Consider the following 116,447-nt stretch of genomic DNA (forward strand, 5'->3'; position numbering starts at 1 on the left):
GCAGCACAAGGGGTACTGTCAAGTCACCGGGGCGCAGGGAGCAGCCCGGGGGGCTGGGCCGAGGGCACCTCTGGCACAGACAAGCACCCCGAGTGCTGGGGCTGCCCGAGCCTGAGGAGGAAGCCAGCCTCGGAGTGTGGCGACCGGGCTCCTCCTGCACCACATGCTGCCTAGCCTTTCCTAGACCTTGAGACTCCAGCCCGCAGAAAGGCAGCCTTTGAGACAGTCGGCGCTGCTGGCCTCCATGGTGGGGAAATAGCACTCTAAAAGATGGTTTCCCTGTCTGCCTCCAGAGCTGTCAAGGGGGCCCAGACAGTCCAAGCTGTGTTGGGAAACACTTTTAAAGGACATGGTCACCCAGCAGAGGAAGTGTGGGAACGAGAGCTGAAAGCTAAGACCCTGGCACGGAAACTTCTCAAAGGGCCAGGTTCTCCTAGGACAAGTTCCCCCTACTTCTCCTATCTCCCACCCTTAGGGAATGCAGATTCCCCAAACCTATAAAAAAAAGGAGGGCACTAAAGGATTTCTCCCCTCCCTGAGCCTCCCAGGACAAAGATTCCTAGCAGTTCCCCCGGCCACCACCAGGCCAGCCCTACCCCCCACCTCCCAAAATGCCCCTGCTCCCTGTCCCAGTCTGCCTCACGGGCTGATGTCCCCCACCCCTCATCAGAGACTGGTGGTAGAAGGTAACAGCAGCAGTGGCCGCTGGAGCTGAGCGTGCCATTCTGGCAGCCTAGAGCCAGAGCAGAAGAGGGGACAGGGCTTCTGTCAGCAGCCCAGCCTGTGCTGACCTTGGCTTCATGCCCACTCATGGGCAGGGATGGAGGCCAAAAGGGTCAGAAGAGAAACGTACCTAGTCACAGGGAAGGAGACCCGAGTGGCAGGAAGCCCATGCTCGGCCTAGGAAGTGGTTGCAGGGTGAGGTTGGAGGACTGGACTTTCCCCCCAGTATCCAGGAGTGAAGACCCACTGGCTCTGGGAAGGGGGGATGGGGGCAAGAGTCATCTTTATTTGGGGTCCCGGTGGGAGGGAGGCTGAGTGGTCATGAGAGCCCATCCCCGCCTGCCCAGCCTGCCCAGCGGCTGGAGGAGTTCTACTCTGAGCCTCCCCCATGTGGGTGGCTGTCTCTTTTGCCCCAGGAGGCTCTGACTGAGTGGGCTACGGTCACAGGCGGGCTAAAGGCACTTGGTGTTCCTGCTGTGCCAGCCCACTGATCTACCCCAGTTCCCTGCCCCCTTTGTTAAAGCTGCTCAGCAAACCCGCAAAGAAGAGGCCAGGGGCTGCACACCCTGCCTGTTCCCCCAGGGACCTTTTGGCCTCTCCTCTCCTCCCTCACCACACTTGCCAGGACCTCTTCACCTGGGCCTCCTTCCTTCCCAGTCCAGAGCCCTTCCACATGGGGAAGGGCCTCCACCGCTTCCTCTTCTAACCTTCCTTCAGCTCCCCTGACCTTTCTCGAGTGCTGCTCCCACCCCACCCCACCCAGGCACTGGTGCCAACGCCTGGGCCCATCGCCTCTCCTCACCCTGGCACACCCAGCAGCCCAGATGTCCCCCGTTGCAAAGGACTTGCCGCTTGGTCTGGGGACAGGAATGGCTCAGTCAGGTCTCCTGGACCACCTCTCCGTACCTCCAGGCAGGGGGCTCTCTCTCCCCAGACGCCTCCAGACCCATCAGGAAGGGTTAACTGCCTCAGAGCGGGAGAGCAGAGAGAGGGAGATGCAGAGAGGAAAACATCCAGGGCTGAGAGAAAACACGCTGCACACCCCTCCCCCACCGTGCGCGACCAGACTGACAGCCGGGACAGACTGGCTGCTCGGTCATCTCCAGTCCCGCCGCCCGGCACCTCCCCCACCGCCCGCCGCAGTCCCTGCAGACCGCCTGCCCTCGGTTCCAGCTACCTGGCACTGGGCAGGGCACCTCAGCAGGGCAGCGAAGTCCTTGCAGTGATGGCAGCACCCACTTGCCCCTTCCTCCATTCCACGCCCTGGTCCCCTCTCTCCTGGGAGTGGGGCAGCGGCTCCCCTGCCCCCTAAAGTGCCTGAACTTTAGGTCCCGGGAACACTTACTGAGCCACCTGGCCCCTCAGCCCCAATGGACTAACTGGAGGGCACAGCTCCTGGGGGGAGGGACACCAGGGCACCAATTAAATTTGGCTGCAGCACTTGCCCCCTCCCCCCAGCATAGGAACCCCCCGGGGGGGGGGATAAAGAAAGCTGGACTTTTATAGTCCTTTTATCTGACCCACTCCCTCTTAAAGGGATCGGAACCCTCTCCTTAAAGGGATCTCCTGAAATTATTTGCCCCCAAGCAAATCCAAGTGCAAGCGTCTGTTTGGTCTTTACCTGCTGGGGCCCCTTTCCCTAGAGATGGGGAGGCAGAAGTGCTCTCCGTGTGACTCTGAACTGGAAGGGCAAGGTCCCCTCCTGCCACCAAGGAGCCAGCTGCTGAGTGCCCAGCAGAGAACAGGACCCCTCTCTCCTGTAATGGCACTCACTGCCACAGCCTGGGGGAGGGCCGGAAGGTCAAGGTGAGGTGGGAGCCTATGTGGGCCCAGTCTCTTGTAAGATGGAACAAGGGGGGCTATGTGCGCTCAGACTTTGGGGAACACATGTCCATGGTGCTGTGTCCAAAACCCCCATCTGTCCAGTGCAAGCCTCCAGATTGCTGGCAGGGGAAGTCTTAGCAGGCTGCCTCGCCCCGAAAAAGCTGCATTCTCCTTTCCTCTCTCCCAACTCCTGACTCTTACCCTCTTTGGGGCCCCTGGCCTTCCCCTTGGGGTGCCCTCTCTGCCCCTTATCCAAGTTGCCTCTACAACAGCCCCCAAAACTGCAGACTACATCCCATTTCACGCTCTTTCCTGCCCTAGGGCTCGTCCCTGGGGTCCGTCTCACCCCCTGAGCCCTCCCCCCACCAGCCAAGGGGGTGGGGGATGGGCACACCTCGGCTCCCCGGAGCCCAGCAGAGCTGCATCCTCTCCCTCCTGCTTACTCGGCACCTAGTCTCACCCAGCCCTTGGGGCTTCAGGGTTCGAGGAAGGGTGGGTGTGAACGGGGGGCAGAAGGGTCGGAGGGCACTCAGACCGACAGCGGGACAGAGTCGGAAGCAGACACTCATTGAAGCACCCTTTTGCCCCTCCTCCCTTCGCCCGTGGAGGGTCGAGGCTGCCAAGGGAGGGCTTCCCCAGGCGCTTGGGAACTCGCCAAGGCCCCCACGGCTGCCACTCCCTAAAGGAGAGGCTCCCCCCAAGGGCTGGAGCTCGGCGGCCTTCCCCCCACCCCCCCACCCCCCCCTCCGGCAGCTGCTGCAGCCTCCGGCTGAGGTCAGGCTCCACCTCCTTTCTCCGGAGGGAGAGCGCGAGGGTTGTTTGTTGTTGGGGTGTGAGAGGGAGAAGGTTCGAGATCACCTGGCTGGGTGGGCACTGGCTCTGCGAGCGGGAGCGGGACCGGGTGGGCTGGCTTCGGCAGGAGCCTCCTGCGGTGGGTGAAATGCTAATCTCACCCTACCCCCCCACCCCCACCCCGCGGGTTCTGAGAAATCAGCCCCGTCCACTGCACTAGTTCTTCCATCCAGCCGCCCACTGGCCCGTGCCCCCGCCCTGCTATCCGTCCCTTCCGTAGTGGCTGAGTGTCCCCGGCAAAAGGGCAAGCCCTTGGGTTACCGCGAGGAACAAGGCTGTTCCTGCTCTCAAGAAGCTTCCAGTCGGGGGCTGGAATGTGTTGGGGATAGAGGGACAAGTAGACAGAAGACAGCAACGCGTAATGGCTGCTGAGGAAGAAAGGGAAGGGTGCCATGGTCTGCCCCTGGTGTGGGGCTGGGGTGAGGTGTGAGAACGTTCGAGAAAGGACTAAGTTGTGCGGAGGCTTTTTGAAGGAGTGGGCATTCTCCCCGCAGACCTGCCCTCCGTAGGGGGAAAGCTGAGGAAGCCCCAGGCGGGGTGCTGGCGTTAGCAAAGGCGCAGAGCTGGGAAATAGGGGCCGAGGCTGGATATGAGACTGGAGAGTGGCTGGGGCCACCCAGGCTTCCTAAGCCTTGTCACGGAGCTTCATTCCAAAGGAACTGGGTGGGGGTGGGGGGTACTGGAGGATTTTAAGTAAGGAAGGTCCTGGTTAGATCTGTGTCTGACAGGGATCTGGGGAGGTGGGTTGTGGGGAGCAGCGGAATGTGGCTCATGGCGGGGAGAATGTTGCGCTTGGGTTTCCACCCAGCAGGCTGGCGGGCATCCCAGAAGGATGGGTCTCTACCCTCCCTCTCAGGTCCAGGTTGGGTGGTAAAGGGTCCATCTTTAGGGAAGAATCCTCTCTCAGCACCGCTCTCACTGCTGTGCAGGGACTCTACCTTCTCCCTCCCCCCTGGGAAGGGAGGGGGTGCCCCAATATCTCCATCTCCTCTCTCCTTCTAGAGAGTTCTGCCCTCCCAGAATCAATGCTATTTCCTGGAGCAGCGACAGGAAAGAAGTTGGCAAACACGGGGTACCAACGTTCCTCTCCAGGTGCTCTTTCTGCACCTCATTTGGGACTAGAATTCTCAGGTAGTGGACATTGGTGATAAAAATCATATAGAGACTCTGGCAAATGTCCCTCAGTGGGGCCCTCGGGCTGAGTGAGCATTTGACTTTCAGGGGCTGGTCCTGCCTTCACCTCAGTCCCAAAACGTAGGCATGATTACTGTCACCATTTCACAGATTTGAAAACCGAGGCTTAGAGCAGTTAATGTCTGTCCCAGGTCACACAGGCAGGCAGACTTAAACCCCAGTCTACCTTCTATGAGCCTGGAGAACCTTGCCCTGCTTGCTTACCTGTTTCCCTTTGACCACGACCACAATTGGGATTGCCAGGTGAGTAGGACACGGTGTGGGTGTGTCAGTGAAATCTCATACTATAGCCCTACCCTTTCCAGGGAGCCTTTGCCTACAACATTTGGAAGCAAAGTCTGCGGATTTTCTTTGGGGTCTCTAGCATAGTTGTACCCATTAATATTTGTTCCTGGAGCAACCTAGACTCTGCCTCCAACTCTCAAGCCTTACTTTCTGTAAAGGTCTCCTGAAGCTCTGGTCCATCTTGCTCCCCAAATTCCCAGGGGGTCCACACTGAATTCATGGGGATTCTACACTCTCTAAACATTTTCTGCTTTGCTTGGGTCTCTGTGATGAGACTATAGACCCCTGATGGGCACGCCTATGGTTTTATCTTCCTCTTTATGGTTTCCTATGCGTCTAGCACATCCCTGGACCCAAGGAAGGATGGCATTCTAGGTCCCTCAGAACCGAGCCTCAGGACACACAATCCTCTACTACCTCTCTCTTTCCACACACCAACTCAGGAATCCCAAACTGGCAATCTTTGAATAAAATTCAGCAGGCAGACAAGTTCTGTTTGTCAAGTTCTTTTTTTTTTTTTTTAAATTATTCATTTATTTAAGTAATGTCTACACCCAATGTGGGGCTCAAACTCATAACCCCGAGATCAAGAGTCTCATGCTCCTCCGACTGAACTAGCCGGGCACCCCCGTTTGACAAGTTCTTATCTCACAGGAATTTCAAAAAGATTAAAATTAGGAGCCAATGCTGAAATTTCTTGAGATTTAAAATAAAAATTCAGATTTCCAGTTTCTCTTGAAAAATCAGAAAATCTGACTACCTTTGGCCCACATCTCCACTTGCAACAGTAGGGCTGGTGCCAAGCAGCAAACCCCATCTTTATGGGACAGACATGCTTCTGTTTGCCGTGGTTCTGCCCGGCCCTCTTCAGGCACTTGTAAGACCTGCCTGATCCCTGAAGGTTTTCAGTCTTGTGCTCCTTGCACTGTGGCCACAGAAGCACAGATGGGTGTTATGGTCCGGGCCTCTGGAGTGTCTACCTCCCTTGGACCTACTTGGAGAGCCTTGTTATAATCTCATGGGCCATCTCTAATAGCACTTTTTTTAGTGCCCTAGGTGCAGAAGCCATAGACCAAGGCTGGAGATGAAAAGGGATGTTCAACATGGTCCAGAGTCTTTGGGCTTCTCTAAATGACTACTCCCAAGAGCATGGCATAATGTCTTACAAATAATAGGTGCCTAATAATGTTTGATGAACTGACTAGTGATTAGTAAGTAGTTAATTGAATGACTACATTAATGGAGAAGGGAAGACCATTCCAAGGAACACAATGTCTGAGATGTTCTGGGTGTGGGTTGTTGCTTGGGACCTCAGCTTCCTCAGGGTCACTGATATCATGACGTTTGTCTGCCCAGATATCACATGGGAATATTTTAGGGGAGGCCCCTCCCTTGAGGAACCCCATGGGCTGCGGACTAGAAGCGTGTGGGGATGGTGCACCCACTGTGCTTCCTTCAACCCCGACCTGCAGATGCCTGGGATGAGGAGGAAACTCAATCTGGAATGCGCAGGGTCCTGAAAGCCTCCAAAGCCAGGGGTCTTCAACAGAACGCATGGGTAGGCGCTCAACACCTGTTTCTTTCCTTAATCCTCAACAACCCTATTAGGAAAATATTATTCTCAAATTTACAAACAAACGAGGAAACTGAGACCTGGATGGAGAGTTTAAGTAACTTCTTTTGGAGGGACTCCAAACCTTTGCTTTTTTAAGTGCAGCAGTTAGCATAAATGTTAAACAGAGGTCTGACCCTTTATAGGTCTAAAATCTTGACTCTTTCTACATTTCACAGAGTGTAGTGGTTAAGAATAAAAACTCTTTAGCCAGACTTCCTGAGTAGAAGTCCTGGCTCTCCAGCTTCCTAAAACATGCAAAGTACTTGCAACGATGCCCGACCCATAGCAACTGCCCCCAAAGCATTAGCAGTTATGAACCTACTGCATCATGCCTCCATCGGACCATTCCTGTAGTCTGCCCTGTTACTATATTCAAATCTAGTCCTGCAACCCTTGTTTGCACCCTGTCTCCCATGTGGAGTCCCTACTATGTCGTGCCCGTGGCTGTATCCTGTCCACCCAGCTGTGGCATGTCCCACTCGGGCTTCAGCCAGGCTGGGTGCCTGCCTTTTGGCTCTAAAGGAGGGACCAGCCTCTCTCCCCAGGGCTTATCCACTACACTGTCGTTGCAACACCAGGGCTGTCTCTGTGACCCCAGCCGTCCTGCTCTGCATTTGGAAAGATTTCCCCTGGCATCCTTAATCCCACTCCCTGAGGTGAGGTGGCTCCACCTCCAGGCTCCCAGCCATAGCCACCGACCTCTCTAGTCTTCCAAAACCAAGAGCAGAGGGAGAATCACCCGTGGCTGTTTGGCTATCTTCCCTCAACCTTGGTGAACCCACCAGAGCCAGGACCAGCCCCTCCCCCCAGCAGAGACCCTCGCTGGAGAGTCCCCGGAACTACAGTCTGGGCCACAAGTACTGTGTCAAGCTACTACACAGAGCACCACTGAGGCACCTGGGGAACCTAGAAGGTGATGCTAATGACATTGCTTCAGACCTTGGGAAGCTTCCACTCCACCCAGCAGAGGACCCTCTGAAACTGAAGAACCTGGCGAAGAGTCTACGACTCAAGCCGGACTAGGGTCAGACGATAAATGGCTGGGCAGGTGACACCAAGACTCTGGCACAAGATCTGACAAATACTGTTCCCGATTCGTGACTATTACTGTATTTAATAAAATCTCACAAGGGGATTTGTGAAATTCACACTTAGTTATACGGGCAACTCTGCTTTGTTCAGACGTATATGGGGAAGTCAGCAATTGCCCTTTTCATCTGTTTCTCTCTGTTGGAGCGTGTTCTGTGGCGATAGGTAACATTCCTAGGGAGACTTCGTGAGCCAGGTGCTGTGTTAAGTTCTTCATATGCTCTCATTTAATCCTCAGCCAGTCTTATGAAATAGGTTCTACTATTATTTCCATTTTACTGATGAGAAAACGGAGGCACAGAGAAGTCCAGTAACTTGTCCAGAATCACACAGTTAATAAGTAGCGGAGCCAGGGTTCAGATCCCAGCCTTGTCACTTCTAATTGTTCTATCACTCGTTCCTAAATGAGCTTCCCCAAACAATTCTCTATTATGTTTTCCAAACGTCTGTTAGCAACTCATTTGGATTTTACAAATGAAGTTGTTGTAACATTCATCTCACTATTAGATTGGGGGCAAAATATTGCGAGAGTATTGTCATATTTTTTCATAAAAAGAATATTCCTTTTGCAAAGCCTCATCAAAAGTACCCTTTCCCTGCCCTCTGCACTCATTCTGACACTGAAATAACAACGTGGTCTTTCAGGAACATCAGATACACTACAACCAACTTCCAGCTACAGGCAAACCCAGTGCTCTCAGTGTTTTGATTTTGGGGTGAAGGTACCACCTCCCACCTAGTTTCCAAAGCCAGGAATATTCCAGTCTTCCTTGGTGCCTCTCTTTCCCCTGCCAGCCACCACCCAGAGCTAATCCATCACTACAGCCTGACTGTCATTTACCAGCACTTCGACCACCCTCTCCTCCCCACTCCAGGGAGCACAGCCCGGTTGTGCACCACGGCCCCCCCCCCCCCCCCCCGCACCATGTCTGTTTTCCACACAGCAACCAGAGGATCTTTCCAAAATAGACTGCATCATATTCTTCTCCTATGGGAGCCCTTCTGAGGCTCCTGCTGGCTGTCAGGATAAAGATCCGAATCTGGAACCAAGGACGACCAACCCGAGGCTGCCCCAGTGGGGAGGCTCCCTGATCCCAACTCCTCCTCCCCCAAATCACACTCCTGAACCAGAGATGCTCCCTCTCTCCCAAGCCTGGCTGAGCAAGTCAGTGGCTCCTGGGCGAGGCCTGTCTCTCCCGCTCGGCGAGGGGGAGGACCACATCTGCTTTGGGTCCCACTGTTTCCCCACAGCCTAGCCGGGTACCCGCACGTGCTGGGCTCTCAGTAACAATTACTGAATGGTGAGTGAATAAATGACTGGTGGAGGACTGAAGCTTTTGCCTGTGCCAAAGCAGCTCTGTCGTTCGACTGCTTTGCCCGGTGGCCACGGCGCTGGATTTTTCTATCAGCTTAGCAGACTACCTCCTGTAGCCACATTGTGTGCCGGGCCCTGCCTGTTGCCCCGAGACACTCCTCCCAGCCCAGGCGGCCTGGTTTCAGGACCAGTTATGATGTTACCTTGGCCTGTGAGGCTCCACCGCTCGTGGGCTTTGCGATTTGTGTATATTCTTACTATAAAATTCACTGACTTGATTACCTCAGTGGCTGGATTATAATAGTTATGGTTCCAACCGGGCAGACTCTGAAACAGAAGACATAAAAGTCACAGTCCTGGCTTTGGCAGTCCAGATGGCTTCTCCAAGAAGCCATCTCTTCTTGCCCCAGAACCCTGCTCTTTCAGCTGCTACTGAAAAGATGGGAGAATTTAGTTCAAGCAAAGCCTTGGGATTTCCCCTGCCCTCTTCTGTCCCTCCTCCTGCAAGTCTGCCCTTTAGGGTTCAGTTAAATCTGATTTCATTTAGATAAGCTCAGTGGAGGGCGACAGGAAAAGAGTGGTCCCCTCCTGCAGCCCCCAGGGCAGGCATTCATTCTGCAAGTATTAATCGGATGGGCACCTCTGCTTAGCCAGGCTTCATGCTGGGGATATAGCACCAAGCCAGGGACAGGTAGAGTTGGGGTGAGCAGTGCTCAGCGCTGGGTCTTAAGGAATAGAAAACATTAAAATTGATTGGAGTGATGGAAATGATCTGGTTTATGTCTACCTCCTCAACTAAATTGTAAGCTCCTTTGGCCCCACAACTGTTACACCCCTGGCACATGGTGGCCACTCAGTAAATGCCAGTTATTCTTAACTGGGGATTAGCGGGTGAAGGGGCAGGTCACTCAAGTAGGCTGAGCCTGGGGTGTACCGACTTGGGGGGGGCAGGAGGTCCATCTATTAACTGACTGCTGGGTGGTGGACCCCAGGTAACCCTCGCAGACTCTGAGGTGCAGAGAGATGAAGTTTCCAGGAGGCAGCATGGAAATGAATTGGGTGACTGTTCCTGGTGAGAGGAGCAGGCTGGGGGTGGGGTGGGTGGCGGGAAGGGGCTTATCAGAGGACCCTGTGGGGGAGCTGAAGATGGCTGAGTCCACAGGAGTGGCCACTTGGGGCTTCCAGCCTTGGAGCAGAGGGGACATAGAAGTTGAAGGAAAGCAGAATATGGGATAGGAAGGGTACCCATTAGTGAGGGAGACGCCTAGAGCAAACACTGAGAAGCCAGTGTTTCCCTGTCTGACCTTTCCTCGGGGAGGGCTAACAGCCTCACTTACAGATTGCCTTGTTGCCTATTGACAACAGGCTCCACACTCCAGGGGCTCTTGCCCCCTCTCCACGGCTCACTCCAGGGCTCAGGAGTCTAGGGCAAGAGGCTCCAGCCTGTTGGAGGTGTGGGTGATCAGGTGGAGAGAGCAGAAACACTGCACCCGAAGCTCTCCAACAGGCTCCTAGGGGGCGGGGAATGGGGCACAGGGGTGTGTGTGGCAGGGTTCCAAGCACCTGGGAGGCCCGCACAGAAGGAGAAGACTAAGGAAGGCCCCACTTGCTTTCCAGGGAGACTTCACCTTCCTTCACTCCAGAGCCAGGCAGCCTTCCAGGGAGCCGGTGTACCCCAGGAGATGGAGATCCCAAAGGCCAACTATTTCCCACCCACTCCTTCTCGGCTTTGCAGGACCACAGGGTATACTCTGCCCAGGGGTACCTGGGAGGTCAGAGCAGGGCGAGAGGTGGGGAGAGGGGCTGGCACTTGCTGGGTCTGAGTAGCTGGGTGGGGATTCTTTAGTCTGAACCGTCCCCAGCTCTGGTGTTGGAAGTGGTCTCAGCCCAGGGAGCAGATCCCCGCTCTCCTAGGCAACTGCAGTTACACAAAATTCACATACCTTCAGCCTTAATTAGCAATCTTGCAGTGGCCCCAATCTCTCCCACCCCCTTCCACTCTGGGCCAGTGGTGGGAGTCTGGACAGCAAGGAAGGACAGGGCAGGCTGAGTGCCAAAGATGAAGGACAGCGAGTCTCACCTCCATACAGCCTGTTCTCTTTTCAGATTCCTCCTTCCCCTATTTAATTTATTTTTCTTTAAGATTTTATTTTATTTATTTATTTATTTATTTATTTATTTATTTATTTATTTATTTTTAAAGATTTTATTTATTCATTTGAGACACAGAGATACAGACAGAAAGAGAGAGCATGAGCAGGGGGGAGAGGCAGACAGAGAGGGAGAAGCAGGCTCCTCGCTGAGCCAGGAGCCCGATGTGGGGCTTGATCCCAGGACCCTGGGATCATGACCCGAGCCGAAGGCAGACGCTTAACCATCTGAGCCACCCAGGCGCCCCCTTTAAGATTTTAATTTTAAGTAGTCTCTACACCCGACGTGGGGCTCGAACTCACAACCCGAGATCAAGAGTCGCATGCTCTACGGACTGAGCCAGCCAGGCGCGCCCCCCTTCCCCTATTCCAAATCTTATTTCACCCCAGGATAAATTTAATTAAACAATTTTACTTCCACAAGTAAAGGGACCTACTGCATCGCCAACCCTGCCCAGCCTGGCAGCAGCAGAGGGGCCTCAAGTACGGACCAAGAGACTCGGCTACCCCATTCCCATAAACGGAGCAGCCATGTGGGGTGGGGCCCCCAGGTGGTCCTGAAAACACTCTGCTTCGCGGAACCTGCCTGTCAGGAGCCCAGGCTGATGGGCCACCTCGGGGACCCTGCAGGCAGGCCAGGCCGGCGGCCCCCAGGGCTGGGCTCGTGTCCCGAGGGCAGCTGCAGGCTGGCGCTCCTTGCCTCTGCTCCTGCAGCCTGTCTACCAGCCTGTCTCTTGCTGTGTGTGTGTCGCCGTGTGCATGTGTCTGTGGTGTGTGCACATGCGTGGTTGGCCCCGGATGGGCTGGAGGACACAGGTGTGTTTGGATGGGGCGGTGTCCGTGTCTGCGGCTCCAGGCATAGCTCTAGTCTCCCTTCTTTCCTCCCGCCCTCTGCTCTGTACTTGCTCCATGGATCCGCTGCCCTCTTCCGAGGAGGGACGATGCTACCTGTGCCGTAGGGTCCCCCATACCCCTGCGCCGGCAATATTGTTCCTCTCTTCAAGACAACTCCCACCTGCCTGTCTGGCCCTCACTCTCCCGTGCCTTCCGGGGCAAAGCTGTGTCAGATGGCTTGGCAGAGTAAGTGGAAACATAACTGTCTCTGAGGCTGATCTGTGCTCACTCAGTGCTGTCTCCCAGGCCCTGGCTGGCGCACCGCTCTTAGCTTGTCTTTAAAGGTTTGTTGGCCATGTGGTTTATGGGACCGGGAAAGGGAAGCAGGGATGGACCCTCTTTCGCCGACTTCTTCCCCTTGTTGAAAATAAGCTCATAGCGTTGGTTGGCCCTGGGGCTGGCATGCCACCTCCACCCCAGGTCACCTCTGGTGGTACCAATCTAAAAAATATAGGCACACCACGACTTTGGAAAACAGTTTGGAATTACCTAGTAAAGTTGATCACATGCATACCCTACAACAGAGAAATTCCATTCCTGGGAATACCTAGAGGGACTCTTGCACACAGAAACCAGAAGACACATACAGAACGTTTTGAAGTAGCCCCAAACTGGAAACAACCCAAATGGCCATCAACATTAGAATGGATAATTAACTTGTAGTATTTTCACACAATGGAATGCTATACAGGAAAAAAAATGTGACCAAATTATAGCTCCACTCATTAACATGAACGAATCTTTAAAAACCATACAATGATAAGTCAAAGAAGCAAGACACAGAATATATTTAGAGTGAGTCTAATTGTAGAAAGTAAAACAAAACAAAACAAAACAAAAAAACCCACAAAAAAACCCCAGGCAATCTAAACAATATTGTTTAGGGATATACACAGAGGGAGGAAACCATTAAAAAAAAAAGGTGGGGAGGCAAGGATTGTCATTAAATGGAGGATGGTGGTTCCTCTGGGAAGAATGTGTCACCGTTGGGCACGTGGGCTTCTAAGGTACTTGGAATATTCATTGACCTGGGGGCAGAACAATTTATTGTTCTTTATACTGCATTTATGCATGTTACGTACTCTTCTGTATATATCATACATTTTACACAAGAAAAAAAGGGATGGTATGTGCTCGACTCTGCCCCTTTTCTCCATGCAATCCCTATTCTTGTCCTCGGCTGCCGGAGGAGGGGCCAGGGTCCCTCATCCAGTTCTCCTCGTTTCTGAGTGGGTCAAAGGAATATGGGGGTGAGGGCCTCCCCTCTGCAGCTGGGCCCTGGCTACTCCAGGGTGAGAAGGCCTGGGGAAAGCCGGGCCAGGCGAGGCCGGCTGGCTCGGCTCTTTCTGCCAACTCTGGGGATTAGCCCAGGGCTCTGGCCCACCTGTTGTTTCACTCATTCAACATGCACAGAGCACGGAGCACTTACTGTGAGCACTGGGTGCTGTTGGGAGGGTTCTGATAAGTGAGAAGTGGTCTTTGACCTCAAAGATCTTACAGTGTACTCAGAGGGAATCATATACACGAATAATACGGTACCAGAAAAATGTGAGCTAAGCGTTACAGGACTACTTATCTACTCTCTCAATAAACATTTGTTGAGCACCTATTATGTACCAGGAACCGTGCTGGATGGTGAACATATAAGGGCAGTTGAATCACAGTCCTGGCCCTTAAGTTCTTAGCCTAATTCGGAGGAAACACCCATCCAAGATAAATACAACAGTGGGGCAAGCCCACTGAGGCAGATAGGCCCAGGGAGAAGCAGGAAGACCACCTCCTCTCACCCCTGCCTGCTTAGGCTAGGTGAGATGGAGTGGGGAAGGTTAGAGTAGGGAGGTCTTCCTAAACATTCAGACCCTGAACTGAGACTTAGGGATGAGGAAAACAAGGACAAGGCGAAGGGCTGGAAGGACATCTTTTGCAGAGGGACCAGCTGGGCAAAAGCACAGGGGTAAGGAACAGCACCTGAGGACTCTTTGCTACCAAAACACAAGTACTCAGCAGGGGTGGGGAGAGAAGCAGCTGGAGGGGACAGCCGAGGGGGATCAGAGTCATATTTGCCTTGTAAAAACCTTAGATTTTATAGGTGCTGAGATCCACTGAAAGATTTAAGGGGAGCTGGATAGTTCAGTCTGGCTCAGAATAGAGGAAGTGTTGAGGGACACGGATTGGAGGAAGGCGGACAGGTTGTCAGGTTGTTGTGGATCCAAAAAATACTTAGATAGGCTAGTTCTGTCTGAGAGTAGATGGGTGGTGGCTATGGGAGACACCAGCTCCCTGCCCAGCCACCAGGTGGAGCAGGGTGAAAAGAGGGCTCCAAGCCAGAACTAGTGGGGCTCTGGGCTCTGGGTACCAAGGAGCACTAAGTGTGGGCAGAGGACGGTGAGCAATGAGAACGGGATCCTGCACAATTGGATCCCAGGGTTCGCAAAGGCTGGCTTGTGGACAGGACTGGACTGACGAAGCAAGGGCATGTAATGAGCTGCTTATAAATGAAATGTATGCACCCTGAAAAACTATCCTTAGAAGCGTTTGCAATTCAGTCAATAAAGAAGCACACCACTTAGGCATCAAGTGCATTACCAAAAGAAATCTCTTAAAGATTCAAGAGTGGTTTAATCCTGGGGAGGAGGGGTGGAGGACGGGTTATTTTTTTAAAAAAGTAAACATGTTAAACTATCATCTTTTAAAACTCATGAACATAAAACATATATGTAATTTTAAAAAAGAAAAGCACTGGCTTTTGTTCTGAGTTTACATCCCTTCCACTTTAATTGCTAAAGTGTCTTTTTTTTGGGGGGGGTATGAAACGATACAAGATAGAGGATAGCCAGCTTCTTCCCCGCTCCCCTCACGTCCTCATTTGGCAAAACAAAACAAACGAAAAAAGACCGTGAGCCCTGGGCATCCTGACATCCGAGACTGGGAGCCGCGGGTGCAGAGCACGGGGCCTAAGGCCGGAGAGCGGCGACTCTGCTCGCCTGCAAGCCCGCGGGCGGCCGGCAGAGGTCAGGCGAGTTCCACGCAGGCCCCGCGGAACCGCGCCCGAGGCCGGGAGTCCCAGCAGCGCTCCCTCGGCGGAGCGGGGTACGGGGAGGACACCCGGCCTGCCCTAACCTAGGGGTCGCGACTAACGGTCACCGGGACCTCGGTCCCGGCTCTACCGGGCGGGGCGTAAGCTGGGCGCCAAACGCCGAATTAAAAAGAGGGTTCTCCCACCCCACCTCCCACACCGCGCTCACACCCGCTCTGGCTCCACCTCGCGTCTGGGCGTGGCTGGGTGGCTGGCTCCCGGCAGGCCGGCCGAGTTCGGTTCCCCGGGGCCACTCACCTGTCATCGGGAAGGCCGCCCTGCACAACACTGTCTCCCACACTGGGTTGTGGTCAAGACCAAGGAGCTAATACATCAAATCCAGACTTGAGAGTGCCACGTAAGACTTAGGATTCAGGCCTCGGGGGGAAGTGTCCTCTAGGTCCCAGGTCCATTTTTCTAAAAGGTTGCCCGCACCTCAGAATGGCCCCTGGGAATGTGATTAGGTCCAGGGTTGATCAAGGAACCGGTATTTTACTGGTTGCCAAATTCTGATCAACAGCGTGCCCAGACCACACTTGAGAACCATTCTCAGCTTCTGTTGCCATCCCACAGGACAAACACTAGGCAAACAAGGAATGGGGGCCTGGGCTGGTCGTGTGACCTGCCTAAAATTGGAGTGGGTGGCGTTAGAAGCAGCCCCAGGAAGGACTAGCCCCAGGAAGGACTAGCTGGTGCTGTGGTTACACAATGCTCAGAAATCAAAACCCCCCAAAAGAACCAAAGTGAAGTGCCCCTTGCTCTTCCATTCGCGAATCAGGCTACACTCTATTTTTGGCTTTATTTTAAAATACACCTTTTCTATTTCATATATAGCATTGGGAGAACAGTCACATTCTACTCAAGTTGGTGGCGGGGCTCCGTAGCGCACGTGGACTGGAGGAAACCTTCCATCCTGTCACATTCTGAACAGCTCCAGGCTGCTTGTTCCAGCTACACTTTAAACCCAGCAAGACCACTATTTCGGCCCCATTCATGTCCAACAAAGCAGGGGGCAGGCCAGGGAAGTAAAGAGACAGTGCCACAAGCCCTGGGTTTCCCCCTGAGGATAGAACTGGGCTAACTCCACCTGTCTCAGGCATCAGGCTGGAAAAGCACTTGGCCGCAGGCCAGCACCAAAAGTCCGAAAGGCACCCCTGGGCCGAGAGACAAGAAAACCGGTTCTTTTAGGGAATTTAGATACGGTGGAACAACCCAAACCCATTCCACTCTTGACTGTGCAGGGGGGCTCCAGGCTGGCATTCTCATCTCTGCTGATCTAGATTCTAGCTCCAGTTCTGATCTTGGGAAAACCAAATTGTCTTTATCTTTTAAGATTTTATTTACTTGAGTGTGTGTGAGCAGGTGGAAGAGCAGAGGGGGAGGGAGGCAGAGGGGAAAGAATCTCGAGCAGACTCGTGCTGAGCATGGAACCTGACGTGGGGCTTGATCCCATGACCCTGAGGTCATGACCTGAGCCGAAACCAAGAGTTGGAAGCTTAACGGACTGAACCACCCAGGCGCCCCTGTCTTAGTCTTTTAAAAACATGGGGATGGTGTCCAGAAATGTATAAGCTTCCTTCTAGCTCTCAGACTCTTATTTCTCCGGACTCCCTCCTTCCTTTAAAACCACTGCGAGATCTGGGGAAGGGAGGCTGAAACCTCTTCTGTCCTCAAGGCAGATGCCATCTCTTTGTCCCGCATCACCGATGAGTAGGCAGGAGGACAGGAGTAGGACCTGGACTAACTACTCCCCAAGGCATGGAGCTCGCGCCAGACAGGAGGCAGTAGCAAGTAGACTGCTTCACCCCCCAAAACACCAGTTTAGAAGCAGATGGGTTTGCTTCCTAATTCTTAATACAAAATGGCAGCAGCCGCGGGGCTGTTGTAACAAAACTAGCCATAGGGCACCCAGAGAAATGTACATAGGCAGCCTTGGCTGGAGTTGAGCTGCCAGCCAGGCCTGCTGCCCAGTCAGCTGAGGGCCGTCATCCGGCCAGGACTAGATGGTGGCAGTGCAGAGCAGGGCTGAAGGGCTCAGAGGTGCTGCTGTGGAGGCTGGCGCCGAGCTGATCCCTCGCAAGCACACTGACCTCTGCGCTCCCCCCCCCCCCCCCCCGTGCAGTCTGGGTGGCCCAGGTCTGAGATGCTCCACCCCAACACCATGGGGTTTCCGCCCTAAAGGACTGAAGCCCTCGGGGGACGGAGGGACTGCTGCCGAGCGGGTGCCTGCTCATAAGCTACTGGGAACTGATGCCTCTAGAAATCGGCAGAAACAAAGGCTAGGTTTGGGGTTTTTTTTTCCCCCTAGAAAGAAGAGGCTGCCAGGTTCAAATACATGTAGAGTGGCAATGCGTCTGGTGTACTGGGCCCCCTGCCAGAGGCATAGCCCCCCTCCCCTCCAAAAAAAGAGGTGGCTGCCTGCCCGCCCCCAAGTGCTCACCCAGGGAAGTGGAGGGCTTGGACGTTAGAGGGTCACCAAAGCCTTCCCAGCAAGCCCCAGAAAAGCCAGTATGCTTCCTGCTGGGTCCATTTTAAGCCACAGAACACTTTTCAGGGAGGCCCTCCCCCCACCTCAACCCTCATTAATGTCAGGCAGCATCTTCAGACCAGAAAGTGTGACTAGAAATGGCACTCCCTCTCCCCCATGCCTGCCTGTAACTTGCGGCATCCGGGCAGGCTGGCCGGGCTCTGGGGCCCGCAGCACTTGTCAGCCGTGGTAGACACCTCACGTGGAGGCCAAGGGCTGATGCAAGTGCAGCTGAGCAGCAAGAGAGCTGCCGTATCTCTCTGTCCAAAGAAAGGCCTCTAGGTGCTGAGAAAGGGAGTGAAGGGTCTTGGGGTTAGTGGAAGTCGGCGTTGAAGGCTCTGCCGATGATCAGCCGCCTCACCTCACTGGTCCCAGCCCCAATCTCATACAGCTTGGCATCTCGCAGAAAGCGGCCCATGGGAAAGTCGTTGATATAGCCATTGGCACCTGCAGCCAGGGTTCGGGCCGAGAAGAAAAGACAACAGGAGGTGATGGGCAGTGAGGAAAGCAAACGGAGAGCCAAGTATGTAGAAACAGGCCAGGGGAGGAGAGAACTGATTAAAGAGAAGCAGCAAATGGTGGTGAGAGGGGAGGCTGTGGGGAACACCAGCGGGGACGAGGGGCCGGAAGGCCACCCAGAGAGCTGAGGCCACCAGGCAAAGTTGGGGACCACCACTGGCCGACCTGCAGGGGCAGATAGGAAGACACTGCGCAGCAGTCACTGGGTGCCAGGCCCAGGGAGGGCACGTCATTTGCACAGGTCACAAAGCCAGTCTGTGGCAGGGCTAGGCTTCAAACCCAGGCCTTCTGGCCCAGCTCCGGGCTCTGCAGCGCTAGGAAGCACTGCAACGAGGCCGTCCCGCCCCCGAGGCGTCCCTCCCTCCCCACTTCCCAGGATTCACAGGACCAGGCCGTAAGTGTGACGGGGGGCACTGCTGCCGGGACGGGCCCCTCGGGGCCTCTGGCAGTTTTCTCATTTGCTTTAACTTGTCTTCCTAGTGACTGGGGCAGAAGCCTAAAGGTGCCGGCTCAGCGGCAGTGAGCGGAAGCACTGCGGCTGCGAGTGGGGGCCACTCACCGAAGCACTGAATGCCGTCCAGGGCCACCTGTGTGGCGCACTCAGCTGAGTAAAGGATCACCCCCGCGCAGTCCTGTGGGAGGGGGCTCCGGGTCAGCAGGGCCCTGCCAGGGCCACGCAGGGAGGGAGTCCCCACAGCCGGCCCTTACCTTGGCAGTGCAGTGGCCCTGATCGCAGGCCTTGGCGACGTTGTAGACATACTGCCGACAGGCCATGAGGCGGGTGTACATGTCGGCCATTTTCCCCTGCATCAGCTGGGCACAAGGGGGGGTGTCACAAGTCAACACGCTGGAGCCACGTTCCTCTCAGACACTCCCCCTAGTCACCCAAAGCAGGTCAGCGGTAGCCACCCGAGAGCCAGGCCCGGGGATGCCAGGGCACAGCGAGGAGACTGGACTTGCCTGGGTGACAGAGATGCCCAGAGAGCAGCTGCCGCACTGTGGAGCCCGCAAGCTGAGAGGGCCCTCCCCCGGCCCCAACCCCCACGGACGCCCATGGTGGCTTCACAGCAGGAAGCATGACCAGAAATGCTGCTCCCTTCCCTCGGGCCTGCCTACAACCTGCACGCTTCACCATCCAGCCTTACAATGTCTAGTTCACTCATCTCGAGTAGGAAGTGAGCAGACACGAGAGCCACTTCCTGACAAGTTCCCAAAGCCAGGTGGCATGCCGAAGGAGCCTCCGATTCAAGCCTCCAGACTCATTTTGGTGGCAAAAGATAGGGAATGCCCTACTTGCTCATTTGTTAAAGATAATCTGCACCCAATGAAAACGTACATTTCAGCAAAAGCATTCCACTCACCTGGAAGTGGCCAATCTTCTGGCCAAAGGCTTCCCTTGTGTGTAGGTAGGGAATGGTGTGGTCGAGGACAGCCTGCATGAGCCTGCCAGAAAAGAGAAGGACACTGAGGAGGCGCCTCGCTGTACCCCCATTGCCAGTGGGGGTGGCAGAATGCCAATGTGGGAAGACTTGGGGGGAGACAGCTTGGCAGGACAAGGAGCTGGAGTCTCAGGCAGGAGAGGAGGAGCATGAGGACTCTGATCACCCCTGCTCAGTCACTGCACCGACTGCCCAGGACTTGTGCCTGTCTTCCTGACACCAGATGGAGGGGCAGGACCCCTGTGCAGACAGGCCTTAGAGCCTGGGTGTCCTGTTTCATCCTGAATAATTAAGCAGAATGGCACCTCAGGCCTCTTGTCTGTCATCTGATAATATTTCCTTTCATTGTGAAGAAAGCACATGTGGGAGGAGGAGGTTTGCTCATTTTGTCTCCAAGAAAGAAGGCACATCTTCCAGGAGGCAGTTCCCATTGGCCCCCCCAAGGGGAAGGCTGTGATGTCACGATCTGCTAAGGAGGCCAAAAGCCCAGCCCCCCCGAGCCTCACACTCACCCAAGGGGCCCACCAGCCAGCACCAGCCGCTCCAGGTCCAGCCCACTCATCAGCACGTAGACGCCCTTACTTAGATGGCCCAGGATGTTGGCAGCTGCCGGGAAAAGTGCCAGTCAGGGGGGAGAGGGCTGTCCGCAGCCTCCTCACTTTTATAAAAGCTGCTAGGTTTGCTTTTGTGGCTTTCACACAGGCCCTAAAACGTCACCTGACTTCTGACCTTCAACTAGGGTTCCGAGTGAGAGAAAAGGATGGAGCTTACTACTTCCAGTTAGATGCAGAGCTTGCTATGGAGCTCCTGGGTGACTCAGTCAGTTAAGCCTTGGGCTCAGGTTATGATCTCAGGGTCCTGGGATGGAGTCCTGCTTCGGGCTCCCTGCTCAGCGGGGAGTCTGCTTCTCCCTCTCCCTCCCCACTCCCCCACTCATGCGTGCTCTCTCTCAAATAAATAAAATCTTTAAAAAAAAAAAAGGAAGTAGAGCTTGCTAGAGGGCCTCCCCCCACAACCACCACCCCACCACACACACACACGAACGCACACACACACCATTCATAAGACAAGACACAAAGGCCCCATCTTTAGACGTTCCCTTTCTCTTCCTCGACTGCTCTGGATGGGGAAAAAAAAGCTAATTTGGTCTAGAAGCCATCCAACCCCTCCCTAGTTCTTTTTACCCATGCCCATAAAGGAGACTGAGAATTACTGTCCCCCGGGTTGAGTCTGCTCTCTGCTCCAATATCATCAGCCCCTAACCCTGACAAGAGTGGTATCTGGAACAGTCTTTGTCTAAGAGACAGGTCATTCAGTGCTAGAACCTGTTAAGCACCTCCCCACCCCAGAAGCCAGGGCACTGGATGGCCTTGGGAGGTGTGGGCAGGAAACCCAGGACAGGGTGGACCACTGACCCGCCTAATGATGGCACTTATTTCCTGCTGACGAAGAAGAATCCACACTGATCCCGCCTCCCTAGATGCTCCTTGTAACCAAAGCATACTGTTCTGGGTTCCTGGGTCAGGGGGGAGAGGGATGGTCTTTGGCCAAGGCACAGAGCAAACCCGGCTGGTCATCACACCTATGCCCTTGGTCTAATTAGCACGCGACGGGTATGCCGGCTCTCCCACTGTGGGTCACGTTTTTAGTTACACTTCAGGGGCAAACTGAATTCCCTTGTCTTCCCTGAGTCTGGCTTCCTTCAGTGTATCTGAATGGTTTTTTTAGCACCGTTAATGAGTCCCTCACCTGGCTGTTCAGGGGAATGCACAAACAAGGACGTCTGGAGGACAGGAGAGGGTGAGGGCACATCTCAGCCATCTACTCCAGGCACTGGCACACCACCCTGGGCACTGTGTATCAGTCACATAGGAAACAGCACCCTGTAGGGCAGCCACAGGCAGGCACACAGCTCTGGCCAGAAGGACAGCTACCCAGCAGCCCAAAGCCCACACGTATGGGCCCATGGACAAGCGCAATAGAGAGAGGCCCACCATCTAGACACATGGCCTCGGTAAGCTAATAATGGTGAGCTTCTCTTACTCAGAGATGGGCTTTCTCAGCTTATGATAGGGTCAGACAGGGGCTTGCCCATTCTCAGGGACTCACCAGGAACCTTGCAGTCTTCAAAGATTAGCTCACAGGTGTTAGAGCCCCTCATCCCCAGCTTGTCCAGCTTCTTGGAGGTGCTGAAGCCAGGCATCCCCTTTACGGGAAAAAAGGTGGCCCGGATTACAGACTAGTCACCAAGGCGGGGACTAGTAAAAGGCAGACCCTTGGGAAACGCCCACCCTCCCACCCAGTCCCTGAATTTGCATGCTACCCCTAGGACCCCCACTCTGTACGGCCGCCCCCCTCCTAGAAGCTCTAGCCCTAACATCCCACCCTCAGACCTGACTCATCCTTCTGGGGCTCCCAGTTTGGCCACCCTCCTTTCAGTCGGCTCTTCTACTCCGCCCTCACCTCGGGGAGCCTTGGCAGAGCACACATTGATTGTCTGCGACGAGCAGAAGAGAGCCATCTCTGGTACTGACTTCAGGAGACAAAAGCCTCCTGGCATGCACTGCCCTCCACTCACCTTTTCCACAATAAAGGCCGTGATGCCCCGAGAGGCTGGCACAGCAGCCGGATCTGTCTTGGCGTAGATAATAAGGATGTCAGCATCAGGGCCATTGGTGATCCAGAACTTGTTCCCATTCAGGATGTAGTGATCACCTAAGGACAATAAGTTGGCTGCTCAAGCCAAGTTGGCCTGTCCCAACCAGTCAGTTCATGGACCTGCTGCTGGGCAGGAAGCTGCCCTGCTGGGGCAGTTCTGGAAACCTGGCAGAGGCCACCTCCATTGACTGCTCCCTCACCCTGAGAAGGGCTGTCCCTCTGTCCATTTCAGTTCCCATTCCAGAAGCTCCCAAGGCAAGAGGAGCCTCACCTTTCTTTTCTGCTTTTAGCTTCATGGAGACAACATCAGAGCCAGCATTGGGCTCACTCATGGCCAGGGCTCCGATGTACTCACCACTGATCAGCTGCAAGGAAAACCACAAGGGCTGGTTATGACTTCAGTAGTCCTCTATGGGAGCTTACGACATTGCTTCTCTCCTGTTCACATGACACCCCTTCAGACTTCTCTCAGACCAGGTATTGGTAAAGTCCTGGAAGAGAAGCCCACTATCTGTAAGACTAAAAATATCTCCCTTTCCCATTCCCTTTGCAAGGGAAGTGAGTCCTAGTCTTGCATTTCTTCAAATGCTCTGCAAATGATGTCCAGTGACCGACTCAGGAGTTCTGGTCCTATTTTTATTTTTGTTTTTTTTATTATATATATATTTTAAATTTATTTATTGGACAGAGAGAGACACACTGAGAGAGGGAACACAAGCAGGGGGAGTGGGAGAGGGAGAAGCAGGCTTCCCGCAGAGCATGGAGCTGGATGTGGGGCTCGATCCCAGGACCCTGGGATCATGACCTGAGCCGAAGGCAGACACTTAACAACTGAGCCACCCAGGCGCCCCTCTGGTCCTATTTTTAATTCTTTTGACTGAATTATTTTAAAAGCAAGTCCCTGACCCTTCCTATCCGTATCTGGTTGAGGGCAGCATGCTGCAGAAAGCAAGTCTGACTGGCCCTTGCCAACCCAGGAGGGTGCCTCAGGGTCTCTCCCTCCCCATCTCCTCACCTTGGGGAGGTACTTTTCCTTCTGGGCCTCATTTCCGTTGCGCACAATTTGGTTGAGGCAGAGGTTGGAGTGAGCACCATAACTGAGCCCCACTGCTCCAGAAGCTCGGGATATCTCTTCCATCACCAGCACCTGTTCCAAGTAGCCCAGGCCGGAGCCACCATACTGAACTGGGAGTGGAGGCGGGGCAGCACAGCGGAAAAGGCAGCCCAGATTACATTGGGACATTCACAGGAATGTTTACCGGCAGCAAAGAAATACCCTTGTAGCTCCTACTCCAAGTTACCCCCTAGGAAGGTCGATAGGCTGATGCCGTGGGCCCTGCTTTACCAGCTCACAGAACTGGCTTTGTCTGCTGCCTCTGGTCAGCTGAGGTGTGGTTCAGAAAACAGGCAATGCAAACACCTGCGTTATCCCGGACAGACCTCTTAAGGAAGACAAGAGAGCCTGAGCACCCAAATGTTCAGAAAGCCACAGAAGTGCACAGGCAGATGAATAAATGAAGGGCGACCTGGAGTTAACCAAGAAACACAAAGAGGAAGGGTCAGAGCACTAAGAATAGACACCAAGCAAAGGAAGGTGAGATTTTCATAGCACGGGTGTTTGGCCCTAACAAAGCATGGCGATCAAATCAACATGTTATTTGATACGATGTTATATGTCAATTATGTCTTTATTTGTTTTTATTTTTTATTTATTTATTTATTTTTAAAGATTTTATTTATTTATTTGACAGAGAGATAGACAGAAGAGCACAAGCAGAGGGAGTGGCAGAGGGAGAGGGAGAAGCAGGCTCTGCACTGAGCAGGGAACCCGATGCGGGACTCGATCCCAGGACCCTGAGATCATGACCTGAGCCAAAGGCAGACGCTTAACCATCTGAGCCACCCAGGTGCCCTGTCAATTATGTCTTTAAAAAGTTAAAAAAAAAAAGACTAGTAACGGGGGACAGAGTGCCACAGATAGTGAATTTCAGAGCTCCTTACCAAAAAAATGTGGCTTTTCCTTGGCAACAGATCCAAAATCAAAGTGGCTGGATCATCTGGTACTACCACCTCCCACCCCCAGCCTTGCTCTTTGGCAAAACCCTGGTGAGACTCTTTGCAGACGGGGGCATCTGGCTGGTGCAGTCGGCAGAACATGCGACTCTTGATCTCGAGGTTAAGAGTTCAAGCCCCACGATGGGTAAAGAGATGATTTAAAAAATAATAATAAAACCTTAAAACAAAATAAGGCTCTACACACGTTTACTCTGCCCAAGAAGTCAGGCTCCTCTTAGGCTCTAGGGAAAGGTTAGCCCAACCCCTGCAACTCTAGGAAGGTAAGCCCGCATGTGGGTGACACTGGAAACAGCCACCAGGACAACCAGGTGGAAACCAGAACTTACCAACCAGAACTGGCTTTCTTTGGGGGCTCATAAACCCCCAAGATGCAGTCTGGTTTGGGAGTTACCAACAGCATTCCCCCTACCACTTTACATTAAGATGGTCTACATTTATAAGTCTTTCCATTTTATCATGACTCTGTAATCAGCTTAGATCCCAGGAACTGTCTCCAAGTGGCGAGAGAAGACATAAGAACACTGTGTTCCACCTCTGTTCTAATACATGAATACAAGCTGAATCAATGTGGACTGTCCAGCCTTTGGCAGGTGAGGCCACAGGCTTATTTCTTTACTGGGCGCTGCAAGCCAGACTGGGCCTCTCCTTCAGGGGCCAACATCCAAACCAAAGCCCACCAGCTCTGTGCCTTCTCTCCCTGGAAACGAGTAGTAAGACCCATAGAGGACAATGGGCAGGCCCAGGGTGAGCCTATTAAACACATCATCTGGCCACCTCACGTGGAGGCTCAGGTATCTCTCTCCCCCATACCACCCTCTGCTCTCAGATGAGCTCCAGGGCCAGCCGTGGGCAGAGGACATAGGCAGTCCCCACGGGAACATACCTGTCCTGAGTGGTCCTGCCCAGACGCTAATAGTAGGGCAGAACTTTGGGATTAGGGGAGATGGTAAGACTGAAGTGCAAGACAGCTGCATGATAATGGAGTTTTCTAAACTCCCCAAATCACCTGGGGGAGCTTATTAAACATGCAGAGTTCAAGAGTCTAAGTGATTCTCACCCAGTGAACCACACTGGCCTCATCCCTTTGCCTTCTGGATGTTACTGCTTAGTGTACTCTTCTCTGGGCTGATAGTCAGTGGGTGCCTTCTTGGGTCCAAGAGGAAGTCTTGGGTTTCTTTGAGCACGATCTTTCCCCTCCTTTCCTGTTTCTTTTGGAAACAGTGTTAAAGGGCATGCAAGAAAAGTTCGCATTAGGGAAGGAAACTATACTCACCAGGGGCGGTGATACCTAAGACCCCCAGGTTTCCCAGCTGCTTCCAAAACTCCTGCCAACAGAAAGCAGTGAGTGCAGTGAACTGTGAGAAGGCGGCCAGTCACAGGTGTCTGGCACATCTGGCACAAGACCCAAATGCTTCACACAAAGAGGCTGCACTGTTAGGGAGGTTTTATTTACCAGGCAGCAGTACAATTCCCAACCCAGTCTAGCCCAGCCCCCAAACTGCCCCCTTGCCGCTCGCCCCCCCCCCACCCCCCCATGGGCATCATGACTCACTCGAAGGTTCTTGAACTCATTGATATGATCAATCTCCTGGGCCTGGGGGGCTAGGTGCTCCTGAAGAAACTTAGCCATGGTCTGACGAAGCTAGAGGGAGAGAGGTGGACAGATGCCGCTGCAACAGTCCCTTACTGCCACTAAGAACAGCATCTCCACTACCGAGGACACCCCACCAAACGGTATTAGATTGAAACTTAGAGGCTGTACCAGTTTATATACTTCCTCGGAGATGATCTTCCTCTCTTTTAAGGTCCTCAGCCTAGACAGCTTGAGTATTTTTAAAATGTCACTCCTGTACATAAAGTCATTCCATGGCTTTTCATTGTACTTAGAAGATCAGCGCCTTACTCAGGCCTATAAGGCCCTGCGTGAGCTGACTCCTACTGACTCTTCCAGCCTTCTCCAGTACCTTTCTCACTCCCACTCATTGTGCTCCAGCCATACCCTCTTCAGTTTCTGGCACATGCCAGGCTTTCTGATCTGAGACTGTGGTTACAAAGGATTACGCAAAGGATTAGAAACTCTTGGTGGACAAGTTTGAGAGCTAGGATTGAACCCTTTCTGTAGGAGGTGATTCAAAGCTCTGTCTACTGACTGCAAACCCAAATGGGTTTTGGACTTCCTGGAGGCTGGGGCACTTGCTTAACAGCCAGGAGAATCAGGTTCCTGGGGAACTCTGTGCCAGCATCCAAGTGAACAGTCTCCTTCCAGAAAGGCTCTGGTTCAGCTTCACCTGTAATGCCCTTTCATGTTACCGTTCAACTTTGTACTTGGACGCAATGGGCTGAAGAATTTATAGCAGGTTACACGGTGCATTTCAATGCCCCCGAGGTGTGTATTTGAAAGACTCCCTGGTGATGATGATTAAGCAGGCTTGAGAACCATAGTCTTTTTTTTTTTTTTTTTAAGATTTATTTATTTATTTATTTATTTATAAGAGAGAGAGAGAGGCAGAGGGAGAAGCAGGCTCCCCGCTGAGCAGGGAGCCCGATGCGGGACTCGATCCCAGGACCCTGGGATCACGACCTGAGCCGAAGGCAGACGCTTAACCATCTGAGCCACCCAGGCGCCCCTTGAGAACCATAGTCTTAAGACAGTGTTCAGGTGTAAGCGGACCTCAGACAGACCGAGGGTCTTTTTGCCACATGCCGGTGGCCCTGCCAATCCTCCACCAAAACACCATCAGCCTCCCAGGAGCCTTCCTGTCTCCGACGCCTTATCTAACTCGGCAGCTAGGCTTTGCTGTTTCCACAGAGGGGAGGCTGAGGCTCGCGCCCGCCCCCCGCGCTCCCACTGCCGCCGCTCGGTGGGCGCCGGGCAGAGGAGCGTCTGGGCGACCTCCGAGCGGGGCGACGCGGCCTGGCCAGCAGGCCTTGGGACCCGGAAGGGGATGAGGCTCCCTACCTGCTTCTGCTCCTCGCTTAGCCCATTGATCGCATCGTCCACGGGCAAGAGGGAGTGGGCCCGCTGGGACACGAGGCTGGAGAGCCGCGCCCGCGGCGCCCGCAGCCTCCAACTCGCCGCGCGCCGTCCCAGAAGCCAAGCCGAGGTCGCCATCTCTGCCTAGCATGGGGAGCGGGAGCCGGAGGGGCAGCTGCAGCGCCAGCTCCAGCGCCAGCTCCAGCGGCGACGACCCGCCCCCTGGGCTCCACCAATCCCAGGCTTCGCTGCCCCCACCCAATCGGTGAGGGGGTGGGTCTCCAGCAGCCTATCACCCTCCGCGGCCGGCTGAAGGCCGCGCTGCCCTTGGTCACCACGCGAGCCAATCAGCGGTGACGGCTTGACTCCCCCGGCTCCCCCGCGATAGGGGCGGTGGGGCTGAACTCGCTTTGCTGGAGTCAGTCCTAAGTGGAGACTTTATTAAGTGGGAGAGCGAGAAAGGCGTCTTCGGAATCGAGGAATGGTATCTCCCCTGCGTTAAAGTAGCAGCCTCTGGGGGCGCCTGGGTGGCTCAGTTGGTTAAGCGACTGCCTTCGGCTCAGGTCATGGTCCCGGAGTCCTGGGATCGAGTCCCACATCGGGCTCCCGGCTCAGCAGGGAGCCTGCTTCTCCCTCTGACCCTCTCCCCTCTCGTGCTGTTTCTCTCTCTCTCTCTCTCTCAAATAAATAAATAAATAAAATCTTAAAAAAAAAAAAAAGTAGCAGCCTCTGACTACAGAAGTCTATCTCTGCGGGAGAGGAAGTGTTAAAACAGTCTGGGGAAAAAGATGCCCAGTGCTTGGAAATAAATTGTTTTTTTGTTTTGTTTTGTTTTTTCTTTTAAATTTTATTTATTTGACAGAGACGAAGCGAGAGAAGGAACACAAGCAGGGGGAGTGGGAGAGGGAGAAGCAGGCTTCCCGCTGAGCAGGGAGCCCGATGCGGGGCTGGAGCCCAGGACGCTGGGATCACGACCCGAGCCGAAGGCAGACGCTTAACGACTGAGCCACCCAGGCGTCCCTGGAAATAAATTGTTAAAGCAAATCTGGGATATGTAAGATTGGGTAAGTGGCGCTGGCTCTGGTGTGCACACTGTTAGAAACCAGTAAAACTTGCTTTATCATGTAACAGGGTGTAGTGATTTTGGAGTTCTATGCGAAAGAGTTGCTGTCTTCCAAATTATTTAATGTACAAGAAGAACATCAGGACTTTTTAAAAACAGGGTTGGGGGGTGGTGTGAAGATATAGAAAAGGGAAAGTAGTGTGTTACGAGTATTAAAAAGAAAGCCACCGAGAGCGCCTGGGTGGCTCAGTTGGTTAAGCGACTGCCTTTGGCTCAGGTCATGATCCTGGAGTCCCGGGATCGAGTCCCACGTCGGGCTCCCTGCTAAGCAGGGAGTCTGCCTCTCTCTCTGACCCTCCCCCCTCTCATGCTCTCTATCTCATTCTCTCTCTCAAATAAATAAATAAAATTAAAAAAAGAAAGAAAGAAAGCCACCGAGCCATAGTGGAGCCACTTAAGGCTCGGAATCAGTAAACCAAGACTTAACTACCTAACTGTAGTTTTCACCGCCCCAGGAATGTAACCTCTAACCACTCGACATGGGAATTTCCTATCAGCACTGGGAAATTTATAGTACCCCCTTGTGTTCCCCTTAGGATAGACCTTACCTGAAACAATCCTTTGCCTATTTCCTTTTTCTATTCTTTTGCTACGTTTAAAAACCTTTCCTTTTCTGCACCTCGATGGAGCTCCTTTCTATTTGCTAGATGGGATGCTGCCGGAGTCATGAACTGTTTAATAAAGCCAATTAGATCTTTTAAAATGGACTCAGTTGAATTTTCTGTTTTTTAACCGGGAAAGAGGAGAGCCGATAAAATTAAGTCTCTAGCCCCCTTCGCTATTTTCCTCCTCCTTCGCATTGGCCCACCATTTCATTTCAGGTGTTAAGTGCCCTGGGTCCGGGGATGAAGTGCTGCATGAAATGAAAATGAAAATGGTACCACCAATATCACCCACAGCAAGGCTGTTAGGAGTGCCTAAAAAGGAAGCCATAGGCCCAAGGTGGAGTCACTTGCCCCCAGGACAGCAAATCAAAACTTATTTGCAGTTTCAGTTTCTCCCAGAGTAGAATTTTAAACCAATCAATTTGGAATTTTCTGGTCAGCACCAATTAGGTAATCTGTCACATGGGTCCTCTCATTCCCCCCCACCCCCACCAAATAAGTAATCCATACCTTCCCCCCTAAAGAAAGATGACCTTGCCTGGAACAAACTTTTCTTTCGCTAGTGACTTCCTTGCCCCATCTTCCTTCCTACAAAAACCTTATATTTCCAACAACTCCTTGCAGCTCCCCTCTACTTGCTAGGTGGGATGCTGCCTGATTCATGAATTGATTTAATAAAGCCAATTAGATCTTCAGGTTTACTCTGTTGAATTTTGTTTTTTAATGAGGAATAAAGGAGATAGCATACTTGGTGACAATGATTTCTGTTTCTTCTTAACAGCAACCCATTAGTCCAAGGTCTGAAACACAGCTAAGACAAAAGCCAGGCTTTGTGAGCTTGTCCAGACTGAAATGCTGTCACCCCACATATGATGAGTCTCCCCTAAGTGGAGAACAGGTTTCCCCTCCAAACCCCAAATAAAGGTTCTCCTTCTAGACCCCAAGCAGGGTCTTGGCCCCTACCTCACCCTGTTTTTGAGGGCCACAGCTCAACCAAAGGGGTAGAATGTCTCTCCCCAAGACTTCAGGCCACCAACACAGTGAGAGCCAAGATCCCAAACTCCAAGGAGGTAGTTAATAGTGTCCTCAGCTACTTTGAAAGTCAAAACAAAGACTGAAAACAGATTTGCCCACAGGCAAGTCATTGGTGACCTTAGTAAAAATTATTTTGGTAGAGTAATGAGAAAAAAGGCCAGATTAGCCATAGGTAAAATAAAATCATTTGAAAATATTTTGAATGGAAACATAATGCAAATATGACAAAGGAAAACCAGTGGGATGCAGCTATCTAGCCCTTAGAGATGTTAAAATGAAACAATAGATCCTGAATGGAGTCACTTTTTTTTTTTTAAAGATATTATTTATTTGACAGAGACACAGTGAGAGAGGGAACACAAGCAAGGGGAGAGGGAGAGGGAGAAGCAGGCTTCCCACAGAGCAGCGAGCCCTTTGTGGGGCTTGATGCAGGGCTTGATGTGGGGCTCGATGTGGGGCCTGATCCCAGGACTCTGGGACAATGATCTGAGCCGAAGGCAGATGCTTAACGACTGAGCCACCCAGGCGCCCCCTAAATGGAGTCACTTTTGCTAAGCCCCTTAATAGAGGGAAATTTATAGTTTTAAGGCATATACTGGCAAAAAGAAAAACTAAAATGAAATTATTCCTATTTTAAGAAAGCAGAAAAAGAACAGTAAATTAAAATCCCAAATATAGAGGGAAATGAATATGAATAGAAATTATGAACTAGAGAAGTACAATAGAGAAAAATCAACATAAAATTGATAAGCCACTAACAAGACTGATCAAAAAAAAAAAAAAGAAATTGCAAACTGCTCATACCAAGAATGAAAAAGAAGTCAGCCTTCAGGTCCTATAGATAGAAAAAAGACGGGGGAATTTTGAGCAATTTATGCCAATACATTTTACACTGATGAGATGGGCAAATCCATTTATATAAAGTTCAAGAAAAGACAATACCCATAGATGGTGATTTTCTGTCAGAATGGAGGGGGGCAGTACTTTACTGACATGTACATTTAAGGTTAGTATACTTCGTGACGCCTCAATACATTTTCTTCAAAAAGTAAAATATACATAACAATTTGCCATTTTAACCATATTTAAGCGTACAATTCGGTGGCTTAAGTATATGCACAGTGCTATGCCATTATCATCACCACTATCCATTTTCAGAATTTTGTCATCATGCCAAACAAACTGTGTACCCATCAAACCGTAATTCCCCTGCCCTTGCCCCTCCCAGCCCCTGGTAACCTCTATTCTACATTCTGTCTCTGTGAAGGAGAGTACCTCAGGTACTCAGGTACTTTAGGTATCTCATAGGACTGTTTTTGTCTTTAAGCCAGATTGAAAGCGGAAGAGGACAGACAGTGCAAACTCAGAAATTTGACTGTGGGAGCGCCTGGCTGGCTCAGTCAGTGGAGCATGTGACCTTGATCTGGGCAGTGTGAGTTTGAGCCCCACGTTGGGTGTAGAGATTACTTAAAGATAAAATCTTAGGGCGCCTGGGTGGCTCAGTTGGCTAAGCGACTGCCTTCAGCTCAGGTCATGATCCTGGAGTCCCGGGGTCGAGTCCCGCATCGGGCTCCCTCCTCGGCAGGGAGTCTGCTTCTCCCTCTGACCCTCCCCTCTCATGTGCTCTCTCTCATTCTCTCTCAAATAAATAAATAAAATCTTAAAAATAAATAAATAAATAAAATCTTAAAAAACGACAACAACAAAAGAGGGGCGCCCGGGTGGCTCAGTTGGTTAAGCATCTGACTCTTGATTTTCACTCAGGTCATGATCTCAGGGTCATGGGATTGTGCCCTGCCTCGGGCTCCGAGGGGAGGGGAGTCTGCTGGAGATTCTCACTCTCCCTCTGCCCCCCTAGCCCCCCTCAAATAAATCTTTAAAAAAGTAATCTTTTGAGCTTTTATAAGACATAAAAAAGGATAACACCATAAAAACTGTTCATTCTTGGGGTGCCTGGGTGGCTCAGCCAGTTAAGCAACTGCCTTCAGATCAGGTCGTGATCCTGGGGTCCTGGTATGGAACCCCAAGTTGGCTCCCTGCTCAATGGGGAGTTTGTTTCTCCCTCTTGCTCTGACCGTCCCCCCTTCCCCTGCCCGTGCTCTCATGCTCTGTCTCTCTAATGAATAAATAAAAAATCTTTAGGGCGCCTGGGTGGCTCAACTGGTTAAGCGACTGCCTTCGGCGCAGGCCATGATCCCGGAGTCCTGGGATCAAGCCCCACATTGGGCTCTTGGCTCAGTGGGGAGCCTGTTTCTCCCTCTGACCCTCTCCCCTCTCATGCTGTTTCTCTCTCGCTCGCTCTCTAATAAATAAAATCTTTAAAAAACAAACAAACCTGTTCATTTTCCGGAGCACTGTCTTCCTTGTGAAGAGCATGTTTCCCCAGACAGCTGTCCTAACTTGGGCCCTAATAAAACTCCTTACTTTTTTTAGCGGAGACGGTGTGAGGTGGTGGAGGCACAGATGGGGAAGGAGAGGGACAAGCAGATTACGCTGAGCACGCAGCCCAAGGCAAAACTTGATCCCACAACCCTGAGATCATGACCTTAGCTGGCAGCTTAACCTGCTGAGCCACCCAGGTGCCCCCCCTTACTTTTAGCGATTCTAGAAAGTTTGTTCATTTTGTGTGGACAATTCCACTAGCGAATAATTGTAGTTATTTAAAAATGAAATAAAAATATTTTTTCAAATACCTACTAAGTTGTTAGATCTGATCACTTAAAATAGAACTACTGATACTTCTTTGGGTGTCATAAATATTACTAGGACATTAACTAGGGGCATCTTGAACTGAGAATTTGGAAACCTCTGGCCTAGATGATAAAAATCCACACTTCTTAGCCTGGCATTCAAGGATCAAGACTCCTTTTTTTTTTTTTTTTTAAAGATTTTATTTATTTGACAGAGAGAGAAACAGCTAGAGAGGGAACACAAGCAGGGGGAGTGGGGGAGAGAGAAGCAGGCTTCCCGCTGAGCAGGGAGCCCGATGCAGGGCTCGATCCCAGCACCCTGGGATCATGACCCGAGCCGAAGGCAGACGCTTAACAACTGAGCCACCCAGGCGCCCCAAAGGATCAAGACTTCTACTAACACCAAGTACCTCCTGCCCCATTCTTCCCTGGCTCAAATCTTTCTCCAATATTTGCTTGTTGTTTGATCTTGGGTAAATCAACCTAACTAACATCACAGCTGTAAAAAGAGGTAATAGTGCTTACCTTGAGATGGTAATGAGGATTACCTGAGAAGTGCAGCAAGGAGTTATGTGTATCTGGCAGAGTATAAGTGCTCAATTAAGTGTCAGACATAATCCCCTCACCTTGAATCTCTGAACAAGCCCAGTTCCCCAACTCACTTCCCCAAGACTCATCTCAGCTCTCTATTCTTTCCTTCAGCAGTTCATGATTTTATTTTCCCCCTGGAGCTTCCAGTGGCACCCCCGCCTTCTTGGGTTTATCATTTGCTAGAGCAGTTCACAGACTCAGAGAAACCTTTTATTTACTAGGTGATCAGTTTACCACACAGGCTGTAACTCGGGAAGAGCCCGGCGGAAGAGATGCAGAGGGCAAGGTGTGGGGAAAGGACGTGGGGCTACCATGACCTGAGCTTGCTCCTCTCCCCAAACCTCCACGGGCTCACCGCCCTGCAAGGTCCTCCACTTTCCAGCTAGCCTCTCCAACTGTTACTCTTCCTTCACTCTCCGGTCTACGTCCTTCATCAAGCCCTCCGCAACCAAAGTAGCCCATAGTGAACTACTAGAGCGCACAGCTATGCCGCACAGCCCACAGTTAGTAAGGTGTTGCTGTTGGCGATTTCACTTATATGTCACCTGCACGTGTAAGTTTTACCGAAGAGATTGCAAGCATCTTTGAGGTTAAGAATGCCATGCTACATTAAAGCTTCCTAGAGCATCTGGCGAAGTGGAGGGCACAGGTCACTATTTGCTGAGTTTCTCTAACATGGGTTCGTCCAGCCTCCAGAACAGATGAAGAGCCCACACCTCCACACGTACAAAAGGCAGATGGAGCAACAGAGGTTGGAGGAATCAAGAGAAAAGGCAGAGGGGCACCAGTGCCGGCTGGTGCTACAGAGAACCGTGAGGGGAAGGCCCCTCGGGAGCCCAGGCCACCAGCCACCAGGGTTTCGGCACTGGGCGAGAGGAGTCACAGGCATTGAGAGTTACATTCCCAGGTGTTAACTAGGGAGGCCTGACAAGGAGGTGAGGATCCCACAGCTGAGTTCTCCCCCTCTCCTGCCAAGAAGGAAGTGGGGGGGGGGCAGAAATGCCAATTACAAATTCATTTGGGTAAATAATCTTTTAAAGTATAAACATGCTGAAAATGGGTAGAAGAAAATATTCAGCTCTTCTCACGGGTGAGAGTTATGTAACTGGGTTTACCCCCTCCTAATTTTTGGGACATAACCAACTGTGTGAGTATCTGTGTGGAAGGCAAAGAGACAGCCCTGAAAGTTAGGGTGGGGGTGTTCCTTGGCCTGACTGGGTGGTATCAAGAGGGGAGGGGGGAGGTTGGTGAAGAAATTGGGAGATGCAGAAAAACATGGAAGAGAGCCAGAGCCAAAGCCTGCCTAGATCAACTAAGAAATGAAATAGAGCTGTGCCTTTGGTAAACCCGGGGGGAAGCCTACCACTGACCTCGGCTACCTAGGGAGCCACAGGGCCAGGCCTAGGATTGGCTGTGCAAAGAGCAGTAGATAAGCAGGCTCAGGAATACAGGCAGGGCACAGGCAGCCAGTGATACACAGCTGGGGGTGGAGTCAGGCACCCACCGCCACAAACAGGGGACACCCTCAGAAGACCAGCTACCGCTCCTGGAACACAGCAGGGCTAGCCACAGAGCACTGAAGTGGAAGACAAATATTCTGGGTTACATTGGAGTCTTGAACTTGTTCACTGAATTAGGTCAAGAGTATTCGGTGGACGTACTTCAGTTAAAAGGTTTCTTTTCATTTCTCAGTGTTATAGCCTGGATAGTCACAGAAATATTTATTTTAAAAGTAGCACTTAGTAAAAAATAAAAGAAGTGATTTAGACTAAAAGCTCCAAGGTGTACTATTTCAGGTAGGTGTTATTGCTATCTATACCCTCACCCCATTTATTAAGCCATTTCAATAACTTCACGTTCATTAACTTACAATGAGGTCTAGAGCCCAACCAGGATGAGAGGAATGTGTTCCAAGTTAGAAGGGGACAGGATCACTTCCCACTGATGTCTCCCATGGAACCTCTGCACTCCAAATGCATAATTAAGGTTTTCTTCCTACACATCTGAATGTGACCTTTGGGATCCTCTGGCTGTGGCTGGTTTGGTCTCCTGATTCTAATGGCCTGCTGCTTTGTTGCCTAGCAGGTCGATCAAGCTTTTGCACCTCCCCCCCTTGTCAGCCTCGATTATGTGTGTGTGAGGTTCGGGGGAACCCACCAGTCTGAGGGTGGCGTTCGCTTGCCTGAAGGAGGAAGCGCCATTCTAGCATAGACTGTCCTTAATCCTACTGCAGCAAATGTCTCCATTCTGGGGATGGTGAGTCCTAGAAGGTCTTGGCCAAGAAGCAGATGTCCTGAGTGGCTTCCCCTGTGGGAGCCATCTGGTTACTTGCTTTTTATCACATTTCTAATAGCTGCTCCATTTCCTCCAGGGCTGCTGTAAAATCATTTACTTGACTGTTACATAAAGTCTGCTGTTCTAGGAACCGGGCCCTCTCTTCTTCTTTCATCTTCAACTTGACTTTTAAGGCCTGCGTGGAAAGACATTCAAAAAGAAAGAAATGAACACGTACAAAACTTTGATTCACATGAAAGGCAATGCCATCTCAGGACATTATGCTTCTCTTCCCTTGAGGAAGACCACTGGAATACTGACACGTGATATTTTATCTTAGATCCGTGTATCTGTGCTGGTTTTAGGAATGGTTTCTCTCTACTACAGACTCTTATCTCTAAACTGGAGCCTTGAAATCCTCTAGGATTCAGTGTACTGTCCCCTGATTCTTCCAAGCAATCCGAAGCAGTCCAGACTCAAGAATCCAGGTTTCTTATTACAGTTTCCTCGAGATATCAAGTTTCCAAAGCATAGCTGTCACACCTCTTACATTGAACAACCTAGTGTTTTGCACATTGCCTCAAACCCTGTAGATGTGAACACTTCTGAGTCTTTGGAATAGAACATCAGTTGAAAAAAAATGGTGAAATCAAGCGGTCTTGCAATTTAGTGAATAGTAATGCATCAATGTTGGTTTTTTAATTTTGACAAATATACTATGATAATCTATGATGTTCATATTAAGGGCACTAAATTCCCTGTATTTATCTTTGCAACTTTCCTATAAATCTATTATTACAAAGCAGTTTATTAAAAAGAAATAAATTGATAAATAAGAAAGAGTCCTCCAGAGCCCCACCCACTGTGGCAGGAAATGGTAATCCTGCTGCATGGTGCCTGCCTCTCACCTGTAACTCCTCCATCTGCTTTTTGGCCGTTTCGTTAAAGAACTTCAGCTCATCTTGCAAAGTTTCTAACAGCAACTAAGAGGAAAGTACAATGTAGTAACAAATCTTTACTGATATGTGAAAACTTTCTTCATATAAACTAATCTCTTCATATAAAATGAAAGTTGATTAGTTGATTGCTAACAACCCTTCCATTCATTCAGGCATTTACTGAGCATCCCCCATGGGCCAGGCCCTCTCCTGGGCACCCCTGGAGGAACACAGTCCACAGGATGGATAGATCACCCCACTTCCATGTGCTCTACATTACACTGGCAATGTGGACAAAACAGAGTAGCCATCAGAGGTGACTACTAGCCTGGGGGTGGAGGAAGGCTTCCACAGCTAGCATTCTAGGATTCTAAGATGACAACTTCCGGGGAAGAGGGTATAGAAGCTCAAAGACTTAATCCCAAACAACTACCTTCCTACTTTGGGGAGGGAACCAAAGAGAAGCCAAATTTAATTCAGGCTGGACCTTTCTTTCATACAGTTCTCGGTAAACAGACAAGGGGAGAAATATGGTCAAGCGGAGAATAGAGAAACCAGAAAGTTCTCTATACAGGTCCATTGTAACATGTGCCTTAAAGTAGCATATTTTCAACTCCGACTCACTCACATCTGTAAGCACAAAGTTGCCTTCCAAGTAAAATATGCTATTTTGAGTACACATCCACTGTTCTCTTCCACTATCATGGAAAACAAAGGCGGCTTCCTGGGGTTTGCTGAGCACTTGGCCCTCACCCACTCACACCCATGCCCTCACCATAGAGTCCGTGTGATCTGTGGCGGATTCCCGCTGTGATGCCAGGGTCTCACTGCCTAAAACTGACACAAATGACAAAGTCAGCCTTGCTTAGGGAACTGCACCTAAAACAAAAACTAAAAACCCCTCCACAGACAGGAATATTCATGAGGGAAACTTCTCGAAGAGCCTGGTCCCTGAGTTTCTCCTGAGTTTTCACCTTGGCAGGGCCACCCACACCTAGCCTCAGAGCTTTATTTTACCTCCCTCCTCTCTAGCTTTAGATATGGTTAAAAGTTCATTCTGCTTTCTCTTCAGCTTAGCAGAAAATTTGTCCAAAGGAAATGTATTGGTTGGATTTTTTTGTTTTGTTTATAATACAAAAAATTATTTTTATTTTTATTTTTTTTTTAAAGATTTATTTATTTATTTGAGAGAGCGAGAATGAGAGAGAGAGTACATGAGAGGGGGGAGGGTTAGAGGGAGAAGCAGACTCCCTGCCGAGCAGGGAGCCTGATGCGGGACTCGATCCCGGGACTCCAGGATCATGACCTGAGCCGAAGGCAGTCGCTTAACCAACTGAGCCACCCAGGTGCCCCCCAAAATTATTTTTATTTGAAAAAAAATTTTTTAAAGATTGTTTATTTTTTTTTATTTATTTATTTTTTTAAAGATTTTATTTCTTTATTTGACAGAGAGACACAGCAAGAGAGGGAACATAAGCAGGGGGAATGGGAGAGGGAGAAGCAGGCTTCCTGTGGAGCAGGGAGCCCAATGTGGGGCTCGATCCCAGCACCCTGGGATCATAACCTGAGCCGAAGGCAGACGCTTAACGACTGAGCCACCCAGGTGCCCAAGATTTGTTTATTTTAGAGAGGAGAGCGAGCACGCGTGAGTGTGGAGTGAGGTGAGGGGCAGGGGGAGAGGGAGAGAGAGAGAATCTCAAGCCAACTCCCCACTGAGCACAGAGCCTGACAGAGGACTGGATCCCATGACCGTGAGATCATGACCTGAGCCAAAATCAAGAGTCTGACGCTTAACTGACTGAACCACCCAGGTGCCCCACAAAAAACTATTTTTTAAAGCTTTTTGGGCTTAAAAGTTATTATTTTTGGTAAAAGTAGTACATGTGCATTATAAATTAAAATCATACAAAAACATATATGGTGACTATAAAGAATATATCCTAAAATGCACAGGTTAATCAGCAGCATTCAGAGTCAGTGTTCCCGAATTCAAAGAAGCCTGGGCTCCTTCACTGGGTATTCTCAGGCTCCTCAACTCAGTCTGAAGCTCTTGTACAGTCTTTGGGCAATACCTTCTTTTACTCCCCTCCTTGCTACAGACTCTGCTCTCTAGGGACAGGGTCAGAACAGAAATCACATTTAACCATTGAGATTCTGCTGATGAGCCGGGTTTAGGAGCCCTTGAAACAGTATCACCTCGGTCTTTTCCCACCTGGGAAAGTTTGTTATTTGCCTTAAAAGAAATAAAATACTTCTGGTCTATTTGCAAGGTCATAATTGTTGGTACCAAATGAATGGCATAAAAGTGTTCGGATAGGAGATAATCCTCTCTCCACAACCATCTGAAATTCTGTTGGTTAAAGTCAACACCACAAGGGAACACAGAAAAGCTCCTCCAGGGCACGTGGCTGGCTCAGTCGGTAGAGCATGTGACTCTTGATCTCGGGGTTGTGAGTTCGAGCCCCATGTTGGGTGTAGAGATTACTTAAAAATAAAAAAATCTTGAAAAAGAAAGGAAGGAAGGAAGGAAGGAAGGGAGGGAGGAAGGAAGGGAGGGAGGGAGAGAGAGAGAGAGAAAGAAAGAAAGAAAGGATCCTCCCAATCTTTATTGCTTTGCTAAGCAACCCCACACTGAATGGGCTGGCTGATGCTATGCTGGACTCTTGACACACAGTCCACAATCCCCCCCACGAAGGGGCACGTGCACGGACTCCTCTGAAGGCAACCATGTACTGTCTCTTACCTGGGTTGAGGCCCTTGCTCTCCAAAACTGCCAAGCAGTTGTCTTGGAACTTCTCCAGCAGCTCCACCTTTTGGGTCAGGTCCTTCAGTTCTCCCTATGGAGGTGCCATGACACAGATCAGGCCCGTTCCCCTGTGTGGATGTGGGGGGGGGGGCGGGGGGTCTCTCTCGTCCCTGCTCTAATGGTACCACAAGCACAAGCCTGATGTCTTCTCTTCCTCACCTCAGGCCCCCGGGCATTACAAGCTTCTCCTCCCCCAGGGACCATCCCTTAGGAGTCCACACATTGCCTAGTGCAGTGACGACAGAGGTCTGGTGGGTCTCCTACCTGAGTTTCAGTCAACTTCTGGTGCAGCTGCTTGTTGATGGCCTCTAAGAGCTGGTTCTTATCCTTGAGCTCTTCCTCTGATTTCTGCTTACTCAGCGGTTTGTAACTGTAATGATAATTGGTGCTCAGCTGAAGAGGTGGAGGTGTTAAGAAAACGGGCTATAGAGTCATATGAACAGGGGTTCAAATCTTGGGGTCATTACATAGTGGTATATGATGCTCAGTAAGTTACATAACCTCTTTGGGGCTTTGTTTCCTCATTTCTAGAATTAGGATAATACCCACATCTCATAATATAATTATTGTGAAAAATAAAGGGAGAGAATACATGTAGAATTCTTGGCCCAGCTACTGACACATAGTAAATACTTAACAGCCATTATCATCACTTCTTTTCAGTGGCCTCAGAGTCCTTCTTGAATAGTATTTTATCTTCAGAACTTTTTTTTAAGATTTTATTTATTTATTTGACAGAGAGAGAGACAGCGAGAGAGGGAACACAAGCAGGGGGAGTGGGAGAGGGAGAAGCAGGCTTCCCGCTGAGCAGGGAGCCCGATGCGGGGCTCGATCCCAGGACCCTGGGATCACGACCTGAGCCAAAGGCAGATGCTTAACGACTGAGCCACCCAGGCGCCCCAGAACTTTTTTTTTTTAATTTTTATTTTTTAAGTCATCTCTACACCCAAAGTGGGTCTCGAACTTGCAGCCCCGAGATTAAGAGCTGCATGCTTGGGGCGTCTGGGTGGCTCAGTCAGTTAAGTGTCTGACTCCTGATTTCCGCTCAGAGTCATGAGATCAAGCCCCATGTTGGGGTTCCACACTCAGTGGGGAGTCTGCTTGAGTCTCTCTCCCTCTCCTTGTGCCCCTCCCCAGCTTGCACACATTCTCTCTAAAATAAATAAATAAATAAATCAAAGAAAAAAAAAAGAGTTGCATGCTCTACCAACTGGGCCAGCCAGGGCCCCTATCTTCAGAACTTCTAACACATGCCCAAATAATAGACTTGGAATTAGGACCTATTTCTATAAACTTTCCAGTTTGTATTATTTCTGTCTTCAGAAGCAAAACATCCAAGCCAGCCTCTAACAGAGAGATGGATCCTTCCCCAGGATTTCTACCACCACCATCTCGAAGTCATTAACCACACGCAGTGCCTCCTATCCTGAAGGCTCACCCTCCTATCGATGGGCTATAGCTGGGTTTGATTTCCAATCAGCAGTGGGCCTGGCATGGAGCCCAGAAAGCTCTTGTCTGGTTCTCAAGATGGGAGCATTGCAGATCCTTGCCCTGCCAGTGGTTCTCAAACCAGGCTGTGCCTCACCCCTGGAAATTCCACTCAGATTTCTGGGGTGGCACCCAGGCTGTCAGACACTAAACAAACCCACGAGTGATTATGAGGCACAACCAGGACTGAGATCCACCACCTTAAAATGGTGGCCAACTTTCGCTTACCCTGATGCTCACCTCTTTCTGATGTTCTTCCTCATGGCAGCATCTGCAGCTTTTACCTGCCTAGAGAAGCAAAAACAAAGAAATCAGGATGTTCGCTCGTCTTATTGTGGTGATCATTTTGCACTATATACAAATAGCTAAGCATTATGTTGTACACCTGAAACTAATATAACATTGTGTGTTAATAGACCTCAGTTAAAAAAACAACAACAAAGAAATCAGAGACCGGTAGCATTGCTGTTCTGTGTGTTGTGAACAAGGCAGAACAAAGAGCCTAGTTTTCTGGGGCGCCTGGGTGGCTCAGTCATTAAGCGTCTGCCTTCAGCTCAGGTCATGATCCCGGAGTCCCGGGATCGAGCACCGCATTGGGCTCCCTGCTCGGCGGGAGGCCCGCTTCTCCCTCTCCCACTCCCCCTGCTTGGGTTCCCTCTCTCGCTGTGTCTCTCTCTGTCAAATAAATAAATAAAATCTTTAAAAATATATATGTGTATTTAAAAAAAAAAGAGCCTGGTTTTCTGAGGAAAAAACCAGAGACTACATACAATGCAAACAGCTTCAGAAGCTCTGAGGGCCCATGCACTTTTGTTTCAGCCTAGACTATTGGAAAAGGCTTATGAATAGGGAATGGGCTCCTCTCCTGACCCACCTCAGTATTCCGACAGACCTGCGGCTGCTCAAAATGGTGTGGCTACCTCATGTCAAGCTGGCTTCTGTGGGAACTGAGCACAGGGAAACACACACACACCACCCTGGGCGGGACTATGCTCAGACCAGCACCTCGGCTAACAATCAGCCCCACCCACTCTGACCACCACCTGGGGCGGTGTTTGGCCTGGTACTGCTGTTTGCACACTCGGAGCAAGTGGTGAGAGAACAAAGTACCTCTTAACCTAACCCTTGCTGGGCCTCTTCAGAACTGCTCAACACAGAATCTTGATCCTGAGCAATTTCTAGCAAGATGTTCTCATCGGCGTATTGCATGGAGCACTGGGTGTTATACGCAAACAATCATGGAACACTACATCAAAAACTAATGATGTAATGTATGGTGATTAGCATAATAAAATAAAAATTAAAAAAAAGGGCGCCTGGGTGGCTCAGTTGGTTAAGCAACTGCCTTCGGCTCAGGTCATGATCCTGGAGTCCCTGGATCGAGTCCCACATCGGGCTCCTTGCTCGGCAGGGAGTCTGCTTCTCCCTCTGACCCTCCCCACTCTCATGTACTCTCTCTCATTCTCGCTCTCTCAAATAAATAAATAAAATCCTGGGCGCCTGGGTGGCTCAGTTGGTTAAGCGACTGCCTTCAGCTCAGGTCATGATCCCAGGGTCTTGGGATCGAGTCCCGCATCGGGCTCCCTGCTCTGCGGGGAGCCTGCTTCTCCCTCTCCCACTCCCCCTGCTTGTGTTCCCTCTCTCGCTGTGTCTCTCTCTGTCAAATAAATAAATAAAATCTTAAAAAAAAAAAAAAAAAAAATTAAAAAAAAAAGATGTTCTCATCGGATACCAATGATCGGACTCTCACCTATTCTCTCGTCTCGGTTTGGTGATTTTTGTAACATCATTCTCTGAACCTCCTGAATGAAGTCTGGAAACATCCGCTTCTTTGGACTTAACGGGTAATAGGCTCTTAGAAGTGGCTCGAGTTTGTGTGTCTGCAAAGGAAGACAAGCGGGTGAAACCTCAAGCATTGTGACCCAACAGCTGCAACTCTGTAACAGCTCTGTTCCAGGTTGTCAGAGCCCTGTATTTTTTTTTTTTAATATTTTATTTATTTATTTATTTGACAGAGAGAGACAGTGAGAGAGGGAATACAAGAAGGGGGAGTGGGAGAGGGAGAAGCAGGCTTCCCACTGAGCAGGGAGCCCGATGCGGGGTTTTATCCCAGGACCCTGGGATCATGACCTGAGCCGAAGGCAGACGCTTAACGACTGAGCCACCCAGGCGTCCCCAGAGCCCTGTATTTTCATTCTGGACCATCTCAATTTGCAAAGATTAATTCAGAAGAATCCGACTTCTAGACTAATTGGGGATGGAAACCAAAATCCTTTGAAGGTGACAGTGCAATGTATTTGAGGATCGCCAAAAGCCTGATGATAGGGCAAACTGAACGGCCAGAGGGTACGGGTGTGAAAGTGGATGTTGATACAAGCGAAGAGCGAAATGACAGGTAGTGTGGTGGTCCGCAGGGCAGCCCACAGTTAGAGCCTTCCTCCAGGACCAGTGGAAGCCGACCACCTTGCAAAGCTCCTCTGCCCTCTGCCCGTTCTCCCAAGGCTAAGCTCAAACTGCTGCGAGGTTCTCTTTCAACCGTTGCATAGTTGTTGTTATCTCTTTATTAATTTTTATTTATTTTTTTAAAGTAGGCTCCATGCCCTACGTGGGGCTTGAACTCACAATCCTGAGCTCAAGAGTCACATGCTTTACCAAGTGAGCCAGCCAGGTGCCCCAGGTCTCTGTCTGAAGTAAAAGGTAACCTTAGGGGAACATATGTACCTCCTCTTTCAAGTATTAGTAAGTTATACACAGTAATACATCTACCCCCAGGTGAAAAGGTGTTAATAAATTTTGATCACAAAATTAACTCTCTTCATTGACTGGAATCAGTTCTTAATCTGCACCTGCTAGAGCCTAAGGACTGCATTGTAGGAAAAATTTAGCAGCACTTAACAAAGACTGTCTTCTTGAAATGAGAGACACAAGGCACCTGGGTGGCTCAGTCAGTTAAGCCCCGAGACAGGCTCTCTGCTCAGCAGGGGGTGTGCTTCTTCCCCCCTCCCTAAATAAATAAATAAAATCTTAAAAAAAAAAGAGATTTGCTAAGGAGGGGAATTGGATGGCTGGTCAAGGAAGGGAAAGAGACTTGTTCTTCACTGCATAATGTTTTCTAACTTTGGATTCTTTTTTACATGTATATGTTATGTAGGCAAAAAACCTAGAGATAGCCTTAAAATGTTAAACTATTGAGGTTATATATGATCATAAAGCTGGGACAGGAATAGAATGCTGAGATAAAAACTTCCAACTTGGCTGGGGAGAGCCAGTCACTCTCCACCCAAGGAGAGGGCACTGCTCTCCAAGGCAAAGGCAGTGCAAGGGGCGTGCACCTCCCCCCCCCAGCCCCAACTCCTAGGTCCTGCTGATGCCAGATTACCATTTAGGTGTTTTGAGGCCAGGTAAGACAAACAAAAAACCCCTTTAAGCCTTTGGAGAAAAGCCTGTTTACTTCACAGATCAATCCAGCTACTGCTCATCAACCAGCTGCACAGCGTCCCCTGAGAAGGAGTCTTAGATAGCTACTTCAAAATCTCCCACCACAGGTTCTGATTTTTGAAGCTTATTTTGTGCCCTGCTCTAGAAATTAGGCAACTTGACAACTGCAGAGCGTAGATGACTTTCAACCACAAGCCCAGTAACACGAAGCAAGATGGCAAAGCAATCAAAAATTGCTTTTAATCCTATTTCTTCTCCCAAGGTTATGGAAAACTCTGGCTGGGCCTGACCCCTCTCTCTCACTTCACCCAACAATTTATTGAGAACTTACTATATAAGAGAAACAGTGCAGAAACAAATGTGAATTAGACATAGTGTGAACTCTAGTGCCTCCCTCTAAGAATCACACTTCTCAAATGACTCTCCTCCCTTCTCCCTGACAACAAACCCAGTCCCTCCAGATATCCCAGATCTGGAAATCAAACTGGCAATTGTTTAAAAAGGGATTCCTGGGGCACCTGGGTGGCTCAGTCTGTTAAGTGTCTGCCTTCAGCTCAGGTCATGATGATCCCAGGGTCCTGGGATACAGTCCCACATCGGGCTCCCTGCTCAATGGAGAGCCTGCTTCTCCCTCTCCCTCTGCACCTCCCCCTGCTTGTGCTCTCTCTCTCTTTCTCTCTCCCTGTCAAATAAGTAAATAAATAAAATCTAAAAGAAAGGGGGGGGGGGAATTCCTAGCTTAAGGAAATAATACTGTGAAACAATAAGCAACTTAAATCTAATTAGTGAATGCAGCATGATTAGGTTTGGGAAGAGGAATGGGGGAGGGCAGGTCTAAAATCCTACCACAGGGCCCTTGCCCCAACTCCCATCATAAACCTAGACAGCCCAGTTCTAGGCGAGGTAGCAGGTTGTCAGAGCCGATGAATTGCCCTTCCCCTGCCCGCGCCCCCCTTTCCTGGCCACTGATCTGTGCCCTCTTACTCCTCGGTCTGACCAGCCCCGCCGGTCCGTAGGGCTGTGTGGATACCTACCTGCCGGCAGGCCGCCGCTTTGCACAGCGGGGGGTTGCAGAGCGTATACTGTCTTAACCACGCTGGTCATCGTAACGAGGCGGCACGGCTGGGCCCTGGAAGGTGCAAGGTGAACGTTACCGTGACGGGTCTGGGGGCCCGTGTAGGTGGAGGGTCCCCGGAGAGCGCGACCGGGCCTGTCCCGGCCCGGGGAAGAAGTCTGGAGAAAGAAAATTCTCCATTCCCAGCCCCTCCCGCGCGCCCCCGACATCCAGCCCCGTCCCTCGCCCCGGGAGAGTCGAACCCAGGCTCCTGCAGCTCCTGCCCGCAGCCCTCGTTGCCCTGGTTCAAAGGAGGCTCCTCGGCAACTGCCGCACCAGCGACCGGGTATGCCGCCCGGCTTTCAAATGGAAACTTCCGGTGATTGGACGGGAGGGGGAGCGGTTCGCGCTCTGTAGGCGGCCATGTTGTACGGATAGCAGGGCTGTGGGCCACGCCTTTAGGGGCTGCCATGCTGTACGGCAGGTCAGAGCTGAGCCCAGTGCCTGAGCTTCTAGGCTTTGGGTGTCAGAGGCCCCAGGTATGGGCGGGGGAGGGGAGTGGTGCACTTTGCCTGCCTGAAAGGAGCTATGAGCCGCCAGCGTCGTATTTCGGGCTTGAGACACAAACGCGGTCATCGTTAGAGTCTGTCACAATCTTCTTTATTTGGTCCGTGATTGTTAGGGATTTTGCATGATGCCTGATTGGCAAGAGCATAAGAGTATTTGGATGGGTAGGGTGGAGAGTAGCAGGTGAGGTTTAAAAAGGATCTGTGGGCGGAAATACGACCTCACCTAGGACAAACGAGGGGCTTGGACTCACAACGGAGAGATCAGGAGTCCCATCCTCTACCAACTGAACCAGCCAGGTGCCCCCACACCCAGATTTTAAGCAGAGATTCAGAGTTACTCCTAGAGAACAGGGCAGGGTTCTCAAGCACTTAAGGCACTCATTCATTTTACTTAATAAATGTTTATTGAGCACCTGCTGTGTGCCAGACCATTCTTCTAAGAGGACAGATGGGGGCGGAGCAACAAACAAAGTCTGAACTGACTTTGGCTCTGCCCTCCTGGAGTTTACAATCTAGAAAATGGAAACAAAAAAATCACACAAACTTATTAGTTACATCTCAGTTAAGTGGGAAAAAAACTCAAATACATATTTGCCAACTGTAGTAAAACTATGAAGGAAAAGCACAATGTGCAATGAGAAGAAAATTGGGGAAACAGTTGAAATTGGATAGTGAGGGAAGACATCTAAGGTGATGTTTGATTAATGAAAGATGAATGGGAGTTCGGGGAGCCTGGGTGGCTCAGTCAGTTAAGTGTCTGCCTTCGGCTAAGGTCATGATCCCAGGGTCCTGGGATGGAGCCCCACGTGGGGCTCCCTGCTCAGTGGGAAGTCTGCTTCCATTTCCCTCTGCCCCTCCCCCCTGCTTGTGCCCTCTCTCGCTCTCTCTCAAATAAATAAAATCCTTAAAAAAAAAAAAAAAGGTGAGTGGGAGTTTTTCAGATGAACAATGGGGGAGAGAGGAAAAATGCAAAGTCCCAAAACTGGTATGACTAGCTGGGAATGAAAGATGGGAGGAGAGATGGGAGGAAAGTGATACGGATAAAGCTGCAGAAGTAAGTCAAATGGCAAGTTTTGCAGACCAGAGGTAAAGAGATTAAGATTTTATCTTAAGAGTAATGGGAAGTCATTGAAATACTAGAGCAGGAGAGTGTTACTCAATTTATATTTTAAAAAGCTCATTCTGACTACTTCATGAAGGATTGAAGGGGGGTAAGGGCAAAACTAGGGTGGTAGTTGGGAGGCTACTGTAATGATTCACATGAGAGATGTTGGCTTGGCCATGAGGGTGCTGGTAGTACTGAGAGTGTAGAGGCCGCTTTTAAGCAAACAGGCTAGAGTGATGGAATGCAGAAATAGCCTACAGCAACCACCTGGCTGAATACAGATGGACCCAACAGGTGACCCACCTCAAAATCTCCATAGATCCTAACTGACCAATGGGCTACTACAACTAGGCGCAGTTACCGAAAAAGGGAAGATTCCATATGTCAACATACCTCTTCACCTTCCCTCTTTAAAAACAGCCCCCACCCACTGTCTCGTGGCAGACAGGGTTGGACTGGATGTGGGAGGAGGGCAATGGGAGAAGGAAAATTTTTTTTTAAAGATTATTTTAAGATTTTTTAAAAAATTTATTTACTTGACAGAGAGAGAGAGAGCACAAGCGAGGACAAGCAGGGTGAGTGGCAGGGCGGGGATGGGAAGAGGCAGAGGGAGAAGCAGGCTCCCTGCTGAGCAGAGAGCCCAATGTAGGGCTCCATCCCAGGACCCTGGGATCATGACCTGAGCTGAAGGCAGATGCTTAACGGACTGAGCCACCCAGGTGCCCCTAAAAGATTATTTATTTTAGAGAGAGCACAAATGAGGGGAGGGGCAGAGGGAGAGAATCTCCAAGCAGACTCCCCACTGAGCATGGAGCCCAAAGCCAAAGTGGGGCTCAATCCCACAACCCCTGAGATCATGACTCCAGCTGAAACCCAGAGTTGAATGCTGAGCCACCCAGGTGCCCCGAGAAGGAACTCTTAAGGAGAATTCCCAGGCTTGAGTAACTGTGTGGGTAGAGTCACTATTTTATGTTGCTGGGAGATTCAGAGCTTAGTTTGGAACATGTTAAACTTGAAATGCCTCTCAGACATTCAAGTGGAGCCGTCAAGTAGACAGTTTGAAATACGGGCTTTGAGACCAGAGGAGAGTCTGGGTTGCAGATCTACTCTTGAGAGTCGGTGTATGGATGTATTTAAAAAAAAAGAAAAAAAAAAAAAAAGCTGAGATACTGGATGAGATCAGCAAGGGAAGAAGTGTACAGAGTGTACAGAGAGCCACGGATAGGGATGGCAGCTTTTAGAAGTTGCAGTGATAGGGTGCCAGCCAAGAAACCTGATAAAGAGGTGCCAGAGAGGTGAGAAGACAACAAACAAAGGGCGGTGCTTTAGAAGCCGAGGAGGAGGAAGTGGTAAACTGTGGAAGGAGGGAGTGGTAAACTATTGAAAATAACTGGTAAAGAAGTCATTGGCAAATATAGCAAAAGGAATTGTGGGCGAGAGGTAGGTCTGAGTGGAAGCCACACTGGAGTGGGTTAAAGAGTACATGAGAGATGAAGAAGCAGTGATGGCGGATGCAGACATTAGTAACTTTGTGGATGGAGTAGAGCAATTGGGCAGTAACTGTGGAGGTGGGTTGTGGGGGTCAAGGCGGGGTTTTCTCAAAGATGCAGCTGCTAGTGGATACATGTGCTCAGGGGAATGAGCCAGCTGAGGGGAAGAAAAGGATACTAAAGGGGGAGAGGGGATGATCAGAGGAGCAAAGTCATACACAGATGGGGAAGGAAGACGGACTCTGGAGTAGCATTTGCAAAATCTGCTCTTTTTTTGTTCACATACCTCTACCGATAATTAAGCAAAAACAAAAGCAGTGTGCCCTCTCATCCATTTTTACCTGATGCCTACCTTTCTTCATAATTTTAAGTATTTGTAAAGGACCAACTTTCCACCTATTATATATTGTGTACCTCTTTATTCATTTCTAAAATTCTTTTCTTTTCGTGTTTCATTTTGGACAATTTCTATTGCCATGTTTTCAAGTTCACCAATCTTTTTTTCTGCAGTGTCTAAACTCTTGTTAATTCCATCCAGTGGTTTTTCATCTCAGACAGTTGTTTTCATCTCTGCAAGTTCAATTTGTGTATTTTTAAAAATATCTTCCAAGTCTCTACTTAGCTATATGAACATATGGAATACAGCTATAATAATGTCTTTGCTAATTCTCACATCGGTGTCAGTTCTGGGTTGGTGTCAATTCGTTTTCCTCCTCACTATGGTTCATATTTTTCTGCTTATTTGCATGACAGGTAATTTTTTTATTAGACCTCAGACACTGTAAATTTTGAGTTTTTGCGTGCTGGTTATTTTTGTATTCCTGTAAGTATTCTTGAGGTTTGTTCTGAGATGCAGTTATATTACTTAGAAACAGTTTGATCCCTTCAGGTCTTGCTTTTAAAATTTATTAGATGGGATGAATAACTAGGGCTAATTAAAAAAAGAAAAAAACTGGGGCTAATGTGTCTCCACTGCTAAGGCAAGACCCTTCTGAGAACTCCAACCAATGCTTCATAAATTATGAAGTTTTCCAGTCTAGCTGATGGGAACAGACACTACTCCAGTCCTCTATGAATACTGGCTACTGTTCTAATCATTTTGGATGATTCTATCCTTAGTCTCAAGTAATTTCCTCACATTTATGTGATGAGTAGTGCTCTGCTGAGGGGTGGGGGGCTCTACAGATCTCCAGAATTCTCTCTCTACGTACCTTTTTTCTCACCAGCACTCTGTTCTGAGCACTTTAGTTTGGATTGCCACAAACTCTAGTTATCTCCTCAGCTCAGGGAGCCTGCATGGCCCTGCCTGGGTTCTCCCTCCCTGCAATATGTCCTGGAAACTCTCTCAAGCAATAAGCTGAGGCAATCATAGGGCTCACCTCATTTGTTTCTTGTCTCTCAGGGATCACTGTCCTTTGTTGTCTGATGTCCACCATCTTGAAAACTGTTATTTCACAGTTTTTATGTTTAGTTGATTGTTTCAGGAAGGAGGGCAAATCTGTTCCCTGCCGCTCCATCTTGTCTGAAAGGGGAAGTTGTATATGTACTCTAAATGTATTTTTGTTCAAACCATGGAGCTGCAGATTTAAATCATTCCACTTTTGGATAATGCCTACCATATATCCTATGTGCAAAGCTAGACCTCTGTACCTATCAGCCAAATCAGACTGGCTTTCTTTTTTTTAAAGATTTATTTATTTTAGAGAGAGAGAGACAGAGAGAGAGAGAGTAGGGGGAGGGGCAGAAGGAGTGGGAGAGAGGAAAAAATCTTAAGCAGACTGCCCACTGGCCATGGAGCCCTATGCGGGCCGATCCCATGACCCCGAGATCATGACCCCAGCAGAAATCAAGAGTCGGACGCTCAACTGACTGAACTACCCAGATGCCCCCAGACTGACTTTCTATCAGAAAAATCTGATACTGTCTTTCAGTCTAAACAAATGTGGTTAATATGCATCCTGTATCAACCTTTCACTCTTGAATTTAAGTTCTTAAATGAAGAAGGCACAGAACTGAATAACCACACAGAGGCCTCATAATGATTATAACTTTATCAAGGTCCTTCCAGGGCTTTTCAGCACAGAATGGCTTTGGACAACCAATCATTTACATATAGCACATAGTGGCTTTCTTTTGTTTCTCATCTTCCCATCGAACTAAGTTACAATTTCTTCTCTTAAGCATAAACACCTCCAGACCTTGAGTTATAGTTGTCCCTGGGATCAAGGGTGTGGGTGGAAAGGGTGAGGAATGCCTGTTTTTTCTATCCCCAAGCAAATGGAATCTTGATGGATGGGATGGGGTGTCAGAGAGCTTGTCATTGCCTACATGTATTATCAAAGGCTGAGATAAGGCCACCATGGAAGAAAAGATCAGAAACTCTCCAGATAAATGGGTGAAGGTTGTAAACCAATGAATCTTCTTTCCTGATACCTCTCGCCTGCCTCCCTGTCCTGTCATGCAATGGGAGAAGAATGGAATGAGTTAGACGGGGCCGAGGAAATTTAGCTTATAAATCTCTTGCGAGATGTCTGTTTCAGAATCAGGCTGAAGCTAGGCTATTGCCTAAATATCATGGTATCACTTATGCCTTGTGCCAGTAAAATCTAAGAGTGCTAGTCAAATCAGTCTCTATCATTGTCAACAAAGTGCCACAGCCATGGAAGGATGGATTTTCCCGTAGTAACAAAGTAGACCAAGTTACAGTTTAAAAACATACAGCACACTTATTCATACTCTGAGTGTGAGTTCAAGGATCTGTGGCACAAATAGGAGAAATGACCTTAAGTCCCAGATGGGTGTCAACGTAGTTCCATTTTAAAGTGTCTCAGTGTTAAGAAAACTTTTCTTGAATTTTTCAGAGCAAACACGAATGCTTTAGCCGGTTTTCCCCTGCCGCAGCATGCTTCTAAGCCATATACTCATTGTAACCACCGGTAATAATAATAAAGTGAATAGATCTGCTGAAACTCACAGGAAATTGGAAATGCTTTAAATCCTGCTTTCCAAAGTTGGGGCTGGAGAGGCAGGCTGGATTATCCATTCATGTGGGTTGCCTGCTGTTGGTATGGGCCACTCTAGCTGTGAGGTGATGTTTTAGATTACCACTGGGTTCTTCCAGTCTTTGGGCGCCAGTGTTATAAAGAACAAATCCAGTCAGTACCTCAGCTACTCTGGTTCATCTGCCTTCCTGTAGGGTTTTGTGGCTGTGGCCTGCAAGAATGGGACCCAGAAAGCTCTGAGTAGGATCCTCAGCTGTGCCCACTGCCCTGATGCCCACCCTACCCACCGCTCCGTATTCTGACATTTCAGTGGTTGTGTTCAGGCAAAGTTTTGAAGTTCCAGTCCCAGGCACCATGTCGCCCTTTGCAAGACACAAAAGAGGATGTGGAGGAGCGGGTTCTTTTGGTCCAGGTCCCTGCTGCCCCTCTACAATACAAGGCAGAAGAGCCTTGGTGAGCTGCTCAGAAGCAACTAAGACACTGGTCTCTCTTTTGAGTCAAGGCCAGACTTCTGCTCATGCTCAGGAGGAAGGGCTCACCTTGTCCTCCCTCTGGATGATTGTCCCAGATGAGGCCAGGGCTCTCAAGGCGTGGCTGTGTGATATGGAAGGGCATTGTCCATGGTGTAGAGAAGCCAAGACCCTGATGAGCAGCCCCAGGCCAGAGAGGTGGAATTCCACTTGGACATGAGGATAGAGTGGTCCCCACAGACCTCCGAGAGGATAGGTCTAGTCCCTGCCTCCTCTTCCAGGTGTCAGGGGTCAAAAGGGTTTGATTTTCTTATCTTGCAAAGGAGCCGATGTATCCTGTCATTCCCACCCATGGTCTTCTCTCTCTTCCACAACTCCTGTGTGTCATTTGGGTTTCTGCTCCACTTCTCATGGGCTACTTGCAGTGGGAGGTAGGTCTCAACAATATAGGAAAAAAACAAAACGAAAACACCTCTTGATTTGCCTCCAGCTCGATCACAGGCTGTCTGTCTGGCCCTAGAAGAATCCATCCCACTCTGTGATACTCATCTGTAAAACGGCCTGGATCAGTGGTTTTCATACCACATTCTGTGGAGCTGCCAGGAGCTGGAGGGGGCCCCGAGAGACACAGTAGAAAGGGAGGCTGAGCTGACTCTGTACACCCCCCACTCAGCACCCACCAGAGTAGCTGCTTTTTATCTGTTTTACATACTGTGTTTTCACACAAGGATTCTTTGAAAAAAGGATCCTGAGACTACAAAGTTTGAAAACTGATGGAATAAATGGTCATTAAGGTCCCTTCCAGTCTGAGATACTTGGACTTCTGAAGCCCAGCTCAAGTTGTCTCCCCTCTGGGAAGCCTTCCTGGTTACCTGATCTTGGGTACTTGACCTCTAGCAGTATGAATGGTGACAGTCGTGGCGCCATCAGTGACCCATCCGTGCCTGCTTATGCGTGCGAGCTGCTCCCCCAGCTAGCACGTGAGCTCCTCGAAGGCAGATGTTCAATTTCCCTTCCATGCTTCTGTCTCATTGTGGTTCCACATGAGAGTAAGTATTCAAGTAAATTTGCTCCAAGGGCCAGGAGCTCTCACATGGCACAAAACCTTGCAGAGACACTCTTTGCTTTGGGGACAGGGAGTCACCTTTTGGTCTCCTGAGTGCCCCCAGACAGACTTGTCCATAGGAAGCTGGGGACCCTGACCTGGGGAACAATTTTGGACTCACACACTCCCAAAAAGGGCCGGCCTGAGTTCCCGCCTTAGCTGAATTCTCTACTGCCCTCTGTGCCTCTCCTGGCAGGGGTTCTCCACACACTGTGGCCATGGAAGAAGCATGCCCCTGAGCCTGGGAATTGGCTCAGCCACGATGCCTCAGAGCTGGTAGGTTCTCAGTGGATCTGGAGGGAAGCACAGGGCTGGAGCAACTGCGGGCTTGCTCAGAGTATTGCTCTGTCTGGAGATGGAGGTCTGAAGACGGGAAGGATGGGAGTGTCCTCAGAGACACCTGCAAGGTGAACCAGCAAGTTAGCCACAGGCCAATGCCCTGGGGCATGTAGCCAGGAGAGTGGGAGTTCTAGTGGTGGAGTGAGCCAGGAAGCCCGCTCCCACACTTATGAGCTCTGTGACTGTGGGTCAGTCACTTAACCTTACTTATTCTCAATGACTTTACCTATAAATCAGGGGGCAAAAGGACCTGGCTAATTGCAGGCTACCCCAGAGTGAAACGGTGAGATTCCAGGGAGACATGGGTATGCAAGTTAAGTATTGTGTAAAGGAAGAGATGCAGGATGTAAAGGGTTCTTATTGTTTGTTTACAGGGGAGAGCACTCTTTCTGTGCCAGAGCAGTTCCCCACGAGGGACCATCCTGCGGTTTAGAGACACTCTGGGACCGACCAGCCCTCCTCCCCCTGCTTCGTTCCCAGCAGCCATCTTTGCCCAGCCTTGACAAATTGCTGGTCAGACTGGGGAGTATGAGGGTGTAGCACCATTCAGGAAAGAGGCCTCAGCCTAATTCTGGTCCAGAGAAACTCCCCAAAGAGAAGGAAGTGTCCTGATAAAGAGCCCCTGAAAGGTGTGAGGTCCCGGAGGCTGCTGAGGTTCCCCAGGGCTCTTTTGGTTGGTGAGGCGCCATGCAGGGTCCCAAGGACTGGGCCTCTCACGCCCACTTAGCATGGGGGCCAGGTCAGCCTCCCCCTGATACCTGGGGCTACATATCTGGCCTTCCCTCTTCCAGAGGTCCTGGTTGGCACTACACGGGGCAGACGAGAGCTCAGCAAGTCACAGGACATGAGCTTGTGACCTTTCACTCCAAAGATCCGTCCCACTGAATCCTCCAGATGTGGGGAGTAAGCGGCAGCCTGGACCAAGGCCGACACATGTGGCAGGGTTTAAAATCCACAGCTGGGCGGTGAAACCTCTCCATGCTGAGGTGGGGAGACACCATCAGGCTCCATCTGGGGCTGCCTCATCACCTCCGGCAGGCTCTGCACCCTAGTCCGGCCTCCCCGGGCCTCCCTCAGCTACTGTAGCCGGAAGTGTGGGTGCTGGGCCTGCGGAGCCAAACATCTGGCAGGTCTGGCTGGCTGTTGGGCAGCACCACGGGGCTGCCATCCCCCGGGGCCCCACGGCCCTTCCAGGATGAGCTGCTCTGGTGGGAGGCAGGCAGTGATGGATCGTACGCCGTCTCCCTCAGTGCCAGCCACAGGGTGTCCCGCTTCCCGTTCAGCTGGCCCCGCTCGGGTACTGTTGGCACAGTTTCGTCCAGGTCGTCTGGGGAGGCACCCGCAGAATCTGGTACTCGGGCACTGGGCTCCGAGGCGCTCAGGCACGTCTCATCAGAGACGCTGAGCCCCTCCAGGGTGCTGGCTGAGGAGGAGAGGCAATCGGGAGGCTCCACAGCCCTGGCTTTGGGAGCGTGGGCAGGGGCTTCTGGTAAGGCCTGCACAGGCTCAGCCTTCTGCCCTGGGGAGTCCTGCCTGCCTTGGGTCTTGGGGCTGCGGCCGGCCTGCTTATAGGGGGACGAGGTCTGCAGGGCTGGGCACTGGCTGAAGACGGCCTGGTGGTCCAGGAACAGCTCCCGCGGGGACGCAGGGGCCGGTGCGGGCCGGGAGAAGCAGGGGCCATCGTGCAGCTGGAGATCCTCAGAGAGCACTGAGGGCCGGTGGGACAGTTTGCTCGTGGCCGTGCTGGTGTCAAAGCTGGGGCTCCGGCGCCGTGCCAGGGGCTGGAGCTCGTACTGTTCCGAGCAGGATCCGGGCGCCCCTCCCACCGGCCCTGCCCGTGGGCGGCCTGCCTTCTCCGCACTTGGCTCCCCGGTTCCAGCGTCCCACGGCAGGTGAGCACAAGGCCAGAGGATCTGCCCACAGTTCTTCTCTGGCCCAAAGAAGCAGCACAGAGATTGGAAGAAGAAGCTGGCAAAGCCACAGCTGACACACTTGACCATCAGCAGGACGATGCCCAGCTTGCGGTAGAGCAGCACTGTGGCGGGGAGCATGAGCACACCGGCGGCGAACAGGGCCGCGGCGCCCACTGCCGTGGCACAGCTGGTCTGGCGCAGGGAGAAGGCCACGCGGCTCAGGCGGTCAGGGTGTGGGCACAGGTGATAGGAGATACAGTAGTTGACGGTGAAGTCCACCGAGAGGCCCACAGAGGCGGAGAGAAAGAGGGCTTCGGCAGTGTTGAGCTGCCATTCAAGGAGAACCAGCAGGCCCACGGTGAGCAGGACGGTGCCCGCCACAGCCGCCACGGAGAACAGGCTGAGCGGAACGTTCCAGGTGCCCAGCAGCAGCGTGGCAAAGGCCAGCGCCAGCGCCAGGCCCAGCACCACAGCAGGTTCTGTGCTCAGGCTGTGCTGCAGGCTGTAGAGCTCCAGATGGCTGGTAAACCAGCCCCGGTGCAGGCCGGCGGGTGCCCGGCCCAGCTCGGCCGCCAGCCAGTGGCTGACCTCAGTGTAGAAGCGGTGGGCCTGGCTGTAGTCCGGACTATGCTGGAAGTTGGTCTGGAACTGCAGAACCAGGGCGGCCAGGCTGCCGTGGGCATTGAAGCGGGGTCCTAGGTCGCGGGTGCTGTTGGGGCCTTGCTCCAGAGCCATCATCTTGAGGCAGTGCAGGAAAAGCTGCGGTGCCCAAGGGAAACCTGCGTGGCCACAGCAGAGGCCCGGCCCCAGGCGGCCACAAGCGGGGCTCTGCACCCAGCGCTGGAGGGCCTCCACGAAGCACAGTGTGGGCCAGCCCTCCGGCTGGGCTCCAAAGAAGCTCTGATTCCGCGCTCCGTGGCAGAGGGCCAGCAGCCAGCGCTGGGCCTCGGGACCACCGGCCGAGAAGGCGGGGTCGCTCACCAGCGAGCTGTCGCTGCGGGGGTCCAGCGGGTCGCCGGTGTCCACGGGCAGGATGCCCCACACCAAAACCACGGGCATGTGGCCGCCCTCGCCCTGAGGCAGCCGCTCGAACAGGAACTGCTGGCGGTACTCGGCGTCGAAGCGCTCGAAGGGGTGGCTAGGCCGGAAGACCTGGCCGCGCGCCGGCGGCAGGGTGGGCAGCCGCAGGCGGGGGCTGACGCCCGCGATGTAGGCGCCCCCGGCCGCCAGCGCGGCGAACCAGCAGATCCAGATGTAGCGGAACTTGATGACCCCACAGGGCAGGAGGCGCTGGAAGAGCAGGCGCGAGGTGCCGGCCGCCGCCCTGCGCAGGCCGCGGAGCCGCCGGTGCAGGGCCAGCGCCAGTCGCCGGGGCGCACTGCCGCCCCGCGGGCCCTGCGCCCGGGCCGCACAGCCGCGCGCCAGGTAGCGCTCGTGGAGCACGGCGGAGGAGGGCAGCCAGGCCAGCGTGAGCGCCAGGTGCGCCAGCACGGCCGTGCCCAGGTAGAGGGCGAAGCAGCGCACGGCCGGCAGGCGGCTCAGGTAGCTGGCATAGAAGGCGGCGGCTGTGGTTAGGCCCGAGACCAGCAGCAGGTAGCCGAAGTGGTGCATGGTGCGGCCCACGCGCTGTGCCAGCCCCGCCGACGGCAGCTGGCTCTTGCTGAGGCGCCACAGGTCGAAGAAGATGAGGGTGTGGTTGGCGCAGACGCTGCTGAGCAGGACGAAGGCTGCCAGATTGACGAACGGGAAGTAGGCCATGCGGAAGGCCACTCGGTAAAGAAAGAAGGCGACCAGCAGGGAGCCCAGCACCCCCAGCAGCACCATGAGGGTGAGGAAGAGGGAACGCAGGTAGAGGGCGATGCCGAGGAAGATGGCAGCCAGGGCCAGCAAGGGGTACACGGTGTCCTGGGCCAGGTAGTGCCTCAGCAGCTCCTGCTTGAGGCCCAGGTCCATGCCAGTGATGGATGTGTAGTTGTCAGAGAGCCCCCAGGGCGTGGCGAGGCGGTCCAGGTAGATGCCCATCATGGGGGCCCCCTTTGGAGTGGGCAGGAAGAGCAGGCTGTACTTGAGGGAGGGCACCTGGTAGTCAGCAGTCTGGGGACTCAGAAAGTCCCTGTCCAGCACGAAGTGGAGGAGTTGGTAGACGGCGCTGCTCCGGAAGCACTTGGTGGGAACCTGGGCGCAGTGCGCGGGCTTGTCCTGCCCGGGGCCCAGACAGGAGGGCACCAGGGCACCGCGGTGGTAGTAGATGGCGCAGGCCCGCAGAAGGGCCAGCGTTCGGGCTGCATCGGCTTGAGTAGTGTCCAGGCAGGAGGAGCGGTTGGAGAGCACGGCCACGTAGTTGCCCAGGGACCAGCTGGGGCAGCACCTGTTGGCTTCCGTACGCTGGCACAGAGCCCCAAAGTGGCTATGGGAGCGGATCTGTACGGCACACAGGGCGGGAGAGAGCTCAGGGGCAAGGCGGGGGCCCAGGTTCCCCGGGCCCTGTCCAGGGCCCTCTCACCTCCCGTCAGGCTCGAGGGCGGAGGCGGAGAGGTATCCTGACAGCCCAGCAGCCGAGGCTTGTCTCAGATCTGCATTTGGTTCCTGGCCACGTCTTGACTCCACCAAAGGGGGGGTGGGGGGTGGCGCAGGAATGCTTCCCGAGGCCTCAGCCTGAGAGGTCCTGCCCTAAGGGCCCCTGCAGCACCCACCCCAGTTCTGCCCTGCCTCAGCTGGGAGTGGAAGGGGCAGTGTCGGCCACAGATGGGTCAAGGGTCCGGGGAACTGGAAGCCAGCAGTGGGAAAAGTGGGGACCAAAACATTCCAGCGTCAGCGTCAGTGCCAAACCTTAGCCCCCTACCTCTGTCCACTGGGCTGCTTAAACCGTCTTCGGGACAGGGCTATTTCTTTTTCAGACCTCATGCCTCCTTTTCTCTCCCACCTGCTGTTGACATGACACATCACAACAGCTGGTGTAGCTCTGGAGGGCACTGGCCTGGGGATCCGAGGCCCTGTTTTGCTACCAACTGGCGGTATGGCCTTGGGCCTGAGATCATGGTGACAACAGCAACATTTATTGAGAGATTTCTATTGCCAGTCTTTACGGCAAATTCTATCTTGTTTAATTGTCACAACATCCTTATGAGAAAAGTACTATTATTTGCCCCATTTTCTATATACAAAGCCTGAGGCACTGAGAAGTTTAGAAAGGTGCCTGCAAGTCACACAGCTAGGGAGTATTAGAACTGGCCTTGCGGCACCTGGGTGATTCATTTGGCTGAGTGCCCAACTCTTGATTTTGGCTCAGGCTGTTATCTCGGGATAATGGGATGCAGCCCCATGTGGGGCTCTGTGCTCAGCGTGGAGTCTCCTTGTCCCTCTCCTTCTGCTCCTCCCCCTGCTGTCTCTCTCTCAGATAAAAAATAAATAAAATCTTAAAAGAAAGAAAGAAAGAAAGAAAGAAAGAAAGAAAGAAAGAAAGAAAGAAAGAAAGGAAGGAAGGAAGGAAGGAAGGAAGAAAGGAAGAAAGAAAGAAAGAAAGAAACAGGCCTTGAATTCAGGAATCTGACTCCAGGGCACATGTTCCTAACCAGTGTCTTTTGGTACTTGAGATACACTTGTGTGGAGTGCCTTGGGCTACTCAGTGGTGTTTACACTGTTTTTAGCAGCAAACCTTTCTTCAGATGTTATGGTATATGGCTCTCCAATTAGCATGATTGGATTGGCACTGCTTGGGTTGATGGAGGTGGGGTCCTTGGGCTGGGGCCTGCTCAACAGCTCTTGAGACTCCTTTTCAGGACCTTTTGAAAATCCCCAGGCTCTGCATAGTCTCTGTAGTCTTGGCTGTGTTTGGCTTTTCTAAAAACAGCTGACTCTTCTTTCCCCACCCCAATCTGGAACCTTTCAACAGGGGTTCAAATACTTTTCTAAGCAAGGAGTACTCTTCCTCAGTCCACCCTGGCAGTCCTGGCTTAGCTGTATTTCCTGGGGATTAGGTCCCTCATGTTCCTGGTCCACCCCCCCACCCCCAACCTCCCAACCCCTGGCACCTCCCCAGTCGGTTCACCTGGTCCTGTTCCATGCGACACATGGAATGGATGGCGTGCAGGTTCCACAGGCTGCCCGCTGAGGTGGACATGAACACCAGCTGTGCATAGCTCTTCTCTGCAACACACACCCCAGAGTTCAGCTCTTTGGCATCAGGTCCTGGGCCCACTGGAGGGAAGACGCTTACCCAGGACCATATGAGGTTCAGATTCTCAAGAGTCTGAGACCTGTGCCTGGCTGCCTGATCCGGTGTCCCGCCGCCCCCACCCAGCCTGACTTTGTGTGGCTGGAGCACCTGAGTCCTACCTCAGCCTCCCAACTGTAACCCAACTTCCTTGGCTTGAACGTGGCCAGCCGGCCTCCTTCCTTTCTGTCTGCCCTGATTTGTTCTCCTGCGCCCTCCTGTTGTAGTAGGCATGATGGGGACTACCATTAAAGGCAGGAACTGGCCAGGTTGCTGCTTACCAGGCGGGCCACAGAAGAAGCTCTCCGGCCCTCTGTCCTCCTGGGGCTCCACCATCCTTCGAGGCCGGACTAAGCCCTCCTGGGCACTGCTCCAGGGTGTGGGGCTCAGAGTAGTGTGGGCGTTTGAGCTGAGGTAAAGAGAAAAATCTATGCCAGGCACCATCAAGGGGTGGGGGCTCGGAGGAGGCCAGACACCACTTCCCAGCAGACCCCAGCAAGTCCCCCTGACCTGCATTTGGGGAGGTCACCCAATGCCCTCTCTCTTTCCCCCATTCCCTTCAAGAGTGGAAAGATGGAAACCCACTACCTGTTCTGTTCAAGGTCTGGGGAAAGAGAAAGCAGCTTCCTGGGGCCCGTGAGGGCTTGCAGTGTTCTCCAGACCACTAGCTTGCGCCCAATGTCCGTGTCTCGAGGCTCAAAGCCCTGCAGGGAGGGGAACAGAGAAGATCAGGCGGGCAGAAGGAGAAGTGCTCCTTCTGGCCCTTCTTGGCTCTGCCCCTTTGGGTCCTTGGAGCGGGGAAGGCCAGCCTGCCTTTCTGGATTATTGGACGAGAGTATCACCTCTGTGCCATCTCCCCAACTCACTCTGGGGGTCAAGAGCCCACCACTGCCATCCCACCCCCAGCTGGGTTGCTCCAACTTTCTGCCCCAGACTGAGATGAGGTGGCCAGTCTGGGCATCCCTGTCCCTCCCCTTAGCCTCTTACCAGCAAGGGCTTGGAGAAGTCGGGCAGCTGGTCCCCCAGCAGGGCAGCCAGGGTGCAGAGGAGGGTGACAGCCAGACACAGCAGGAGCACAGCCACTGGCCAGTCGGCGATCAGCTGGGAATAGCTGGGAAAGAGGAAGAGAAGCCACTGGAACTGGTGTTGGGTGTGGTAGCAGGGCGCAGTGAGCTTAGGAGTCACCAGGAAGGGGTGGTAGGGCCAGACTCGGCACCAACCTAGTCACCCCTAGGGGGCCAGAGGCCCAGGCCTACCTCTTTGGCATCCGGAAGGTCCGTTCCTGCCTGTGGAAGAGAAGAAAAGACACTTGCTTGTCAGAGCCATCTTGTAGGGTGGGACGTAGGGTGTGGGGACAGGGCAAGATGGTATTAGCCCTTTCAGGCTGTTCTACTCCCAAGCTCCAACCCTTACTTCCTCCTCCATCCAGGCTGCCTCCTCCATCAGAGGCAGGGGACATCCTGGGCTGCCTCTTAATGAAGGAGTCCAGAGCCTGGGGGCTCACCCCACTTTTAAGCCCTGCCCCATCTTCCAACGGAAGCTTGCAGGCTGCTGGACCCTTCCTTACCTGACACTGGCCACAGGGTGCTGCACAGATGGTGGCTTCCAGGCCCCATCTCGCTGTGAGGGGGCTGGAGAAGGGCTGAGGCTAGAGCCATGGGAGCACAGAGCTGCCCGGTCCCCAAGCCCTGGCAGGGAACTGTCCCCCCGGTATTCCTGTGGTGCCCGGGGATAGGTGAAGTGTGCAGGGGCCAAGGGGCTGGATGCGCCCACAGGCTGGAGGGTGGAAGTTGCTGGTGGGGGTCCTGAAGAACTGGAAGGGTCTTCCAAGGGGCCTCTGTGGGGGCAGCAGCTTTTCTCTGGGATTGCCTCAGGGGCCTTGCTCTGGGACCTGGGGAGAGAGGAGACAAGGGTGTTGGGGGTGGGGAATGGTGTTGGGCTACCCCATGCCCCAGCATTGTTCAGTAGTCTGAGACAAGGAGACGGAGGCTTGGGGTTGTTCTTATTAGTCCTGGGGGAGAGGTGAAGAGGGTGCAGCCTCTAGCTGTCCATCCCCATCCTACCTCTTGGGTAGCCTGTCTCATTCACTCACCTGTGCATGCACTCAAAAAACATTATTGGCAGCCTGCTACGTGCCAGACACTGTGCTTTTACGTGTATGATCTTGTGTACTTCTCACAAAACCCTACAGGGGAAATACTTTCCTTGTTCTATATTTGAAAATAGGTTCAGGGAGATAAGAAGAGCTGGGCCTTAAACCCATTCTGACTTGCAGTCCTGCAGTCTTTCTCTCTTTCTTTCTTTCTTTCTTTCTTTCTTTCTTTCTTTCTTTCTTTCTTTCTTTCTTTCTTTCTTTCTTTCTTTCTTCCTTCCTTCCTTCCTTCCTTTCTTTCTTCTTTCTGATTTTATTTATTTGTTTGAGAGAGAGAGAAACAGAGAGAGAGAGCACAAGCAGGGGGAGCGGCAGGCAGAGGGAGAAGCAGGCTCCCCACTGAGCAAGGAGCCTGATGCAGGGCTGGATCCCAGGACCCTGGGATCATGACCTGAGCTGAAGGCAGATGCTTAACTGACTGAGCCACCCAGGTGCCCCTTAAGATTTTATTTTATTTTATTTATTTATTTTTTTAAAGATTTTATTTATTTATTTGATAGAGGGAGAGACAGAGAGAGAGAGAACACAAGCAGAGGGTGTGGGAGAGGGAGAAGCAGGCTCGCTGTCAAGCAGGGAGCCCAATGTGGGGCTGGATCCCAGAACCCTGGGATCATGACCTGAGCTGAAGGCAGATGCTTAACCAACCGAGCCACCCAGGAGCCCCAGTCCTGTGCTCTTTCTGCTGCAGCCACCTGTTTATTCTCTTGGCAGACAGTCATTGAGCACCTACTGCAATCTTATTCCCACCTTAGAGCCTTTGAACTTTCTCCTCCCTCAGCTTGGGATCTCTTCCCCAAGATAACTGCATGGCTCACAGCCTCCCTTTAGTCTCAGTTCAACTATTACCTTCTTAGAGAAGCCTTCCCTGACTACCCTTTCTAAATAACTACCTGCCAGCTCTCTATCCCCCTACCCTGCTTTATGTTTATTCACAGCATTTGCCGCAACCGGACATTATACAGTTGTCATGTTTCTTGCCTGCCTCTCCTATGGAATGTGAGCTCTGGGAGAGCAGGGTCTTGTGCCTTTGTTCATCTCTGTAGCCCGAGGGCCTTGAACAGTGCCTTGCACTCAGAAGAGTCCCAGGGATGTTTGTTGAGTGAATACTGAGCCCTAGACAAGCTGCTAATGGTGGTGCTCAGATGAATAAGGCCCATCTTTGTCTTCTAGGCATTCATAGTAGGTGGGAGACGTTGACAAGAGTCCAACATATTGAGTGCTGTGAGAGAGGAAGTCACAGAGGGCTTCCTGGAAGAAGGCCCAACTTTGACAGGGGTGGGGGTAGTTGGGGAAGGTTTGGCAGAGTCAAGTGCTGCCCTTCCACCGCCCTTGGGCCATGGGGCAGAAGGTTTGCTTTGCAAGAGTGTGCACAGTTGGGAGAGGGAGTTGGGACCCCCAAAGAACTTAACAAGACGGAGTCAGCAATAGATTCTTCTTTCAAAATTACTCATGATGGGGGTGCCTGGGTGGCTCGGTTGGTTAAGCATCTGCCTTCGGCTCAGGTCATGATCCTGGGGTCCTGGGATCAAGTCCCGCATCAGGCTCCCTGCTCATCGGGGAGCCTGCTTCTCCCTCTCCTCCCCACTCATGCTCTCTCTTGCTATCTCTGTCTCTCTCTCTCAAATAAATAAATGAAATATTTTTAAAAAAATTACTCATGAGGGCCGTACTCAGTACATGGACCCAGCCCCACTTCCTGGGTGCAGGGGGAGGCAGGACCATCAGACTTGGGACAGGAGTAGATGGCTATGGGGTGTTCCCAGAGAGGTTCTTGGCTGGGAAGCCCTGGCAGAGCCCTGTCTCCTCCCCGCATTCACCGGACTCACCTGGCCTGCCAGAACTTGTGTAGCTGTGTGGTTTACGCCGAGCCAACCCTGGCTTTCAGCGCCGCCTGCTGCACTCCCACAGCGGGGAGAGGCCAGAGTCCTGGCCCTGGTGACAAGCAGACATTGCCCAGGGATGCTGGGTTCTGCCCAGAGACTAAGTAGAGGAACTGGGAAGAAGAGGCAAGCTCTTCCTCCTCCTCATGGAAGGATGGCTGGCTGGCATAGCAGTCTGGGAAAGCACGACTTTCATGCCGAGGGCAAAATGGGGGAGCACTGGAGGTGGGCTCCCAGCTCTGTCATCTGAAGCTGGATAAATGGCCTGGGTTTATGTGCATAAGTGTTGACATTTACTTCTTTAAAGTTTTTATTCTGCAGGTCTTTTTTTTTTTTTTTAAGATTTTATTTATTTATTTGACAGAGAGAGAGGCAGGCAGAGGGAGAAGCAGGCTCCCCACGGAGCAAGGAGCCTGATGCAGACCTCGATCCCAGGACCCTGGGAATCATGACCTGAGCCAAAGGCAGATGCTTAACTGACTGAGCCACCCAGGTGCCCCTTGCAGGTCTCTTTTGAGCTCCTATCACATGTTGGGCACCACTCTTGGTCTGGGTTATCCTGAAGGCATGAAAATGACCAATTAGTCTTGGTCTCCCCTTAATTTATTATTTTTTAAAGATTTTATTTTATATTTTATTTTTTTGAGAAAGAGAGAGCGCGTGTGCATCATGGGGAGAGAGGGACAGAGGCAGAGGGAGAGAGGGAATCTTAAGCAGGCTCCACACCCAGTGCTGAGCCCCATGTAGGGCTTGATCTCATAACCTTGAGATCATGACCTGAGCCGAAATCAAGACTTGGATGCTTAACTGAGCCACACAGGAGTCCCAAGACTTAATTTTTTAATTTTAATTTTTTATTTTTTAAGCAGGCTCCCCATGCCCAGTATAGAGCCCAAGATGGGCCTTGAACTCATGACCCTGAGATCAAGACCCGAGATGAGATCAAGAGTCGCATGTTTAACTGACTCAGGCACCCAGGTGCCCCAAGATTTTTTTTTTAAAGTAATCTCTACACTCAATGTGGGGCTCAAACTCACAACCCCAAGATCAAGAGTCACGTGTTCCACTGACTGAGCCAGCCAGGTGCCCCTTGGTCTCCCTCCTTAGAGCAAAGCCTGCATTCCAGGGCTCAGGAGGGTGGGGCAGCCAGGGTGTCTAGTCCAGCTGCCCATGGCCTTAGAGCACTCACTGAGTACTGAGCTTTTCCTAGAGCCAGGCTCCCCCTGCCCCACTTGGAATGTTTTTGTTTGTTTTTTTTTTCCATTAAGGGTAGCTAGCACTATGGGGGTGCTGGAGGAGAAAGGGAGTAATTCCCCTTAACCAGTCTGCCAAAGCTCATATGCCTGCTCTGTTCTTGAGCTGGCTTCTTTTTTTTTTTTTAAGATTTTATTTATTTATTTGAGAGAGAGAGAATGAGAGAGAGAGAACACCTGAGAGGGGATAGGGTCAGAGGACGAAGCAGACTCCCCGCCGAGCAGAAAGCCCGATGTGGGACTTGATCCTGGGACTCCAGGATCATGACCTGAGCCGAAGGCAGTTGCTTAACCAACTGAGCCACCCAGGCGCCCTTGAGCTGGCTTCTGTTCCAGGGGGATTCCAGCCTCTACTGTTTGTTTGCTTCTGCTGGGGTCTCCCTGGCCCCAGCCCTTTCTTCTCAACCCCTCTTATCCCTCTCCAGAGACCTACGATCAGCTGCTCCCAAATCTCATCCTTCTTGACAGTGCCCATCATTGTCAATGTGGCAGAATTTGAAATCCTTCACATTCTAGCTATAGAACTGGGCCTTGGTCTCAACCCTCCCGAGGAGAAGAGCCAACCTCTTCTGAGAATAAAAGCTTTCTCCTGCCAGGCCCCGCTGCCCTCGGTTTTCCAGAGACCTAGTAGTAATACAGGTTAAACACCCCTGGCCTTGCCGCCCCAAGAGGCATTCATTCTCACCCCCTCAGTTCCATGGCTCTGACAAGGGTGAGCAACCTCCTAGGCTGGCCTGTAACCCAAGTGACTGGGCCAGGCAGGCAGGGGGATGGAAAGTGGTGACACAGGGCTTCCTCAAGAGGCCAAAGCTAAAGCAGCCAGGGCCTGGCTGACAGCCCCCCCCCCACAGCCCCCACTTGGGAGAATCATAAGAGGTGAATGTATATGTGCATTAACGGCACCACCAGGCCCACAGACACATAGCCATATGGCCATCCATGTGATCCTGCAGAGTGGCCAAGGCAGATGAGGGAGAAGTTCATGCCGCTAGGAAAATAAAAAGGTAATTTTAAAAACACAGTGAATGAACTATTTCAAATTGCTCTGGAGTCAATGAATTAGTAAAGGACCATGGGTGTGCTTACATGCAAACAGCACACTGTTTTATTTGCTGCGTATCTTAACTCCAGAGTACAACTTAGCTCAGCAGGAACATATTTGTGTTTCTTGAATTGAACTGTGTCCCTTTGCCTGATTAGTGTGCAGGGTCTCTGGAGAAATGCAGAGAGAGGCCAGAGGTCCTAAGGAGTTGCTGAAAGAGAACAAGTGGTTCCTGTGCCCAAGAATGACCCCCATGTGCAGGGGAAGTGATCAGACCAGACAAGGCTTATCCTTGATGAAATATCCAAGGCAGCAAATGACTCTCCAGCCCCTTCTAGGGATACCCCTGGCCCCAGGTCCCCACCCTGGCCTGTCCTGTCCCTGCTCTGTCCATCCTTGGCTCTTTGGTCAGGCAATAGTCCCAGGCAGCTCCCTGGTCCAGGGAACACATCCATCCTGTGTCTCACTCCCTTGAAGAAAGGTCTGTGCCTTTCAGAGTGAAAGGTGGCTAAATCTATCCAGGCTGATGTGTTAACAGTAAAGGGAAGAAAACATTTTTCTCTACTTGTGGGGCCTCCTCTTTGCTCTGAGGTGCAGAACATACATTTTAACTGGGGCAGTGTATGTCCACCTCTGCTTTTTGCCCCCAGAGAATGCCTTATTTTAGTCCAGGCAGGAGAGAGAGAGGCAGTGTCATGTCAGAGGAGGGATTCTGAGGGTGGCAGACCAGGCAGGGCACAGAAATTGCGCCATATTGCTACCTGGCTGGGCTGTTCCCTCACACATATGGTGGAGGAAGGTGGAGGAGAGGTACTGAGATCTGGGCCCTCAGTGAGAAGGTGCTCCTCTTGTCCTGCCAGCCTGGGACTCCTTCAGGGATGGTACTGACCGCAGCCTGAGCCTCAGAGCCTGCCCACCCTTGCGCCTCCAGCGAGTGTGCTGGTAGTCGCCACACGTGGGGACTCAAGCCGACACGTGTGCAGCCAGCTATGGAGGCAGACTGGAGACTGATGGTGATGGACAGAGACAGTTCCTGGCGTGGCGGCGACTGTCTGCCCTCCCCACGACACACACCTGGGGGATCCTCCCGTCTATGCCACATGCGCACCCTCAAGCACACTGACATGCTGGAACCCAGACTGAGGTCTCCGCGGGCTTGGGGCTTACTAAGAAGATGCGGGGGCAGGGCCTAGAGGGAGGGGCTCAGGAGGCCGAAGGGTCGGAGGAATCCCCGGCCCTAGAGGTAAGGTAGGAACAGTGGATGGGGCAGGTATTCGGGCAGTGAGGGCGATGGGGACTGACAGTAGGGGGTATCAGGGAGGAGAAAATTGACCCAGCAGAATGAGGGCGTGGCCAGAGGGCCGGTAGCTCCGAGGCGCTGTTAGGGGCTCTGGGAGGGGCTGAGGAATGAATGAGGGAGACATATGGCGGCTACCGGGATACCTGGGGCGGGGGTGCTGGGAAGGTCTGCGAGCTGGGTCTGCGGAGAGGTCCGTCCTACCTGTCCGGGGAGCTGCCGTCTGGGGCCAAAGTCTCCCCCTTGGGCCGCTGCTCCCCTTCCGGACCCAGGCCGGGAGCCGGACCGCTGCTGCAGCTGCCGCTGCCGGCGTCCATGCCCGTGGGCGGCACCGCTGTCCGGGCGCTGGTGCTGAAGCCGTGGCGGCGGCGGGCTCCCGCGCATGCGTCAGCGCCAGTCGGACAGATCGCTGGGCGGGGCCAACAAGAAGCCCAGCCAATGGGCGCGGCACCGGGGGGGCGGGGACAGAGGCTTCTTGCGGCGCGGCTGTCTAGCGCTGGAGACTTGCTGTCTTTAAGACCCCGGGGCCGGTAGTGGTGGGCCCCTCTACCCAGGCCAGGTCTGAGAGCTGCTGTTAGGAGTCCGGCCGGCTGGCTGTAGTCCGCACATTGGCCGTTCCCAGGGGGACATCGATCTTCCCGTAAGGGACCAGGAAGCGCGACTCCAGGCACCGTACAGAGAGCATCACTACTTAAAACGCACTCTTCCAGCCGGAAAGAGGGAGAAACTCCCACACCCGCACTTCACTGTGCAGGAAGCCAAAGGGTTGAGAGGTCGGGCGACTTAAGTCCCACATTTCTCTCGGCTTTGCTCAGCAACCCCCTCCTCCCCAATGGGACCAGGCACTGTTCAGGTTGGGTCCGTCTTCACATTTGTCTGGACCTGGACCTGGGTTTGCACCCCTCAGACCTGGAGCCTGGTTTCTGTTATTTAAGTGTGGAGTATGCGGCGTGGGGGAGAGGGAGAAGAGAGAATTCGCAGCTCTTTTTCTTATAATCACCCCACTTCAGCCTCGGAGGTACCCAATAGCCACTCACTTTAAGACACTTGCTGCTCCACCATCAGGGAATGGCTATGAGGGAGGGGAGGGGGTGATGGGCCTGGGACAGGCCCAGGTAGAGGGCTAGAATAGATGTGGGTGATGTGAGAGGCCTGGGAGTAGGGGAGTGGAGAGGGTTCCAGATGTGGGATTTGGTTGGAAAGGGTTTCACAGCAAGCATGCTGGCTGAATGTGCAGGGAGATGCCATGGCTGAGGAATGGGGCTGGGGAGAGAGTCAGAACCTACAAGCATTGAGGATATAGGTATCCCTACACTGTGTGCAAATGTCACTCTACGCAAGGCCTAGGTCACTAGGTGGGAGAATCTAGAGGTAGGTGTAGAAGTGGTGGGCCTGTCTGAGTAGCTTACAGTTTGGCTGGAAATATAAAAGGCCAGCCCATAAACTGGTGCCAACTGGGTAGGGTGTGGTCAGGCCCATGTGATGGTTGATATAAGCTACAGAGAAGAGTGAAGAGGACCTCTCTCTTCATAATGCACTTTAGGGAAGGCTTCATATTGATGGTGGAGTTTCAATATGGGAGGGAAGCTGGCTGGAGGTGGGGAAGGGATGGTGGTGGTGGTGGTGAAATAAGCAAAGTTAAGGAGGCTGGAACGTTCAGTGTCTTTTTAGGGAATGGTGAGAAATACATCTGGACAGTAGGGATCCATTGAAGGCTTTTGATGTGTAGAGTGAGGCATCTAGATGGAACCTTGGGAGGCCCATCAGGTCTTGGTGTATGTGATAGGGTTAAAGTGATGAGGACACAGTTGAGGCTGTTTGATGGGAGAGAGCAGAGGTGAAAAGGAAAGGAGCGGTGGTCTTATACAACCATGTGCTAAGGGCACCACTGAGTCAAGCTTCTGAGAATGCCTGGCTAGGTGCTCATTTTTATAATTAGGGAACTCAGGGACCACCAGGGCCCCTGGGTACCAAGTTGGATATGAAGGAAGATAGGCTCTTTAAGAGTAAAATAGGGCCTCTGGGAGGCTGTTTATTAGGAAGAGAAGATTCTGCTTCAGGCTCCATGCCAGGTCAGCTGGGCAACCCAACTCAGGCTCTCCATTCTTGTGTCCTCTTTCTTCTGCTTCCTTAGTGAGGTGGACCAGGGCAGTGCCCACAGGGCCCTGGGGGATTTTTCCCTCCAGAACCATCCCCTGGGTCATGGCCAGGGGGGTGGTTTCCCTCCAGAACCATGCCCTGGACCATGGCCAGGGGGGTGCCCACTGGGTCCTGGGGGATGGCCACCACCATGGCCATGTCCCTGTGGAAAGCCAAATGAACAGTATTAGAGTCAGAGGTCAGTGCCAGTCTTGCCTGAGATCAACTTTCCTTTTCCTTCCCCCTTCCCTCCACCTTCTGTTGTAGAGGATTCTAGATTCCCAGGCACTAGCAGGGGATGGTGGTGGAGGGCTGGGAGGCAGGGACAGCAAGCGATGAAGCCAGAGCACTGAGTAGACAAAAGGGGAAGAACCTAGATTCATTGATTTCCATTCCTTGAGCCAAGAAATGACTCCTACTCCTGGACCTTGGTTTATTTCTGTAACTAAGGAGCAGAATTATCTCGTCTTCTCCCTTTTCTCACCCAGGAACCCTTACAGAGTTATTCGAGACTTTGCCAGGCTAGGAACTGCAGGCTGACTACTCACAAGTGAGGGTGGGGCTGGGGGCGGCTATAAAGGAGCTCAGTGAGGGCCAGGAGCAAGGAGGAGACAAGAGGCAGGGTTAGGGGAGATGCAGGAGCCAAGGAGGAGAAGGAGGAGGAGGAGGAGGAGGAGGAGGAGGAGGAGGAGGAGGAGGAGGAGGAGGAGGAGGAGGAGGAGGAGGGTAGCTAAAGGGTGGGAGGAGACCCAAAGTAGGTGGCAAGGTGAGGATGTACATGTTCTCTATATAGAGTGTGTGTGTGTGTGTGTGTGTGGGTGGGTGGGTGGGTACACGGGTGTGTGCTCCGTTTGCATGCAAATATTTCTACCTGTCTGTGCACAGGTGGGTGCCACCGCATGCACGGGTACACAGATGTACGCACATCTGCCTGCTGTGCACGCAGATATACACATGTTGGCGCATGTGCGTGCTTGTGTATGTGTGACGGTGGGAGTGTGTGTGAGCCCACGCCTGTCCCTGAGCAGGTGCTAGACTCAAGAAACAGGAAGAATAAAAATAGTAAAATCAAGACTTTATTGCCTCAGCCAGAAGAGGCCGGAGAGTGTGGCTTAACCTTCTGTCTTTGCTGGAACAATTCCTGAGGCCCCAAGGCCAGAGGAGTTTCTTTGCCTCTTGCCACAAGCCCAAGGAAGAGAAGAGAGACACCAACCACCTTGCTTCTGGTGCTGGGGCACTGGGGGCCTGGAGCCCTGCGGGAGCGGGGGTGGGGCTATGCCCCTATCCCCAGACGGCTTCTGCCTCTGGGCTTGGCATGGGAAAGGAAGAGGCAGGCTCCAGGGCTCGGGGCCTTCCTGTGACCATTTCAGAGCAGCCCCTTCCTCGTCCAGGCTCAGTGATGCCTGCGAACAGCCACTTCGCACCCTGCCCGCGTTTCCTTCTACGACTGTCTTTGGGGTGGGGCCAGTTCCAGGCCTAGGAGCTGGGTCTGCTGGTGGGAGCCAAGGAGGGGAGGGGGGTGGGCAGCCTCCCTTCTCTGGCAGAGGCAGGTCACTGGGGTCCTGCAGTGAGGTTGGGGGTTGGGAGCAAGCCAGCCATCCAGGGAGGCTGTGGGGGTAGCTAGGAAAGCAAAGAAGCATGGAACAGGCGGGGAAGCAGCAGGAGAGAGGCTGAGACAGGGAGGGAGTGTGAGGAAGCCGGAGAGACAGATGGGAAAACAGGAGAGGAGCCGAGGAGAAGGCTGCAGCTGGCAGGGGGTGGAGGAGCACTGTGGTGCCCCTGCCTGCCTGCCCATGGGGCTGATGGCCAAGCCTGCTCCACACTTTTCATTTCATGAAGGTCATGGCTGCTCCCTGAAGGTCAAGGAAGGGGCCTGGAAGTCTGGAGGACATGGCAGCGGGGAGGAGATATGGAGACAGCTGGAGAGCTTTCCTACCCTTGGACCTGTGGGAGAGGAAAGGAGAAAAAGAAGTAGCTTTGGTCATTTGGTTCTGCAGTGAGATACCTGTCCTGTCCCTGTGGCCCCATTTTGTGGCCACCAAACCCTGCCCCATCCCCACCGCCAAGCCCCTCAAAGGCTCTTCAGACTTGGTCACTTGCCTGACCATCATTGCTTCTCTCAACAATGGATACGGATATATTGAAAGTCAGTACAGGGCGCCTGGGTGGCTCAGTTGGTTAAGCGACTGCCTTCGGCTCAGGTCATGATCCTGGAGTCCCTGGATGGAGTCCCTGGATCAAGTCCCGCATTAGGCTCCCTGCTCAGCGGGGGGTCTGCTTCTCCCTCTGACCCTCCCCCCTCTCATGTGCTCTCTCTCATTCTCTCTCTCTGAAATAAATAAATAAAATCTTTTAAAAAAAGAAAGTCAGTACAAAGCTCAGTTGTGCATCCCTGTTTGCTCAAGAGCTGACTGAGTCCTCCAGGGTGGGGCGAAGTCAAGGAGTGTGGGTTCTTATCCCCAGCCTGTGGGCTGTCTGCCCTCTCAACCTTGGCCAAATTCCATGATGTTAAGGGAGGCATTCCATGGTGGCAAATCCTGATTCTTCTGCTTCCACCTCCAGACAGTCCTTACCCTGCCTCCCCATGCACCCCCTCCCCCAAAACCTACTTTTCCCACCCAATCTCTGCTCAGACCCTCAGCTGTTTGTGGGTTCCTGCTTATGACCTTCTGGTCCCAACTCTTAGCTTTTTGCTCATGTCTCTTGCCACTTGGACATCTTTCTTGCTCTGTTCTGTGTGCCTTCCTACAGAAAGCGTGCTTATACTGGGCCATCCTGCTGCTCCGCTTGCTACGGTGGGTCCAGTGGGCTCACTCATTCGGCAACAACCAGTCAGAGGGGTCCTGGGCATTGTGAAGTGCTCCATTGGTGGGAATCATCTGCTCGATGAGATTGCTATTTCTTGAGGGCCAGGATAGTCTTTTGTTCCTTTTGAGGGGAGCCAAGGGCACAGCTGCCAAGAGCTGAGTTCTGGGCTCCAGGCCCTCCACATCTCCACAGCCTCATCCTGAGCATGGCTTCTAATTTCCCTGGGCCTCATGGGTACGATAGGAGAAGCACCCTGTTTTACTCTTGAGGGTGAAGACCTAGTGAGATGAAGGATGTATGAGCATGTTTCCTAAACTGTCAAGTGTTCTACAAAATCTAAGAGATTGTTTTCCTTTTAGAACCCTCTGCCACCTTCACACAAACACACGTTCTTGGCCTGCAGTAGATACGGCTGATGACCTCTGCCTGCACCTCTCTCCCTCCTTCTTCACCCCACAGCCTTCCAGCTGCAGCACTTACCTGGATCCATCTGTATCAGCCAAGCACTGGGAGGGACAAAAGGACCACCTGTGGTTCAACAGGTCAAGTTTAGTTGGCTGTGATCTAAATCTCAATCTCTCCTTCTTCCTTCCCAGGGATGTATACATACAGCCCCTTCAAGGGATAAAAGCGCTCCCTCTGGCTTAGCTTGGTACCCAGTATGGAGCTGGGCACGAAGTAGGTGCCAGGCATGGGTGCTGAATGCACACAGTGGGTTCACCCACATGGTGGGTAGACAGGGACATAAAAGTATCAGGACTGGCCCCCGAACCTCACACCCTCACACTTGACCCCCAGAACCACCCCCAGACTCCCAGTCCCATGTTAACTCAATTCCACTTGGTCAAGGCCAGTCAGGTTACTTATTCACATGTGCCTACCATGTGCCTGGCCATGGTACCCAGTCCCTATAGATTCTTGTCCCTGTGTAGACACCTGGCATAAACGTGGGAGAGGGAGGCTTGAAGACAGCAGTGTACCCAGAGCAGAGAAGAGCAGGATGGGGTTGTAAGGGCCTCTGGGGGACTTAGCACAAGTGAATGGAAAGCCTTCCAGGGCCCTAGCTGCTTGTTCCTACCTCCTCCCACCAGGGTTGGAAGTTGTGGCAGGCTTGGGGTCTGAGCCAGTTTGCCATTCTGCAACGGGTGTACTCGCATTGGATGGAGCTGCTGATGTGCTCTGGTGCCAAGGCTGGCTTGCTTGGGGCTGACACACAGGTCCCAGGGCACAACCCCAGAATGGACCTCGTGCACACACAATACATTATTTCTTCTGACCCCCAAGTCAGACTATAGTATATGACAAAAGGACCAAATACCTGACATCAGGGTGCTCTGGTACTCATGTGGTTGCTGAACATGCAAGCACAAATGTTCATACACACACACACACACACACACACACCCTTAATACAACAGCCCCAACCCCTTGTACCTCTCGAGTCACCCATTTTTGTTGGCTTCTACTTCTACCACAAATGTTCAGCTAAGATCAGCCTCTGAGCTATGCCCATGGTCCTTCCTGACCCCTGAGCCTTCCCCTAGTGAGTATTGAGTCTGGAAGAGATCCATGAGCCTGGGGTTAGGGAAGGGGGTGATAAAGAAAAGCTTAAGGCTAGTTAAGTTGGAAGAAGGAGAAAAAACCCAAGCCTGTTAAAAAATGGGCAGATCTGAATGGACGTTTTTCCAAAGAAGATGTACGGATGGCCAACAGGTATGTGAAAAGATGCTCAACATCACCCATTATCAGGGAAATGCAAATCAAAACCCCAATGAAAGATCACCTCACACCTGTCAGAATGGCTAGTATCAAAAAAATAAGAAATAACGAGCGTTGGTGAGGATGTGGAGAGAAGGAAACCGTCATGTACTGTTGGTAGAAATGTGAATTGGGGCAGCCACTATGGAAGACAGTATGGAGGTTCCTCAAAAAATTAAAACTAGGGGCGCCTGGGTGGCTCAGTTGGTTAAGCGACTGCCTTCGGCTCAGGTCATGATCCTGGAGTCCCGGGATCGAGTCCCGCATCGGGCTCCCTGCTCGGCGGGGAGTCTGCTTCTCCCTCTGACCCTCCTCCCTCTCATGTGCTCTCTCTCTCTCTCATTCTCTCTCTCAAATAAATAAGTAAAATCTTAAAAAAAAAATTAAAACTAGAACTACCACAGGATCTAGAAATTCCAGTTCTGGGTGTTTATTCAAAGAAAACGAAGACACTAATTGGAAAAGATATGTGCACCCCCAGGTTCATTGCAGCATTGCTTCCACTTAAGTGGAAGCAACTTAAGTGTCCATCAATAGATGAATAGACAAAGAAAACATGGTACGTGTATACAGTGTTCTATTTTTTTTAGATATTATTTATTTATTCATGAGAGACAGAGAGAGAGGCAGAGGCAGAGGGAGAAGCAGGCTCCCCGCTGAGTAGGGAGCCCCATATGGGACTTGATCCCAGGACCCTGGGATCATGACCTGAGCCAAAGGCAGATGTTTAACCATCTGAGCCTCCCCTGCTATACAGTGTTCTATTACTCAGCCATCAAAAAGCAGGAAATTTTACCATTTGCAACAACTTGGATGGACCTTGAGGGCATTATGCTAAGTGAAATAAGTCAGAGAGAGACAAATACCATATGATCTCACTTATATGTGGAATCAAAAAAAATCCAAAAAACCCCCTCAAAAGCCCCCAACCTCATAGACACAGAAAACTGACTGGTGGTTGGTGGCCAGTGGGTGGAGGGGGTGAGGGTGGGTGGAGGTGCAAAGTGGGTGTCACAAGGTACAAACTGGGGGGCGCCTGGGTGGCTCAGTCGGTTAAGCATCTGCCTTCGGCTCAGCTCATGATCCCAGGGTCCTGCGATCGAGTCCCGCATCGGGCTCCCTGCTCGGCGGGAAGCCTGCTTCTCCTTCTCCCATCTCCCCCTGCTGTTGTTCCCTCTCACTCTGTCTCTCTCTCTCTCTGTCAAATAAATAAATAAAATCTTAAAAAAAAAACAAAAAACAAAGTACAAACTGAGGCGTCTGGGTGGCTCAGTCGGTTAAGCATCTGCCTTCGGCTCGGGTCGTGATCCCAGGGTCCTGGGATCGAGCCCCACGTCGGGCTCCTTGCTCAGCGGGGAGTCTGCTTCTCCCTCCCCCACCCCCCTGCTTGTGCGCTCTCTCTCTCCCTCTCAGATAAATAAAATCTTTTTTTAAAAAAGTACAAACTGCTGTACACCTGAAACTAACATAATGTTATGTCAATTAAACCTCAATTAGAAAAAACAAGATGAGCCTTGGACTTTCTCTCCTCAGTTCAGGCCAAGGAGCTTGAAGGACAGGAGCTGGCGTGCAGGGTCCTCTGAAAAGGACCCTGCACACCGGGACCCCCTCGGCGCTCGGTGAGACCTCTCTGCCTGGCATGGCGGAGGTGCTGGGGCTGGGGAGGCACATATGCAGATACACAGACACACGGCACACAGACCCGTGCTGTGCTCATGAGAGACACAGACCAACACTCCCAGATGTATGCACCCACACAAGCAGAAACAGAGGCACGGATACCAATTTAGTACACATGCACACACACCAGAGAAAGCACGGCCACACAGACCCACCACACACTTGCACAGAGAGCCTCTCCTGTCCCCGGTCTGCAGCCAGCAGAGCCTTACCTGAGAGCGCAGGGTAAGGAGCTGGAGCGAGTCTGAGGCTCTGTCCGCACTCAGGTGTATTTGTATAGGGTAGGGAGGGGCGTGATGAATCAGATACACCGGGAGAGTCACAGACAGAGTGTGTGGAGGAAGGAGGGAGGATGGGCTAATCTTTATCTGGGCAAAGAGCAGCTGGAAGCGGGATGGGGGTGGGGGGTGGGGAGCAGGAGGGGGGATGGGAATGACCCTTTACCCCATCCGTCTGGTAAGGAAATGCCGTAGAACCAAGGAGGGTCCCAAACCTCGGGAACCCTCGGGCTCCCAATGCTGGGTGAAACTGAAGCCTGCTAACACTCCCACCCTCAGCTAGACGAAAGGGCTTCGTTGGCCCGTTTTGATCAAGGAGAACAAGAACCCTGAGCAATCGGAAGCACGCCAGAGAAAGCAGAGAAGTTATAAGAGCCACTGTTGCCAGGCCTCCTGGTAAAGAGCCTGGATGGACGACTGGTTGCAGCTGAGCTGCATTAAATTCATTTTTATTTTTATTTTTATCTATTTATTTTTTTAAAGATTTTATTTATTTATTTGACAGAGAGAGAGACAGCGAGAGAAGGAACACAAGCAGGGGGAGTGGGAGAGGGAGAAGCAGGCTTCCCGCAGAGCAGGGAGCCCGATGCGGGGCTTGATCCCAGGACTCTGGGATCATGACCTGAGCCGAAGGCAGACGCTTAGCTGACTGAGCCACCCAGGTGCCCCTAAATTCATTTTTAAAAAGTAGCATGCCCGATTTAAAAAGAAAAAAAAAAAAAGTAACATACCCGAGAGAAATGAAAACAGGTCCTCACGAAGGATTGTACTTGAATGTTCATAGTAGCTTTGTTTGCAATAACTACAATCGGAAACTGGAAATTTCTCAAATGTCTATCGATAGGCCAAATGGATAAACAGATCGTGGGGCATGCGTTCAATGGAATAGCACTCAGCAGTAAACAGGGACGAACTGCTGATACACGCCAAAACATGCCTGCATCTCAAAATCACTGTGCTGAGTGAAGGAAGTGAGACATAAGAATACACATTTTGTAAATTTTGTAAAATTCTAGATAATGTGAACTAATGACAGCAGATCAGTGGTTGCCTGGGGACAGTGTGGTAGGAATTGGGAGGAGGTAGAAGAAGCCACGAGAGGCGCCTGGGTGGTTCACTCTGTTAAGTGACTGACTTGGTTTCAGCTCAGGTCGGGATCTCAGGGTCCTGAGACCCTACGCTTAGTGGGTTGTCCGCTTGGGACTCTCTCTCCCTCTGCCCCTCCTCCCTATGTGCGCACTCTCTCTCTAGTAAATAAATAAATCTTAAAAAAAAAAAAAAGCCATTAGAAGGGACATGAGGACACTTTAGGGTTTGTTGGATATGTTTCTTATCTTGATTGTGGTGATGACTTTATGGAGTATACACACGGCACATAACAAATTGCACAATTTGTGCAGTTTATGGTATGTCAATTTGGTCTCTGTTAAGAGCTGTAAAAACAGAAGTAACATAACCACATCAGAAAATGATTTGAGGGGCGCCTGGGTGACTCAGTCGGTTACTCTTGATTTCAGCTCAGTTCATGATCTCAGGGTCTTGAGATCAAGCCCCACGGTGGGCTCTGCGCTCCGCAGGGAGTCAGATTCTCTCCCTCCGCCCCGCCCCTCCCACGCACATGCGAGTGCGCGGGCTCTCTCTCTCTCATAAATACGTAAATCTTAAAAATAAAAAAAAGAAAAGAATTTGAAAAATGGAGAGAAAGGAAAAGTGATTCTCCTTTATTTCATGGTAGACAGGAAAGGAAAGTGTTCCTGTGTCAGGTGCTATCAATGATCTCATATCAGCTCTTGGAGAAAGGGGTTATTATTTCCCCCTCTTTTATACATAAAAAAAGCCAGGACTCAGAGAAGTTGAGAAACTTGCCTGAGGTCCCCCAGCCAGTGTGTAGTTAGTACCAATCAGGACCTCCGGATCTGGAGCCTGAGCCTCTTTTCCTTACGTTGCCTTTCCTTTCAGGAATGCTCTTCAGAAAAATTCCAGCCTGCTCTAGTAACATTGTGGGCAAAGGGCTTTGGTTCATGAGAAGGTGGGGTGTTACTAATCCATCACATACACAGTTGTGCGCCTTCAGGGTGTCGGAGCCCAGAGGACTGCCAGAGCCCCAGGAAGTTGACAGAGGTGGGCTCCTGTGGCATCCCACCCTCCAGCCCACATCTCGGGAATGGCACTGCCTGCATCCACCCATGCCCCGTCCTTCGCTGCCCTGCAAGCCCCCCTCTTCTGGGAATCCTCCTTTTCCCCTTCGGGGGACCCTCGTGGTATGACTTCCCCACCCCCACCCCCAGCCTTTGGCAGGAGGCTGAAAGGAGGCCTGCATCCTCAGGGACCCCCCAAAGGGGACAGTGGGGCTGCAGGGCTCAGGTGTGCAGTGGGGGCCCAATGCCCTGGGCTCCACGCTCCATTCTTACCATCTCTGGAGTCAGGGTCTGAGTCCTACAGGCAGGTTGTGGGAGGCAAGGAGGCTTTGGGCAGAGCAGGTGCACCTGTCTTGATGGGGCGGACAGAGAAGCTAGGACAGAGCGACCGGGGCCGGGGTGGGGCGGGGGAGGCCTGCAGCAGTGGTGTGCACGGCAGGGTGAATTTACAGCAGAGGAGGATGTGTGTGGATTCTTCCCTGCCCAACCTTAAGATGTGAGTGAGCAGAGCCTCAACCATGGGTGTGTCCGCTCCTTCCTTGGGTACAATGCCTTAGAAATGGTGAACTTGGGGCGCCTGGGTGGCTCAGTCGGTTAAGCGTCTGCTTCATCTCAAGTCATGATCCCAGGCTCCTGGGATCGAGTCCCGCATCAGGCTCCTGGCATCGAGTCCCGCATCAGGCTCCCTGCTCAGCGGGAAGCCTGCTTCTCCCTCTGCCTGCCGCTCCCCCTGCTTGTGTGCTCTTGCTTTCTCTCTCTCTCTCTCATAAATAAAAAATCTTAAAAAAAACTGGTGAATGTTCAAGTGCTTGGACTTACTGTCTGGCTGAGAGAGGTGGTCTTCCCTGCCAGAAAGTCATGAGTGGAGAAGAAAGGACTCTGAGGAGCAAGAAGAGACATTTCTGGGAGGGGAGAGGCTGGGCTCAGGGAGAGGAGAGGCGGAAGGGAGTCTCCCCTCGCCATAGAGGCTGCGGGTGGGGGTTCTCAGGGAGGGTGCTGACTGACAGTGAAGGCCAAGAAGGCAGGCAGGATGTCACTCTCTGTGACCTCAATCCCTGCCAGCAGAGCCAGCGAGGCACCGCCCTGCCCCTGGGCTGCCCTGTGGCTTGGGGAGGGAGGCAGGAGAGCCAGGCGTCTTTTTTTTTTTTTTTTAAGATTTTATTTATTTATTTGACAGAGAGATAGAGAGACAGAGAACAAGTAGGCAGAGAGGCAGGCAGAGGGAGAGGGAGAAGCAGGCTCCCTGCTCAGCAGGGAGCCTGATGCGGGGCTCGATCCCAGGACCCTGGGACCATGACCTGAGCCAAAGGCAGCCACTTAACCGACTGAGCCACCCAGGTGCCCCGAGAGCCGGTGTCTTTACACAGTTTGGGTGGACAGTTTTCTCATGTCAACAGGGCAAAGGTGGCTGGTCCTGGGCATGCGCTGGAGAGAGTGTGCAGGGCTAGGCATCGGCCTCACTGATGCAGCAAGGTGCCCTGGGGAGACACCCCCACCCCCACCCCACCACAGAGACTCCTGGGCAGGTCACTGACCCTGATCTCCAAAAAGGAGCTAACAACACCTGCCCTAGTTAATTCACAGATTTCAAAGTTTGATGAGATCAAATCACATCACAGGTGTAAGGCCTTTGGCAGGGTTGTATGTAAGTGCACGGTATTCTTTTTTTTTTTAGAGAGAGAGAGAGCACGTCCCCTCCCCCCGCCCCCAACATGTGTGCATGGTTGGGGAGAGGCTGGGGGAGGAGGAGAGAGAGAATCTTAAGCAGGCTCCATACTAGGCTCAGAGCTCAGTACAGGACTCCATCTCACAACCCTGAGATCGTGACCTGAGCTGAAATTAAGAGTCGGACACTTAACCAATTGAGCCACCCAGGTGCCCCAACATGGTGTTTCTTATTATTGCCAGGATTAGCCCCGATGACCTACTGTCTTCCTGGCCTCATCATTCCTGCCCTTGCTCACCCTGGGGTCTTCCTGCTGGACACGTCACCATTTTTGGCTTCTGGCATCACTGAGTATTTTACTGAGAGGCTCCCACGACATTCCCTCTTTGCCCTAGCCTCTTGTAGTACCCTCCTTCCCCCTAAGGTGACCAAACATCCAGGTTTGCCTAGGACCGAGGGGTGTTCTGGATGCAGGACTTTCAGTGCTCAAACGGGGTCAGTTCCAGGCAAGCCAGGACAATTGGTCACCCCACTTCTCTCCCCACCCCGCCCCGAGGATGCTTCCTCTTCCCTGTGGTGACCATGGTGTCCCAGGCATTACAACACATTCTCTTTCACCCAGGCTGTTCTTTCCCTGTCTTAAAGCCACCAGGCTGGGTGATGCACTTGGCCATTCCAAAGGCCCTTCCCTGTCTCAGTGGGACAGGCCGGCTCAACAATCCTTCTGCCTTCTCTTGGGCCTCTGTTCTTCTTTCTACTCCTCAAAACCTTGCCAGACTTTCCCCCTATGCCCAGAGGGTATGCCCCCACCCCCCCTCCCCTCGGAGGCCCTTGTGGTACGCTGCAAGTGGGAGGGCCAGAGCCTGCCTGTCCCGTGCCAGCATTCCAATCTCTCTGCCTGCCCCGAGGCAAGAGCCCCCTGGGTGCATGGGGGCAAAGCTGGCCTGCTCCCCACATCCGTGAGGACCCCTAGGCCTGAGTCCTTGATGCTGTCTTGGTTCCTCCCCTCCCCACCTTGCCCACCCCCATGCTACTGCTTGAGGCCTCCCGAGGCCCCCCTGCTCACTCTTCCCTGGACCCCCACTGCTCTGCCCGACCCAGCCCCTCCCTCCAGGATCCGAACACACCCTCCTGTTTGTGCCATGGCCGCTTCCCGTGACTCATTTATGGAATGCCCTCTCCCAACCATCCCCTTGCTGAATCTGCTCATCCCCATGAAGCTCACCTGGAAAACTCCTTGGTTGGCCTGAGCCCTGTGCTGCCCTGGCCTCAGGCTAACTGCAGCCTGGTGTTGGCAAGTGCCTCGGAGGTGGAGTCGGGGTCTCGCCTCTTGGTTCCCTCACCGTCTGGGCCAGAGAGAGCATTCAGTAGGTGCCGCGTTAATATGGTGGGCGAGCACCTGACAGGGCAGCGCTCAGCTCCTGGTGGTGGGCAGCTCTGGGCTGGCGGTGGGAGGCAGGCCTGGGTCCTGGGAAAATTACACTGGAAGTCACCTTTGCACTCACGGTGGAGAAAAGGGCCCCCAACAAGGGACACCCCAGGGGTTCAGTCACACACTAGGATTCATCTCTCACCGCCGCTGCGCCAGAGCTGGAAATCTTGCGATGTCCCAGCCTTGGGTGTGCCCTGGAAAGCAGAATGGAGGAGCGGGTCCCCAGAGCAGCCTTCCTTCTGCCTCCTGATGCCTCAGAGGGCTTCAGTCCCACCCTGCTCTGGCATGTCTGTTCTCGGGAGAGGCTGGAGCCTGGCCAGGGCCTGTCCCTTCTGCCCTACCTCATGTACTCTGAGTCCTCCCCACCCAGGCATAGTCTGGCCTGCCCTGAGAGGCTTCCACACAGACCTCAGGCCAGGAGGAGTCAGGAGAGCAGTTTCTTGAGCCAGGACTGGCCCTGATGGGGAATGGGTTTGCAGGAAAGGAAACCCAGGAGGCTTTAAGCCGCCCTCTTGACCTTTCCCATTTGGAGGGTCGCCTGCCTATTCTCTGGCTCATGTGATCCAGCCTTGCCCATCCTCTTCAGTACTCATCCGCACACCCAGAGCTGGGAACGTGATACTGGTGACCTCTAAGTTTCGGCCCCCGCCAGGAATGGTGCCCGGGCACTGGGATGTGAACTCAGAACTGGGCCCTCTTGTTGCCCTGCTGGAACAGAGGCAGGTGAAGCACAGAGGCTGCTTCCAGAAGCACCAGCACTAGCTGGGACTTCAGAGGGGACAGGCATGGGGTGGGGGTGGGGGAGCAGTCGGCGTGGGGCAGGAAGCTGGCCTTGCAGGCTTTGCAGCCAGGGGTCAGCATGAAGGGAGGCTCAGAGAGGATGCTGAGGGGGTGCCTCAGGATCTCCCCACCAGGTTACAAGTGAGCCTCACACTTCAGGGGGCTTCAGTGTGTCCAGATCCCAGCAGGCTAGCAGGAGGCAGCCTTTGGGGCCCCTCAAAGGATGCGTCAGTGGTAGCATCCAGAACGTAGCTCCCATGCTCACCTGAGGCAAGAAGCAAACTATGGTGACCTCTACTCTGGGTCGCACATCGTTCCAGATGTGGATATCACATGTTATTTCACTTCATCTGCCAACGACTCGGAGGAGTAGGTACATCACATTTTGCAGATGAGGACCAGAGAGATAAGGGACTTAGCTAAGTCATATAGCCAGTGAGGGTCAAGTTAATCGGGACTCCCCCATCCCACTCTGCCTCATATTAGGATGAGGTTGAGGGCAGGCAAGGGCCGGAGTGCTTAAATGTTATTAATCAGCCACGGGCAGGGGCAGCCATTCTGGAAGCAGTGAATGAAGCCCATGAGTGGGGCCTCTCTCAGGTCTGTGCTCCCAGTCTCGGTGTGTGGTCCAGAGAGTCCCTTCCTCCCCTGCAGACCTCTCTCCTCTTTCCTCCTCAGTGAGGATCCCCAGACTTGCAGCCATCTTGTCCTCAGGATGAGCTCGGGGTCTGTAACCCACAGACCACAAATACCGCCCAAATATGGTCAGCTCCCGGTGTGGGGCTGTGGGCCCAGCTGGCAGGCCACCTGAGAGGGTGGGAGACCAGCCAGGGAAGAGATGTGACCAGGACCCATGGCTGAGGTGCTAGGACAACGGGTCCACCTCAGGGTAGAGAGGACGAGGGCACAGGGTGAAGTTGCTGTGGAAACAGGCTTCCGAGGGCAGCTGGGGGTGGGGTGGGGCAGGAGAGTGCTTGGCTGGGTGGCAGGTGCCTTGGCTTCTGGTCTCAGGTGTGACGCAAAGGCTGTGTGCCCCGGGCCGATACTGCTACCTCTCTGGGCCTCCTCGTCAGTAAAATGAGGCTTCTTCTTTTTTTTTTTTTAATAATTTATTTGAGAGAGAGAATGAGATAGAGAGAGAGCATGAGATGGGGGAGGGTCAGAGGGAGAAGCAGACTCCCCGCTGAGCAGGGAGCCCAATGCGGGACTCGATCCCGGGACTTCAGGATCATGACCTGAGCCGAAAGCAGTCGCTTAACCAACTGAGCCACCCAGGCACCCCAGTAAAATGAGGCTTCTACAACTGTATCGCTTCTCTGCTCTGGCCGAGCTAGGAGTTCTCTAGTCTGGGGATTAGAGAGACTCAGAGGGAGAGGAGCTGGGGAGCCGAGGGAAGAAGGGAAAGAGCACCCCCACTTCATCAGGCTTTGTGACTCTGCTGTCCTCTAGTGGTGGCAGGGAGTAACAGACACGTGGTCTCCCCGCTACCTTCCCCAGACAGCGGCCTTTACACTTTGTAGGGGCCCTCGCTGCTGCCGCCGGCCTCAGGCTGCGTGTGTTCTGGGTGCAGAAAGGCGGTGAAAGCATATGCGTAGAATACCTACAGGCCTGCACAGGACAGCATGGCTTATTCACGCATGTATTTGCTCTGCAAGTGCTGAGGGAGCATCTATGGTTTATTTATTTTTATTATTTTTTTAAGATTTTATTTATTTAGGGCGCCTGGGTGGCTCAGATGGTTAAGCGTCTGCCTTCGGCTCAGGTCATGATCCCAGGGTCCTGGGATCGAGTCCCGCATCGGGCTCCCTGCTTCTTGGGAGCCTGCTTCTCCCTCTGCCTCTCTCTCTCTCTGTCTCTCATGAATAAATAAATAAAATCTTAAAAAAAAAAAAAGATTTTATTTATTTATTTGAGAGAGAGAGAGAGAGCACAAGCAGGGGGAGCAGCAGAGGGAGAGGGAGAAGCAGACTCGCCACCGAGCAGGGAGCCCGACGCGGGGCTCGATCCCAGGACCCTGAGATCATGACCTGAGCTGAAGGCAGACGCTTAACCGACTGAGCCACCCAGGCACCTCAGGGTCTGTGGTGTATGAGGGCACTGTGCCAGGCCCTGGGGATCTGGAGGCACTTGGCTCACCATTTCTGTCCTCAGAGAGCCTCTGTCTGGTGGGGTAGCAGATAAACACATCCTGGACTCTGGAGAATATAGGAGAATGTAGGGGCTGCTCTGAGGTATGACATACTGTGTAACACTTGGGAAGGGAGGGGCCAGCAACTGTGGGGTCCTATCTGATCACTGGTTTGTCCTGGGCACGTGGGGCTGCAGCCTGATGGGCCCCGAGGCCTTTGTCACTGGGTTAGGAGAGTCTCTGCCTGCAGGCCCTTCCAGAAGAGCCGGGTCGCCCACCCTATGAGACAGCTGGATTGCTACCCAGGCCTCCTGTTCCCCTGCAGCTGTCCCGCCCCAACAGAGTTGGGAACAGGAGTGAGGAGCACAGCTGACCTGGCCTTGCCCCTGTAGCCTCCTGTAGCTACACCCCACTGCCCCAGGCCTGGTTGGGGAGCCTGGGTTCCAAAGATGATGGAGAACATTAGGTCTCAGCTGGTGCATCTCCCCATCCCAGGCTGGTGCTGGGCAGGCCTCCCAGTTCCAACAACACATTGTAGGGCAGGTGGTGGGAAGCTGGGCTGCCACCCCACCAGGGCCCTGCCTCTGGCCTTCCGGGGGCTAGGCTGGAACTCAGCAACCTGTTTCAGGCAGTATGCAGAGAGGGTGGGAGAAGGACAGAGAGACAGAGATTGGCTCAGGGAGAGGAGCCTGGGTGTATCACCATTGCTGGGAGTCTGACTCAGGGGGAATATCCGGCAGGAAAGGAAGAGAGAGTGTGGTGGCATTTCCAAGCAGGATGGGAACTCTGGAGCCGTGGAGACTGGGTGTGGGGCCAGGGGTACTGTGTGAAGGCCTGGCCAGGAAAGAGGCTGACGGTGGAGGGGGTGGGAGGGTGGCAGGAAGACACGGTTCAAGGGGAACAGAGATTGAAACCCTGGCTGACTGGGCTGGTCTGGGGAGGAAGGAGAGAGCAGTGGGGCTTTCTGCTCTGGAGACAGAGCATGGAATTAGGGAAACTGAGGCCTGGGCAATCAGGGATGTGGGGGATGCAGTGACCTCTGACCCTCCCTTTAGGGCTTGGAGGTTGGGGCCTCGTAGCTATTAAAGGAGACCACAGGGGGTGCCTGGGTGGCTCAGTTGGTTAAGCGACTGCCTTCGGCTCAGGTCGTGATCCTGGAGTCCCGGGATCGAGTCCCGCATCCGGCTCCCTGCTCGGCGGGGAGTCTGCTGCTCCCTCTGACCCTCCCCCCTCTCATGTGCTCTCTCTCATTCTCGCTCTCTCAAATAAATAAATAAATCTTAAAAAAAAAAAAAAAGGAGACCACAGGTACCCCTGATACAGAGACCCCCCCCCAGCACCCCAAGCCCCAGCTCCTGGAGGCTCCCAGAGTGGGATCACCAGGCAAGCTGCTCCCCTGGGCAGAGGGACCAGCCTCAGCTGTATTGGGAAGAACTGGGGAGAGATTTTCCTGAGAAAGGCTGCTTCTTTTCTCGGGGTGGGAGAGGCTGAAAGGCCAGACGTGGAGAGCAAGGCCAGGAAGGGCCCGGAGTGAGGACCCTGAGTGGGGAGGGCTGGTGGCCGACTCGGAACTGCGGTAGCATGGGCCCTGCAGGAGGGCCCAGTTCCCCACACCGAGGGGAGACTTGAACAGCTGAGCCTCTCAGAAGTGGCTGGGCTTTAAAACACAGGGAAGACAATGTTCAACCTAAAGGAACGGCTAATGGTGTTATTTCGGGTATGTAGTTGTATTTGGTGGCCTAGGGGAGGTAAGCTTCTCAATGCCTTCAAATGAGCTAAACCTGAGCTGATAAGGACGGTAAAGGGAGGCTCATTTGAGGTGGGGGCCCTCAGACTAGGATGGCCGAGGGGCTCAGCTGCACCCTGTAGGCCTTTCTTCACTATTGGGAGGGATGGAGGCTTATGCTGGCTGCCCGTCCATCTGCAGGTAGGTGCAGGCTGGGGCTCGGCTGGGCATAGGGCCTCAGAGAAGGCAGGGCCTGGAGCAGCCAGGCCCCCTGTGTGGGCTCAACCCAACAGAGAGAGGCTCCTGCCTGTGTCTCTGGGGACGCTGGGCCGGGCTGGGAGAGGTGCTGGGCAGGGCCAGCGCCCTGGTCCTTGCCCTCTGAGAGTGGATGGGTGGGGGTGGCGGTGCGCATTCCTGGCTGGGAGCCCAGAGGAGTCTTTTGTAATCACAACATGATCTCGTGGGCTGAGCAGTGAAGCCGGCAGGGAGAGGCCAGCAGAGGCCCGGCTCCGGCTCCGTAGGCTCAGCGCTCCGGCTTCCCTCCTGCCCTGGCTCCCCCGGGGCTGCTCTGGAATTCTCTCGGTGCCCACTGTTGCCATGCACTCAGCTGTGAGTGGCACCTCACCTTTGGCGGGGGGCTTCTTGGGGCTGGGGCGGAGGCTGGGACACCAGGCCCTCACGCTCTGGGGGCAGCTGGGGACAGCTGGGGACAGCTGGGCCTGGGAGGACGAGGGCTGTGCCTAGGCCGGTGGGGGGCTGGGCAGGGGCACTGGCTGCAATGGAGACCCTGCGGCCAGACAGGGAGAGACCTGGGGTCTCGGGGCAGAGGCCTGGCTTGCTTAGGGTGGCTCCCTGGCTGGGCCCGCCCACGGGACTGGCTGTCTCTCCAGACCTGGAGAGGCCAGGCTCGTGGGAGCCGCTCTTTCCCACAGGCTGGGCACAAGCCTGGGGAGTGGGGCCCAGGGCCTGGGAGCCCAGGACACAGCTGGGGCCTCTCTTTTTCCTGTGGTTCTGGGCCTGGGAGCCGAGCAGCTCCCCCCCTCGACCTCCTGAATCCCCTGGCAACTTCCCAGTCACGGCAGGTTCCGCTGCCAGAGCCATTTATAACTCTCATTCCAGGCTCTGCTCAGCAGTGGAGCTCCCTGGAGGGCCCGGGGGGAGGGGCAGCCCACTGCTGGGAGCTGCAGGCCTGGGTATAAGGCCCTGACCCGAGCCCCTGAGGAGGCAGAGAGACAGGCAGAGAAGCCCAGGAGGGTGGGGACTTGGGGCCTTCCACGTGCCATCTCCCCTTGTGAGCCTAGCTCTGGGGCCGGGGTCCATTTGTGGTAAGAATATGCTTCTCAGGTGAATGTCAAAGTTAGGGGCCTGATAAGGGATGGGCCCAGCAGTCAGGAGCTTGCCCCCCCACCCCTCCAACCGGCCCTCTGCAGGGGCCTCACGGAGCCGAGTCACCCATGAGCAGGCAGGAAGAGAAGGATGCTGAGCTGGATCGGAGGATCGTTGCCCTTCGAAAGAAGAACCAGGCCTTACTACGCAGGTACCAGGTGAGTGGGTCGTGACGGGGGCCGGGAGGACCAGCTGGGTTGGCACTGCCTGTCTGACCCCCAGACCCCTGCACCGTGGTCTTTCCCTGCAGGCGCTAGGCCTGGGGCCAGAGTTATGGTGGTGTGGTCCATCTCGGAAAGTCTGTGAGGCTCTCGGGGACGCTGTGATGCGGTGCCTCTGCCCCCTGGTGGTCCCACTGGTGTCTCTCTGTGTAGGCCTGTCTGTGTGCGTCTGGGGGGCCATGGCCTGTGCTGACCCCGGGCCCTCCCGCAGGAGATCCAGGAAGACCGGCGGCAGGCGGAGCAGGGGGACATGGCCGTGTCCACAGCGGAATTCCTCCGACCCGATGGCCTCACTGTCACTATCAGCCAGGTCCCCGGCGTAAGCCCCCCCACCCCGCCCCCCCTGCAGGGAGAGAGGGTGGTGAGGTGCCGGAGGCCCAGCCCATGTCTGGGAAGGACAACCGTTCCCGCTCCTCTGTTTCCTCCACTTCCAGTTCTGGGGCTCACCCTTCAGCTCCCAGCCTGAGGCCGCCCAGCCCACTGCGGTCCCTCTGACCCCAAAGGGCCACAGCTGAAAGGCCACCAGATAGAATCCTCCTCATGCCCTTTTCCAGGTGAATGTGAAAGTTAGGGGCCCCGCAGCCCTGTACCTATGCTCCAAATCACAGGCCACTCCTAAACCCCCAACCCTAGAGGGACAGAGAAGGGGGGCTGAATGCCAGGAGCACTGTCTGAGGGACAAAGCCCCATTGTCTGAGTGCTCTGGATTTCCCAGCTCAGAGATGACAGGCTGCTGTGGCATCTTGGACCCCGGGGTGGCCCCGGTCCCTGGATAACCTCATGCCACTGGCATGTGAATGCCCCACGGAATCAGCTCCTCTGTGGGCATTCCAGGGAGGGCCAGGGCTGGAACCCAGCCTGGGGAACCTCCCAGGGGACTCCGTCCCCAGCTCCTGCTCAGCACTGGCCATGTGGTCTGAGGGCACGACATCTCATTCTGCAGGGGAAGCGGGTGGTCAGCCGGAACTGGGCAAGACCCCTCAGACCTGGAGCAGCCGATGAGATGCTTGAGGATGAGGAGGTGGAGGACCACACTGGTACTTTCTGCCTGGGGGAACGGGTAGAGCTGGCTGTGACCATGGAAAACAAAGCTGAGGTGAGCAGGGTGGGTGGGGGAAACCCAGGAATCAGGCCAGCAGCCTCTTCTTACCAGGCTGTGCCACACTGCCCATCCCGCCTCCCCCCAGGCCAAACGGATCGTAAGTGAGAAGCCCACCAGAGCAAGGAACCAGGGCGCAGAGGGGTCACGTGGAAGGGGCTTGGGCCGGACCCCCTCCATGCAGATGGCCATCAGCTCGGATTCTGCACGGAAAGTACATCTTCAAGAGGGAACAGGGACGTGAAAGTGGCAGTCATCATTTGGGGGAGGCGGAGAAGCTGTCACTTATGTCCCCTATCTCTGGGGACATGGCCCAGGCAGCACCAGCAAGAATTCCCACTCTTTCTTCCTTTCTCTGGCCAGTCTCCACGTTGGGCGGGCCTTACCCTGATGGGGTATGTCAGAGGTCAGCCCCTTACCCTAACTGGATCTCTGATGGCGAGGAGGTGGGGGCCTTGGGGTGGGCCATGTGCCAGGTGTGACCTCTAGGTGGCAGCAGCCCCCAGGCCTGGCTCTTGCTCACTGCGGCTGGGTGCCTCTCCACTCTGGGCCTGTCCACACACCCCTGCAATGACCCAGTGGATAGGTGCTATTATTAGCCCCATTCTACAGATGAGGAAATGATACACAGAGAGGTTAAGTAACTTGCCCCAAAGACACAGCTAACAAGGGGGTGGAAACCGTGCCTATGGTGAACGAACGTGTCAGAGATGGAACGGATTTCATTTTCAGATGGGGATGTCAAAACCTTGAGGGGCAGGGGTTGGTAATATCCAGATTTCCACTCCAAGTCCAAGGCTTCCTGCTTCTTCCCCATGGTGCTGAGTGTCTTCTCCTTGCAGGGTGCTCGGGAGCCCCAGAGTCCAGGCCTGGTCCCAGGCCCAGTTCCCCACCGGCCCATGGGGGGACCCGTGGAGGTGGGCTGGGACTATGCCCAGTGGAAGCAGGAGCGGGAGCAGATCGACCTGGCCCGCGTGGCCAGGCATAGAGACGCACAGGGTGACTGGCGCCGCCCATGGGACCTGGACAAGGCCAAGCCCACGTGGGTGGCAGGGCTGGGCAGCTCGTTGGACTGACATGCTTGTGGGGCTTGGGGTAGGACTAACTGTGGATGCTTCTTGGAGGGCTGGTGGGACCCTCTCCAGGGTGGTTAAGGGTCTGCCCGGGCCCTGTGGTGGGGACTTGGGCTCAGGGTGGGCACCGGGTCCCCCATTTTCTTGGGCCCACCATCATCTTGTTGCCGTCGGTTCTGGGGTTGGGGCTGGGGGAGGCAGTGGCTTCGTGGGTCTTGCTGTAGCTTGTGTCCACCCCAAAGAAGCCTGACCTTCTGGCTCCACAGGCTACAGGACTCCGGCAAGCCTTGGGAAGAGGGTCCGGCCAGGGTGGGCAGCACCAGGGGTGAGCCAAGACCCACCTCACCCCCTTTCCCTCCTTGGCTTTTATCACAGCCCCCTCTCCCCCCCCCCGACCCCCCCGCAGTGCTTCCTCTCCTTTCTCTGTCTCTTGGTGTGCCACTTATTTTTGGAGCTGGAAGGAGGCATGGAAGAACATCTTACTTCCTCTCCCTCATTATCAGAGCAGGGCACCTCCCCACCCTCCAAACCCACAGCTCCTCCCCTGGGTTCTGGCCCCAGAAGGTCTGGGGAGGAGGCTCACAAGAAGTCTGCACTGGGATCCTTTTGAAGTTGGTCCCTCATGGGTGAAAGCTCGTTTCCCTGCCCCTGGCCTGTTACAGGAACGGAGCTTTTAGAATGGCTAGTCCCCTTGGTTTTACACATGAGGAAGCTGGGGCTGGAGAGACTCCACCAGCTGCCTAGCCAGGAATGGCAAAGGGAGCACAGAGACCCAGCCCTCTTGATCCCCAGACCCGGGATCTTTTGGGGAGTCAGAAGATCCACACCTGGACCAAGAGAAAGACTGACAGCTTCCCAGTCCTGGAAGACTGGTGTGACTGCTTTGGATCCTTTATCACCCCACTCTTTCTCCATTTCCTTTGCCTCACTTAGGTCCCAGGAGCCACCGGAAGTCACAACCCCCACCACTGTCCCTTGATGGTAAAGGTGAGTTGGGAGAGAAGGAGCAGGGTCGCATGAGCTGGTGAAGGAGCTGGGCTGCCATGACCCTCTTCTCTCCTTAATTTGTGGACCATCTCTTGCAGGTGGTACTACTCGGGGTGGGCAACCCAGCAGACCCTCAGTGGTGTCGGCCACACGAAGCAAAGCCCGGGGGACAGACAGGCTGACCGGCAGGGCCCGCAGGTAACAGGTGGCAGCGGGCAAAATCAGGGGGAGCATCTGGGCTTCCTGGATCTCCCTTGCCCCTGGGAGGTCAGGCCCAGCACTGGTCCAGGTGTCCGCTCCAGCCCTTGGGGCTGCCTGGAGGCAGGTTAATGAGGTTGGGGGTGGGGAGGCCGGCAGTAATTACAGCAGTTGCCTTGCCCCCGGGGAAGTTGGGCATGCCTTTCCCAGGCAGTGCAGGCAGGGACACGTCCAGAGTCCCCACGGAACTCGAGGTGCTGCGGGCTTGGCCACAAACAGCAGCTGGGGACCTGGGATGGTGCTGAAGTGGGTGGTGTTCAGAGGAAATGGCTGGCTGGGGAACAAGGTCAGGCTGGAAGGGATGCCTCCTGGGGCCTTGTTCCAGCTCTGGCTGCTCCCTGGGAACAGGGGCCACTGGCTACCGAGCCACGGATGTGAAGGGCGGTGGGTGGGAGCAGGGCCTGCCAAGTGCTGTGTTCCTACAGGTGGGAAACGAAGGAAGACAAGGAGGAGCTGGAGAGCCAGGAGGTGGGTGCTTGGGAACAGGATGGGGTGGGCTAGGGACATGAGCTCTGAATCCGCCAGCCAGCAGGGCCAATGTCTTGTTTCAGGGAAGCCAAAGTACCAGAGAGACTCGGAGTGAGGAGGAGCATTCACAGAAGCAGAGCAGGATGGAGCTGGGCCGACCCACAAGTGCCCCAGCAACCAGCCCAGCCCCAGGATCCCCAGGGGGCCCAAAAAGGGAGTCAGGAGACTCCACAGCCAGTCCAGTCCCTGGCTCTCCACAAAGCACAGACTTGGTTCCCCTTGACCTTTCTCTAGGAGGGGCCAGTAGCCCCGGGTCCAGGGAGAGTATGTGCACGCTCACTTCAAGGCCCGGGGCCCAGGAGAACCCTGTGTCCTCGCCGGATGGCTCCGAGCAGCTCCTGGGGTGGAGTGACCCCCAGGCTGAGCCGGAAGTACAGACTTGTTCTGAGCCACAAGGAGCAGGGCCGCTAGAGCCCAGAGAAGACAGGTCTGGCAAGCCTGGGGCCCAACAGGGCTTGGCACAACGAAGCAGGCCCCCCAGAGGAATGAGCCAAAGGGCAAGGGGCCCAGGAGGTGTGAGAAGCAGGACAGGACGGCCTGGCCCTGCAGGAAGATGCTGAGCAAAGCTCCTGGGAGCACAGGGGCCAGGCTGGGGAGAGGAGGAGGGAAGAACGCAGGCAGGACTCTTGCGTGCGATGAGTATCTGGATGCTGGTGGCTTGTGGCGGTCTGAGCAGCTGGGCAAACTCTCTAGTGGGGTGACACTGGGAGGGCAAGGAGCTGTCCTTCCTTGCCCCTCATGGGCACATCCCGTGCATAGGTGTGTTTTTACCTGCAGGTAAAGCTCCTGGTGTATTCCTATGCCACCCCTGGTCTCTGAGGCTGTTGAGCCCTGTCCTGGGTCCATTGCCACCGAGGCCACAAGCTTCCCTGCCATGGCAAGAACTGGAGGCTTAGAAGCACTCGGCACCTAGCTCTCCTGGCCTCTGTCACCCCCGAGGCCTGGCTTCTCTTTCCAGTTGCGGCTTTGCCTCTTCAGGTGCAGGCAGCCTCGGTAGCTGGCAGGACCAGTCCAGGCCTGAGCCCCTTCCCCTGCCTCTGCCTCGCACCCAGGGGACACACAGCCCCAAACTCCCAGGATGGCCCAAGCAGGGGAATCTCAGCCATCAGCTGGCAGCCTCTAGCCTTTCTGGAAGAGGAGGCTGAGCCTCGAAGGAAGGGAGGCCACAGCAGGTAGGGACTGAGCTGGGGACAGAAGAACAGAGCTCAGGTTTCCTCCGCAAAAGAGAGGGTCCCTGGAAAGGGCTCCTCTCTGAAACGGCCTGGGGTGGGGTGGGGAGAGGGCAGCCTCTTCTCCCCACAGGAGGGTGGCGAGCTCATCATCAGGGATACCCTCCCCCACACCCAGGTCAGACAGCAAGTGTACCCTCAAGACAGCATCATCGGGGTGCAGGGGGTAGCTCGGGGCCATTTCCTGCCATCTCCTACCCGCCCCCCCCCCCACACCTCCCCTGCACCGCGGGCACGCCAAAGCAAGGACTCAGACAAGGGACAGAGAAAGTGACTCTAGCTCAGTACAACTTCGGGAGGCGTCTTTCCTACTTAGTCTCCGTCCCCGCCCCTCCCCCAAGGCCCACGGCTGGTGAATTATTCGATTCAACAAACATTTCCTGAGCACCCACTAGCGGCAGTGCGGCCGGTGGGCGATGATGTCTCCGCCAGCAAGAGGGAGGGAGAAACCCAGTCCTCCCGCAGCCCCAGGCCGCACAGCAGGAGCCGCTCTTGGCTGGCAGAGCCTGGCGGGAGCTGGCGACGGTGGTAGGAGCCCAGAGAGAACCATCTCACCTCTGCTCGAAAAGGCAGGTGCCCCTTCCTCCCTCACCACGCGTGGCTCTCCCCCTGTGGCCCCCTCTGCTCCCCTCCTCTTTGGCCCTGCGGGGGCTCTTCCTCTCGGCTGAGCTCCCGGGCCTCCCCAGCCTCTCTGGTTTCTCTAGGGAGTGTCTAGATCATCCCCAAGGATGCTCCCTTGTCAGTGAGGGCTAAACTGTGGGGTCACAGCTGGGGCTTCCTCAATGGTTCCTGCTCCACCCTCCACCCCCTCTACTCAGGAAGCGTGAGGACGGGGTGTTTTGTCAGCAGATCAGTGTGCTCCTTACACGTGAGGGTGCAGAGTAATGCAGATTCTAGTTCAGTAGGTCTGCGGTGGGCCTGGAAATGTGCATTTCTACTAGGCTCCTGGTGACACCTGGGCTGCTGGTTTCTGGACCACAGGCTGAGTAGCAAGGGTTTGGACTAGAATCTACGGAGGGCTAGGGGCAGACAGACTCTAGACTCTGAGGACTCATTGCTGGCTGTATGGGGGACCCGGCAAGGGCCGCCCCCGCCAGGTGGGAGCTTCCTGGCTTCGGAGTCGGGTGGAAAGCTGAGGCACCTGGGAAGACACTTGAGAGGCCAGTGAGTGGGTGGTGCCAACTTCCTGTAGTGGGGAGTGAGGAAGTTGGTTGAGAATGGCATGAGGTGAAGGGGTGGAAGAGGTTGGTTTGGGGTTGATTAGAGGAATTTTGAAAAGGCTTGGGAATATTCTTATGCACGTGGGAAGAAGACCCCTGTGAGACATGAATAGGTAAAGGTGAATGACTCCAAGCTCAAGTTTCCTCTTGCCCTCCAGTCATCCATAGATGCACTTGGAGCATGACCCTGGACTTGACCCATGACCCAAAGGATGGAGCTGGGGAAGAGCAGATTCAGGCAGAGCCCTTGAATTCAGACGTCTCCAAAAATAATCATGATCAAGAATTTGAATTCTAAGATTCACAAACTACTCCCCAAACCCCCAGTGCTACCAACTGTACAGATGGGCCTTCATTAGGGAGTGTAGGCCAAGGTATGTTTGACTGTGGGATGGGGATATAGCATTCGGGCAGAACTCTGGTTCAGCCCTCACAACAGGACCTAAGCAGGAGAGAAAGCTGGGTTATGAAGGGCTATCGAGAAAGAGGGCTTCTCTGCCAGGCTGTCCTGGGAGTCACTAGGGGTTGGAGAGTGTGGAGACTGGCCCAGGACATCTTCCCCGTAGGAAGACTGTAATGTCAGGCAAGTATCACTGAGCTTTTCTCAAAAAAAGGGGGAGCCCTTCTTCAGGATAAGGGAGCCAGCAGCTACGGTGGCCACCCTCCTCCCCTCAGATGGAACCAGCTATGGAGCAGGAGGGAAGCGTGGATACCCCTCCACAAACCTCAGGGCCACGGAAGCCTGGTTGTAGCAATTCCTGGCTCCCTTGTTTAAAGGCCTGGCTGGGAGACTTCCTCTCAGAACCTCTTCTCCAACCAACTGACAAGACTCTCCTCAAAGATGGGAAGTTCTTCATGAGACAGAGCTCTAAGGAACCCAGGCACAGAGCTGGAGGAACAGAGAAGGAAGCTTTCTGCAGAGTAGGGAGAGGACAGCTTGACTTAAGGCCTCATAACAAGGAGGGTGGAAAGGGCAGAAGATAGCTCTGTCCTGAGCCCCTATCACCTGGGCAGAAGGGAGCAGCAGACCAGATTGCAAGGGAGGTATGTTTTTGGAGGACTGGCAGCATGGTAGTGGAATAGACATGGGCCTTGGAGTCCAACAGACTGAATCTTAACCTAAGTCTGTCATCAGCTAGCTGGGCGACCTTGATCAAGTTAACCCCCCAAAGCCTCAGTTTCCTTATCTGCAAAATGGGGCCAGTAACAGCCTTGAAGTGTTGTCAAGAAAATTAAAGAGTATGCAAAACATGCCCCGCCCACTAAGTAGGCACTCTATGAACAGTAGCCTGGCACTCAGTCAAATGTGTTGAATAAATGAAGTAGCTATTTGGTTTGATCTCTGTCTACTTCGTTTTCGATTTTCTCCTTTACCTCCTCTTTTGGTCTCATCATCACTGGGGTTGGTACACTTCAGGGAAATAAGGGATGGTTTGTAAAGTTTACTCAGCCTTCTAGGGCAGTGAGCTTCCTTTATTCACCTGGGGGAGTCGACTGGAGTTAAGGGCCTCACAAAGTGACCCTGCTCTTACTGGGGTATTCTTTGCCCTCAGCATTTCCCTTAAGTCCACATACCAACTTACCTAACTCAGCGTTTCCTCGTTTATTCCATTAACACCAGTGGTAATCTCATGGACTCCACCACAGTCTTTGCTTATTATTTTCCCCAGAATCAAACCTCCCTGGTGGGGTTTGCTCTATGCCTCCCAGAGTTAAGGTTTTTTCGCCCAAATGAGCAGGATGACTGTATTTTCCTATGGTCAAGGGACAGGTAACTGGGGAATCCCTAGCTATCTAACTAGGCGCAAGTTTGGAGAGTTTGACCACCAGTCAACTCCAGTCCCAACCCTGGCCTCAGGGACAGGAGTAACAGGAAAAGATGGGGGTGCCTGGGTGGCTCAGTCAGTTTAGCATCTGCCTTTGGCTCAGGTCATGATCTCAGGGTCCTGGGATTGAGCCCCACATCAGGCTCCCTGCTCAGTGGGGAGTCTGCTTCTCCCTCTCTCTCTGCCCCTCCCCCTGCTCATGCTTGCTCTCTCTCACTCTCTCTCTTTCTCGTTCTCAAATAAAAAAATAAAATCTTAAAAAAAAAAAAGGAAAAAACAGGAAAAGATGGTACTAGCCACCCCCCATGCCCCCCCCCGAAAAAAAAAACCCATAAAGGAAATGGCTACAATCCCCATGTGGCTATCTATCTCTTTTTATTCTGGGGACTTGGTCAGGAAGGGGGGGTCAAGGGAATAGGAGAAACTAAAGATACCACTTCACTCTGCCTCTCCAGTCACTTATCAGTATGCACAGACCCCAGCAAGCAGCTCTTTCTGAGTGAGGGCTGCCCCTGGGTGACCACAACCTCACCGAGGCGAGAACCCGAGGCTGGGAAGGCAGGGAGATTAGCTGCAGAAAGCACAGACTGAGGCTGCTTTCTCTCAAGTCTGCCGGCCTGCGTCACAGCCTCTCATTAAGCATCCACTTGACGCCGGCGAAGTGAAACAGCACAGACCTGGCACCAGAAAGAACAAATGTGGCACCCACTGCTCCTTTTAAGGACTGACTCGAAGAGCAGCAGGCCCCGGGGCAGGAGGTGAGGCAAACACATCAGTACCTTTGTGGGAGGGGAGAGTGGACTCTTGCAGGCCTGCGTCCTTCTTAACGAGCTCTCCGGGGCGAGTTCTCCCGGCACCTTCAAAAATAACCAAGAACGCAGGCTTTTTTCCCTTTTTCTTACAAACTCTGGGGATACGGTGTTTCCTTTCTCCCCGGCAGGGCAGCTGGCTTCAACCAAGAAGAAAGGTCAAAAGTCACCTTGTAGCCATCTGTCAAAACAGAAATACCTAAACCCTAAGTTCCAGAATCAGAGGGAGAGTCTGGGCCAGTGGTTCTCAGATTTTACTGTCAGAATCACCTGGAAGGCTAGTTAAAACACAAAGTTGGGCTCCACCCTCTGAAGCTCTCATTCATTTGGTCTGGGAGGGGGCCTAAGACATGGCATTTCTAACAAGTTCCGAGGTGATGCTGACGCGGATGCTCTGGGCGCGGGGTGTAACGTCTACCACCTGCCCCTTCACGTCTCTTTCCAGGCATCATTTTGCCCAAAGGGATGGACACTCACTTGAAGCTCTATTACCTCCTACGTATACATGGTACTTTTAGTCCCCAGATCTCCAAGCCCTGTCACAGCGATTCCCTCCAGTCGCTCTCACGAATTCCCATTGGGTTAGGAGGAAAAGCAGGGCCAAGGCCCTAACCAGGGTCATTACCAAGTCTGCAAGTTTCCTATTTTCCAGTTCAGCATCCCTTCCTAGAGCCCACGGCCTGCACCCCAGCCCCGGGTCCTCGTGAAGCCGTGAGCTGGCCATGCACACAGAGGCTGACTGCCGTGACGCAATCCTGCCCAGACTACCAGCAGGGAGCTGAGGGGGGCCTCCAGGTCACAAGCTGGGCAGAGACCTGGGCTCATGAATCTGAACACAGAGGGAGCAGAGAGAGGTAGATTTACAAGGAATGCCTTGGTAATCAACGGAATTGTTTTCCTGGACAAGTCGGTTTGGGGGCTTTTGAGGCCTTACTTGACACACTGTAGGCACTAAGTAAATAGTTCTTGGATTAATGGTAGTGGTTCGTGGAAAATATTCTAAGGCAAGCTAGAATCATATTGCTGTTTAACTGAAAAGCTACTGTAAAAGCAGATTCTCGAATTTAAGGAAACAGGGCTGTAACAAAGGTAGATTCTTGTTGGCATGACTGTAAATTTCTCGAGGGTGAGAATTTTGTGGGAATTTCCTGGTCCCTTATATTAACAAATATTTATAGACTGTACGGAAACTCGTCTTGCCCAGGTGCTCCTTACTAACCAGGTGGCTCATGTACACAGTGTAGGACTTGGAGCTACGGCCTTTTCTGCACTGAGGGTAGAGAGCTTCATAGAGTCTGGGTGTGTGGTTAAAGGGAAAAAAAGTTGTGTGTTTTTTAAATTAGCTACTGGAGGGAACAAAGAGTCTAACACAGGTTTTCTGGCAGCAGAAACCCACAAGCTATGTCAGCAAGTAAAACAGATGTGACCAAAAACTGTCGAGAAAGCAGGTATTTTTATAGCTCAGCATTGGGCCATAGGGTCAGGACAGAGGGGACAACGAATGGGCCACGTACTCTATGTTGCCCCCGTTAAGCACTGCATGGGATAGAGCTGTGGACTTCTGGTGCCTGGAAAGGCCAGGCAGGCCAGGCCCAACTCCTTCACCCTGGAAACAGAGACTGTGGGCAGAATGGCTGGTGCAGCTGCGGTCTGCAGGGCTTCTCTTTAGCCGTCTACTCCCCTGAACCAGACTGTGGGCTGCGGATGTGGGAACACAAATGGATTACAACAGTGACACCACACTGATACTAGGGCCACTTCTATCTAACACAATGGTCAACCAGATGACCAACAACCTCTGAGCACCTACTGCTATGTGCCAGGCACCGAGCTTAGTGCTGGTCCCGTGAAACAAGCAAAGCTATTGGGGTCCACCCCCCCTCCACTGAGGGAGACAAAAAAAAAGTATACAGCTGTGGCCCTTTTGTTATTGCACTGCAATTCCAGAAATACCTCCATTCTCTGCAGACAGGAAGGGGAGGACAATTATTACCCTTTTTAAATAGCTGTGGTAGCCCTAAAGCTTGGGACCTGACCTTTCGGTTCCCCTTAAAGAAACATGTAGAAACAAGTAGATGCTCTCCGCTCAGCATTTCAAAACAGGATATAAATACTCAACTGAAGAACATGGTATCTTAGAATTCCCTGGTGAAAACTGAAAAACAAGGTAGACAGAAAATCTTCCCAAGCTATGGTCTCATACTGTGCAGAAATCTAGAGCTGTTAGGAAGAAAAGTATTTCTTCTGCTTCAAACTTCAGAGAAACACTTCTCTGCTCCTCAGCATCACTGGGGAAAGAGAGGATTCCAACACAAACTCAGTCTAAACAGCTTAGCAAACTCCTGATCCTTCACCCTCCGAAACTTCACTTTCAAGAGAGGATGATCTCCTCAGGCTGCCAGGGAGTAAATGCACACGGGGACTTCTAATAGAAGTAAACACCTGGAAATTATCCTGGCTGTCCAGGGGCAAAGCAGTTAAAGGAAAGTAACCCTTCTGCACAGACCTCTCCTTCCTGATGGGCAATTTTGCAGCTCAGGTCTAACCCGTGAAAATAAAGCTGTTCCAACCACGTCTCCCCACCAACCCGAACCTGTCCTGGCCAGCAGGCCCTTGCCGCACACACTGCCGTATGTGTCCAGTGTGTGAAGCCGTGTGTGACTGCAAAAGCCACATGTCACCATCTACACAAAGGGGGGGGGTGACCAGAAGAACCCTGGAAACTCTCTCACTTCCCTTCTGCTCTGCCTTACCAAGCCCTCTCACAGAAAGCCATTGTGTAGGCTGAAGAGGGAAATAAAAGGAGGGCGGACTTTTTCCAGGCTCCCCTGCAGACTACAAGCTGATGTAAAAGCACAGAAGCTACCCCCCAACAGCTCTGGAGAAGTGCAGGCCTCAGGGGGCCCCACCGACACTGGCTTCTCACTCCACTTTGTACTGGGCAGCATTGTCTGATAATGAGCTCAGCTCAACTGTGTGCCATGTATTTTGCAGCATAACTAATCCCTCATATTTTCCTTTTCACCCACATGCCTTTTATTGTTTGCTTTAGGGGGAGAAAAAGCCTCACCTTTGAAGCAACCTACACCTTCTCTCAGCCATTTGGCTCTCTCGCCTGCTCCCCTGTAGACAAAGCTCTGACCAGCCACTGAGGGTGCATCAGCACGTCCCTCCCCGTGCTAGGGCTTCTTGAACTAAGTAGGGGCTGATGGCTTAACGGTGGGAACAGTGATGCTATCAGGTGGCTCATCCTCACCCCAGCTCTCAGCCAGCTTGGTGTTTTTAAGAACTCTTTTTTTGGGGGGGGGTGTAATAATTTAATATGTATACTCACTGGTCCCTTAGCGTCCTCAGCTAGGCATCTGCTCAGAGTCCTTTAAATGCAGAACCTTTTAAACGTTTTTAAAGGTTGGTAAAAGGTGGCTGAGCTAGCTATCACTGTTCATCTGACCCCATGACTGCTTCCCGACTAAGATGCATTCCTGCTACCCTTCACTAATGAATTCAGTCAAGCCATCCGGCACAGAGAACATCAGGGCAATTGCTTTTTCCTTCTACAGCTATTCATCAACATCCATCCACCACCTCTCGGACCAGCTCTTTTTCCAACCTCTACTCCTTCCCCAAGGGGTACGAAAAAGAAATGGTCAACTTACACAGGCTTATGTAGAGTTCTTAGAATGTATTTTTGTTCACCTGAAAAATAAAACTTTTAAAAAATATACAGGACTTTTTGAGGACAGGTATATCTTAAATGGCTGAATTATAAATAATGTCTCTGGTCATGTTCACAGCTGGAGCTGCAGCTAATGTCCCAATTCCAGTGCAGGCTTTAGAGTCAGGAGGCCAGCAGCTGGACCTACGAGTGGTCTCTCTAGACTCTTTGATCCATCCCAAAGTGGATTCAGCAGTCCAGAATGCAGGGATGGGGACAGGGGACTGGATTCCCAGTTGTCCTCCTGCAAGTTCAAAGGATTCTTGGAATAAGAGATCAATTTACAAATTATTAAAATATAGGACTAAAAATTCACACAATAAATATAAATTACAGGCTATTATTGAAGTTATAAAGTGGCATTTTATGTTTCTTCCCCACCCCCAGACCCCCACCAAAAATTTAAAAAGGCCTCAAAGGCTTCCTAATGACCAAAGTCACGTCAGCTGCTCAGAAATCTCCAGTCAAGACACCTTGGGGGTGCTCCCAGCCTGCTCCTAGGCTATGACAGCTCAGCTGCTGTTACCTTGCCCACAACAGAACATGGCTTAAAGCAAGACTTGCTGTCCTGTAAACTTCGATCAGAGCTAACTAGAGTGTAGGCCAGAAAACTGGAGACAAACTGTTTTAGGACTCAGGTGGATAAGTTTTTGTCTTTTTTTTTTTTTTTTTTAAAGTGCCTCATTTCCCAAAAAGGAAACACTAAGGGGTTTGATATCTTGTCACTACCCACACTCAACTGCCTAAAAGCAAGTGGCAGAAGGAAATGGAATCCAAATTGAGGATGTATAATTCTTGCTGTCCCAGAACCATACAGATGTCGCTTCCCTTGGTGTTTCTCATCTCCATCGAAGTATAGGCTGCATGTAAGTAGGGTTTATCAGGAGAGGTAAAGGCAAACCAGTGTAATTTTCCCACGCGGGTCCATTAACCGGCCATCAAAGCACAATCCTGAGCTTGAAGTCCACCTTATAGCCTTTCTGATTCTATAATGCAACTCAGAACCATAAAACGTGCTCAGAGCTCTGGTTTCACAACAGATTTCACCCTAATTGCAGGGCTACACTGTTACTTACAGGCTCAGGAAAGAGGGAAGGCAAGGGTGATTACTGGAACAAGACAAGATCTTGAGGAGGGGAAAATAAAGTACAAACACTCTGAGCCACTCTACTTACAAAAGCTTGCTCTTCCTAAAAGAACTCTGTGAGGCGGCCAAGGATTGAAGCACAGAGGCATTGCTCTTTCCCTTCCTTCTTCCCTGGCCCATATCCAGATCCTTAGGGCCACAACAGGAAGCCTCTTCCGTGGGGGCACCAGGGTGGGAAGAGGAGGGGATGAGTTCGTTCTCCACCCTCCCTAAGCAGCTTCTACTTCTCCTAAGGTTTTCCACTGTCCTTTCAAGTCTAAGGATGATTATACTCTTTAGGGTCATAAACCTATCTTTCTGAAATAGGGGGAATAGAGTGGGTGATGAAAAACAAAAACAAGAACAAAAAAACCAGTGTTTGTGTCCTTCTGGCTAGCTGCACTTTGGGGGTCAGCAAATAGCACTTGCATGACCCCATCAGTGGGGAGCTACCCAGGGTTGTGGGAGGATACATATAGTTCTGTGTAATTATAGCTTCTAGTGCATATGTCAACAACTATATACAGGGATCTATAAATTAAATGCATCTGTGGCCACTGCAACTGGGTTGACATACCTGAGCTCCACTACTTTTGGTGCCCTCCTTCCGAGAGCTTCAGCTTATTAAAGAGCCCCTATAGCTCCCTCCTTCCCCTGAGTCTTGCGGGGGAAAGCCCGAGTCACTCCTGCACATAGGATACACCAGAGCTAGCGGCGAAAAAGGGTTCGGAGCTGGGATCTCCCCACCCCTCCCCCCATTCCCTTTATGGCTCAGGGCCCTGGCGCAGCACGGTCCTAGGAAGACCAAACCCCGAGCCCCCGGCGAATCGTGGTCCCTTGGCTGAAGATCGGGCTGCAGGCCACCCGCTCTCGGGGCGAGCTAGTGATCGTTGCGGGGAAGGGAGAGCGTTCATTCCCGTGGGGGTCACTCCCGCGGGCTCCCCGCCCCGTCCTGCTGCAAAGTCCTGCCTCCGGGCTTGGGGAGGGGAGAAAGGTTCCCGGCCGCCCCTGGCGCGGAGGGGTTCAACGACTCCCCGGCGCCGCCGCCGCTTCCTCCTCGTCCTCCTCCGGGCCCCGCGGCCGCTCCAGCGGCCCGGCCAGGGGACTGTCGGCAGAGGGCTCCGGAGACATGGGCCGCGCCGCCTGCAGCGGGGGCGCGTCGCGCGGTGCCTCGCGGCGGGACGACCCCGTGGCATTGGGCCCCGCCGCCGCTCCCGAAGTCCCGGACGGGCCGGTGGCGTTGGAGCCGCCGGGGGGCGGGCCGGCGGCTCCCCCCGAGGTCCCGGCGCCCACCGGCTGCCAGATGAGGCTGTAGTAGACGGCGAGCACGATGGCGGCCAGCGACACGGAGAGCACGTAGGCGAACACGGTGGCGAGCCGGACCCACTTCTTGTTGGTCTTGGCCGCCATCTTCGCCTTCTTGTCCCCGGTGTAGGTGGCCGGCTTGCCCCGCTCGGCCGGGGCCGCGTCGCGCTCCTTCATGGGGGGGCCCCGGCCTTTGCCCCGGTGCTCCACGGCCCCGGCTGGAGGGGGCCTGGCGGCCTGCGAGGACTGGACAAGGGGCGGCCCGGCGCCCTCCGCTCCCGGCAGCTCCGCGCTCCGCCGCCGCTCCTCACGCCGCCCGCCCGCAGCCCTCCACCGCGTCGCTGCAGCCGCCGCCGGGGCCTGGATCAGTCACTGCCGCCAGCGCCGCCGCCGCCGTCGGCCCGTCAGCTGCTTCCCCGCCGCCGCCACAGCCACGGCCGCCACAGCCGCCCGGCTCCGCGTCCCCATCCGCTGCTGCCGCCGCCTGCCCGGCCGCCGGCCGCCCGGTCTCCAGTGGCCGCGCGGACGGCGCGCTCCGCTCCAGCAGGGCTCCCCCACCTCGCGCGCCGGCAACAGGGGGCGGGGGGAGCGCTGCTGGGGGCTGCCTCTTAAAAGGGCGACGCCAGGGTCCGGAAGTGCTGCGCGGGGAGGCGGGCTTCTGTCGGGCGCCGCGAGCCCCGCCGGGACGCCCCGTTAGGAGAGAGTTAAAGGCGGCTGGTTCTTAAAAGGGCAACGGCGCCGCAGCCCCGGGCGGGCTGGCGCGGCGAGGATGGGAGCCCCGGGCGCTTCTTTAAAAGGGGAACGGCGCCGTTTGGGGCGGAGTGCGGAACTGGAAAAGGGGGCGGGGAGGGGCGGTCTGAGCAAGGAGCTGTCAATTCTGGCGCCTCTACCCTCCGCTCCAGACTGTCTGAAGTGACACGTGGAACAGCAGCAACGGCTGCGGCCCCAGGCCTCGGTATACCCCCCAAATTGGGGTGATAACACGCTCATGCTCTCGGCTCGCGCCCCGATCCACGTACCTTCAGAGCCGGTCTCCTGGACCCCTTCACTCCTAATGGGCCCGGCCCACATCCCGCACAGGCAGCTAAGGAGCCTGGATCACTCACTGTGGTCACAACTGGTCGTGCCCCCCCCCCCGCCCCCCCCCCCCCCGCCCCCGCTCCGGCCCCGGCTGGGCTTTGGGGCTCTGCTGAAAACTTCCCGATTTCCTCCCTTGTTCTCTTAAAGCCCGGGTCACGCTGCGCAGACCTTTTAGTTTCTGGGACAGAACCACGTGCTAAGCTGGGCTCTCCAGACTCGCCTCCCATCTCAGTCCTGAAGTTCGCAACAGGTCCGAGATCCCGCTTTTGGGGGGCTTCGGACTCCCAGCTTTGGGCTTAATTTGGACTCAAGGAGTTGCACTGAACCAGTGGCTCTCAGAAAATTTCCCCTTTCTGATTCCCTCTGGGCCTCAGAGTCTGGGCTGTTGTCCGCCCACCCCCCCATTCCTTTGTGAGGTTTGTCCTCCCTAGGGTCCGGTTGGTGCTGACATCCCCTCACCAAGCTTGGAGTCTCAGTAGCCACTTTCCCCTGTGCCTTCCTCGGCCTTCTGCCCTCCTCTCTCCTGCCTTCTGTTCTCCCCACTCCCTCTGTAGAAGGCTTTCCAGAATTTAGGTTCCCTCCTCCCTGAATTCTACTTCCTGTGTTCCCAGAGCTGGGTGTGCGGGGACTGCCGGGATGTCTTAGTGGGTATGTGAGACTGTGCCTGTGTGATGGTGTGTGGGGACTGTGGTGGTGATGGGATCCTGTGTGGGACACAGCCCCCCTTCATGTGTGAGCCTGACTCCTGGCTCCTGACTCTGAGGGACAGGACCCTCTCTGCCCTTCCCATTTTCCCTCCTCCTCCACAAGAATCTTTACCTTCCAGACACCTGTCCCTTTATAAGGAAGCTCCTTCCCAGCACTCCTGCCCTGCTATCTCAGCCAAACAGAAGTTGAGGGCTACCAGAGCTGAGGGTGTTGATCAGCTGCTTAAACCACAGGCCTATAACTCAGCCTCTCTCTCTCTCTCATTCCTGAGATCCAGGTGTGAGTCTGGTCAATTTGATGAGGGAGCAGAAGGCTAGCTGAGGATCAAGCAGAAGCTGGTATCCTACACCCCCCACCCATGTGGTATGTGGGACATTGCGCAGGAACTCCTGGCTGCCCTAAAGGAAAAACAGATGGTTTACTGACAGAGATCACAGTCTTGCAGGACAGGAGTCTCCCTCAGTTTACAAAAGTCTTAGCAATTTACGAGGACAAAGCATTTCTATCAATGGCCTAGCTTCCAGAAGGGAATGTAGATACAATTAAATGTCCTTATAATCTGCAGCCCATTGACAGATACTTGAAGTGGGCAAAGTGTAATGTTTCTCCAGGAAGCTCCCAACTCTCTTACTGTTCATGCCTTACTAGAAGGAAAAACAACCTTAACTTGACAATGGCAAATCAATGGCCTCTGGTATCCTGTGAGTCTTCTTTAACATACAAAAATCCTTTGGAAACCTCACTTTTCCTTACCTCCCCCAACTCCCAAGTATATAATCAGCCACCCCTCACAACCCCGGGGCAGCAGCTCTTTCTGCCCACGGGTCCTGTCCCCGTGCTTCAATAAACCACCATTTTGCACCAAAGAGGTCTCAAGAATTCTTTCTTAGTTGTCGGCTCCGGACTCCACCCCACTGAACCTCACTTATATTCTAAAACTTCATCAAATTGGATGCTATTTCCAGGAATAGCCTAGCTTGCCTTTGTACTTTCTGAGAAATTTTAAGGACATCAGAAATTTGGAATGTTAATTGCCTTTTGTGGGCAACTGGGGAAAAGACAACCACTCCTTCCCCAACCTTGCTCCCAGGTTGTCCAGAGCTCGCCCAGCAGGGTGGCCTGTTGAGTTAAAATCTCTGAATTGTCTCTGGATGTTGTCCTCTCTTCTCTTCCCTGTTTTCTGGTCTTCCAGGCAGAACTGATCAGATCAACAATACCAAGGTGAGTTATTTTGGAAGATTCCAGGTAAGGCCAACCCAAAGCCTCTTTCCATCCTCTTTCTTGAGTGTACTCCATATTTCTTCTGTTGCAAAGTAAAGTTCTTTCTTTCTTTCTTTTTTTTCTTAAAGATTTTATTTACTTGTCGGAGAGAGAGACAGAACACAAGCAGGGGGAGAGGCAGGCAGAGGGAGAAGCAGGCTCCCTGCCGAGCAAGGAGCCTGATGTGGGACTCGATCCCAGGACACTGGGATCGTGACCTGAGCCGAAGGCAGCGGCTTAACCGACTGAGCCACCCAGGCGTCCCTAAAGTTCTTTCTTCTTGCTTGGTTCCCAGTGGGGTAGAAAAACAGCATGTCACTCTTTTCTATGCTAAGGAATAAATATACTCAAAGCCCTTATTCAATTCCTCTCACCCTATTCTTCTCCAAACTAAACAGTGCCAGATTCTTTAACCTGTCATCAACAAGCCCTATTTATTATCTGGATTTACACAGTGTCTTTTAGCCTAGGAACTCAAAATGCTTTCAGATATAATTGAGCCTGATCTCCCTGGTGCCTGAGCCATTAAGAAACCATTAGAGTATTCCTGTTGCAGGCAACTCAGTGGCCCCCTAGTGGCCTGAAAGTGAATATGCTTCTCTAAGTGCCTCTCCCCAACCAAGGAAGGGTAAGCAGTCAGAGAAATCAGAAAATTAAGGCAGCTTGGGGACAGAATGGGTCCCAAGGTCATCTTTTGTTATACCCTCAAGGGCCCTAGAACCTCCTCCACAACATCCCTGTGGAGCCCTCTCCAGCGGCAACTAAGAGAGTATCCATGATGGTGTATCTTATTGTCTGCTCTGTAAGGCAGCCTTTTCAGCTTTAGAAAGTTCTGACCCATTATAACAGTAGCAACATCCTTGCCCTTATTATGTGCTGGCTCCAGATTTGGCCCTTACATTCCTCATCTCACTTGTCTCACAACAATCTAGAAGGTAGTTACTCTTTATCTCCATTTTCGAGATGAAGAAACAGCCTCAAAGAAGTTAAGGAATTTGCTCAAGGTCACATAGCTAGATAGAATTCAAACTTGAGTCTTTCTGACCCTAGGGGGTTCTGATCCCTGCTCTACTCTGCCTCATAGGCAGAGCTGAAATTTGTCTCTGTAGTGAGGGTCCCCTCAGATCAGGGCGGAGGCACTCATTCTTCCAGCTGCCAGAAGCGTTGGGTACTTGATGGCTCACAGCTCCCACTGTCTCTGGGAATTGCTCTCAGGTGCCAAAGGAAGTTGCCTCTCTCTCTGTCTCTGTCTCTGTCTCTCCCTCTCTCTCGGCCTACGAGACCAATAAATAAGGGCCAAGTTGCAACAAAACCCAGCCAGAGATGTTCAGGGGCCTGCTAGGGAAGAAGAGGGCTATAAGTGCAAGGAGCTACAAAAGTAGCCAACATGTATTGGTAGGAGTTAGGAGAGGATGTATAGGCTGGATCCACGGGGAGCTGAATCGGAATATTAGGTTAAAAAGAGGAGGGTTTATTGATATGGGAGCGCTCTCAAGTGAAATAGGATTTAATACCCTGACAAGGATCTGGGGTACAGGAGAAAGACAATGGCCAGCCAAGGGAAATGGAAATGCCAGAACTGCCATAGCAAAAGGTAGAAGAAGGCTCAAAAAGCTCAGAGAAGTGAGCCTGCTATTTTCGGTCCTCTGTGTAAGGCCAGAAACCCACTTCAGTCCTGCAGGAAGGCCCAGAGGATACTCTGGTTATCAAAGCAAAGAGGAATGCACTGGGAGAAGCTCAGTTTGGCTGTCCTCTGTAGGCCAGGGCTGACGGCAAGAGGCCATTTACAGAACTGGCCCTTTGATGGCGATGGAGATGATAGGACCACGAAATAATAGAATCCAGAGGTTGGTACAGCTATGGTGATGAGCAGCAAGTTGGACGCAGTGGAGGGTGCTGACAGGAGAACTAGGCAGACAGTGAATAGAACAGAGCAGCCCTAGGGCAAACTAGATGCGCAGCGGGGAACGGTTTTGCTCAACCCATGCCAATGGTTTTCAAACCTTTTGGTCTCAAGATCACTTTACACTCTTGAAAACTGACGTCTCCAAAGCGCTTTTGTTTATATGGGTTATATCTATTGACATTGCCACATTAGAAATAAGACTGAGACATTTATAAAATACTTATCAATTAATTTAAAAAAATTAGCCCATTATATGTTAACATCCATAGTATATTTTTTATGAAAAGTAACTATATTTATGGAAGAAAGAAAGTTAGTGAGAGTGGCTTTTTTCACATTTTTGCAAATCTCTTAAAAGTGGCTTTATAGAAGACAGCTGGATTCTCGTATCTGCTTCAATTGGCAATATGTTGTTTTGGTTAAAATATATGAATAAAATCTGGCCTGACCCAGATATGTAGTTGGGAAAGACAGAAGCATTTTAATAGCCTTTTCACATGATTTGAGACTACACCCAAACTCAACAAGTAGTATTTTCTTAAATGGTGGTTGTAATGTAGAATGTGAAGCTATATCAATGAATTCAATCACATTAAAGTCTATTAATCTACCCTGCACTGTGAATGGCTCTTCTACCCATGCATAGTTTTATAACATCCTGCTGTGGTCATTTGGAAAAACTGGCTCATCGGATTATAGAGATCTTTCAAATATTGATACAATCCATTTTACAATATTAAAAGTTATATTTGTTAATATCAGAAAAATTCACTGGGTTCTGTCAAACTCATGATAGTGCATCTAAATTTTCTAAAATTCTAATTTTCACTGAAAAGTTCAAATTTTAAAATTAGTCACAAATAATCTCTGTTGTTTTCCTCAAAGTGACAGGCTTAGTTGGTTTGAATTAGGAAAAACATCTGCCAAATAACCAAGTCTTAATAACCACAGTTTATCTGCCAGCTATTCTTTCAAGTGAAAATGGTGTTCAATGAGAAAAAATTGTTCAGCTGGTAACTCAGTGGTGCATAAGAGAGACCCATTATACTTCTGTGTGCAGTACAGTACTTTCTATTTAATAACAGAGAATATTTATTTTTATTTTTTCAATAATTTTTTTGGGTTTGTTTTTAAGTAAGCTCCATGCCCAGCGTGGAGTCCCATGTGAGGCTTGAACTCATGACCCTGAGATCAAGACCTGAGCTGAGATCAAGACTGAGCCACCCAGGCGCCCCCTAATAGATTTTTAATTTTTAAGTAATCTCTACACCTAATGTGGGGCTCGAACTCACAACCCCAAGATCAAGAGCTGCACTCCAATCACAGAGAATATTTAAAAGACATGTATTTAAGGGTCATGATTTAATAAAACTTAGCAATTTTTATTGCTTCATTAAGGACATTCTTAAGTGAAACTGACTCTTCTTTCTTTTCTCCTTCCCTTTTTCCCTCCCTCCATACTCTCTTTGTTTCCTTTCTTTCTTCTGTCTGTCAGTCTTCACAATGAACAACCAAAACACCCTGGTGTCACTGCCTTGCTTTGTTAAGGTACCAGAAGATTCACCCACCACTGGCTTTTGCACCATCAGTGCAAATGTCTAGGCAGTGAAAAAGGCAAATAACATCTTAGTATTATTTTGACCTTCTGAAATCTCTGAAATGGCCTCTGAGACCTCCAAGGATCTGCAGACCACACACAAAATTGCTGAGCTGTACAATGAAAAGAAATCAAGAGTGAAAGGCCAGGAGACTGACGGCCATTGCTCCAGTATAAAGTCACAATACCTTGTCCAGTTTCCAGACCTGATTCAATCTTCAGATCTAGAACCTGTTGCCTGAAGGAGGGGTTATGTCCCTAGGAGGAAGGCTTTTGTAATACCAGGGCCATACAGCAATGATTTCACTAGTCCTTCCCCAAGGGGACCCATGGCCATTTACTTGGGTAACTGCACACTGGGGAAAGTGAAATGCCCATTTTTTAAATTAAAGATTCTTATTTATTTGAGAGAGAGAGAGAGAGAGCAGGAGTGGGGGGAGGGTCAGAGGGAGAAGCCAACTCCCCGCCGAGCAGGGAGCCCGACTCGGGATAATGACCTGAGCCAAAGGCAGACGCTTAACTAACTGAGCCACCCAGGCATCCATGACCAAACATTTTAAGGTCATCCAGTGTCTGAATTATATTGATATCTGGGGACCCAAATCATCATCATGGCTCCCGGAAGAGTGGCCCTGGGTAAAAATACGTATAGGCTCATGGGCTGTACAAATGTCGGTTAGAAGCTTAGAAAAAGTGATATTGGGGAATTGGGAACAAGAAGATCTTGGGGAGAGACATGTGGATGTATCTCTGAGAGCGAGCACCAAACGTGAAGATCTATATATTGCATGTTAATGCCCATCTGAGAGCCTCCACCAAGTAGATTGAATGACTTGGCTAGCTGAAGTTTGCCAGCCTCTGTCATCAACCACTCTTATTGGCCCAATGGGCACATGAACAAACTGGCCATGTTGGCACAGAGGGAGGCTGCACATAGGCATATTGTATATGGTGGCAAGGGTGGGTCCAACAGAATGGGCTCCCACTCACCAAGGCTGATCTTACAATTGTTGCTGCCAGATGTTCAACCTGCCAGCAACAGATGGCCAACCAGCCCCTTGGTAACAAGTTGACTACACTGGACCTGTTCTTCTCTGGAAGGGTTGGTGATTAATCTTGACTTAAATCAGCATATATTCTGGATATAGATTTCTCTTTCTTGCTAAAGGCCTCAACCAGCACCATTCCCTGAGGGCTTAAAGAGTATTTCATTTACTGACATGGAACCTTACATAATGTAGTATCAGAGCAAGAGTGGGCAAAAGATCATGGAATCTTCTGGGACTATCATGTACTTTGCCACCCACTTAAGCTGACAGAGTAAAAGAAGAGCCTTTCAAAGGTGCAGCTGAAGGACCATTTTAGAGATGATGGGACACCCTGCACCCTATTCAATAACTATAATATGGTTCTGTTGTCCAATGGGTATGATAGAGAGGTCTAAGAAACAAGGGGTGAAAGGAGGAATAACCCCACTGAACATCACTCCCAGTGACCCTCTTGGGGGAATTTGCAGTTCCTATTCCTACAGTTCGAGGCCCTCTAGGTTTAGAGAATCTGGTTCCCAGATGTAGAACATTTCCACCAAGGGACAGAACAAGAATCCCACAAACTTGAAGTATGGCTGCTTTCTGTCCTTCAAACTCCTTGTGCCAAAAGACCCGTAGGCCAAAAAAAAGCGGGGGGCGGAGTCACATCCTCGTAGATGTACTTGACCCTGATCCTTTGGAAGAGATAGGTTTGCTGCTACAATGGGTTCAGGGAAGAATATGTTTGGCACCCAGTTCATCCACTAGGTTATTTCTTGGTACACACTTGCCCAATTTTGATAGTAAGTGGACAAATGCAGCAGCCTGGTTTGAGAAGGACTCAACCTTCTCAAAGAGGGTTGAGAAAGGTGATGAGAGGCTCATATCCCTTAGGAATGAGGATCTGAGTCATTTCACCAGGTAAGCCAACTCGACCCACAGGCATACAAGTTGACGGTAAAGAGAATCTAGAGTGGGTAATGGTTGGGGAGTGGGGGATGCTGAATATCAGTTATGTCACCAAGACAAGCTGTAATAGTGGGGGCTATAGTTCATGCCACTCACCTTCTCATAAGTTTCCCAGGGAAAGCAATCACCAGAATCCTGGAGGAGTGATTCCAGGTAGAGCAAGCTTAGCATATGAATAGGTCTGAACTGTGCACGGTAGGTCCTACTGTGGTCGCTATGGTGCCTTTGGGACATCCTGCCTTTGGGACAAAGAAGCTTATCCCCATGTTGCCAAAAGTGCTGGCCGGTGATGGCTGAGAGATGAGTCTCTCCCCGGGGAATTCCTTAAGCCACCAAAGGGAGGGGCCTTGCCTGACTTCATGAGCCCTTCCTAGGGCTAATCTGGCCAATGTAGGGGTTCAAAGGACCAGTCCTCTTGCCCCAGTTGGGGCCACCTCAACTTGCCTCTGAAGGGTCATCTCAACCCTAAAGTTCCTTGTAGAGGTGTCCTTTGTGGTGACTGCATCGTTGATCATTTTCTACCCGCATCCCCCCAACCCCGTCCTGATTCTTTCCCTCCCTCAGGTGTGCTGTGTTGCTTCTGAGAGCACTTCCCAATAAACTTCCCACAAGCAAATCTCTGTCTCATAATGTTTCATGAAAAGCCTGACCTAAGACTGTCACCTAAGATTTTAACCTTTAGGACCCCAGAGAACAAGCCTAAGCATCTGAAGGTGGACCTCGGGGACCACCGGTGTCTTCCATGCTGCGATTTTCTCTAACAGTCCTCACAGCGTGTTGTGTGCTTCCTACATCCTCGCTGCCCTTCAGCAAATGTTCTCCAGCTTGTGTGTTTCCTCATGATAAAGCACCCTAAACTGAGGTCCCCGAGTATCTCAGTTGTGGTCTGACATGCGTGCCAAGAATGAGAAGGGGCTGAGTCTTTCTTGGTTCTCCAGCCTTGGCTGCACACTGGAACCAAGGGTGAAGCTCTTTAGAAGTCCAAACTCCTCACCTTCCTTCCCTCTCCCCATTCACCCATCCTGGGTCCTGGCTCAGAGGGTCTGGATGCAGCAAGTTTCACAGTGTTCCCAGAGCTTCCCAGGCCATTCTGATTGATATCAAGATGGAGAATCGGGCGCCTGGGTGGCTCAGTCGGTTAAGCGACTGCCTTCGGCTCAGGTCCTGATCCTGGAGTCCCGGGATTGAGTCCCGCGTCGGGCTCCCTGCTCGGCGGGAAGTCTGCTTCTCCCTCTGACCCTCTTCCCTCTTGTGCTGTCTCTCATTCTCTCTCTCAAATAAATAAAATCTTTAAAAAAAAAAAAAAAGATGGAGAATCACTGGGCTCAGTCCTTCAATTTAGCAGCCTGAGAGTCTGTCCGCTTAGTAAGCAGCCTTTTCATTTGACTCATATGGAGTTGGCTGTCAGCGAAAACCCTCAGTTTTATTCACACATGCTTCTGCTAAAGCCACCACTTCCCCACCGTGTCCTTGTACACTTGGTACCTTGGAGCCGAGCCCGGATCTCTCAGTTAAGCCCTGTTCATTTTACCTTATGAGGTTCAGGTTGCTGCTCCATCCAGCAGGTTAGGATGTTTTGGGACCCTGAGTGTATCTCCCAACATATTCTCCATCCTCACTGGCTTCCTGCTACCCAAAAAGGTGAGGGGCTTGTTCACTGTGGCTTTACCCAGGCCCTGATAAAGAGGTGGACCAGCACAGGAGGAAGGACAAAGCCAGCTGACAAGGTCAGCTCCGAGGGCATTCCTTATGTGCAATGCACCATGCCCACCTGGAGAAGGACATCATCTAACTTCCTTGCATCGCACTCATAAAAACTGATCCATCTCACAGGGAGATAAACAGAGGCAGAGAATATGAATACTGCGTCCAAGAACATCCTGCTGGGGTAGGAGCCAATCTTTCCTGCCATCTGCAGCTCTCGTCTCTAGGTTTATGACCGGTCAGAGGAAAGGCAGGAGAGAAAAGTGACGAGGTTGTCCCTTCTGATTAGAAAGAGAAAGATTTTTAGAGTTGGAAGGAATCTGAGAAAGAATCAAAAGCTTAATAGATGAGGGAGCACAGGTAATTTGCCAAGATCTCACGGCAAACTTTTGCTCTGGTTGAGACTAAACTCTGGGTTTTTGAGGATGGGCCCAGTGCTCACTCAGCTATACCTTCAGGTAGGTTTGATGGCACGTCAAAGGGAAACACAGGTGGGGTGCGTGGGTGGCTCAGTCAGTTAAGCGTCGGACCCTTGATTTCGGCTCAGGTCATGATCTCATGGGGCGTGGGATCGAGCCCCGTGATGGGCTCAGTGTGGAGTCTGCTTGGGATTCTTTCCCTCTTCCTCTGTCTCCCCGCCTTGCTCTCCCACCGCTCCCCCTGCACATGCTCTCTCTCAAATAAGTCTTTTAAATAAATAAAAAAAAATCTCTCTCTCCCTCTCCTTCTGCCCCTCTCCCTCTCTAAAGAACCCCCCAAAACAAAGGGAAATACACATGGGACTTATTTTAAGTCCCAGATGGTTCCTTCTATGATTCTAGAAGGGCTTGGGATAGGAGGACAGGCGATGTCTTCCCCTGGGGCTTTGGCAGAGAACTCTTGACAGTCTCTCCTCTCCTCCCCAAGGGACCAGAAGCCCAGCCCCTGCCTCTCAGCACCTGCCTCCATCCCCAGCCCTAGCTCTCAGCGTGCAGAGGTGGCTGGGTCTGGAGCCACAGCCGGACATACAGCTGGACTGGTGGACGGCTCCTGTGTCCTCACTCTCACATCTGCCTCATCAGCTGTGGGGCTGTGGTGGTTAAAGGTGGTGGGAGGTTGGCCCTTGTCCATGAGTCGAGTCCTCATGCTTATGACTTCATGAGCTCAGCCCACCTACTTGAACAGGGGACAGCTTGCTTCCAGTCTACAGCCAGGAGCACCCCTTACTCAACCTGCCCTGGGAAGATACATCAGTCCCTGATCCACACAAACTGCTGAGAAAAAAAAATCAATCCAAAATGCACATCAGCGAAGACGCTTGTTGTGGAAAGAACACCATTTATACTGAGGAGGGAGTAATACGAACTGTATTTCCCTTGCCAGTGTCTGCTAATAAATAATGATAATAAATAATGATAAGGACACTATTAAGCTCATGTGCAGACACCATATTAAGTACTTTACATACATTATATTGTTGAGGTATTATGATCCCCACTTTCTAGGTGAGAAAGAGGAGGCACAGGAAGTTACGTATCACAAGATAGGCCAGCTTGTCAGCAGCTACGTTCATGGAGCAGTGAGTGTGACTCCCTATGATGGTCTGGGAAACAGACCCCCGAGGATACAACAACCAAGGCATCTTCATTCTAGAGGTAGCTAGCCATTGGCCTGAGAGGCACCCTGGGCCTCCAGGCTTCCAAACCCCACTGCTTTATCAGGTAAGTCCATGGTATCAGGTAAGAAACCAATCTAATCTGACTCTCCTGTTTGGCTATAACCTGAAGATCGGAGTTCAACTTCCACTACTAATCTCTGATTAACAGGTTGAGAAACCACAGCACAAGGTCCCCACATAACACTGACAAGTGAGCATTTCAGACCTGCCTCCTGGGTTCTAGGCACCAGCGTTTCCTTGGGAGGCATTACGTTGAATATAAGTTCTTAACCGCCAAAGCTCACACGTGCCTAACTCTCCAGCAAACATGTCTCTGTGGATCACGTATGACACAGACCCACTAGTGACTTCCTAGAGAGTCGCCTTTCCTTGGATCCCCAGCCTTTCCCTAGGAGGCACGTGCTTTCCAGTGTGCCCACCAGGGGGCATCCTTGCCCTTCTACTTTTTGCCCTGGGGGGTGGGGGCGTTGGGGGGGATGGGCAGACAGTGTGGGGTGCCTGCTACTCAGCTCAGCCCAGGGGCCCCATTTCCCAAACTGGTTATTCATGTCACCTCCCTGATTTGCTCCATATCCACCCCACCATTATTTACACAATATTTTTCTTTGTCGTTTCACATTTTAAGAAACCTAAGTGTATTTTTAAAAGAAAAAAAAGTCCTCTTTGATGAAGGTTTTCCTGCCTCCCCTTGCTGCATGAATTTCTTGCATTCTGAGGGCTGCTGGGTAGGATGAAGGCAGGAGAGTACAGGCCCCAATGAAGCTACAATTGGAGGTCTCAACGGGGTCCAGGCATGGCCATCACTGGACAAAGATGGGTGAGGCTCTCTTCTGTGGATTAGAGCCTCAACCTTCAGAGCCCAAGATCGACAGGATCAGAGTAAGGAGTACTGAAATCTCTGCTTTCCTCGTGGCATCCCCAATGGCATCTCTGACAGGAGAGGAGCCTGTCTCTTGTCCTTCCCCAGGCTGAGGGAGAGGGAGGGGATTACCTTTCCAGGCAGACAAGAGGGAGGGACTTGGGTGCAGGAGACAGGTGTAGGGTCTTTGGGAAAGGGCCAGGATTTCCCTTGCAAAATCCATTCAAACTGACCAAGGGTGAACCTGATCCCAGGGAGGGAACGGGGAACTTCCAGGGCACCAGAGGGGCCCCCAGAGGGGCACAAGGCTGGAGGGAGGTGGGGAGGAGAGATGAAAGACTGAAGGCTTGGAGGGAGGGGACAGAGGATGAGTCCTGAGAGCGAGGGCAGGAAAGCAGGGAGGAGTTCCACAGCTGCTTCCACAGGCTACGAGGTCTTGTTACGGGATCCACCCCACTGGTCTTGGACTCTTGGAATCATTTTTCTGGGGGGTATTTTTGTGCTAGGAATCCCCCTATCTCCAGTCCTCTGTCCTCTTATCCTGGCCCAGACTGGCCAGCAGAGGCAGTTTAGGGCCTGGGTGAGGGTCCCACAGTTGTTCGGGGTGGCACGAAGGCCCACGGTGGGCCCTAGAGCAGAAAGGCAGGCCCTGAGAGGGGAAGGAAGTCCCAGGCAGAGCTCCCTGCTCCCCCAGCTAAGTTTAGAAGGGTGATAAAGAGGAGCAGTTTAGGCAAGAGGAAGTGGGCTGGCTGAGCGAGGCTGGGACTGAGCTCCCTGGGCCCGGTCAGTGTTAGGTTCATGCACCCTGAGAAGGGACCAGAGCTGAGGCCCCTCTAAGCAGCCTCCTGCTCCAGTTTTCTCACCCCAGGCCCTGGGCACAGAGCAGAGGAGAGAGCCTGGCAAGAGAGCGCAGTGGAGGCTGGTGGCCCAGGGTTGCTGCGTGTGGAGTCATGTCTGGTCTATGGAGGTTCCGGGCCTCTGCCAGGCCCAGAGGGTCAAGAGGAGTTACGTGTGGTGGCGGGTGAGAGGCGTGATTGCCTCACTTCTACCTCATTTTCATGTGAGGAAGCATTGAGAAAGAGGAGCTGGGTGTTCAACAAACTTTGCTTATTCAAAACACCCAATCCCAGCTGGGCCCTACCCCACCTTCAACTCCCACGTCCAGGGTGGTCCCAGCTCCCTCAGCCCCTGGAAGAGACTCCTATACTTTAGAGCTCACCTCTGCGGAGGTCCCTTCCCCTGGGGAGCTCCTGACACCCTTCCCTCAGGCCCAGCCTGGGCA

At 52.5% G+C, this 116,447-nt stretch overlaps 5 protein-coding genes across 8 annotated transcripts; 1 reads left to right on the forward strand and 4 right to left on the reverse strand.

The window, feature by feature from the left end:
* Nucleotides 1–17,586: 17,586 nt before the first annotated feature.
* On the reverse strand, nucleotides 17,587–27,417 carry IVD (isovaleryl-CoA dehydrogenase). The gene is made up of 12 exons (XM_045900353.3): nucleotides 27,196–27,417; nucleotides 25,789–25,878; nucleotides 25,510–25,561; nucleotides 23,176–23,345; nucleotides 22,432–22,525; nucleotides 22,081–22,217; nucleotides 21,612–21,708; nucleotides 20,015–20,108; nucleotides 19,425–19,506; nucleotides 18,772–18,876; nucleotides 18,623–18,695; nucleotides 17,587–17,991 (listed from the first exon to the last, which is right to left on the reverse strand). Exons 1-12 carry the CDS (start codon nucleotides 27,346–27,348, stop codon nucleotides 17,858–17,860), a joined length of 1,281 nt encoding a protein of 426 aa, XP_045756309.1. The 5' UTR covers nucleotides 27,349–27,417; the 3' UTR covers nucleotides 17,587–17,857.
* A 3,337-nt stretch (nucleotides 27,418–30,754) lies between these two features.
* KNSTRN (kinetochore localized astrin (SPAG5) binding protein) lies at nucleotides 30,755–45,816 on the reverse strand. Its single transcript, XM_045901751.3, has 9 exons — nucleotides 45,516–45,816; nucleotides 45,233–45,327; nucleotides 42,511–42,640; nucleotides 41,001–41,048; nucleotides 39,537–39,642; nucleotides 39,210–39,303; nucleotides 37,242–37,303; nucleotides 36,437–36,511; nucleotides 30,755–35,724 (listed from the first exon to the last, which is right to left on the reverse strand). The coding sequence occupies exons 1-9, from the start codon at nucleotides 45,722–45,724 to the stop codon at nucleotides 35,593–35,595; spliced, it is 951 nt and encodes a 316-aa protein (XP_045757707.1). The 5' UTR covers nucleotides 45,725–45,816; the 3' UTR covers nucleotides 30,755–35,592.
* An 8,410-nt stretch (nucleotides 45,817–54,226) lies between these two features.
* On the reverse strand, nucleotides 54,227–67,399 carry DISP2 (dispatched RND transporter family member 2). Its single transcript, XM_045901915.2, has 8 exons — nucleotides 67,287–67,399; nucleotides 61,026–61,349; nucleotides 60,715–60,744; nucleotides 60,446–60,569; nucleotides 60,047–60,162; nucleotides 59,740–59,867; nucleotides 59,294–59,391; nucleotides 54,227–57,666 (listed from the first exon to the last, which is right to left on the reverse strand). The coding sequence occupies exons 1-8, from the start codon at nucleotides 67,397–67,399 to the stop codon at nucleotides 54,406–54,408; spliced, it is 4,194 nt and encodes a 1,397-aa protein (XP_045757871.1). The 3' UTR covers nucleotides 54,227–54,405.
* An 18,666-nt stretch (nucleotides 67,400–86,065) lies between these two features.
* CCDC9B (coiled-coil domain containing 9B) lies at nucleotides 86,066–94,955 on the forward strand. 4 transcript variants are annotated; one of them, XM_064570683.1, is made up of 12 exons: nucleotides 86,070–86,224; nucleotides 87,046–87,159; nucleotides 87,376–87,541; nucleotides 87,657–87,776; nucleotides 88,166–88,318; nucleotides 88,410–88,535; nucleotides 89,164–89,363; nucleotides 89,661–89,719; nucleotides 90,328–90,381; nucleotides 90,480–90,579; nucleotides 91,065–91,107; nucleotides 91,191–94,955. In XM_064570683.1, exons 5-12 carry the CDS (start codon nucleotides 88,226–88,228, stop codon nucleotides 91,725–91,727), a joined length of 1,212 nt encoding a protein of 403 aa, XP_064426753.1. In that variant the 5' UTR covers nucleotides 86,070–86,224; nucleotides 87,046–87,159; nucleotides 87,376–87,541; nucleotides 87,657–87,776; nucleotides 88,166–88,225; the 3' UTR covers nucleotides 91,728–94,955. The 4 variants fall into 4 exon arrangements, with proteins under 4 accessions (XP_045756310.1, XP_064426754.1, XP_064426753.1 ...); XM_045900354.3 differs by lacking the exon at nucleotides 87,657–87,776 and having other exon boundaries at nucleotides 86,066–86,224; nucleotides 87,434–87,541; XM_064570684.1 differs by lacking the exon at nucleotides 87,657–87,776 and having other exon boundaries at nucleotides 86,066–86,224; nucleotides 87,434–87,541; nucleotides 91,172–91,361.
* Nucleotides 94,956–99,913: 4,958 nt separating this feature from the next.
* Nucleotides 99,914–103,160, reverse strand: INAFM2 (InaF motif containing 2). Its single transcript, XM_045900359.3, has one exon. It carries the CDS (start codon nucleotides 102,572–102,574, stop codon nucleotides 102,116–102,118), a length of 459 nt encoding a protein of 152 aa, XP_045756315.1. The 5' UTR covers nucleotides 102,575–103,160; the 3' UTR covers nucleotides 99,914–102,115.
* Between the last annotated feature and the right edge of the window lie 13,287 nt (nucleotides 103,161–116,447).

The sequence above is a fragment of the Mirounga angustirostris genome, unplaced genomic scaffold, assembly GCF_029215605.1.
Source record: "Mirounga angustirostris isolate CCGP_5_RB_7025 unplaced genomic scaffold, mMirAng1.0.hap1 SCAF_9, whole genome shotgun sequence".
NCBI lineage: Eukaryota > Metazoa > Chordata > Mammalia > Carnivora > Phocidae > Mirounga > Mirounga angustirostris.

Coding starts and splice junctions, on each gene's coding strand:
- INAFM2 (XM_045900359.3), bottom strand. CDS start 102,574: ATGAAGGAGCGCGACGCGGCCCCGGCCGAGCGGGGCAAGCCGGCCACC.
- KNSTRN (XM_045901751.3), bottom strand. CDS start 45,724: ATGGCAGCCCCTAAAGGCGTGGCCCACAGCCCTGCTATCCGTACAACA. Junction 41,049..42,510: donor AAACCGAGACGAGAGAATAG/GTGAGAGTCCGA, acceptor TTGCTTCTCTAG/GCAGGTAAAAGCTGCAGATG. Junction 35,725..36,436: donor AGCAGATGGAGGAGTTACAG/GTGAGAGGCAGG, acceptor CTTTCCACGCAG/GCCTTAAAAGTCAAGTTGAA.
- CCDC9B (XM_045900354.3), top strand. Junction 88,319..88,409: donor CCATGGAAAACAAAGCTGAG/GTGAGCAGGGTG, acceptor GCCTCCCCCCAG/GCCAAACGGATCGTAAGTGA. Junction 89,720..90,327: donor CAGGGTGGGCAGCACCAGGG/GTGAGCCAAGAC, acceptor TGCCTCACTTAG/GTCCCAGGAGCCACCGGAAG.
- DISP2 (XM_045901915.2), bottom strand. CDS start 67,399: ATGGACGCCGGCAGCGGCAGCTGCAGCAGCGGTCCGGCTCCCGGCCTG. Junction 61,350..67,286: donor GACGGCAGCTCCCCGGACAG/GTAGGACGGACC, acceptor CTCTCTCCCCAG/GTCCCAGAGCAAGGCCCCTG. Junction 60,163..60,445: donor ACTTCTCCAAGCCCTTGCTG/GTAAGAGGCTAA, acceptor CCCTCCCTGCAG/GGCTTTGAGCCTCGAGACAC.
- IVD (XM_045900353.3), bottom strand. CDS start 27,348: ATGGCGACCTCGGCTTGGCTTCTGGGACGGCGCGCGGCGAGTTGGAGG. Junction 25,562..25,788: donor ATGAGTTCAAGAACCTTCGA/GTGAGTCATGAT, acceptor TTCTGTTGGCAG/GAGTTTTGGAAGCAGCTGGG. Junction 23,346..25,509: donor CTTAGGTATCACCGCCCCTG/GTGAGTATAGTT, acceptor CTCCACTCCCAG/TTCAGTATGGTGGCTCCGGC.